At 36.1% G+C, this 120,343-nt stretch overlaps 1 protein-coding gene and 3 long non-coding RNA genes across 25 annotated transcripts; 2 read left to right on the top strand and 2 right to left on the bottom strand.

Annotated features, from left to right (window-relative positions):
* Positions 1 to 5,023: 5,023 nt before the first annotated feature.
* On the top strand, positions 5,024 to 96,402 carry LOC106173291 (dystroglycan 1). 12 transcript variants are annotated; one of them, XM_013554377.3, is made up of 7 exons: positions 5,024 to 5,157; positions 16,313 to 16,385; positions 52,986 to 53,047; positions 81,807 to 81,875; positions 82,256 to 82,655; positions 90,635 to 91,571; positions 91,780 to 96,402. In XM_013554377.3, the coding sequence occupies exons 5-7, from the start codon at positions 82,344 to 82,346 to the stop codon at positions 93,252 to 93,254; spliced, it is 2,724 nt and encodes a 907-aa protein (XP_013409831.1). In that variant the 5' UTR covers positions 5,024 to 5,157; positions 16,313 to 16,385; positions 52,986 to 53,047; positions 81,807 to 81,875; positions 82,256 to 82,343; the 3' UTR covers positions 93,255 to 96,402. The 12 variants fall into 12 exon arrangements, with proteins under 12 accessions (XP_013409831.1, XP_013409823.1, XP_013409824.1 ...); XM_013554369.3 differs by lacking the exon at positions 81,807 to 81,875; XM_013554370.3 differs by lacking the exon at positions 81,807 to 81,875 and having other exon boundaries at positions 5,134 to 5,152.
* On the bottom strand, positions 34,836 to 36,867 carry LOC147761292 (uncharacterized). Of its 4 annotated transcripts, none has more exons than XR_015335010.1 (4): positions 36,417 to 36,867; positions 36,081 to 36,174; positions 35,501 to 35,655; positions 34,836 to 35,321 (listed from the first exon to the last, which is right to left on the bottom strand). It is a non-coding gene; the product is annotated as an uncharacterized LOC147761292 (long non-coding RNA). The 4 variants fall into 4 exon arrangements; XR_015335011.1 differs by having other exon boundaries at positions 34,836 to 35,302; XR_015335008.1 differs by having other exon boundaries at positions 35,501 to 35,641.
* Positions 41,655 to 43,060, bottom strand: LOC147761291 (uncharacterized). The gene is made up of 2 exons (XR_015335012.1): positions 42,663 to 43,060; positions 41,655 to 42,113 (listed from the first exon to the last, which is right to left on the bottom strand). It is a non-coding gene; the product is annotated as an uncharacterized LOC147761291 (long non-coding RNA).
* A 16,422-nt stretch (positions 96,403 to 112,824) lies between the features above and the next one.
* On the top strand, positions 112,825 to 114,072 carry LOC106173289 (uncharacterized). 8 transcript variants are annotated; one of them, XR_015335226.1, is made up of 3 exons: positions 112,825 to 112,954; positions 113,204 to 113,279; positions 113,579 to 114,072. It is a non-coding gene; the product is annotated as an uncharacterized LOC106173289 (long non-coding RNA). The 8 variants fall into 8 exon arrangements; XR_001239497.2 differs by having other exon boundaries at positions 112,855 to 112,954; positions 113,204 to 113,296; XR_015335222.1 differs by lacking the exon at positions 112,825 to 112,954 and adding an exon at positions 112,971 to 113,027 and having other exon boundaries at positions 113,204 to 113,296.
* The last annotated feature ends 6,271 nt before the right edge of the window (positions 114,073 to 120,343 follow it).

Genomic DNA, 120,343 nt, shown 5'->3' with positions numbered 1-120,343 from the left:
AAGGTCAAACGAGCCCAAATTTTGTGAAAATGAGAATCCCCCCCCCCCCCCCCCCCCCAAAAAAAAAACAAAAAAAATTCTGCCGATTTTCACAAACTACACAGACGTACCTAACCTATAATGTTACGGGCACTTAGGGTCTTCTTTCATTGTCGTGAGTTTGGGGTCAATCGGTGCAATTTCACGGGAGTAGCGGCCATAAGATGCCAAAACTGATAACCCTCTCGAATTCATGCAGGAGCCGCACCGTATGCTAGAGACCTTACATTTTGTAGCCCAAACAGTGGAGGTGGTGTCCGTTTCTTTCTTTCTTTTCTTTTTTTATTATTATTATTTTTTTTTATCCATACGGTTTACGGGTTGAGGTATATGAAAAAGAACAACGTGGTAGTGAAAATAAAATGTGAAATAATATGTGCCATAAATTTCGAACGTCAGGAAAAGAAATTGACCTTTGACCTACTTTTCACCATCTCTTATATCTCCAAAACTGACAGAGAAACGCCCAGAATTAGAGGTTAATTGCCACCAAAACGCCTTTTTCGTGGCCCTTAAAGAACACCAAACTGGTTTTAGCAGGTCAGAAAACCAGAAGATCTCTAATCATGAGGAAGCCACTGTAGACAGCAAAAAAGCGTCGTCTGTTTCTGTAGTGAATTGGGGGCCATATGTTCTGGGTAGAACACTAAAACCGTGTGACTTTTTATTAAGGTCAGATTTCACCAGTACCGCTTAACTAGTCAGAACAGAATTTACAGACATCCTGAAGAGACCTACAAAGTCTAAAGTGACTATAGGGTCGTTAACAACGTCAGTATCTGGAGTGGATACCATTTAGGTGCCAAAACACCAATGGCAGTCATCAAATAAGAGAATAATCTGGGAACCACTTGACTATCATTTTAAAGGGGGCACCTTAAGAGCAATTTTAGGTTGCACACAGAAAACCTTTAATACCAGGTAACTCACAGAACCAAGGAAATTGCCATATTTGAACCACATAGCCAATGTGTGGCTAGGTCATTACTCACCGAGTCAACGACCTACATGTACTATAACAAAACTGAACAAAATTGGACAGATTTTGACCGGTGCCTGAAATGTTATTCCAGATTAAACTCCAAAAATCTATCTCAAGGAATGCCTAGCTGCTTGTAAGCTCTGGTAGCAGCTAGATGAGGTCAGGCGTAATAGCGCCCGTTGCTGTGATTGGACACTGAAATTAGGGTCCTTTGTGGGGCGTGTAACTCTTATACAGACGATAATTTGGAAAATATGGGAGATCCAAAATATCGCATTTAATGGTAGACGTATGATTTAGAATAGGCAATGTATTTTTGTTTGCATATTTGATGAATTATAAAGCGTTGGGTTCTCTGTCGGACTCTTAATTTCCTCCAACGAAATGCCAAAAGCAGCCTTATAAAAGCACTGTACAGTAGTAGTTTTATTCTTGTGGCTCATTTGCTAAATTGCGATGCATCGCCATTGAAACTAATGAAAGCAGACCACACTTTATTTACACCAAACTTTTACTTTAAAGGGATAATAACTCTTCATTTTGGCCAAAAAAAAAAAGAATTTTCCTGGAGTAAACAACAATTTTCCCATACTTACCAAGGGTTAACATTAATCCATTTTTACATTCAGAGTTAGTCCCTGTTATAAAGTTAGTCCCTTGCAATGAACCTTTTCATATACATATGGAATGAATGTCCTAAACCCATATAATTTTGCACGCCTTATTCAAGTGTGGGCTCGAAATAGGACATTACGTTTAAGACTTACATTTTAGACCCCATTCCCACAAATTTTTAGATCGATCTATCCCTGTGGAGAGTCTCACTAGATTACTGTCAGCTTAGCCGGCTTAAGCGTCTGTCCCGCCTACTAAAAGCTGTAAGGGAGTAATTAACTGTCGTGCGCGCTCGGATGACTGCAATTTAGCGTGAATCCCCAGGGAGTTAGGTCGATCCGGATGGATCTATCTAAATCTCTAGGAATGCACTCTTCCTAAGTGGATAACGCAATCTAAAGATTCCACGGTTCGTGTCAAATTTACGTAAGGTCGCCCAAAGAAAACCCAAGTCCACATAATGACCAGTTAAACGATTTATTCGTTAACGCTCGGTAGCTACATATTCTAAGTGAAGTCTCTTAACTCGTCTGCTCCGTACTCCGTCGCTCCCAACCTCCTTCTTCGCTGTCTCCTCTCGCTGTACAACAGAACATATTAAATTTCTATGAGTTTTTATTGTGAAAAATGTTTTTATTGTGAAATATAGATCTCATACGAAGAGTTATTATCCCTCTAATGGAAGGAAATTAACATCAGGATTCAAAATGTTTCCAACAATTTTTACTCCCTGATTGCAGCAATTTTTAATGAAGACAGAATTTTGGTTTACTAAAAGTGAATTATTACCTTAACAGAGCCCTTCGGAGATCTACATGTAATTCCGACTTTATAGAAACGTTTTGTTGCTTGCATGTTGTATGCCAAGGACTAAAATATCTCTCTAAAAGGGTTTATTGTAGTTGAACTCTTCCTCGCTTTGTTCCTCTCTCTCAACCCAAAATACGGCGCCTGTCACTATGAAAACATTTTCAAATAAACAATATCTATAAATAAGGGAAATGTGCCATAGACAGCGATGGTTTGTCTCAACCATGATTGTGACGGCCTCCATGAATATGACTCAATTGTGATTGTGAAGACAGCGTGAGATGGACGGGGGAGAGGGAGCTCGTCGTCGGTCAATTATCCCAGCTTTGGATCAATGATTTGTCGAAATGACCACATGAAAAAATCTATAACTGTTTTGTTGCATAGTCACGGATTTGTTATCACGACAGAATTTAGAGTTTGCTGCGATAGAAATTCAGATTTCTTCATTCATATAACCTACACTTTCATAAATAAGGTACAATAATCAGGCAAATACTACTACTGTAACTAGGTTGTTACACAAATAAATGAGCAACACAGATTTTTTTAAAAAAGCAATAACGTAATAACACATATGAATGTATAGGCTATTATGTTGAACGCGGCCGTGCCATTACAATCATCTGGAAAGAGGTTCACTATGTAAAAGTTGTGATTGCACAAACAGAACGAAACGATAATTTATAGTAGGCAAATCACAGGGACACTAACTCTTATATATATCCAAATATATCTTATATCCAAATAAATATATCGGAAATAAATGATGTAGCTATAAGGCGATATGCTGTTGCAGCGTAACATAAATTTATGACAAAATTATAAAGCGTCACATAGGTTTTCTTAGGCGTATTCGCAACCAAAGTTTGCATTCACAACAGCGGACTAACAAATATGGCCGACCCACTTGAATGCTTGTTGCGTTATCCCCGCGGGGAGTCTATTCAGTGTCTATTAGGGGATTATGTGGCAAGTTTATAAGTGTATCTGTCTTATTTGATCCGCAGTAATTATAGTCCGCGGATCGACTCTGTGGTGGATGCGCCCTTACTTACAACGCAAGTCTTGGTGGAAATATTCTGTAAAGGTTAATATTAGATCTACGTCTTGTAAATATAGCGCACGCGTTCTTACGGTCTAATAAAGGGAACCGAAGGAGACAGGATAGTGCCGGAAGTGACGTCTAGTGGTGTAAGACGTGAAACTGAGTGGTAATTTTAGCTGGAGGTGAACGGGAGGGAAGACGTGGGCTCAGAGAAAAAAAACGGTTTTTCCAAAAACACGGCAAGATAACGTTTTTCTTTTGGCATTTTGGCCAGAGAATACTTGTAGAAATAATGCCAGTAGGTACATAATACGAAAAGGTGTTACTCTCTTAATAGATTATTACAAATAAAAAAAAAATAATAATAATAAACAAATAAATAAATTTTTTAGAAAAAAAACAGGGACTAACCTTTTTGGCCAAAATGAACAGTTGTTATCCCTTTAATTACCCCCTAACAGTTTCAGTAGGCGAGCCAGACATCTAGGCTGCTTTAGTTGATTGGAATTTAGCGAGAATCCCCTTGAAAATAGATCGATCCACAGTTAGTACGATAGGGTCTGGAAATGGTCCCTAATGCCCCTATTTCACACAGACCACGAATCCCACGAATAGCCAGGAATGGACAAATTTCAGGATTCGTGGTTGAATCGTAATCTGTTTGTGAAGTTCTTAACAGATTCGTATATACTGTAATCGCAGTCAGTTCTTGCAATTCTTGATCAATCGGGAATTCGTGGCAAAAGTTTTGAGCTGTTCAAAATTTTGGCCACGAACTCCCGATTCCACAAAAATGGTAGTGATTCTTGACAATATTCATGCGATTCCAGCCGAATCCCACGAATATTCGTAACACTATCGCACCTGTATCATAACTGTATCGTAGATCGTGTCGAATTAGGCCAGAAAATTTGCAAAATCTCACGAATCCCACGAATTCCTGGCGATTCGTGGGATTCGTGGTCTGTGTGAAATAGGGGCTGCATTTTTCTGTTTGCGTATTCTAGTTCAAAGTTGTTTTCTGTGTTTTTTAAGTTCATTAATTGGCCATATGTAAAATTATCATGATCTGTTTATGTTTTGGCCTTATGTTCTCCGTTCGCGTCCTGGTGCTATTTCCGTTCCAAGTCCACATTTTTAACAGGATAATTACATAAAACCTACACAGAATCTGTCATTTTTGTAGAAAAAAAGTGGAAAGCCCGTGCGTACGCCTGTATAGGTGACCTTTATTGATTTTAAAAAGATAAACTTTGAGATTCGAAATTCCACAATAAATACACTGTAAACAACACATAGATATATAATAAATGTCATTTTTACCACCAAAACAGCTGTTATTACAACTATTCTTATTTGACATTGCCAATGGTCCACGTGGACATCCACATATGGCTATCCTCTTAGTTCTACAGTTAAAAAAAAACTCACTTTTTTGGTTAGTGTGGAACATTGTCGTTCACCACAGGAAAATCCGTTTTATTGTATTTTTCCGCCAAAATGAAGCGTTGTAATCTCTCTAAATGAATAACAACCTAAGACGGCAGCCTGTGGCCTGAGACGGTACGACTCTCGGATGCAGCAAACACCCTCTGTTTTACCGGAAGTCTAACCAGAAGTCCGCTTAAATCACTCGCTTAATCGATAGTGATCTGAAGGTCAGGTATGTAGGAATAAACACACACACGCACACACAGAAGACTTCATTTCGTTTTATTCAATTAAGGCGATCATACAATGTAGCTCTCTGTACCAGGGGTAGAGTGCTAAATTACATCCGCTGTTTTACTTCTAGGTTAAAGAGTCAAATCCACGTTAGTGCTGAACTTGAATCACACGGCTCTATCATTATTCTTCTAATAACATTTGAAATAGCCACATAGTATAGAGACGTTAATACACAGTACTAAGTCAGTACTAGTTAGTTACTAAAAACCAACAGCGATCTGCCTGATTAATAGCATCAACAACTTTTTAAGTTCTATTTTTGATGAGAAATTTCACGTCATACATTATGGGCCGTACATTATTGATTTAATATGATAATTGTTCGGCACTTTTGCAGTATTCTCCCACTCTGTGATATTCAATCTATATATATTTTCTAAATCAGTTCTTGAGGTGACTTTGAACAATGCCTTCGCTGCTCAAATTAATCAGTTGGGCAATTCAATTAATAATTTTAAGATGCTTTCTACATGAATCATTATGCCTTCCAAACACGAGAGCCGAGGTTATCCCTGGGATGAAAATTTGCTGTAATCTCATTGGTCAAAGAGCTAAAAGGTACACTAAAGAGGGTTTTGGCACCAAAAGTCATATTTATAAGAAATTATCCTCTGGTAAATGGCATTTTCCACGGATTTTCCTTCCTGTTATCTTTTGCTAGTCACATTTTCTGAATATCCATGATACCTTTATATTATTATTAAAATTGGTGGTTATTATGCTGTCAAGCATAGGTAATATTGTGTCAAATGTGAAGAAATCCCTATTTTGGACACTGTTGCCATGATGACCCTTTAGGGAAAACCATGTTACTTATGATTCTCAGACATGCAAAGAAGATACGTAGGACTAAAATGCAGCCTGAGTTCGAAAAGCAGTCTAATAGAAGGTATCGGAAGAGACAGGATTGTGCTGGAAGTGACGTGTAGTGGTGTAAGATGTGAAGTTGAGTGGTCATTTTTAGCTAGAGGTGAATGGGAGTGAAGATGTGGGCTCATAGAAAAGAGCAGTTTTTCCAACAACATAATGATATAAATTTTTTCTTTCGGCATTTTGGGCAGAGAATACTTGTAGAAATAATACCAGTATGTACATGCTATGAAAATGTGTTGCGATACTTGAAGGTGCAAATTCTTGCTTTATTCGCAGTAAATAAATGTTTAGAAATATATGCTGCATCGACCGACAGTGCGACAAAGAACGTCAAGGGAAAAGAATTCCCGCGAAGCTGTAAATCATTGTTATGTGCAAATTTTACATACATGTATATAATCTGATATGCCCGTATCTAAATATTTTTGGGTGTTTTGTGGTGTGTGCTGCAATATTATAACGACATTTAAGAGTCCTTAAAGGACCTTGTGAAAACCAGGAAGAAGTTCGCAACTGACAAGTGAATCTGCCAAAATACCAAAGGAAAAATGTTTGCTTATTATGTTGTTGTAAAAACATCTTCACTCCGTCTTCACTCCTGTTCACCTCACTCCTGTTCACCTCACTCCTGTTAACCTCTTGTTGAAAATGACCACTCAGCTTCAAATCTTACACCACTTGATGCCACATGATATCACACTTAGGGCACAACCCTATCTCCTCTGGTACCCTCTATTGGCTTCTTTATCTGGAAGTTATACATTTTTGTAAAATTTTCATTTTTTACTTATTAGTATTCTCAATGTAGAACTATGAATTTCCATGGTCTTGAAGCCACATTGTCATAAAATTTTCTAAATATCAAGTTATTTATAGTAGATGATAAAAAATTGATGTTGCCCTCGGAGGAGATTCTGACGCCTGGACACATGCGCAGTAATAAGTTAGAGAGAAAGAAAATGATGGTGGCGGTTGCTTTGAAAAATGTGTTTGTTGATTTTGTGCAACAACAAATCGAAGAAGATGAGGTCCATATACACACGACAGATATGAGTGCAAACTGATGAAATCCACAGTTTAGAGTTACTACTGCGCGTGTGTCCAGGTCAGAATCTCCTCTGAGCGCAGCCAAGAATTAATCACAGCTTTGAAAATGACTCGCTCGCGCTGCTAGTTAATTACACCGTGGGGTATTCAGGGCACAGACCTTGATCACTAGATACTGCCAATGGATTTTTGGAATTTGGATTTTTCATGTGAACAGTGCTTAAGAATAGATTCATGCTACTTTGCTAAAATATGTGCAATTTTTGGGATGATAATTAATATTTTTTACTCTCATTATCGGCTCTCGTTACAATATGGCACCACACATGCATTTGTGACACACATAAACGCACCCGTAATGCCTCTTAATATCCGTTTCTCAAAGTTGACATCAACACTACTGTGAACTGTGTGTGTATATATATATATATATATGTTCATTTTTTCCGGCTATTGTCTGCTCGAATTTGAGGATGTTAAGTGATAATTTCTATACTCTCAATATCGTCTCTTTTTGAAAAATGGCACCACATATGAATCAGCCGATACATTGATTTAAAACCAGTTATATATCAGTTCAACATAGATCAATGCAATCTTGGAAACGATTACAAGTATAGACAAATGCCAGAACCCCTTTTAATGAGGTAACAGGAAAAAGAAATAGATACTGAAAACCAGAAACAAATTTCCACATGTTGACGCAAGCTGATGTGCTTGCAACGGCAAGATGGCGGCAATGCTGCACCATAGCAACCATGAGGGACAACGAGAAATTGTGTTATCCATGCAATAGAACAAAAGAAATTCACTGAGGCATAGCACTCGCTACTTGGGAGCTATCAAAACAGCTTATCTGAGACAATGGGCGAATGTTTACCCGAACGCACATTGCTTCAAAGGAAGATGCCGCGTTTCATGTCCTTTTGTTATTATGTCCAAGACTTACAGGAATGATTCTTGGAATTGACATACAGCTCAAATTAGAATACCCACTCTATTGGATTATCATTTTGATTGAATTTATGCTTTTTTTTTTTTTTTTTGTGAAGTTCTCATTTTTCTCATTCTGGCATTTTCAAAGTGTGGAATTGAACTCTCATGGGTATGAAGCCTTATGCTTGTTACACATTTTACTTATATTGGTATTACCTATTGTGCATAATTACAATTAGATGTTGACTTTACAGTTAAGCATAATGTATTATTGCATCAGAATTGACAGTAGCCTATTTTGTGCATTATTATTATTATCTGCATTTTGTCTTTACACTTGACAGCTTTGCTGCCCAGTTGTATTCAGAAATATTTATCCACTCCTTATTTCCAGAACTGTTTTATCTCCTACCTCTAGTGAAAAAATACACATGATATCATTTTACACGAACATGCCAGGGCTAAAAAGAATCTGATATTAAATATTATTAAATCCATTTTAGACCCTAGAAATTCTTTTATGACAATGGAAGATCTTGCCAAACTTGTGTTAATAAGTTTGTAAAGTTACATATGAAGTGAGGATAGATTCCTTGTAATGCATATAAATCACTACTACCAGTATCTCATACAACCTTTAACGACATGAGAAGTATGCAGGAAACTGTTTCCAGGTTGCAAGAAAAAATTTTTCTGTAATTTACTGAAAATAGCTTTAAAACTGCACCTTCTTTAAATTTATGGACATAAACCTAACCTACTTATCTGTCCTTCCTGTGACATAGTAATTTATGATGTATTTGTGCTGAGGAAAATGATCAAGGGTAATACATAGCATAGAAAGAAAGAAAACCCATCTATTCAAATATATCCTTAATAGTAAGTCATGCTTTTTGAAATAACATGGTGACAATGATTTGATATGTCAACTTGCTTCAAATGCATCTTTTAAAATTTGTTTCCATTTCAGCTTTGGTTTTTCATGGTTTGTGCTTTACTTAACTGCTGATTTACCTGTCATAGGCTACACCCAGAGAGGTGTTTGATAACCTTTGCTTAAACCCCCTTCTCATTGGATGGCGTCCTTTCAACCTTCATTGTGCGACCATGAAACTGGCATTGCTGTGGTTGTAAAAAGGAGGCACAAGCATCCCTTTTTGTTGCAGAATGAATGCTCATTAATCGTCCATTTGTCAGCACATAAAGGTTTTTTTTTTTCACTCTCAAATGGGGCCGCACTACTAGAAGCAGAGAGGACGCTGTCCAGTGTAAAGGGGCTTCGTTGAGTTTATCAGGAAAAAGACGTACCAAGAGCCAAGCTTTTGTAATGATCTCCTAACATAATATAATAAGCTCATCTGAGTAGGTGTTGACTTGTCTGTTAAGTACTGTTGAAACTTAGGATGATATAACATAATTGTAAATTATGATGAAAAAGTCTGTGTTTAGTTGGTTTGACAAGTTAGGTTTTAAACATTAGTGAATACTGTTTTATCAAGATTCACATCAAGGGGCTCCTGTGAACTGATGCATGTTTCCATCAGTACCCTTATATTTTCTAAAAAATACCGTTGTTTATCTGTCCACATGTCAAACACCAACACTGAAATCTGTCCACATACGGGCCATTCACTCTACCAAGTAAAAACTGTGGTCCAATAAGCCCCAGTAGAACCACAGTCGAATAAACCCATTTTGCTTGCATTCACACTTCTTTGGCCAACATTTGCCCCTTGTCAGTCTTACTTCCTGTTAGGCATGCATGCTAGTACTATTTTTCTTAGCAAAAAGTGATATTGATCAATGTGAACAATATGGTGGGAGTACAAGTAGGGATGATTGTTATGCAATGTAAAATATTCAATTTACTCGTAAAAATAATATTTTTATAAGAAAAAGCAATACACATTTGACAGTTCTGTGAATAACCACTGAAATATGAAAAATTGCCCACCTATGCGCATGCCTTTCAAAAATAAGCATCTCGTTTTGACTGCAATTTAGAGTTAAGTGCTATGGAACCCAAATCCCAGTCTGGGTTTATTTGGACCGTGGTCAGGGGTACCTTGTAGTTCACATTAGTATTTTTTCCAGTTTTAAAGGCTAGTGTCGGTCCTCATGCTTAATGGATTATCTGTGCCACAAAGTGCTGGAGATATCCTGGTTTAACAAGCTCACAATGGGGAAATGGATTAAGAAATACTGTATAGGTTTAAAGAACCTACCAAATATTTATTTTGATTTGTTACTGAGATCAACAAGGAGAGAAAAACCAAAATACCGACTGTGTGTAAAATGAAAACTAACCTCCTCTCTCCATATAGAATAAGTATCTGTGTCAGGGCTTTGTTCACTGCAGTCTGTGTACAGCACATGTTGTGTTGATGAATATCAGGTATTTGTTGATCTATGGTAAATTTCCCATACTAACAGGAGAAAATCCTGCATTGTAAATACCTTGAATAAATTGTGCTTAGATGTGATTGTGAATTGTATACCTGCTTGTACTTAACCAGAAGTTGCAGGTATTGTTAGATAAATATAGAAGAATGAGGGGCAACAAATAGCAGCTTTGTTGTAATTTAGAGGGGCAGATTTGACTCTTGATGAATTCATGCATGAGTAAAAGCTTTGCAGATGCACAAAGCAAGGGTGCCCTCACAAAACTACATAGGGCAAATGCAGGTCATGTACATATAGCCATCACCTGTGTTTGTCTTTTTTGTCTCCCTGGCCATGCATTTTCAGTATTATAACAGTAAGTTGAAAGCTGTTTTACCTTTCATCGTCAAACTTAGAGAACTGATGAATATACATTAAATACAGGTTGAGTTTGAAAATCAGCTTGATTTCCTTTTTTCAGCATATTTTATCCACTTTTATACAAACAAAATGAAACCCTTTCACCTTTTGTCTTCAAACTTACAGAGCTTATGAATATTTGTAAAATACTGGTAGAGTTTGAGTTTTTGCATTCTGGCATTTTGTGTGAATTTGAACTCTCATGTGCCTGAAGCCTTAAACTGGCATACAAAGTGGTTTTAGTTAGAAATGATACACAAAAACAGTACTTTCACAATATCAAACATTCCAAATAAACGAGATCTATTTCAAATTTTACGTCTAACACATGCCCATTAGGTAATGAAGATCTTAAAATTGCATTTGCATCCCGCGATTATAACATACCTTGCATGTCACGTGGCTCATATACTTGCATATGAATAAATGGGCAAAAGAAGTGTGGAAAAACTGCTTAACCCACATTCCATCTGTGAGGGCCAAGTGAGCAGGTGTAACAGGTGATTGCCCTTATTTAACAAGTCAATGCAGCAGATGATTTGTAGAAAAAAACTTTTAAGGACATAAGAGGGATAAGAAGAAAAGAGCACAATACGAAACTTGCAAGAATAAAAGTAGGATTACAGTAGAGGGCAATGGCATGTCCACAGAAGTAACTGTGATGTTAAACGTTCAAAGACTTCATTGAGACAACGTCACTGGTTTGCTTTGGTTAGGTAGCCTTGATTGTATTTAAGTACTAAAAAGTGGGCTCACAGTGAATGAATTGGGCACGTGCAAGCCATTTTCAAAGACAGCAGAGCATAAAACTGAACGCATAGAACGGACAAAAAACAAAGTTTAAATTGCATTTTGATGAATGATATACACATCTAATGATGATGATTATTTAAGATGAACAATTTTAGACATCATCCTTGTATCATCTCTACAACTATGATAGCACTTACTTCGGTTTGTACGCCCCTTTAAGCTAGTTTCATATTCCTATCATTTGTGTTACCTGTTATGCAAAATTAAAATTTGGTATCTACTTTTCTGTTAAGAACAATGTATTATTGCACTAAAACTGAAAAAATAACCTATTTTATTCATCATTATTTTTTTGCTTTTTGTCTGTACATTTGACAGCTTTACTGCCTTATTCTTATTCATTTTATGATTGGATTTGAAAATACTGACCAATACTGGCAGTACACGTGGTTTTAGTCCCATCCGTTCCGTTCTGTCGGCTCCGCTGCTACGTCACCGTTACCGCTTCTCCTAGACTACAAGGGCTTGCGTACCCATCTCTAGGATTTAGGTCAAGTATAATCTCAACTCGCCCCACGTAACATTTGGGCTTCTTCAGTGCTAGGTTCTAGATGTGGCACTCATCGCAATGCACCCTTGTCCAAAATTGGCAAAATTAAATGCTAAATATCTACCATTCCGAAGGAATTATGGGAAAATTTTCTAAAGATAGGTAACTGAAGTTCATATGTGGAGATTTCTAATATGCCCTTGGATTTGACCTTTGACCTGTATTTCAAGGTGAAACAGGTTAAAATTTTCTATAAAAAAAAGGGAATTTTTTTATGAGAAAATTATTTATGCCAATATTCAGAAACTACACAGTCATATACTGGCTATCTTACTTTTTCCTTGAAATTGACCATTTATCTATTTTTTAACCATGATATGAACTTTGTAAATTTTCCATCCCTTATAACTTGAAAACTGGCAGAGATACACCCATTGTTACTATTGAACTTGAATAGTAAGTCACATACGGGCAATTTTAATGTGACCTTTTCTGATGAACTGCTCTTTACAAATTTTACAACCCATATATCTAAAAACTGGCAAAGATACGCCCATAGTTAGTACTTAAATTGAATGGGAAGTCACATATTGTTAGTCGTCCTGTGGCCTTGAATTTGACCTTTGGCATACTTTTTCACCATGAACTAAACTAAATTTTTGTAAATTTTCCATCCCTTACAACTTGAAAACTGGCAGAGATACCCCCATAGTTACTATTGAACTTGAATAGGAAGCCACATATTGGCAATCTTATTGTGACCTTGAATACAGGTCAGTTTGAAAATCCGCTTGATTGGACCATTTTTACAGTTTTGCTGATTTCTCACTTCTTTTAACATATTTTTAGAACTCTTGTTTATTGCATTTTATAGAGCTTGTCATATACAAGACTGGTGATGGTGTCCCTTTTTTGGTTTTCCACGCGAATACCCTTACTCCAGCTTGTGGTACAATTTCCGGAGGCAGTATCACTTCTCTGAACCCTTAGTTTTTATGTACAGACACAGATGTGTCTGTACATATTGCCGTCACCTGCGTCTGTCGTCGCCGTCATCGTGCACTTTCAGCGTAAACAGGATAAGTGGAAGACAGTTTTACCTTTTGGCTTTTTATTTACAGAGCTGATGAATATTCATAAAAGGCAGCTCAAGTTCGAAAATCAGCATGATCAGGCCATTATTTTAGCATTATTTATTTTACGCCTGTTGTCATGAAACTCACAGGTGTAATCAATCTTACTAAAACGCAGGTCAAATTTGAAAATCAGCATGATCGGGCCATTATTTTAGAAGTTATGCTGTTTTCTCACTTTTCATCATATATGCAATGCTGTAAGCACATTTCAAGGAAAACCAATAGGCTTATTGACATGAAACTCACAGGAGTGCTTAATCTTACTAAAATACAGGTAAAGTTCTTAAATAAGCTTGGTTGGTTCAGTTGTGATGCAGTTATGCCTTGTTTTGTTTATGAGTGCTTTTATTTCAGATTCAATTCTTAGGCATGATTACAGTCTTATTATTGAACTAATTAGATACGTATAACTGTTCTTTTGAGAAATTTTTCATCTTTACAATATTGTTTGTTGATTACATAAAAATGGTGTTAAAACTTTATTAATCTATTGTGTAATTAAGTGTCAATAATGAAAAAAAAGCAAATCATTGCAGTTTGTCAGATTTAATCATTTACTATGTTCAGAATCTCAGAAAGGAGCAAATTGAACATTTAACGTTGTTCTACTAATATTTTCTACATCTCAACAATTTTCTTAGTTGATCATTAAAAAAGTACAGTAAATTAATTGTTTTATGTAAAAAAAAAAGTGATAAAATGGAAATAAACCCATTTCAGTACAGTTCTATCTTGTTTACATTTTGGCAATTTCAAGGTGTGACTTTGAAGTTCCATAGTCCCGAATACCTTTGCTAGTCACATTTTCTGAATATTCATGATACTTCTGTTTTATCATTAACAATTGATAGTCATTATGCTGTTAAGCATTATGCAATATTGCATCAAAATTGAAGAAAACTCTATTCTAGGCACTGCCGCCATAGTGCCCATTAAAGGAAAACCATGTCACTCACTCTTCTCAAATTTACATTAAAGAAACATGGGCCTTAAATGCAGCTTCCTATGGAAAAGCAGTCTAATTGACTTCTTTTACTGCAACTTATACATTTTAGTGAAAGATTCCTTTTTTTATCGTATTGGCATATTCAGTGTGGAACTCAGAACTCCCATGGGCATAAAGCTGAATGATAATCAAATTTTCTACATGTCCATGTTATTTAAAGTCAATAATTAAAATTGCTCATAATTATTCTGTAATTTATTATGTAATTTCACATCAAAATTGACACAAATCTTCTCTGTGCACTGCTACTGCAATCGTTATGAAAAGAAAACTGTAACTTATTATTTTAAACTTACAAGAATAATTTTAGGCTTGACATGCAGCTCAAATTAGAAAGTCAGCTGAATTGATTTATCATTTATTATTGCATTAATGCAATTTCATGAATTTTCATTTTTCTCATTCTGGCATTTTCAAAGTGTGCAGTTGAACTCTCATGGGCCTGAAGCCTTATGGTTGTTACACATTTTACTTACTAGTACATCGGTAATATCTGTTGAGCTTAATTAAAATTTGATGTTGAATTTGCAGTTAAGTATAATGTACTTTTGCATCAGCATTGACAGTAGCATATTTTGTGCATTGTTATTTTCTGCTTTTTGTCTGTACATTTGACAGCTTTGCTGCCTTGTTTCTTGAATGTGTGAATTTTTTTTTGTCAAATATTCCTTTTCTATCGCCTCTCTGATCCTGTGGTTTTCCACATAGTTTGCATTGTGACACATCCTGTTAGTATTTGAAAGTCTGGTGGTGAAAATTTTGGTTAAAATTGATTATTTTTAGAACAAGTATTCCTCTTATTACCTGTAGGATTTGGACTGTCAAAATGCTACATATTTTATTTTTAGCTAAAGAAATCAGCCCCTTGGCCTCTTTATTGAATTTTTTTATATAAAGCAAGCCCAACTTGTCACTTGCTGTTGTTTTTCCCATTATATTTAAGTTTTGTGTGTGTGTGTGTGTGGGGGGGGGGGGGTCATAATAAAAATCTGATTCCACCCATGAAATTTTGACTCTGGGAGTCAGATTTTCATGTTACTACAGGATTGGAGCTGTGTAACTCTATCTACAATGATGCTTTGGCCTACAGCTTACATTTTTCAAAATATGTCATAAGTTTTAGCTTGACAAAATTTTCACGTGGTGAATCCATTTGATTTCGTACAGCCACTGTCTGCCTCAGCAGAGACGCCGCATGAAAGGGATTTACAGGCAGTATATGTACACCCTACAGTATAATCTAAGCTTAACCATCTCCCCCTGATGATGTTTTGCTAACAAAGTCTCTTGAATGAATATGAAATTTCCTTTTTCGTCTTGCTCAGATCAGTAACAGTCTCCCAGTAACTAAATCCCTTGAAGGAATATGAAAATTGCCTTAATTCTTCAATATTTTTTGGGATGTTAATTGAAACATTGTATTGCGTTTTATAGGCTTTAGGTAGTAGTTAGGTTGTGTCTGAAGTACAGTGTGCACTACAAAGAAGTATTTTTTAACAGGGGCATCATCCATACAAGCTGGTTACATCAAATTACTTTATGAGAATTTTGTAAGCCCACCACAGCTGTCCTGACAAGCCAAGATGCCAGTTTCCAAAGTAATTTGTAAGCCTTTCAGCCGTATTTGGAAATATAGACAGTCCAGTGATGGCTGTGACTGTCCTAATGACCACTAGACAGTGGGTTTGCTGGGAAAAGGCCTTGTGGATGCTGTAGATCAGAAATGAGATGTTCTATTCATATTTCTTTTCTGTTTCCTTGGAAGTAGGACACTTGTTATGTATAATTTGATTAACTGTAACACCATGACCTGCCAATGCTTTGCTTCTGCTGAGCAAAGTCTTAGATCAAAGCCTGCACCAGCAATACGTGCAAAACAGCATTCAAACTGACAATGCCGCCCTTTGGCATGTTGAATAAAGAATGTTAATGAATGAAAAAAGGTTTGGTCTGGAGTGTCTTATTTTCTGTCTTTTTATTTTTCTAGGTTGGTCGTTCTAAACTGAAGTGGAGATAAGAGCCTTAAGATCTTGTGACATTGTCCCCAGTTTTCACTACAGGTAAGGATTTTTTTTTTTAGAGAGAGAGAGACTTAATTTATTTTTATTGCCAGACATTGCGTCTGAACATATAGCCATCTGACCATCACCTATATCTTTTGTCAGGTTTGTCAGCATAGACCACTTTTTACTTGTTAATGCCATATGATGTTTAAGTAACAAATATTCTCTAACTTACAGGAGTGGGAAATAATACAGAGTGCATTATCAGCTTGATTGGATTATATATCTTCTTTTTAGTTTTGAAAGTTTTTTTCCTTTTTTGACAAATCATCATTACTCCTGTATGACTGTATATTCCTATGGGTCTGAAGCCTAGTGCTAGCTACATATTTTGAATGTCCACAGTAACCATAGTGCATAATTAAAGAGTGGTGGTGATTTTGGTGTTAGTCATTATCACAATTTACATTAAAATTTCCAAAAACATGTTATATATGTGCGCTTTCTCTATATATCATTTTAAGACTGGTTAAATTGCACGAATGTAGTTGGAAAACTAGGAATATGGATAATGCTGTCAGAATACAATCTGAATATTTAGAATGTACTTTGAATTTCATACGAGGGAAGTTTGACTGCTGGCTGAAATAGAATTTCGGCCAGCAATCAAGATGCATTTGAGTTGCATTCCAACTCATTTGAGGCACATGCAGAACATTCTGGCAGGAATTGAAGTGTCTTGCCATTTCGGTTCTCCTTTGAACGCTATCAGAATGTTTCAAATGGTGTTGAAATGCTGTAAGAATATTTAGAATGCACTCACAGTGCAGTTAGAATACAATAAGAATAGTTATACCATTCGATATTTTTCCACTTGGAATGCCCTTTAAAAGTTTTAGGCATGAGCAAAACATTCCGACTGGACACAAGAATGGGTCCATATATTTTGAATGCAAAGAATTCTCATTCTGACTACATTCTAGCTCATTCCGCCTCTAGTGTGACTAGGGTATTTAATCTCCAAAACTGGCAGAGATATGTCCATTGTTACTATTGAACTTGAATAGGAAGTCATATACTGACAAATTAACTGTGATCTTGAAATTGACCTTTGACTTACTTTTCACCATGAATATCTCTTCACAAATTTGGATTTAAACTTTAACTTTTCCCCATGATTTTGTTTTAAAAGGTAATTTTCAACAAAAATATTGAGTACTCTTGTTTACTGCATTTTGTAGAGCTTGTCAAGTACAACTCTGGAGGTGCTCAGAGGTCCCTTTTTTTGGTTTTCCATTTGAATGTGCTTACTCCAGCTGGTGGTACAATGCCCGGAGGTGGTATCACCTCTCTGATCCTCTAGTTTTCCTGTGTCAACAATTTTCTTAGATGATCATATAAAAATGACAGATGACAGTAAATTGATTATTTTGTTTTATGTAAAAAAGGCGTTGAAAATGGAAAACTCTTTGCAGTACAGTTCTCTCTCATTTACATTTTGGCATTTTTAAGGTGTGACTATGAACTTCCATTGGCTTGAAGACTTTTATTGGTCACATTTTCTGAATACCCCTAATACTTTTATTTTATTTTAAAAAATTGATGGTCATTATACTGTTAAGCGTTATGTACTATTGCATCAAAATTGAAGAAAACCCCATTTTGGGCTCTGCTGCCATAGTGACCATTAAGGGAACCTATGTCACTCACTCTTCTTACACTTTCAGGAAAGACACATAGGACTAAAATACAGCTTCAGTTGGAAAATCTGTCTCATTAGTTAATTTTCTGGAAGTAAATATAGTTTTTTGTTAGAATTAAAATTATTCACATATTGACATTTTCAAGGTGTGGCTTTGAAAATTCCATATGCTTGAAGATCTTTGCAATTCACATTTTTTGAAATCCTTGATACTTTTATTTTATTATTAAAATTAATGGTAATTATGCTGGTTAGCATTATGTAATATTGCATCAAAATTGAAAAAAAAAAAATTTTGGGCACTGCCTTTAAAATGACCATTAAAGAAAAATGATGTCACTTACTCTTCCTAAAGGTACAGGGAAGAAACATAGGACTAAAATATAGCCCGAGTTGGAAAAGCAGTCTAATTGGCCTCTTTTCCAGTTGTACATTTTCATGAAATTTTTATCTTTTACATATTGGCATTTTCATTGTGGGACTTAGAATTCCCATAGACAAGAATGCCAGTGGTAATCATATTTTATTAATGTCCAAGTTATTAATAGTAGATTTTTAAAATTTGATGGTAATTATCCCATTAATCATTATGTAATATTGCATCAAAATTGACAAAAAACCTACTTCGTGCGCTTCCACTACAAATGTTATAAAAAGAAAAGTGTGTTACTTATTATGTTTAACTTAAAAGTGTGAACTTTCATAGGCATGAAGCCTGATGCATTTACTTTCATCGGTATTACCTATTGTACATTATTAAAATTTGATGTTGACTGTGCAGTTAAGCATAATGTATTATTGCATCAGAATTGACAGTATCCTATTTTGTTTATTATTATTGCTTTTTTACCTTAAGCTGAAATTATAGGACTTGTATATTTGTCTTGAGATAATTTTATATAGATATAATATTTTAGGTGAGAAAAGGAAGAATGTGCAAGTACTGGGAAATGATTTGTTAATAATAATGTGGTCATTCCTTTTCCTGCACTTTCCATCTTTCATGCAGGCATCTGTGGGAAATTTGTACGGTCAAATCTTCAAAGTGCCAAGCTCCAGTTTCTCTTTATATCTCATCTGTGCTTCTGGGGGTAGTCCCTCCTCATACTGTTTTGCTGTTGTAAAGTAAAAGGTTCTTTAAATATACCAAATATGTTGTCTATGATGAGCAATTTTTTATCATCTATCCATTACAAACTATGGGGAAAACCGGAAGTTGCGTCACTTCTGTGCCCCAAACATAGTGTGTGACAATATTCCACCCACTTACTCCAACTTCTAGAATACCATTGTAGCAGTATTGCCAGTCTGATTCTCTAATTTGAACTATATCATAACCCGTGCTGTGCATGATGGCTGGTCTCTGGGTATGTATGTTTGGATTGCACAAGAGGCTCTGATTTTGTATAGCTTCTCTAAATATTTATTTAGTGGAGAGAATGATATAGCTAACTCAGGAAGGTAAGGTTGACTTGAGCCTAACAAAAATAACATAGATGCTTGTGGAGGGGCAGGTCAGCTGCTAACATTGTCCACTATCTGACTATAATGGAGATATTTATCAGCAGCTTGAGTCAGATTAACTGGGGCATTGATGAGAATAAATTTGGAAGCCAGACACTCTGAAAGTTGTTGGTGACAAGCAGTCAGTTTGTTAATTTGCTAACTTAGAGGACCTGTTCTCTAATGAATGTTTTCCAGTGGGAGAGATTACCAAGGTAAACAATAAAAGGTGGAATCTAAGAAGTGATTTTTCATGGAGTTAGTTTGAAATGTTCAGGTGATATATCTGTTTAGGTAGCTTTTCATCACTGGGAGATGATTTGACTAAATGCTGTGGTTCTGGCAAATTTGAATGCAGTTGTCATTATCTATGCACAGTGATTTGACCATTCAGAGGGAGTCCTTATCCTTGACCAAATGAATTGTCCTAATGTGTTGCATGGGATTTAGAAGGTGAGAAATTGGCTGTTTAGTAAAAAAGATAGCCCTAGTTGGTTAAGTCCCATGTCAACACAAAGCTGACATCTCTCTCTGATCTCCCCTTGCTGAACTTACCAACTGGAGGTTATTAGTTCCTTTTCTAACAAAGAGTGATACAAAGGTATGAGGCGATTAGAGCCTGCCCTCTTTGCTTGTTTGATGTGGACTTACCTTTGTAATTGTGCCTGCTGTAAGTATGTTTTCTCTGTGTATGTGTGTTGTGTGATCTCCTCTCAGACAGGTGGCTGGTAGTAGATTGATGAACAGGGTTTGTTCTGGAAGAAAAAAAAAACCATTATGGGTAAGTTTGAAATGAATGTTCACTATCTTTGCAAATTTCATTGCTGTGCACTACAATATATCTCCACGCTCCATTTTGTGGTGTATGTTTTATTACTAAAAAAATAAGGCACATGTATGTTTAATATTATTAAAGTTGAGTCTCTGTGCAAGATACAACTGCATATAGAAACATGTTTTAGCAGTCCATTCACAACTGTGTTCTACTTTGAATTTTGCCTTCTTTACAATATATATATATATATCTTATTAGGGCCATGTGTAATATCATATTTGCTAATAGGCAAATTTTATGTGGTTGGTATGTAAGGGGTTAAGTGCAACATAGATGTGACTAAGTTTTATATGAAGGGTCATTTTACATTTGTGTGCCTCTGAAGAGCCATAAGAAGTCATTTAAATTAGGTGTCTTTTTTATTACTCAGTTCTCCAGCAAGGGCTGATTTATACATTACATATACAATATAAACAGACTGTGTGTGTGTGTGTGTGTGTGTGTTTGTGTGTGTGTGTGTAGCTGCTTGATATGTTGTCCCAATTCAGGCAGAGTCTAAATCTACCTAGAACTCTTTCCCCATGAAACTATCTTTCAGGTCAATCCAGTTTCTTGGGAACTCTGACTGAATGCAATCAGATTAACATGCTGGCATTTAGTAGAATACAGAAAAGCTGGTTATTATATGAGTACATTGGAAACAAGAGGAGGGGTGTTCATCTGGTATTTGGAGTACATTTACAGGAGTCCCCAGTGGAGGTGTATAGATCTTCATGGAACAATAATTTCATTGGGAATGAGCCCTTGGTCTCACTTAAATACTTTCCCACGGAGAATCTTTTTAGTGCCTATTAGTGGATAAGACGGCAAGCTTTTTATAGGGTCACCATATTTTACCCTCAGGCTAGTTTGTCCACTGTTCTGAATGTGGCCTCAGTCCCAATAAGTGACACATGTCTGTATGGAGTTGAAGCAGACTCATACTCTGGTTTGAAAAGATGGCTTTTCACATGTTTGGTTTATAGCAGTATCTGTTATTGCCTGCTGGCATGTTGAAGGCCAGGTGCAGTAATTGTTTATATAAATATGTGGTGACACCTTATTTGTGTGTAGGATGGCAACTAATGCCTTTTCATATTGTGAACAAATTTTTTTCAGTCTGATTTGTAGCACATAATTGTAGTTAAGAGGTTTAGGAGGAGAGAGATCGGGTATTGTGCTGTTATATACACAGGTGTGTACAAACCGGTTGGCACCTCAATATTTGGACTGAAAGTTTACTAATGCTGGTAAATACAGTCTGTTAATACAGGTCAGGTGTCAGTAAAGAAACAATAAAGTTACGTAGACATTTATCAAAGGGACATATAACATTTAAATGCTATATGTTTGAAATGTTTGTCATCAGTGTATGAATCTTTGTTGCGATTGATAAAATAGTGAATTTGTCTATATATGTTTTGAGTAATACTTTTTAATCTGAACAATAAGTTTGACTGTATACTGGTATTTTACATACAGATGCATAGGTATCAGTGCTAGGTTTAAAAATAGACATAGTTTTATGATTCAAGTGTTTGATATATATATATTTCTAGTTCACTTTTAGCCTCTTACCTTCATTTAACACTTCCAATCAGACATTATTGCATTTTGGTGATTATATGGGTCAGTTGCTGATGTACTGAAACATCAAAGACAAAATGCCAAAAAAAAAAAAAAAAAAAAAAAACATTTAAGGCTCTCCTACATCAGAATTTGTTGTTTTTACTCAAAGTATGTACCAATGCATATGAATTGCATCAATTTTTTTACCATCTGACCTTATATTTGAAATTATTGACAGCTCTTTGAAAACTCAATTTGAACTGCCTGTTTTTTTTTGTCTCAGTCAGGGCATTGGCCTGGGCATGACGCTTGTTGAAACACACCCTTATCAAAATTTCTCCCAAATATCTCCCAAACTGATGGAATTGTGGAAATAGTTTATATAGAAGTCTAACAAAAAGTCATATGTGGAGATTCCAAATATGTCTTTGGATTTGACCTTTGACCTTTAATTCAAGGTCAAATGGGCTAAAGTTTTCTAAAAAATGGGAATTTTCTGCAAAAAAAAAAATTCTTTGTGCAAATCTTCAGAAACTATACAGATGTAAGCTCTCATATTAGAGTAAGGGGTTACAATTAGGGACTTCTTTGATCTTCAGGAGTTTGAGGTCAGTCGGTGCATTTTCACAGGAGAAGCAGCCATTAGATGCCAAAACTGAAAATTCTCTGATTCTGGAAGCATTATTGCTAGAGATGTCTTGTATTTGCATTTGGTAGAGCTTGTCAAGTGAAATACTACAGGTAGTGTCGGTTATTTTGTTTTCCATACAGATTATGAGTTAGGCTGTATCAAAAACTGCAAGGTCACAATATTCAGTGGTGAAAATAAAATGTGATACGCCCATAGTTTCTATAGAATTTAAATAGGAAGTCGTATGCTGGCAATCTAACTGTGACCTTGAAATTGACCTTTGACCTACTTTTCACCATTAACTGAACTTTGCAAATTTTTCGTCCCTTTTATCTCCAAAACTGGCAGAGATTTGTCCATAGTTACTTTTGAACTTGAATAGAAAGTCATATATTGGCAATGTTACTTAGACCTTTAATTTGACCTTAAACCTACTTTTCTCCACAAACTGTACTCAGGGATTAGGTTGGAACTCCAAAAGCTTGGGCTATTTTAGCCCCCTATGACAAGAACAGTGGGCTATTTTCAAAAATTGTATTTAGTCGATTTCCAAATTTACAGAAATTTCAAGTTTCGATATTGAATCAGAAATAAAAATTGTCTTAATTCCTATTACCCATCAAATACTGTCTTAAAAAAAGTTTACAATGTATGATATTATTTAAGGCCCTGTCACACTTATTCGGAATCAAAAGGAATCAAGCAGAACCAGCCAGAACGAAGAATTTTCAAAATTCTTACTACATTCGGGAAGAAATTTCAAATTGACCTAAATTCTTGTAAGAATGCCATTTGAAAACTCAGAATGTGCTTGAATCCGCCTGGAATGATTAATGCACATTTCGACTTGTATTAGCTCTCAAATGCAGCTTGAATGTAGTTGGAAAACTAGGAATATTGATAATGCTGTCAGAATGCTGTCAGAATATTTAGAATACACTTCGAATGCTGTACGAGTGTAGTTCGATTGCTGAAATAGGATTTCGGCAGCCATTGAGATGTATTCAAGTTGCAATCCAGCTCATTCTTGCAGGATTTTAAGTGTCTTGCCATTTCGGTTCTCCCTCGAATGCTGTCAGAATGCCCTAAGAATATTTAAAATGCACTCATAGAGCAGTTAGAATATACTTAGAATGCCATTCGATATTTCTCCACTTGGAATGCACTACAAAAGTTTTGAGCATGAGCAAAACATTCGGGCCGGCCACAAGAATGCTTAAAAATATTTGGAATGTTCTGAGAAATTTTAGAATGCTCTTCAAGTATCCAGGAACGTATAAAGAATTGTCTTTCCGACGGCATTCTTGCTGATTCTGCCTCTAGCGTGATGGGGCCTTTATTGGCACTGTAGTAATGTCATTACACACGTAATATGCATGGTGCAACTGAAATCCAGAGAAGAGCAGCGCGGAATGCTCATATTTTAAATTATAAACTGTGAACAGAACAAGTGACGAAGTGGAAAACTTTGCCTATGTTCCTTGTGGCTGACATGCCTCGCTTAAGTACTTGTCTTAAAATTGTTTGTCCCGATTGCCATGGAGTTTTTAAAATGTAAATATCTGCAAATGTCACAAAACATTACATTTTTTTGGTCATCCAACCAAAGCCATGCATGCTGCTTCTGCCATGCTTCTTTAAAGCAGACATTTGTGACAGGGGTAGTTTTCTCACTTTCCGTGGAAACCGATGCTGAGCTTTCCGTATCCGAAACTGCAGCAGTCGGAATGCTAAAATAGGAGTTTGGCTTCTGCAGCTTCTTTGAAGCGACATGGTGAGCGCTGTCGGAAATCAGTTGTTACGTCTTACACCCTAGCGGTAGAAGCGTGTGACCTACATCCGACAGTGACGCAATGAAATATGACTCGTTTGATATGCAGGTTTTTCTTTTCATTAAAGTAAATTGGCTGAAGTATTTGATCACGTTCAGTGATTTATTTTGTCACTTCAGGGTTAAGTTATATTAATGATAGTCAATTAAATTATTTCAGGTTACAATTTTGATTGGGATAATTTCATTGTATTGGAATGCGGCTTTTATTAGGATGCGCTACTAGTGCATATGCAATAACCTGTTGTACTTTTAAGTAAATGTATTTGCCATTGTGACATTGAATTTCACCTTTGACTTACTTTTCATCATGAACTTGCTTTGCAAATATTCTGACCCTTTTATCTCCAAAACTGACAAAGATACCCCATATTTATTATTGAACTTGAATAGGAAGTCATATATTGGTAATCTTACTGTGACCTTGAATTTGACCTTTGACCTGCTTTTCACCATGAACAGTGCTTCACATATTCCAAGTCCTAAAAATTACTATTGAACTTAGATACTTAGATGGGAAGTCTTTTATTCACAATCTTACTGCAACCATTGGTTTGAGCTATCACTTCTCCCCACAATTTTGATATAAATTGTTATTTTCTAAAAAAAAAATTGAGAACTCTTGTTTATTACATTTTGGAGAGCTTGTCAACCACAACACTGGGGGTGGTGTCCCTTTTTTTTGCTTTTTAGGCCACACTTTTTTAATTTTATGGATGACATCCTGCGCGCGCACGGATTTTCGCCCGTTCTCCAAAAAAAAAAAAAAAAAAAAAAAGCCCCCCCCCCCCCCCCCAGCACCCAACGAAGTCGGTTGTCGCAAACGTTGTTATTGAATTTGCAAGGAAATGAGCTTTCTGCGTATGCGTATTTTCGCCACGTGGAAATGCGGCCACTTTGCTGTCAAATTCATCTCTGGGTTACTTTCAAATTACACAACAATAAAAGTCATCAAGAGAACGGGCGCCATCGTTTTGGATTGGTATGCCATTGATATTGGGCATGGAGATATCACCTTTTTACAATTGTGCGAAAGGCTGGCGGCGGCCGAAACATTTCTGTGAAATTCTGTATAAAGTAGCACATTAATACCAGGTTTTCTGTAGCGAAAAAAGGGTCGACAAGGGCGTCGAGGTATTTGGTGGGCTGAAGGTCGGACAGGCCACCTGACAGTTTAGCTGCTTCGTGTGAGTTGAAGTTGACAAAATGGCATCGTCTGAAATGACCTTTAATAGATTTGGTAGTATTAAGCATATCTTTGCATCATTTTTTAAACATTTCTGTGAAGTGTTCAAAATGTTTTAATATTCTGAGAATACAAAAAAAGACGCACTGTTTGATTGATATTTGTTTTATTGATTGCTATACCAAATGAATGCATGAAATAACCTTAATAGATTTGGTAATATGAAGTATATCAATTCATCATTTTTTAAACATTTCTACGAAGTATTCACAATGCTTTAATATTTTGAGAGCATGGATAAAGACATATTGTTAGTTAGTACCACCAGCGTGTACGCTGGCGGTACTCATGGTTTTAGTCCCGACCCGTCTCGTACAGCTCCGCCGGCTCCGCCGGCTCCTGCGGCTCCGCAGTCGGGCGCCGGAAACAAGTCACCGTTACCGCTTCTCCTCCTAGACCGCAAGGACCTGTGTCCCCATCTCTTGGATTTAAGTCACATATAATCTCAACTTGAACACCCTGGTTTTTTTGTCTCCATCGGTGCACTGGCCTGGGCATGACGCTTGTTGAAATGCACCCTTGTCAAAATTTTTGAAAATTCAATGCTTAATATCTCCCAAACCAAAGGAATTATGGGAAAAATTACTACAGAAGTGTTCCTGAAAGTCATATGTGGAGATTCCAAATATGCCCTTGGATTTGACTTTTGACCTTTTTTTCAAGGTCAAACAAGCCAAAAATTTCTAAAAATGGGAATTTTCTGTAAAAAAATATTTGTTTGTGCTAATTTTTGGAAACTACACAGCCCTAAGCTCTCCTGTTATAGTGAGGGGTTACCATTGGGGACTCCTTTCATCTTTGGGAGTTTGGGGTCAATCGGTGCATTTTCACGGGAGAAGCAGCCATTAGATACCGAAACTGAAAACTCGCTCTAAATCTGGAACGGTAAATGCCAGAGACCTCTTTTTTATTGCATTTTGTAGACCTTGTCAAGTGCAATACTGGGGGTGGTGTCCATTTTTTTGTTTTTGATATGGTTTAGGCATTGCCCTATATCAAAAATTACAACATCGCAATATTCAGTGGGGAAAATGTGAAATACTCCAAAATTAGCAGAGATACGCCCATAGTTACTATTGAACTTGAATAGGAAGTCATATACTGATAATCTAACTGTGACCTTGAAATTGACCTTTGACCTACTTTTCATAATGAACTGCACTTTGCAAGTTTTCTGATCTTTATATATCCAAAACTGGCAAAGATACGCCCATAGTTACTATTGAACTTGAATAGGAAGTCATATGCTGGTAATCTAACTGTGACCTTGAAATTGACCTTTGACCTACTTTTCAGTACTGCACTTTGCAAGTTTTCTGATCTTTATATCTCCAAAACTGGCAAAGATACGCCTATAGTTACTATTGAACTTGAATAGGAAGTCATATACTGGCAATCTAAATATGATCCTGAAATTGACCTTTGACCTACTTTTCACCATGAACTGAACTTTGCAAAATTTTCAACCCTTATATCTCCAAAACTGGCAGAGATACACCCATAGTTACTGTTGAACGTTAATAGGAAGTCATATACTGGCAGTCTTATTGTGACCTTGGAATTGACCTTTGACTTACTTTTCACCATGAACTGAACTTTGCAAATTTTCTATCCTTTATATCTCGAAAACTGGCAGAGATAAGTCCAAAGTTACTATTGAACTTGAATAGGAAGTCATATACTAGCAATCTTACTATGGCCTTGAAATTGACCTTTGATCTACTATTTATGATGAACTGCACTTTGCATGTTTCCTGGCCTTCATATCTCCAAAATTGGCAAAGAAATGCCCATAGCTACTATTGAACTTTTATAGGAAGTCATATACTGTGACCTTGAAATTGACCTTTGACCTACTTTTTCACCACAAACTGAACTCTGCATATTTTCTTGCCCCTCATATCTTCAAAGCTAGCAGAGATCTGCCCACTGTTGTCCCTAGGTTTTCTCTTTTGTCAGCAAATCTGCAATACTGATAACGCATTTCAAGGAAAAGCAATAGGCCTATTGTCTAGAAAATCACAGGAGTGATCAGTGTTAGGAAAATACAGCTCAATTTGAACATCTGCTTGTTTTGAACAGTTATGTTTGTTCGATATATATATTTTTTTCATATTTTGAGAACTCTTGTTTATTGCATTTCATAGAGCTTGTCAAGCACAAGACTGGTGGTGGTGTTCATTTTTTGGGGGTGGGGTTTCCATGAGAATGCGCTTACTCCAGCTGGTGGTACAATATCCAGAGGCGGTATCGCCTCTCTGATCCTCTAGTTTGATACGTGTTTCTGTGGTTAAATTTGTGTTTCCAGCTGTGTACTGACAGCATTCCTTTACTTAAGCAGTTTTTTTTTTTTTTTTTTTTTTTGGACTGTTTTTTTTTTTTTTTTTTCGCCCTCTCGCACCGATTTTGGGGTACCCAGAGGATGTCATCCATAAAAATAAAAAAGTGTGGCCTTATGCATGCGCTTGTGGTACAATATTTCTCTAGTTTTCATTTTTTTCTAATTTTGAAAAAGATTAATACTACTGTTTTCAGAGCTATCCTAGGCACTAAATGATATACAGTAATTACTCAATACTGTATTTTTTAAATCATAACTTCTTAAAAATAGAATATTCCTATTGAGTGGTGGCAACAAAATTAAAAAGGCAGAAAGCTGTCAAATGTACAGACATTAAGCAGGAAAAAAAATGTGCAAAATGTTCTGTCAATTTAAAAATTAAATTATATATATTTTTAACAGAATTATCACCACCATATTTTACCAAAGCCACATCTGAAAATGCCAGTGCTTGAAAAATGAATAATTAAAAAACCAGAATGTGAAAAATTGAAATTTTTACAAAAAAATGCTCAAATTCAATACAAAAAAAAAAAATGATAGTCTTTTTCCAATTTGAGCTGTAGATCAATCAAACGATTCATTCTTACAAGTTTAAAAATAATAGGTATCTAAATTTTCCTTTTATAGCATTTGAACTGTTGACGCCTTAATAGGGTTTTCTTCTTTTTTGATGCAATATTACATAATGTTTAGCAGCATAATCAACACTGCTTTTTAAGTATGTACTGTAGGTAACAGATATTTAGAAATGTGACAAGCAAAGATCTTCAGGCCCACATGTAAACAAGAGATAACTGTACTGATATGATTTTAGTTCAGTTTTAACACTTTATTACATAATATGCATTAATAATTTACTATAATTTCTATATGATCAACAAACGGAATTGTTGAGATGTGAAAAATTTCAATTTAAAAATTTTGAATATCCAATTTATTCAATGCTGAGATTCTGAATATATACTGCGTTCACACTATGCTCAGTTATCCCTATAAATTGTGAATTAGGTCACAATTCGAATAAATGCAGTAGTATGAATGCAAGAGGATTTCTGTAATGCGAATTTGCCAAATCCTGCAAGCGAAGTGGATTTCTAAGTAAACAGTGCGGAGATATATTTGCGCATGCGTGGTACATGGCAGAAACCCTGCCAGTGTGCGTCTTCTCTCAGAAAGACTACTATGTGTGTCAAATATGAGGGGTTGTCCAAATATTCTTTGTTTTGCTTTAAAATGTTTTTTCCCGAAAAGAAAGCGGAAAAAATTCCAGAGAAATAAACATGTAGGTATTGCAGCCTTATTTCATATTGCTTGATGCAGCGCATGTGCAGTTGTTTACGCAGGAAGTTTCACCTGGATTTTGGCTTTGCCGATGCGGGTTCCACTGTACAGTATGAACGCAAAACAGAATCGAATTTCTCACGAAAAATTCGGATTATAGAAATGCGCATTTTTGCAACTGTAGTGTGAATGGGGTAATAGTGAGGATTGAATCTGACAAACTGCACTGATAACACACAATAACAGATTTAGCATCATTTTTATATAATCAACTAACAATATTGTTAAGATGCTGAAAATGTGAAAAGAACACCTTAACATATCTTATTCAATACTGTGACTGTTAACATACCTAAGAATTGAATCTGAGGGAAAACCACTTATACAAAAAACAACATAACTTCAACAAAAATGAGACAATGAAGCTGATTTTGAGCTTGATCTTTATATTGGTCCTATGAATCAGTTGTGTGTTTTTTAAAGCAAAATATGACATGGTTTTCTGTATAACAGTGGATAAAAGATACTGAAAAAAGCGAAAAAAAAAACAGCATTACTTTAAGAAAAATGTTCTAATCAAGCAGATTTTCGAACTTGACCTGTATTTTATGAATATCCATCAGCTCTTAAAGTTTGAAGACAAAAGTTAAATCTGTTTTTGGTCTATTTATATAATGGTGGATAATTTATGCTGGAAAAAAAAAACAGCATAACTTTTGAAAAAATGGTTCGATCAGGCTGATTTTAGAACTTGACCTGTATTTCATGAATATTCATCAGTTCTGTAAATTTAATTTTCGGAAAAATGGTCCGATCACTTATTGATATACCACTTAAAGTGCTCAGCGTGATGACCACAGACACAGTTGATGGCCTATTCTATGCAGTAAAAGCACTGCAAGTTCTTTAAAGAAATTTAACTGTTGTGATTATAAATTATGTATCTGAAATTTTGTTAATTTTTGTCCATTGAAAAAAAGATATAGTCACTACTGTACACTTCTTAATTGGAATGCCCACATCTATCTTTCAAGCAGGTCTTCAAGACAAAGTTTCGGTAGTAAATCCAGTAGTTTTTAATGGGTGGTTCCCCAAACTGATATTCATCTACAAGGCCTCTTACTGTCTCTTACTGAGTCAAAGCAAAATGAATCTGATTAGATCTGAAGATGGTATATTTATCCTGCTGTGGGTGCCTTTTCTGTATCCACAACAATGAGAGATGCTATCTTAGAGCTCTGCACTTGAGTTTATGCATAACAATAATGTGCTGTGTGTTGGATAGAGAGTTAAGGCAGGTGTTCATATGAGTGCGGATCTCCTTGTACACCAGAGGTTTACCCCTCAGACCTCATCAGCTCTGCAGCTTGTGTGGCCACAAAGCAGCCATCGAAGGAGGTAAGATGATTTGGTTTTGACTGTTGGTTGCACCTTCCCAATGGTAATATTTTCAAAATAACAACTGCTAAGTTTTTTATTGATGGAGTGCTTTATTGTGATTAGAGTCTTGTGGAAATCCTTTGGTTATTAGGATTAAGTGTTCTGTGTCTATATATATATATATATATATATATAAAGTTAGTCCCAGTTTTTTTCCTATAAAGTTTGTTTTTTGTATTAATCTCTTAGGATATTATTATGGAGGTATAGCTATCTGTAGGAGTCACATGGTCGATGGCAAGCACTGAGTCCAGAATACCCCAGTTTGGTGGTATAATAGTATTTATTATATATCTATGAGTTGTTTACAATGATTTTTTGTGAAATATGAATCTCATACAAAAGGTTTTTATCCCTTAAAACTTGCTAGATTTACTGCTTGGTCAGTTTATACATATTTGCATTACTGTCACACTTTGTCAAAAATGTTCAAAATTGAATATGAAATATCTCCAAACCAAATGAATAATGACAAAAGTTACTGCAGAAATCTGATCAAAAGTCAAACATTTCTTCCTCCAGGTGATAACCCTTTATATTATTTTGCACATTTTGTTATATTATATTTAATACTATTTGATCTTGCTTTTTGAATCATAAAAAATGTGACTGTAGATGTCAAATCTGACCTTGTATTTTACTTAAATGGCACACTAATTGGAAAACTGTTTGACATATTCTTTTAAAACTTACAGAAATGATGAACCCATTTCCATAGATTTTAGATCGATCTATCCCTGTGGGGAGTCTCACTAGATTACTGTCAGCTTAGCCGGCTTAAGCATCTGTCCCGCCTACTGAAAGCTGTAAAGGGGTAATTAACTATGGTGCGCGCTCAGCTGACTGCAATTTAGCATGAACCCCCAGGGAGATAGGTCGGTCTAAATCTTAATCCCTGGTTCGATCTAAATCTCTGGGAATACACCCTAATACTCAAATATAGGTGAGTTCAAAAACCAGTCAGATCAGATTGCTAATCTTGAAGTTATGCATTTTTTTGTAAAATGTTAATTTTCATAAATGGCATTTTAAAGGTATGACAGGTACAACAGAATCTTAATTGCCCCGCTCAAAAATGACTTTTTCAAACAGTGCTTCTCGGCATATGTGATGGCTACATGTATTGTTTCTTGCCAAACCTGTAAATATAGCCGAATACAAACTGCAGCACCCATAAGGCTAGTAGATATTATATTTACCACATCATACAATAATAAATTATATAATTGTGAAGTCAATTTTACTGCCGATTTTGTTATCAAAGGTACAGAAACAGGTCAATGACGTTGAACTTATTTTACCTTATTTACTCTCCCCGTAATTGGCATAAAATTATATTTCAGTATATCTATGCTTTTACAGCATAGAAAAGAGCTATAGCGTAGCCTGCTTTTTACGTACAGACCCAGATATGTCTAGCAAAGATACAAATCAAAATTAACAAAAACCTTATTTTGTGCGCTGCCACATTTTTATGTACAGACCCATTTATGTCTGGCAAAGATACATACATCAAATTAACAAAAAATAATTTTGTGCATTGCCACCATAAGCAGCATAAGAAAAACTGTGTTGCTCATTTTGTTCATACTTCAAGGGGGATTGTTAAAACTAAAATACAGCCGAAGTTGGAAAACCAGCATAGTTTTCTTGGAGTAGTAGGTCTTTTTTGTGAAATATCCATCTTTAACATACTAAGATTTTCACTGAGTAAATTTAAAATCTCATGGGCCTGAAGCCTTACAATAGTTACATATTCATAGTTTGTGTTACCTGTTGTGAAATTTGGTGTTGATTTTGCTGTAATGATTTATTTTAAAAATTGGTGTTGATTTTGCTGTTAAACATTTTGTAAAATTGCATCAAAATTGACAAATAACTTATTACATTTTCTTTTTGTTTTGCTTATTTCATCATATATTATACTATATTCAATACAGAACACATTACGGGAAACTATGGAACTTAGATTTAAGGGGCCCGCACACCGGTGAGCATTTGGCGCTCGCCACTTGCACTGTGCCGTTTTCATCTCATCTTTCTCTTGAGGCAAATGGCTCAGCGTGTGCAGGGTGCAAGCGCCAATTGCTCAAGTCATGCCAACAATGCGCCTGTGCCGGTGGCCGGAAACAAACAAAAATGGCAGCCCCCAGCAAAGTCAACAAAAATGTGCACAGTTACAGTTAGTCTGATTGATTAACATGGTCACCATTTTCCATTACTACCAGAAAAAACAACAATATGTAATGTTTCCTTAAACACATGATCCCACAGTTCACAGTGCCTCCGCTAGGGGCAGACCAGGAGGCACTTCTGCTGAGCAAAGAGCGCAGCGTTTGCGGGGAGCTGAGGAGCGTGAGCATCTGGCTCAGCGCAAGTGGCGCGCGCCAATTGCTTACCGTATGTGGGGTGCTATAGGTTGAGTTTGAAAAACAGCCTGACAGAGTCATTCTTATGCATTATGCAATTTTTTCCATTTATACATTATGATTTTTATGTGAAATGTTTATTTTTCACATTTTGGTATTTTCAAGGTGTAACTTTAATCTTGCATGGTCCTGGAGAGTTTGCTAATCACATTTTCTATATATCTATATTATCTGCAGCGTATAATATTAAAAATTGGTAGTATTCAAAATGCCAAAAACACTACTTAAGGCATTGCTTTCCATAGTGACCACGTAAGATTCTTATGACTCTCATCTTACAAAGTAAGCAAAGCACTGCAATACAGCTTTAGGTGGAAGACCAGCCTGATTAGATTCTTTTTCTGGAAGTTATGCAGTCTTATGTGAAATGATCATTTTTCACATATAGTCATTTTCAAGGTGTGACTTAAGAGTTCCATGGACCTGAAGACCTTTAATTGTTACTATTTATGAATATCCATGATGCTTACAGTATCTTATTTGATGTTCGGAGTGATAATGGTGTTAAGCATTATATAATATTGCGTCAAAATTGACAAAATGTGCATCATTATTATTATTTGCTTTTTGTTTGTACATTTGACAACTTGTGGTATTAAGTGTGTGTCCATGATAAGACCAGTCAGAGGGTGGCAAGGTGGGGGTCAACAGATTTCAACCAAATTCATAATATTGTTGCATATATAGGAGATATTAAGATTGAAGACAACAATCCCAAAAGAAATCATTGGATATAATTATAATATGATATTATATGTTTTGGCCATTTTTCGCTTGATTTTCAGCTTCGGTCAATAAAGCCACTTCATAAGCAAATATGTCAAAACTGATGACTTTTTAAAATTAATTGAAAATTTACCTATTTAAACCAGCCATTTGCCATTGAGAATATGTTACTAAATTTCAGTTTAACCCACAAACTAAGGAGCCACGCCCATTTTTATGACCCCACCCCCCAAACTCACTTTTCTACCAAGCAATGTTCAAGCATTCATATCTCTCTTTTTGCAGGCTTGACAGCCATAAAATTTTATAGGGATCCTAAGCATATATTGGTCTCATCATACAACATTTAAAAAGTGTGTTAAACACAACAGAAGATATTGAAAAAGTGCCTCAAACTTTAGCAATTTTAGCAGAAAACCAAACGGCCGAAATCAAGATATCAGTACATTTTGAGATAATACCTTCCAATAATCAAATTTAATCAAAGACTCACAGCCAGGAATTCAAACTATGCTTTGATAAGGGCAAATCTATCCAATTTTTATAAATACAAAATGGCTGCCATCAAATCTGTCCCAAAATACAGTTACCCTAATTCCTCAAAATAATCAAGAGGCCCCTTTTTTGCAGGTTTTTTATTTTGAGATCTGTAACACAGGATTGCTCAAATAATATTCTTTTCAAACAGAGCCATACAACTTCTGAATAAATTTAAATTACTAGTGACAAGTTATTCCCCCCCCCCCCCCATTTAATAAGTTATTACTGTGCATATCCAGTGTCATCAGCATCTAAAGGTAAAAGGGAATGACTGTCTCATTTTATCAGTTTTCTCAAGTGCAACACTAATTAATCCACTTGAAATGATTTATACTGCATTTTTCAACCGTTCTTTTTCCTTTCAAATGATTCATAGGCTTTGTAAATACATGTGAAATCTTTATATCTATATTCTTTTTCTATAAAGAAAATTAAAACAGAGTCAGCAACATACAATGACAGGAGGAGTACTTTATTTTTATATTATCAATTGGACAGTAAAAGAACAAAGCAGTTACTTTTTACAGGAGTGAAATCAAGTTATGAATCTCCAAGGTTCCAATATCACGGTCATATTTTCCATATACTAAACACAACAGTGATGGGTAGTGTTCCGCAGATTTTAATCTTATAACTGATTGATCCCCAAGTTTCTTCTTCTGGTTGAGAGATCCAGGGTCTCCTACAGTAATGATAATTCAGCAATCTTAGAATAAGTGTGGTAACTTGAAGCAACATGCCACTATAGTTTAGTGTGACTGAACTGTCAATATTTGTCAATTCAATGGCGACAATCCTTCTTTCCTACAAAACTGATTGAGATTGCCAAGCCTAAGATGCACATTTGTTATGGGGGATTGACCCAAGGTGGCTCTAAGTCCAATAGAGGTTTGCCAGGATATCCACTTCTACGTCTACCTGAAGATGGCAGGACAGGCTGTCAAAAGAAAATGTATTAAACCTATTTTAAACTCATGTTAATTGCTGTATAAGAACAATTACTAAATAATATTCTGATCAAACATATTGCATAAGTATAAAAAAGGAAATCAAATATGCATGATTGTAGCTACCAGAATTTCATGACAGAAAAAGAAACAAACGAAAAAGGTAAACCTTTTTTCTTCTCCGTGGAAGTGTTCCAGGCATTACAAAGTTGGTGCTCACATCTGAATCTGACAAATTTGCCTGTGCAATTTCAGGTGACTTTTCTATTATTGTCTGTAAGATTGTCCAGGTCAAGGTTCACATACAGACCTTGGATGTAAAATCTGAAAAATAGACATAACATCAATAAATGCTTTACAATAACAGAGGTTTACTGTGTTCAGAATAGAAACTATAAAGTAGCAGGATCAATCTATCTTAGCGGAGTAACACACTCGGGCTCAGTCGTTGTAATCAGCTTAATTGTCAGGCACGCCCCCTTGCAAAGCAACATGAACAACATAATGGACCGCAAAGTTTTCCTGATTTTACTAAAGTACCTTAAGTTACAAGTGTCCTGTGTAATATGTAAGTCTTGAAAATTGAAGCACACTGTGTTACAAAGTCACATAAAGCTAGGCAGTTAAATTCAACTTCATTGTAAACACACATAAATCTGCATAGTGAATATGAGACTAAAATATAAAAAACTGGCACAAGTAACATCCCCTAAAATGCCAAAACTTGAACCTGAATGTGTGTTACATACCTTTGATTCTGGGTAAGAAATTTCTAATGAAGCTGTCTTCAAGCTCAGTATAGTCCTTAACTGTTTGTGTTATGATAACACATGTAACAAAGCCCTAGAATTTAATGCAAAAATATACTTCATAAGTTAGATACACAGTTAATTCTTTTCAGCATACATGTTTACCATGAAACAGAAATCAAGTAAAACTCTGTGAATTGAAATATACCAGTACGTCTTTTAAATTTGCTTAATATTCTTTATATTACTGAATAATATTCAAACTTTTTATTTAAACTGGTTTGAGTTTTTAGTGTATCTGATTCTAGTATATGTATGCCACCACTGATCACTTACCTTACAACAAACATCCAGAGCTAAATCGATGAGATAGATAGATATATTGAGGAACCCAAGCCTGACAACAGTCATAAGTCTGAAGTGGTTCAACCAAAAAATGCACTTTCTAAGGACGACCAGCTGCTATGGTCATTTCTTGTTATATTCTGGTGCACACCAATCCTACTGAGATGTACCTAAGCATCTCTAGTGCGTGTTCTTCATAAATTTAAGAAAGTATTATGTTTTAACACTGTGAAGACGATGTGCTTTGCTCCACAGTTGCTCCGGTGATAATCCTAGTACCCGCCATGTTGAAAATAGGTCACAGAGTTAGCATCGTTATTTTACATTTAGTTTCCACAACATAAACAAATTAAAAAATGTATTTTCGCTTCATAAGTTCGTCTGCAGGGCAAACATAATTATTTTAAGGGCTTTTCACAAACCTATACATGGTTTTGACTTATTAATTGTACCACCAGCGTTAGCGCTGGCGGTACACATGGTTTCGGTCTCGTCCGGATCGTTCCGCCGGCTCCGCCGGCTCCGCCGGACGGCTACCGTTACCGCTTCTCCTCCTAGACGGTAAGGCCCCCCATACCCATCTCATGGATTTAGGTCACCTATAATCTCAACTCGTTCCACGTAAAATTTGGGCTTTGTCGGTATTGGGGTCTGGGTGTGGCACTCATTGCAATGCACCCTTGTCCAAAAATGGCAAAATTAAATGCTAATTATCTACCCTACGGAAGGAGTTACGGGAAAAATTTCTACAGACGGCTTTCCAAAAGTCATATGTGTAGATTTCAAATATACCCTCGGATTTGACCTTTGACCTTTACTTCAAGGTCAAATGGGCCAAAATTTTCAAAAAAATGAAATTTTTTACGAAAAAAAAATTTTTTGCCCTGTTATTCAGACACCACACAGACTTAACCAATAATATTATTGGAAAGTGTTACCCTTCAGGTCATCTTTCATCTCCGTGAATTTGGGGTCAATCGGTGCATTTTCACAGGAGTAGCGGCCATAAGATACCGAAACTGAAAACTGTCTCTAATTCGGGAACCGTTAATGCTAGAGACCCATTCTTTTTTGCATTTTGTAGAGCATGTAAAGCCCAACACTGGAGGTGGTCTCGGTTTTTTTGTATTCCATACGGTTTTCGAGTTACGCTGTATCAAAAAGTACATATTGGTGGTGAAAGGAAAATGTACGGAAGCCCACTGGTGCCATATGTAGAAAAAAAATTATCTCGAAATTTCGAGATACTATTTTGAAATTTGAACAAAAAAATTTACCACCAGCGTTAGCGCTGGCGGTACACATGGTTTCGGTCCCGTCCGGTCCGTTCCGCCGGCTCCGCCGCCATGTTACCGTTACCGCTTCTCCTCCTAGATGGTAAGGGCCCCCGTACCCATCTCATGGATTTAGGTCACCTATAATCTCAACTCGTTCCACGTAAAATTTGGGCTTTGTCGGTATTGGGGTCTGGGTGTGGCACTCATTGCAATGCACCCTTGTCTAAAAATGGCAAAATTAAATGCTAATTATCTACCCTACAGAAGGAGTTACGGGAAAAATTTCTATAGACGGCTTTCCAAAAGTCATATGTGTAGATTTCAAATATACCCTCGGATTTGACCTTTGACCTTTACTTCAAGGTCAAATGGGTCAAAATTTTCAAAAAAATGAAATTTTTTACGAAAAAAAATTTTTTTGCCCTGTTATTCAGACGCCACACAGACTTAACCAATAATATTATTGGAAAGTGTTACCCTTCAGGTCATCTTTCATCTCCGTGAATTTGGGGTCAATCGGTGCATTTTCACAGGAGTAGCGGCCATAAGATACCGAAACTGAAAACTGTCTCTAATTCGGGAACCGTTAATGCTAGAGACCCATTCTTTTTTGCATTTTGTAGAGCATGTAAAGCCCAACACTGGAGGTGGTCTCGGTTTTTTTGTATTCCATACGGTTTTCGAGTTACGCTGTATCAGAAAGTACATATTGGTGGTGAAAGGAAAATGTACGGAAGCCGACTGGTGCCATATGTAGAAAAAAAAATTATCTCGAAATTTCGAGATACTATTTTGAAATTTGAACAAAAAAAATTTTTATCTCGAAATTTCGAGATAGCATTTTGAAATTTGAACAAAAAAAAAATTATCTCGAAATTTCGAGATAGCATTTTGATATTTGAGCAAAAAAATTTATCTCGAAATTTCGAGATAGTATTTTGAAATTTGAACAAAAAAAATGCTATCTCGAAATTTCGAGATAATTTTTTTTTTCAACATATGGCACCAGTCGGCTTCCGTAAAAATGTGCAGTACGGTAATGGATAATAAATTTTGAACTCCGGAAAAATAAAACATAATGCTTGGCAAAGCAGACAACTTGTGGTCAAAAATGACATTATTTTATCTAATTTAAACTTCTGCAACTTCAGAGAACCTCCCATTTCAAGAACTTTGACCAAAATGACCTTTTCTTTATTTTAATTAATTTTTTCTGTAGGAAATTTATGGCACATTATGGTAACTCCAAAATTATAACATTTAGTCCCTTATATCTCCAAAACTGGCAGAGATAGGTCCATAGTTACTATTGAAGTTGAATAGGAAGTCATATACTGGCAATCTTACTGTGACCTTGACATTGACCTTTGACCTACTTTTCACCATGAACTGAACTTTGCAAATTTTGCTTCCCTTTTATCTCCAAAACTGGCAGAGATAGGTCCATAGTTACTATTGAAGTTGAATAGGAAGTCATATACTGGCAATCTTACTGTGACCTTGAAATTGACCTTTGACCTACTTATCACCATGAACTGAACTTTGCAAATTTTGCTTCCCTTTTATCTCCAAAACTGGCAGAGATAGGTCCATAGTTACTATTGAACTTGAATAGGAAGTCATATACTGGCAATTTAAATGTGACCTTGAAATTGACCTTTGACCTACTTTTCACCATGAACTGAACTTTGCAAATTTTGCTTCCCTTTTATCTCCAAAACTGGCAGAGATAGGTCCATAGTTACTATTGAAGTTGAATAGGAAGTCATATACTGGCAATCTTACTGTGACCTTGAAATTGACCTTTGACCTACTTATCACCATGAACTGAACTTTGCAAATTTTGCTTCCCTTTTATCTCCAAAACTGGCAGAGATAGGTCCATAGTTACTATTGAAGTTGAATAGGAAGTCATATACTGGCAATTTTACTGTGACCTTGAAATTGACCTTTGACCTACTTTTCACCTTGAACTGAACTTTGCAAAATTTGCTTCCCTTTTATCTCCAAAACTGGCAGAGATAGGTCCATAGTTACTATTGAACTTGCATAGGAAGTCATATACTGGCAATTTTACTGTGTCCTTGAAATTGACCTTTGACCTTCTTTTCACCATGAACTGAACTTTGCAAATTTTGCTTCCCTTTTATCTCCAAAACTGGCAGAGATAGGTCCATAGTTACTATTGAAGTTGAATAGGAAGTCATATACTGGCAATCTAAATGTTACCTTGAAATTGACCTTTGACCTACTTTTCACCATGAACTGAACTTTGCAAATTTTGCTTCCCTTTTATCTCCAAAACTGGCAGAGATAGGTCCATAGTTACTATTGAAGTTGAATAGGAAGTCATATACTGGCAATCTTACTGTGACCTTGAAATTGACCTTTGACCTACTTTTCACCATGAACTGAACTTTGCAAATTTTGCTTCCCTTTTATCTCCAAAACTGGCAGAGATAGGTCCATAGTTACTATTGAAGTTGGATAGGAAGTCATATACTGGCAATTTACTGTGACCTTGAAATTGACCTTTGACCTACCTTACAATGAACTTAACTTTGATTGCACCATTTTTAGTTATATATATTTTTTGCATATTTTGAAAATTCTTGTTGATTGCATTTTTACAGCTTGTCAAGCACAAGACTGGTGGCTGCACCCCTTATTTTGTGTATGTGGGGGTCTATACGAATGCGCTTGCTCCAGCTGGTGGTACAATATTCGGAGGCGGTATCGCCTCTCTGATCCTCTAGTTTAGTTGAAGAAACAGTTTAGCATTTAAATAGTATTAACCGATTACAGTGACGTCATATTTGCTCCGTAACACTAGTCCCGCGGCCATGCTGGAGGGAATGAACGACGGGGAATAGTAGCGTAAATATAGGTAAACCAAATAAAATAAAGTAAACTTCATATCACGATCAAGGACACCAAAGGGAAAAGGATATATACAAGCTGAGGCTTCAGCTGATCAGCGGGACCGACCGATATGAACTCAAGACAGTCTAAAAACGTGAAATCCTACTAAATGCTACTTACCCAACATCGTGTTGTCAGAAGATAGTTCAGTTATCTTGTACTTCATTTTTCTTGTTCATTGGGTAATAACAGTTATAGTTTGAGAGAGTTTAATGTGTAATCATAAGTTTAACCATAAATAGAAGCAACTGTTTTCATAAAGGATAGATATAAAAAATTTGAGCTGATCATTAGGATAAACCCTTGTGGATTCAAGGAAGAATGTATGATTGTCTTATGACATGAAATATTGCTGTTAGTTATGACTTATCTTTACATCGTGAAGCTGTCAGAAATTATTTCAGCATTCTTGTACTTCATATTGGTTCATTAGAAAGTACATGTAACAAGACTGCTGTTCATTCATATAAGCTAGCAGCATTGTTAGCATTTTATTATTAGTTCAGTCATTCACAGAAGCATTTGTTAGGCACAACAAATATCCTCAAACCTCAGTTTAAGTGGGACTTAGAGAATGGGAATTTGCCATGGGACTATACACTTGATATCAATGGAGCAATAGAAACTATATCAATGATGAAAAAGACGTGTCCTTTGTATCAAAATAAAGCTAGCTGGTGAGTTGTGTTGTAAATAAGTTTTCAAAATACATCTACTGTCATAAAAAGTATTGTATCAAACTGATTTTATAAAATTTTATATACCATTTGCATTGAGAATATTTTGCTAGGTATTCAGTGAACAAAATTCATGTATTTTAAATTTACTTTAAAACTGCAATATCAGGTATTTGTTGTTCTCTTTTTTTAATGTAAAGCCTAACTATATTGGGGATTTTCAGATGCTATTGTTTATACAGTACAGAAGTAAAGTATGCAGAACATTTGCTCTATACCATCATCAACTTTTTAAATTATTTCAGCATTCTTGTACTTCATTATGGTTCATTAGAAAGTACATGTAACGAGACTGTTGTTTGAGAGAGTTTAATATTCACCATGAATGCAACCATTCATATAAGCAACATTGTTAGGATTTTATTATTATTCAGTCATTCACAGAAGCAAGGCATTTTTCACAATCATGTATTTATGATGTCCAATGTAAAATAATAATTCAGTTCATGAATTGATTTCTGCAACCATTTGCTTAAACATATAGGAAAAGTGCACATTTTGTATGAATAAAAGTGAACATGAAATGCTGAGTTCTGAGTGTCGCTTCAATTAAATAACTCCTGTCATGCACTGGATTTCACTCTCCTGATGTTCAGATCCTGTCTCCTCAGCTGGTCACAGAGATCTAGGAATATTTTTTGCTGCCTCTACCTTGTGTGTCATCAAAAGCTTCCGTTTTTTTTTTTTTTTTTTTTTAATAATTAACTTGCACCCAATCAGTGTGGCTTGGTGGGAAATGCCTGATCAATTTCCTACATAAATACATAAATTAATAGAAAGATAACAATAGTGATTTTTATTCATATTAATATTATTATAACTTACAACATTACAGTTGAAAGGAGCAGAATTTAACATTTTTACAGAGGAAAGTGGAAAATTATTTCATGAGGTTATTAAAGTTATATGTCAATTACACCTGAGGTAGAATTTACTTGCAAAATAAAATTACTCTTATCACTACACCAAATCGAAAATTAAGCCACTAACTTCCAAATACACTTCATACAGGTAATTGATTTAATTGGCCCAGCTCAGCTGTGTACAGTACAAATATAGCCTTGACACTAATTGGGAATAATGCTAACCAGGTATAAAAGAGGTAGGTGACAGCCGATAAAATCTAGAGAGCACCGTAACTGATAACAAATTACACCCAAGGCAATAGGTGAGTCTTCATTATAAAAGTCGAAACCCTGCCTGGGTATTTCCACACGTTTTAACAAATTAATTAACACACTCTCCATCCACACTTTTTGGACACTACTTTAAATATATACGTGCGCCCCAAACGTACACACCTAGGTCTTTGGTGTTCTACTGTTTTTTCTTTTATGGTAAATCTGCACAGTTGGCTCTTCATTCTTTGCTATAAAATAAATTAGTTTTATCCTTTACTTTTCCGAAGAGTCTTGATTCAAAGCCACCTCGCCGTCTCTCCTCCGTTTATGGTTTTAGTTCCTTCACCATGGGTTTTTACCACTGCAGGCAGTCTGTGAACGCTTGTAAAGTAAGTTACCTTCTCTCGATCAAATACCCTGCAGTAATTCATCATTTTGCTCGGTTAAATATGAAAAAAAAATACAGAAAACGAAAACTGAACTACATGTACAGACATGGCTTGTTCATGCGCAGCAGACGATTCCTGTCTCCCTCCAGCATGGCTGCTGTTTGTTTTGATGACGCAGGCTCTAATGGGTCAATAAAAATATTCGTTTTTAGGCCCTTTTTAAAATTGTTATAGTTCTAATTTTACAAGGTTTAACATAGATTTTATTTTACAAAATTTATTTTTCAACCCTTTTCTATCAGTACATACCAAAATTATATGGATACAACCTGCAAAAAAGAAGTTGTGTGCATTTAAAGAAGGGGAGGGGGTCAAGCATACGGAAAACATGCCTTATTAGAATCAACCTTGTGTGGTCATGACAGTGTCTTTTCAAAAAATCTGTACTGGGTATTAAAGGTCTTTCCTTAACCTATCATGTGGCTTACCTAAATAATTCCTTATGATGTACATGATTTTTTAAAAGAATATTTAAAATTATAACTTTTCAAGAGCTAAAAAATGCTATATTTTGGCAAAATTGACAATAAAAGATCTGCCCCCATATCTCTAAAACTAATGATCCAAAATAAGAAAGCCAGTGGCTCACAATATCTTTTATGTTGATGGTTTACCACACCAAAAATTATTAAAATCTGCTGACCCCCACCTTGCCGCCTTCTGACCGATCTGTCTGGCTTTCTCATGGACGCGCTCTTAATTTTGTTGCTGCCACTCAGTAGGAATGTTCTCATTATAAGAAATATTGACCTTAATAGTATAGTATCTGTCATTTTCACAAATTCTTCTTATTGAAAAGATCTACTTATTCCTTATATGACTCAAATAAAGTAAACTTTCCAAGGTAAAAACTGAATTAATCACTCCATCTGCCATAAAAGAGCTATAACACTGCACCTCTTTCAAATTTCTGGTTGTAAATTGACTTACACGTCTTAGGCTTCATTCACATGCAATGTCTATTTTCTAAATTCTATTTTCTATTTGCGGTATGTCCTATGATCATGGTCTGTGCCCTGAATATCCCGCGGCGTAATTACTGGCAGTGCGAGCCAGTTACTATAAGTTACTATAAGTAACTGGCTCGCGCTGCCAGTAATTACGCGGCGGGATATTCAGGGCACAGACCTTGATCATAAGATAGCGCGAATAGAAAATAGAATTTAGAAAATAGACATTGCATGTGAATGAAGCCCTAGTCCTTCCAGTTCATAAAAGTCTGTCATATATGTAATAATATGTGGTGCATAACTGCTGCATATGCAGAGCCACAATTTTTCAAATGAGTTGCTGAAAACAACCCAGAGTTTGTATTGCATAGAAAGAAAGCATAAAATATCCAATCATGTATAATTTTTTGAGAAAAATGAAATTATGCCCTGTGGAAACTTTTAAGATATGCCATTTGAAATTGTATGGTGGCATTTGGTCATTTGGCAAAAAATTTGACTTCCGACATATCATTAAGAGACTAAAGGAAAATTCTTTTTGAGAATTTTAACAAGTCATCCAGCCATATGAGTTTGAACAAGCTGTCCAGCTGTGAGATAGGTTGTCCTCTACTTGACTTGCTGGAAAGCTTGCTGGCTTAACCCTTGTTTGTCATGAAAATTCAGTAGAAGATGCCTTAACAATAATTATATGTTTATTTGTCATTCAGTGGTGATAGTGATGAAAATGAACTTGGAGTAAACATTTGTGCACTTATATTTTGTTCTATCATTTATATGTCTGTCTATCTGACAGCTTTACTACTTTTTATGTTTTAAACAGGAAATACAGTTATAAATTTGATGGTAAAAATATGGTTTTCACATACAGCAATTGAGTACATTTTGTTGTACAGTGATAACATTCATTCATTGGGAATATTGTGTAGATGTTATTGTTTACTCCTGCTTTCTTTTGTTTTTCACAATTTTTAAAGACAGATGATTAACTGAGGAAACCAGTTATAAAATTGACAGCAAAGGCTTTCAGTGGTTATCTTACCATGGAGAGACTGCATATTTATTACTTTGGATATTTTCAACCCGCACAGGCCTGACCATTTAATCTGTGATTAATTTCCTTCATGCACTGAGGGTATAATTATCCTCTTAAGCAGCAGTGTTCAGATGCAGGTTAATGATATTCAGAGCAGTGGGGAATTTTCTAGTAGAGAGGGCAGATGCAGAGCCAGTTAGTGTGAGTTCTGACCTCAATCATCCATACAGGTAAAACATTTGATGTCATAATATATGGTGCTGTTTGCACATTCTAACAGACATAGCCAGCATAACCAGATAGTCTTAATAGGTGTTTGAATGTAATATTAAGGTTTAAGATATGAAATGATTATGGCTGATCTGACGGGCTTAATTGTTACCCATGTGGGTATATTAGACAAAGGTAATGGTATGACCTCCATTACTGCTGCAGGTACAGTGTATTAAGGTGGAAATGTCCTCTCTCTCTCTCTCTCTCTCTCTCTCTCTCTCTCTCTCACACACATACATACACACATACACAATTAAATCATGGAAAAACTTGAACCAAAATCTTTTTTCAGCAGTATTTGAATTAAAGTTATAAAGAGGAAATTTACGCCAAGGACTCTTAGCAAACATCATATAGCATATTAAGAGATATATAGCCTTCCAGTTGTCACCATAGTAAGATGTCTTTTGATTAAAATTGGTGGCCAATTTGCTGTTAAGCATTATGTTATTATATTGTACCAAATTTGCCAAAAATTGTTCTCTTTCACAACAAGATTTGTTGCTCTTTGTTTACAGGCTATTTAAATGTTTCTGCTTCTATCATCTTTGCTGCCTTGTTGTGTTTTTGGTCTCTGAATTTAGATACATAAAGGGTCAAGTGCCATTACTGGCCAGGTGATAGCTCTCCTGGTGTTAACTTTCAAGTCTAAACACTGGGGCTAGTAAGATGACTTGCAGACGCCTTAGTGTATTTTTAACTGCAAACATATCTCCTGCTCCCCTGAGGATGTGAGTCATATAGTGTATATACTCTCCTTGAGCTGGAAATCCAGTCAAGAACAATATCAGCCCTTTTTGACAGAGATGCATGTCAATTTCTTAAAAATACGATAAAAATTTAGTGTAGAGACACACGTTGGATTACAATGCTGTATACTACCCATTTCTAGAATTGATATAATAACTATATATCAAGAAAAATATTAGGCTCTTTTGCTTTTGCCATTGGGCATGTCACAGACAGCCATATGTGCTGTGCTTTCTTTCTGGTTTAATTTGTTTCTACACTTTTTTAATTTGAATGTGCTGCCAGAACAAATGATTTATCATCTCATATTACTCAATTTGCAATATATTTATTTGTAGCCATATACCAAATGAGTACTTTGTTTTAATAAGGTTGATTCATTCATGACTCATGTTAAGATCACACTTCAACCTAACGCCATGTTCTCTGCCATCTGTGTGTAATACTGGTTTCTTTTGGTTTATGTGATTCATTGAACTACTTTTTTCTTTTGTAAAAAAAGGGCTCCCTACTAGTCTATGGAGATAATTATATCAACAATTCCCAGTGAGCAATGGAATTAATGGGTTATATCAAGTTTTCTGATAGGAGAAACCAAGGAAAGTATTTCCCTGTGGTCTAACATCCTCTTATAAATTAATGGCTGATTGAGATGGTTGTATTATTAGAACAATGGAGGCCAGCTCTGTGTTCAGCAGGCTTGGTATTCTGAAGGTTCGGTATTCCAAAAAATGAAGGCATTTTTATCTAAAATCGACTTCTATTATAAATGTTCACTATTCTAAAAAAAAAAAGGTTTGGTATACTCAAGGTTCGATGTTCTGAAGGGTTCAGTATTCTGAATAAGTTTATTGATGCGATAGCTGAACCTCCATGTCAAAGAAACGTTTCAGAGGCTCTCTCATTTTTGCAAGGTGTGCAGATTTTGCGAATGAGTAAATCCTTACATTAACATAAGAGTTAACCTTTATAGCACAATATAATGTGTAACTCACCCTCTTATGGTTTGTTAAAACTACTTTTGAAATGCGATGAAAATTCAACTGGTGCATTCAGAAAAGCAAACCTTTGGAAAAGTGAATTTTTAGAATTGCAAACCTTCTGAATATTAAACCTTACTAATATCGAGGTAGAAAAAGGAATATATAGAAGCACATGCCAATAATATAGAAACAATGTTTTGGGCCAACAAATCTTTGGACCAACAGACCCTCTGGTCAATGATTCTTGCCACTAATGAACCAATGAACTTTGAATTCAAAATTAAAAAAAAAAAAACAACTTTTTCCTTGTTTGTGTTTTCTTTAGGCTATTGAACTTTTATACATCTGGGAAGGAGGTTTAAGATATGAAAAAAGGATACTGATGAGTGTCACAGAGCTCTCAGGCCTGCAGACATGCTGAAAACTTTTCAGAAGGGCTGGACATTTACCGGCAGTAATGAAAAATTTGCTGGACCATATGGATTTTTGCTGGACCAAAAATCACCATATTTGTTTGAGGCGGATACTACGATTAAGTAGCTTACTTTGTTTGTGAATGTGATTGGTTAGAAATGGAAGGGAAAAACGTTTCATTTTATATTAATTAAGTATATCGAATGATGACAGTATATTCAAAATGGCAGCCAACTCTTATCGCTCCTTTGGACCACCACGTCCAATTTTTAACCGGTCCAGACAAATTCATCGGTTAGACCGCTTGGACTGACAGTTTCAGCATGTCTGGCCTGGCAGCAATTGTCTTGAGGCTCCTGAGGTACATTATCGGCATCAAAAACCTCTTGAGAGAGGGACATGTAATGTTGGATTCACTGTCAGGGAACATAACCAACTGGTGACAGTAGGGTTACTTTCAAAACCCTAACATTTTGAGAAATGTGGTGGGGTGGAGACTAGAAATTGACATAGAGAGCATTCACATCAAGAAGAGCTGAGGTCTAGTAAGGCATGAAATTATGGCTTTTTTGCATGTACAGTGGTAGTAATAATTATGCTTCTGTCGTATACTGGTTCAGGCCTCATAAACGATAATTGCCATTTCCGAGCATGAGCCTCAGATTCCCTAGCGCAAACGCCAATATTAACGAGCCCCATCTCAGATTAACAAGCACAACGTAAAGTTTCCAAGCACTAGCCGTTGTTCTGCTTATCTACCCGTTGGGTAGTTTTGAAGTTTAAAGATGCTCCGTATATAAATTTCCATCATCGCAACCTGTGCAAAAAATAAAGATTAAAAGTAACAAAGAAAGTAACATTATTTTAAAAAAAATATTTACAGAACAAGCTGAAGTGTAACCTCAGTTACTAAAAAGATTTATTTGATATAGACAATTGGCTTGAACCAGTCTTATTTTATTAACATTGTGAATGACACATTCTCCATCGTCACCGTTGAATTACCATTATTATTTTGCATCACTAATCTTATTTAACCATCTTATAGGCTTGGTTTAAGTTTTTTTAAGTAATGATAGTCATCGTGTTTAACAATAGATTGCCAGCTATTGTAAGACCCCCCTTCTCTTTAACCAATGTCATACATTTGTTAATTGACTATACTTTATATAGTGTGATCACACTGTCAGTCTTCCCCCTGTGGCACACTGGAGTTAAATTGTCCTTGCGCCACTGCTAGATATTTTCTTCTATTCTGTTGTTTATATAAACCTTTTCACTTATTTTAAAATATTTTCATCTCATTTCCCATTGTGCGCTTTGAGAAACGGATGATTATTTCCCACAACAGAATTTTTAAAGCAATTTGTCAGCTCATAACTATGACATGGCTTTTTTTTCTGGTTGTTATTTAAAAATGGATGTTAGTTTGTCGAGGTTTAATGCTTAGCTCTTATAACGTTATATTTATATGCATCTAAACAATAAGAGTGCATTCTCAACGAATTAAGCCAGGCTTTACAAAGCCAGTGACCTAAAAATGGCGGACGTACATGAAAGAAAAACCGCCTAATCTTTTAATAGTCTCTCCGCCTCCCCACACGTCGTCCCTGCGGGGAACAGTAATTAAATCGCGTCTCCGTTCGCCATGCGGAAGCTACCTGAGAAATATTAAGTGCGCATGCTCATCAGTTAAACTCGTGGTGAAGAAAGCATGGCGGCTGAAGGTGATCGAAGGAAAAAAGCTCTTCTGTTCTATTATCTTTGAAAACAGAGACGAAAAAGGAATAATTTGGCCCCTAGAGCAGCAATGAATCGACTATCTACGGAGATAATATCACCAGAGATGTTCACGGAAATATTAATGTTTGGAGCCGAGATTTAATTACTGTACCCCGCAGGGACGACGTGTGGGGAGACGTGTGAGAGGCGGAGAGACTATTATAAGATTAGGCGGTTTTTCTTTCATGTACGTCCGCCATTTTTAGGTCACCGGCTTTGTAAAGCCTGGCTTAATTCGTTGAGAATGTGCTCTAAGATGTCAATTTTATACTTGACTGTTATTGCCCGTTGTCGCATGTATGCTTTCTTACAACAGTACAGTGAACTGTTCAACAGGACCTTTCTCCATGGCAGCCGGACATACAGTAACTGTAAAGGCATGGTTTTAGTTTATTTGAAAAATGATAACAATCGCATTTAACAATAGATTGCGAGCTACAGTAAGACCCCCCTCCTCTTTAAGCGACGTCACAATTAACATTACTATAATGTAAAGGCGACAAGTTATCAGATTGTCAGGCTTTTCCTCTGTCGCACATTGGTCTTCGATTATCATTTCCCCACTGCTACATATTACCTTTTACTTATTTATTTTCAATATTTTTTACCATATTAGTCTTAGTGTGTTATGAGATATGGGGGATTTTTAACACAGCAAAAGGAATGGGGGTGGGGGGTACAACATCAAAAGGATTTTTTTTAAAGGAATTGCCTAATAGGTTGCTGTGTTATTTGAACCAAAACGATTCCCTGAAGATCAAATTAAAAATTAGTGTCTATTCCATGCAGCATCTTTTTCACTAGCTTGAAAATTTACTGAGTCTTGCCGAAGATATGGTCAAACAAGTGGAACAAGAAAAAATTCTGTCGCATGATTTTGACGTTTGGTCAGATAATTTTTTGGTCAAATTGATTGCACTGGTCAAACTGTTTGGCACATTACCCTATGCCCATAGTTGTGATCAAACTTGAATGGGAAGTCATATTAGGAATCTTAATGTGACATTGAATTTCACCTTTGACCTACTTTTCATCATGAACTTGCTAATTTTCTGACTCTTGTATCTTCAAAACTGGCAGAGATGCCTGTACTTACTATTGAACTTGAATAGGAAGTCATAAATTAGCAATGTTACTATGAACTGCACTTTGCAAATTCAGAGAAATGTCCATAGTTACTATTGAACTTGAATAGGAACTCGTATACTGGCAATCTAAATGTGACCTTGAAATTGACCTTTGACTTACTTTTCACCATTAACTACACTTTTCAAATTTTGACTCTTGTATCTGCATTACTGGCAGAGATACCCCCATAGTTACTTTTGAACTTGAATAGGAAGTCATAAGGTAAACAAAAATAATTTGCATCCTTGTACACATACAGCAAAGTAAAAGCATATTCCATACTGAAAATCCAGGTGCCACTTCTTCTTTGAACAATCATGCATGTGCAGCACAGAAAACCGTACGTATACAAAAAATATGGCGCCATTTTATTTACACTTACTAGTAGTTATTTACCATCTGTGATTTATTTGTAACATCAAAAGGAACTCAGAAGATCCAGCATCCTTTGGACATATTTCAGGGGTGGATTGAGGCTGTCTTCTGGGTCTTCCGGAAGACGGTCAAATTTCTAAGTTTACATTGATGAGTACCTATTTTTTTCTGTCGGAAGACGGTCAAAAATGGAGGATGGATCAACAAAGATAATGTGGAAGACGGTCAAAAAATATCTCTGGATCCGCCCCTGTATTTAAACAGTAGAAGAAGATAGCAAAAGAAGTTAACATTTCCCCTGATGTTTGTGCCCACATGTGCAATAAGGCCCTATCTTGTTGAATCACTCAAAAATCATCTCTAACACGATTTTTTAAAAAACAGTTAGAGTGTTGTCTCTTTGTGTAGAGCACCAGTAATGAACTTTTCATTTAACCTAAAGCAACTTAACATTAGCATAGTATGAAGTGAGATTTTGCAGGAATTGGGAGAGTGTACATATGGTCAGTAATGTTATGTCACACTAATGTGCAGCAACAAACAAAAGGTAACAATTCATATGCAGGTATTTGGTTGGCTGTTTTCTACTAAATTCTCTCAAATTACAGCCTATTTAGTTCTATTTGCAGTATGAAACTGTATTGACTTGCCCGAAAAATTAACTCAAGTATAGTGGTCTGCTTATTGTTTGTTTGTGGGCAATTTCTTGTTTCAAGAAAAAGCCACAATTTTATAAGTGTCCTTAGATTGGTAATTCCTCAAGCATCAACCCTATTGATTTTCATAAGGATGATGCATGTTTCAAAGTGTGAACTTGAACTGTCATGGGCCTGAAGCCTTATTTTTGTTACACATTTTATTTACATTGCTATTACCTGTTGTGCATAATTAATATTTGATGTTGACTTTGAAGTTAAGCATAATGTATTATTGCATCAAAATTGACAGTATCCCATTTTGTGCATTATTATTTTCTGTTTTTTGTCAGACATTTGATAGCCTTGCTGCCTGGTTTTGTTTGTTTTAGTTTTACATGCAGTATGAAAATGTATTACTTGCCAAAAAAATTAACTGAAGTATTTTGGTTTGTTTATTATTTGTTTAAGTGGTCAATTTCTTATTTCACAAAAGAGCCACGATTTTATAGATTTCAGTTTAAAAAGTGTCTGTAGATTGGTAAATCCTCAAATTCCTCAAAAATGACCAGCGTACAGCTCCAATTGGCAAACCAGTTTGATTCGATTTTTTTCTTGTTGTCTATACTTTGCACAGCTTTACTTCAAAACAAAATAAGCTCATGCCACCAGTGTTACGGTCACTTTTGCTTGAAATATATCTTTATCAACCACCAACAAAACTGTTTTCAAGATGGTTTTTCAGCATTTAAAGAACCATCTGTATGTAAATCTAGAGGCCTTTGGCTGCAGAGCAAGCAATTACAAGTTTTCTTCATATTTGATAAAATGATTTAAAAATGCTAGTTGCCTTGTTTATAACCTCTGTAAAAGTGGTCGTATACAAGACCTTCATGGCCTAGTGGCATTGGGTCATCTGATGGTCAGTTTTTCAGCAGTTGTACATGTCCTAGCCTGTCACTCACTGACTTAGAGACCATTCCCACATATATTTAGATCGATCTATCCCCCTGGGGAATCTCACTAGATTGTTGTCAGTTTAACCGGCTTAAATGTCTGTCCCGCCTACTAAAAGCTGTAAGGAGTTAATTAACATTTGTGTGCGTTCGGGTCCCAGAAGCTGACAGCAATTTAGCGTGAACCCCCAAGGAGTTGCGTTGATCCAGAAATAGATTGATCTAAATCTGTGGGAACCCAGTCTTAGACATGATGAATGAGCATCTGACAATTTATCCTACCTCAAGCAGTTTAGATTACAGATATGGTATTTAGTCTGTTTTTCCTTTTAGCAGCACAGGCCATAAAATATCTGGCAGTGTAAAGAGACAGGAATTTTGCACTATATAGGCTACTAAGGTCCCATTCCCATTGACAACATCGATCTGTGTAGATCGGGACTCTGCAGGGACTCTCGCTGAGTTCAATCAGCTTAACAGATAAACACACCTCCTTCTCGTGTTAAGAAAAGCTGGTGATTGTAGGAGTATGTTGGAAACAAAGGGTGTGTCATTCAGCTAATCTGATTGCACTTAGCGAGATAGTCGCCAGAATTTGGTTGATCTACTTAAACCAATAGTGCCTATGGGGATGGGATCTTACACAGGATAGCAGTGCCTAACAAAGGATCTCTGCATTCGGAGGAGATATATGTTAATATTGTAAATAACAATTTGTGACTTGTCTCTGTCTACTGACAGAATTACTGAGCTCCTGTTAATTTTTATTCAGATTGTTCCTGGAGAAGATACTCTGCTGGATTGGGATCATTTACAACCAAACTGCATGAAAAGGTAGGGGTAATATATTTAGTATGTTATAATTGAATAGTCAAAGGTGGTTGACCTAGCTCAGTAAGGCCTTATTGTAAATATCATTTCTACCTTCTTTAATATGTTTTATACCATTTGTATACAATGTTAGCCTAAACCAGGCTTAAAAAATGACTGTTGTTATAATTTTATCTTGTAATGTTCATGGACATTATTTGCCTTCAGGAAAGTAAGTTCTTTGCTAATGATGTCTTCTCAACTAAGGCATCACAGTCTGTGCCAGATACCGTTAAACTTAACCCCATAGGATCCGGTTAATGCTGACCCATAAAGTTCTGCGGTGCCCAATTAATTCTGTGAGCTAGCCTTGAAAAGCCGGGTCACCTCAGTAAATTGGCCGTAATTTATTTGTTTGCCTTTATTACCCATACAAAGTATACATTTTTAAAAAGCCAATATTTCAAGCTAAATGAAAATAGAATTATATTTAAATTCAACATGCAGTATCAAGAGTTATGGCCGGTTAAAAACTGCATTTTCATTTGGTAATGGGTGAAATAAAACAAAGTTGATTTATCTTATGCACATTAATTTTTTATTTCTCCATACATTTGCCTGAAAATTCACAGAGATGATGTCAATTATAGTAACTTTCAATCCAGGAAATTTCAGCAAGTTACCTTCATTTATTTCCAAGTTATGCTCGTTTTGCTATCAGGTATACTTGAGCCAGCTTTTCAGCTCACCTGAACTTCGTGGCCAGAGCTGAATAGAAGTCAAATTTTAACACCATTTATGACAAAAACATCTATAAAACTTATATCATAAATAAAGGAATATCATTGCCATTGTCTATATATCACTGTCACTCGAAAACACCTTATCAGTGTCGAAGTTTTCAATCATTTCAATACAAGTATCCATTCGCAGGCCCCTTCCGTAGTGAGAAGTCGCCATTTTGACTTTACTTTCTCCAGCTAAGTCTAGAAAATCGCCCATTTCTCGCTCACATATATTTCTATCGTCCTTTATATCATAAATGAATATTATCGTCACTGTCTATGTCACTGTCACACGAAAACTTCTCATCAAAGTCCATGTTTTCAATCATTTCAATAACAGTATCCCTTCGCAGATCCCTACCGTAGCGAGGAGCCGCCATCTTGATTTTACTTTCTCCAATTAAGTCTTGAAAATCGCCGTTTTCTCGCTCATATATATTTCTATCGCCTTTAAAAATGGTGGCAATGAGAGACAAGAAACATACCCGGATGTTAAACTATATATCATTTCATGACTAACTATATAAAAGAGTACAGAAGCCGATCTTTCCAAGATACGCACATATGCGGTTCTGGGCGTTTGGGGTAAACGATAATTGAACCGCACATATGCGGTGACGGGCTCTATGGGGTAAAAGGCCATCCGGCCACCAGGGTCTGACAATCTTTTGCCCTGAACCAAAATTCACTGGTTGAAGTCCAATTTTCAAAAATAATTACTTAGATTAACACATCGTGATTAAAAAGGTATGGAAGTGTGTAAGTGCGACAACACCACAAGAAACTCACAACACTACACACAAAACTCACAACACCAAACAAGCTCACAACGCCACACAAAACTTACAACGCCACACACAAAACTCACAACACCAAACAAATTTACAACCCCCAAACAAACAGTGTGAACAGGGAGTGCTTTAAACACAGAGGCTAGCAAACCTGGATATCATGTTTCATATTTGCATTAGATGACCACTCAAACTTGACCCACTTCTGTGACCATTTAAGAATGATCCATCAATTGTCAAGCTTACAAATTAAAGAGTAGAGGCAGTTCCAATGCACCAGGCCATTCAACCCTTTAAGATGTTAAATTTGTGTCTTACTTTTTTACACCATAACCCTTAATTAAGATTTCAGATTCAAAATTTAATTCAGATTTAAAAATAAAGCTCTCCAATTATGCAAGGTAAGGTCCTTGTAGAAATAATAATGTAGCCAAGTACAAAGAATCCATTGTCATTTTCTGAATCTATTCCTAAACATCAACCAATCCCAGCTACATTTGAGGATTGCCAATTATTTGAAAAATGTGTTTTCCTGAAAGTCCTGACACTGGTTATGTGATATTCAGGTATCAGTCTCAACTGCAGAAGTTGTAAATTATAAACATGACTTAAGCAATTTTTATATTGTGTTAAAACACAATGTTAATGTTAAAACATCCAGAAGTGACGTATGTGTGACTTCTGGATGTTAAGCCTGAGAAGTGTCCCAAAGTTAGCTAGCATTGTTTTAAGACCCTTTGATTGAACAACCTATCTCCATCAGCATCCAAGCATGACTCATTAGTGACACATAAGTTCGAAACCCGTCCCTTAGATTTGAAACTTCCATACAAAGAATGTCCAGATTCATTTAAAGAGTCTTTCATTAATTCAGATAATGCAATACATAATGATCATAAAGGAAAAGCACAAAAAGAAAGCATTTAGATACTGTAGAAAATAATCGATTGAACTGGAACTGATCATTTATAATTGTTTAAATAAGTCAGTTCAACACTGCGTATTTTAAAAAGAGAAAATCCGTATTTATTTTCAATTTTAAGATTATCTTTACAAAAGCAGGATAGGCAATAATTCCCAACAGCCAATGTAAGCATATTTAAATATGGTAACCAGGCCCATAGCCAGCAATTGCAAAAGGGGGTACGTTTCCCACAACCCCCCCCCCCACCCCCCCCACCCCCCACCCCGGCCACTACTCTTTAATTTGCAACCATTATTATGGATTGATTATTCTTTAATGACCACTGAAGTGGGTCAAGTTTGAATGGTCACCTGGTGCAAACAAGATGTATATGATGCTCAGGTTTGCTACTATCCTCTGTGTTTAAACATGATGTATATGATACTCAGGTTTTCCAGGAGCCTATGTGTTTAAAAAGTACCCTGTTCTTGTTGTGAGTTTTGTGTGTGGTGTTGTGACTTTTGTGTGGTGTTGTGAGTTTTGTGTGTGGTGGTGTGAGTTTGTTTGGTATTGTGAGTTTCGTGAGTGTGGTTGCAAGTTTTGTGTGTGGTGTTGTGACATTTGCGTGGTGGTGTGAGTTTCATTTATCAAACAAATTATAGCTGAAAAGTCACTTTCTCGGTTTGGTCAGTAACTGAATGCTTTGTTGGTCCAGTTTTTATTGCCATTGGCTGTCAGGCCATTTGTTAATGTTGCAGATTGACATCATGCTGCAGGCGTTGATTAGATAATATTAATAGCTGATTATTGTCTTGCATGGCCTTCACAAGTCAAGAGCACATACTGGGGCTAAAATTTGTGTGTTAGAGCAAATGTCAATTTTATATATGTTAATATATGATTGAAATAATGTTAAGTGACTTTTCTATGGAATGATGAAACCTTCAGGAATTTACAGGTACAAAAAACAAATCTTACGGCTGTTATTAAATCAGGTGCATTTTATGGGAAGATTTTCACCAATTTGGTTGAACATTCTTGGCAATTTTTCTTGGACAAGCCACCCTCCATTTCTTGAATATTTTACTGAAAATGAGAAAAGAGACAGAAAATGAAACAAAAACAAAGCTATAAGCTATTAATTACAAAATTCAGGAAGCTCATGTGCATAAACAGACCTGAGGGGTTGATTAATTATTTAATTATTGGATGCTATAGTTGCAAACTTTGAAAATTTGCTGTACCATGTCAGGAGCGGATAGAGGTCTTCTTCTGGAAGAAAGTCAGATTTTCAAGTTTACGTTGATGGGTTTAAAATTTTTTCTGTTGGAAGAGGGTCAGAAGTGGAGGATGGATCCACAAATATAACTTGGAAGACCAAAAAATATCTCTGGAAATGCCCCTGCATGTCATTTTTTTTATAAAAAATACTACCATTTTGTCATTTTTCCTATAAGTTAACAAATGTCATTTTAACTTCTTTCCATTTGTTAGACTAAGTGTGTTTTCTGAATAACAGGTTATGTAAAAAATAATGAAAATAGAAAAAGAAAATAACTTTTGAAGGTTGTTTATTAATGTCATAGGAAGTGGAGAAACAAAACTGACAGTTTATTAGAGGGATACTTGATTGAGTGAGATTATCTGTTTACCCCACCTTTTTTTGGTGATGCACTTTGATTATAGGCAGGCAACATTATGAAGGGGTCTAGGGTGGACATAAAACAATTAAAATTGTTTATTAGTTCATCATAGGGATACCTCAGGCCTTCCCAACTACCAGACTCGGCACCTACGGGTCCAGAATAAACCGGTATATCTGACCACACTACCCGTTTTCAAGGTGTGTGTCAGATCGCATAAAAGAGTATCATACCCTACCACAAATTCTGTAAGCCTACCTGTCATCCGGGTATCGCGCCTCGTTTTCGTCAAGTAGGAGTCGCATGAATACAACAGACGACTCCCTCAATCAGGGGGTGGAAACGCGCTACTTATATGATTAAGACGAGCCTAGCCGTCAGTACCGGTTATTGTTTTGTGACCTTGAGGAGCAATTAGGTTTGGTCGTTGCGGCACGCATCAACAGTAGTTGAACTACCACACCTGGGTCTTTTGTTTTTGAAAACTGTTCACTCGTCATCGAGGCGCTTGTTCAAGACTACAGGCTGATATCTACTAGTACTACCAGTGGCTTCATTAGTAACGTTCCCACAATACTTAAGTTTTCTGTCCGTGCGTACAAACCCTGAAAAAGGACAGCCTCGCTGACGAGAACAATGGACGTTTCTCACCCCTCTCTAGGATTACCCCTGCCCTCAATCTCGTCCATCCCGGTAGTCACAAGAATATTTAACCCCCGACAGAATATGCTTCTGCTATCAAAATTAGGTATACTTTTCTAAATTAATATATAAGTTTGCAAGTTCTTATTTACAAAACATCAATGGCTATGTCCGAACCTAAATTTTATGTTAAAAATTGCGGTACTGTCAGATTTGAGCATAAACAGAAAATTGCAGCAGCGCATGAATCTAGATGAGATGCACTACTTTCCAACCCCGCTTAGGATCATTGCTATCACATCGCGCACCTGGCAAAATCGGTGTGGTGGCTGATACTCTGTAATGCGATCTGACACACACCTTGAAAACGGGTAGTGTGGTCTGATAAACCGGTTTATACTGGACCCGTAGGTGCCGAGTCTGGTAGTTGGGAAGGCCTGTACCTGTATAAGTGAGATTAGCTGTTTACCCTACCTCTACCATGAGATACATTCTGAATTAAAGGCAGGCATTTATATTTTCTCACAATATCACATTGTTCATTCTCATAATCACATTATTTTAGGGAAGAATTGTTGGGAGAATTTTCTAGGGGGTGGAGGGGATTGTCCTGATATCTTGGTAAAACAGTCTTATGTGACCAATTAGCCATAGAGCCGGTGGATATGAGCAACAGGCCTTACAGACAGAGGATCTGCCTTAAGGTTATTGAAGTGGTCATAACTTGCAAGCCACATAAAGAGTTAGTGGATATAGCATGTACATTGCTTTGAAAGATTTGTATACATACGAGTGACCATTACGTGGCTGTTCAAAAGCAACAGCAGTTGTAGGTTTTACAAACTGTGCTTTACCCAAGAGTGTGTATATGTCATTGATATAAAAATATTTAACCAGTTTGTTAGGTTCACTAGATTTTTTTTTAATGTCCAGTTTTTATGGCTAATATAAAAATATTTAACCAGTTTGTTAGGTTCACTAGATTTTTTTTTTAAATGTCCAGTTTTTATGGCTATCAAATTCCAAATTAATGAATAATGTAAGCTATTTTTAATGTGCTTCTTCTTCATAATGATATAATTCACTGGTTGTTTATCAGTGGAAGCTATTGCCCACCCTGATATATAGCTTTTAATATCTTATTTCCTGGAGACTTTACCCGAAACCATCCAGATGAAATTGATATTAATAGAGTATGCAGTTTGATTATCTATAAAAATACACCAGATGGTATGGAAATGATGGATGTGATGAAAACCAGACTTCACTTCAGGTTCATTCAAATAAATACTGAAATACACTTGGAGGTGTTGAAGTAGTGAATGGAAAGAAATAGAGACCAAACGATACTTTCTGTTATAATAAATATAATGACAAGTTTTAGAAACAATTAAAATACAGGTGCAAACAGCAAACAGACAAAAGCTAGTAACAGTATTTTTAATTTTAAAAATCAAATCAAACCAGTTTTTGAAAGGAACGTTCCTATTTATATCCAGGCACTTCTTGTAATTGTATAAGGTATATGTACCCAATGAAAAATAATAATAAAAAAAGGAAAGTCTTGAAATTTATCTAATTGTGCTGACTTTAAATAGGAACCTGCACTTTACTAAACAAAGTCATTCAGACTTTATAGTCAGAGTATATACAGTTGCATACATTGTCTATATATCCTACATCATTCTGTCCATGGGATAATTCTGCAATTAATCCTTGATGTGGAGAAATACTTTCATTGTTTAATAAGAACTACCTGATGTCATCTCACATCAACTTTTGGCATGTGCATCACCATGGATTGTATGCTTTGCAAAATCTATATCATATGCTTCAAGTGCTTCCTGGAATCCATATATCATGAGTCATGATTTATATCACATAGCACTCTTGGTTCATTTGAAAGGAAATAATGTGAAACACAGCCACATTGTACCAAGCTCATGTGTTGCATCCATCTTATCAGTCTGATGGTCTCTGATCAGGTTGGCTAAAGGCTAACACTGAGACAAATTCTCTCCCTTCTGGTTCTCCCTAAAATTGTTGCTTAACTAAAAGTATGTCAAATCAGGGAAATCTATATTTGTTAGAGCAGCAGTTCAGCTGTCTTCTAAGTTGGGCAATACTGGCATGAACTAGTTGCTCCAAACTGTCCCTTAGACCCCATTTCCAGAGATTAGATCGATCTATTTAGATCGACCTAACTCCCTGGGGGTTCACGCTAAATAGCTGTCAGCCAGACGGACACGAAAGTTAATTACCCCCTTACAGCTTGTAGTAGGCAGGACGGACATTTAAGCCGGATTATCTGACAGTAATCTAGTGAGACTCCCCGCGGGGATAGATCGATCTAAAAGCTCTGGGAATACAGCCTTAGACTGCATTCCCGACAGATTTAGATTGATCCATCTGGATAGACCTAACTCCTTGGGGGTTCACGCTAAATTGCTGTCAGTCGAGCACGCACGGAAGTAAATTACCCCCTTACAGCTTTTAGTAGGCAGGACAAACATTTAAGCTGGCTAAGCTAAATGCAATCTAGTGAGACTCCATAGGGGGATAGATCAATCTAAAATCTGTGGGAACGCAATCTTAGTGACAGTGTGACTGCTTATTTTCCACCTTTTTTGTGGTTAAAGCTTGAAAATTATATGCTTCTAAATACTGCCCGACCAATTCAAAAAGTGCCAAATAAACGTAACACAGAGAGAGAGAGTCTTTTTAACTTCAATCTTGTGCCTGCATGTTTCTAAGAACAACTTGCCTCTTTTCAGTTTGACTAATATACTTCAAATGAAATAGATAGAACTCTAAAAAACGAGGCACTGGCGCCAGATGGTGACTGCGGTTATTTTTAGAAAGCTGTACATGCATTCCAGTGCAAAGGACATGGATTGACGTATGTTACAATGAGTACATGGTTTAGATTTTTTTTTTTTTTTTTTTTGCAGAAAAAAATATAATTTTCAGTTAACTTGAATAAAGAAAGTACTTTTGTAGTGATATAACTCATTGAGGCAGTGTTTTTGACAAATGTCACCTCACTCGACAGAATGCAGGGAAACACTGGTAGCTATGGGTGTATTTCTACCAATTTCAGAGAATTCCCTGTAAAGTTTGCAAAGTTCAGGTCATGATGAAAAGTAGGTCAAAGGTCAAATTCGTGGTCACATTAAAATTGCCAATATACGACTTCTCTTTCAATTCAATGATAACTATGGGTGTATCTCTTCCAGTTAAGGAGATATATCATCTGGAAAATTTGCAAAGTACAGTCAAGTCTAAGGTCAACTTAGAAATCTCAACTAATGACTTTTAGTCAAACTTCCTTAGTAACATTTCCCATAATTCCTTTGGTTTGGGGGATACTAAGCATTCAGTTTTCAAAATATACTGTAAAAGATTAATAAACCACTTAAAGGGATAATAACTCTTTGTATGAGATCTATATTTCACAATAAAAACATTGTAAACAACTCATAGAAATATAATATATTCTGTTTTACCACAATAACGGTTGTTATAGCTATTATTCTGATATCAGAGCTTGTCATCAGACCACATGACCTCCATAGATGTCTATACTCTGTAATCATCTCTTAAGATTATAAGATTATAACATAAAACGAAGCTTTAAAAAAAAAACAGGGACTAACTTTGAATGTAGAAATGGTTTCGTTAACCATTGGTAAGTATGGGGAAATTGTTGTTTACTCCGGGAAAATTCATTTTTTGGCCAAAACGAACAGTTATTATCCCTTTAACTGTTGAAAAAATAGATCAAGCTGATTTTGGAGCTCGACCTATATTTGAATAATATTGGTCACTCCTGTAAGTTTGAAGACAATAGGCCAATAGGTTTTCCTTCAAATGTGTTATCTGTATTGTACATATGCTAAAAAAAAAGTAAAAAAAAAAAAAGCAACATAACCTTTGGAAACATGGTCTGATCAAGACGCTTTTCAAAATCCACCTGTATTTTATGATTATTCATCAGTTTTGCAAGTGTGAAGAAAAGAGGTCAAACAAAAGTTAAGATGTTTTTTTCTTTTTTTCAGCACATTTTATCCACTGTTATACAAATAAAATGAAAATAATTGTCTTTTGTCTTCAAATGTTCATAAAATACATGTCAGATATGAAAACCTGCTTGATTGGACCATTTTCCAAAAGTACAGCTGTTTTTTCACATTTTTCAGCATATTGTCTCCACTGTTTTATAAATAATACTAAAACCATGTCATATTTTGCTTTGAAATTTGCAAGATTGTTTCAAAGGTCTGATACATAGATCAAAATCTGAAAATTAGCTTGATGTGTTTATTTTTATTGAAGTTATGCTTATTTTTGTCCTGACACAGATGTGTCTGTACCAGTCTTCACGAATAAATTTTTTAATTAGTGGACATTTGGTCCACCAAGACTGCAATTCATACTGGACCGAACCAACTTTTACTGGACCAATTCTAATAATTTTTGTTTTAAAAGAAAATAATAAATAAGGCTGATGTTTTTGTACCAAATTTATTTATTTATTTATTTATTCTAAAAAAAGATGAGATGTTTATAGTAAATGAAATTGGCAATAATTTAATTATAAATAAATAAATAAATAAATAAATGATAATAATACAGAATAAAAAAAGAAATAATATATAACCTTACTTAATAAACAGTGACTATTAAATTTTGATAATTTTATTTGAAAACATTTCATTAGTATTCACACAGCAATAACATTTTATTATAACAGCAATGTCTTGATTTAATTTAAGTAAAAAAACACATAAAGTGACAAACCCCCCAGAATATCACATCCATAGTTAAGCTCAAAAATTTGCATGATTCAATCTTCTGAATTACCCTTCTCCTTTCCACATTTGCGATAGCAGACACAAATTGTGCAGCGGACTTGTCAGTGGTGTGAGAAGTGCCAACACCAAGGCCTTTGGCCGTGTCCAGTTTACAAAATGTCTTAAACAAATTGAAACTCAGATGGTGCTTGGCTATGGCGTGTGCCGATCGGAACTTGGATACCAGCCTGGTATATTCAGCCCTCTTCAGTTTCCCCAGGCAGTCTGCCGCTACACTCTGGGAAATGGGCGTAGATTTTGCTGCGATAAGTTCAGAATTCCGCTGGTGTTGTTTACATGCTGCATGTAGCCTAACAACATCTATCTTAAAATTTGACGTTCCCGCGATAAGGGGGGAATCCCCACCAGAATCATTTTTCAGACTTCGGCAGATTTTACAATGCATGGTGTTAGCCTCGGTGTCATACACAAGCCAGGAAAAACTGTGCTGCCACGAACTTTGAAACTTCCTTATCCTTTTTCGTTCGTACTCTTGACTTTGTAGATCTAACACTTTTCTTTTTACTCCGGGTTTCGCAAAATGCTTCAGGAACGCCATTTCGTAAAACCTCGTGGTTCACACTTTCAAGACCGTGATTGGATGACCCAATATAATTGACCAATCAGAATTCTCAAAGCTCACATTGCGCACAACCATTGTGTTTGGGCTCATCTGCCACACTCATTTTATTTTGGTTATGGCTCGCGTTATCACAACCTTTTAGACTATATATTCGCGAAGATAACACAATTTTTATTTGATTTTATGTGCTCTAAATTTTGCTCAACGCAACCCATGCATCTCTCAATATTTTAGCTGGACCGTCGGTCCACTTAAATTTCAATATTTACTGGACCGACGGAAAATTTAGTGGACTCGGTCCACGGTCCACCGCTTAACGTCGAAGACTGCTGTACATATAGCTGTCACCTGCGTCTGCCATCATTTTAGATGTGCTGCTGTTGCAGTGTACTGTCAGTGTTATAATGTTAAGTGGAAAACTATTGGACCTTTTTCTTCAAACTTACAGAACTGATGAATATTCATAAAAGACAATCCAAGTTCCAAAATTGGCTTGATTGGACCATTTTTCCAAAAGTAATGTTTTTTTTTTCCATCGTATTTTATCCACCGTCATACAAGTAACATGAAAACGTGTCATATTTTGCTTTAAAACATGCAGAACTGATTCATGGGACTAATGTAGAGATCAAGTTCGAAAATTATCTTGTTCAATTAAGTTTTGATGAAGTTCTGCTTTTTTTTTTTTTTTTTTTTTTTTTTTTTTTTTTTTTTTTTTTTTTTTTTTTTTTTTGTAAATTAGTTTTTCATCAGACAAGGCTTTAAAACAGTCTCATCACTGAAGTAATTACAAAAGTAAAAGTGTTCTTTTAACATTTTTGCATCTTAATCTCAGAAGGGAACAAATGGGACATTTGAAATTGGTCAATTGATATTTTTCCCATCAAAATTGATCAAAATATTTTGTATACTGCCACTACAAATGCTCTTAAAAGAAAACTGTATTACTGATTGGTTTGTTACTTACAAGAATGATTGACATACAGCTGAAATTGGAAAACCAGCTTGATTGGATTATTATTCTTTCTTGTTGTCTGTACATTTGACAGCTTTGCTGCCATGTTTTGTTTTGTTTTGTTTTTGCATTAGAAAGATGAAAAGATGTTACTGTGGTTGCAGTTTGGTTTTTCCTAGCTGTCTGCACTCTCTCTCCATTCTTTGTTTAAGTTTGGCAGGCCATCCTTTCCCCCCTGATGACTAACCTTTATTTGGTCTCAGCTGGAACCATTTCTTAAAGACACTGATATCAGCAATTGGGGATAAAGTTTCCTGACTAAAAAAATATGTAGTTCATGCACACAAGTGTCAATTTACCCATCCTGCTTGGACTTGCATTCTTAGGAAGTGGTCTGGATTGTGCTGCTGTGCTTTATTAGTGGTACAGTAATTATTCAGTAAATTAAAACATATATTCTAACTATAACATGATGTTAGTTTAACTAGCAAAAAAAAAGATAAATTGAAAATTTTAAAATCTAAGTTAAGTGCCTGCCATACAGTATGACATTTTGAGTAACCTACTCCCATGTTTAAAAAACAAAGTTTTTTAATAAATGAGTAGATTAAAAGTTGGGATTAATTACCATATATCAAAACATTGGTCTGTGAGTGGTGGGCTGAAAGGTTGAGCTCACAGGAACTCTTGAATCATATTCCTAGTTTGATTGGCTGATCATTTATCTGGGTGGAGCTTTATGTTTGGTGCCCTGCTGATAATGCAAAGAAGACTTTCAACAGAGAGAAGGTGAGTCCATGATTTCAGACATGCTAAAAAGAATGAAGCTAGACATAGTGTAGCAGCTGTAGGTGTTTATTGGTATTTTTAGATACCATATTTGGCACCTACAAGAAATAACTAAGAAGCATATAGGTAAGAAAAAATGACTGGGTAGTAGAAATGGATTGAGGAGCTTCATTCAGTTATAGCTTTGCTGTGGCTTCTCTGTACAGCAGGAATGTAGCACAACAGACATTGGCTATATTCTCTTACCCTAGCATCTAGGGTTAGATGATAATGGAAAGTAATGAAAGAGCAAGATGAAAAATCTGCATGAATATGCAGGTTGTTTATATAACAATTGATTTAAATGCTTATCATGAGCAGTATGCACTATGGCATGGTAAAAAGCTGACCTTGCCTCAATATTTCACCAGATGGAATCTTTCAGCAGAAAGGGCTTGAGCAGAAAGGGCATGTGTTTAATATGCATTTCAAGCACATTGGGTTAAATAGAGTGCAGGGTTTTGTACTTGGATTCTTTGTGTAAAACCAGAAATCTAATGTAAGTGGAATATGTAGTAATGTTAATGTCTATTAAACAGACAAATTCTCAGTTACTGTGTTCTGGTGTGATTTCCTGCATTAGGTGGATACCAGAACAATAAGATCATTTAGTTAGGTTGCCAAGGGATAAAGTTAAGCTGTCAGGGGGTGGGGTGGGGGATGGGTATGGACATTCTTGGATAATTTTTTTCTGTGGTGTTGTGATATAGTGACCATTAAGTATTCATACAAAAATGGTGTTTCTGTAAATATAAATTAAAGACTTTAATAATTGCCAACCTCGCTCAAGTATCCATCTCAGTATTTTAACAATTAATCGCGCTGCTCAGTTGTCAAGGTGTTACTGCTCGAGCAACACAGGGTGACTCCCGCTCTCACCACCACCAACCAATTATTGAACCGAGCAAATAATTTCTTCCTCTCCTCACATATAGCAACTATAAATATAGCTATCACTCATGTCTGTGATCAGTGTTGTTGATCACAGTGGCCGTGAACATTTCACCGTTCACCCAAAAATTGATAATTATGTGCAGGGGTTTCATCAGGATTAAGGGTACAGGAAGTTCAAAATTGTGAATCTATAATTTGGCCGCAGATTATCAGGGAGTCAAATCCAAGCAGTACCAAAAATATGTCTTGGGTAGGGTTGTAATATTAAAAAGAAATTAAAAATCTAAAATGGCATGGGTGCAGGCAGACAATTAATTGCTCAACATTTCCCAAACAGAAAGATTTATGGGAAAAATCAGCTCCACCGCCATGTCACCCTGAAGGCTTCTTCTCCTAGAAGGGCCTGTGTCACCATAACTTGGATTTAGGCCACACATATAATCTCAACCTGATCCACCTAGATTTTGGGGGATGTTGGTACATTAGCCCAGTTATGGTGCTTGTCGCAATGCACCCTTGCCCAAATTTTGGAAAATTTAATGCTAAATATGGGGAAAGCTGCTATGGAAGTCTGACCGAAAGTCATTTGTAGTGATGCTAAATATGCCCTTGGATTTGATCTTTGACATTTATTTCATGGTCTAATGGGCCAAAATTCTGTAAAAATGGGAATTTTCTGTGTAAAAAAAATGTTTTGCCCTTTTTCAGAAACTACATGGACCAACTGGTAAGATTTCATGTTACAGTGAGGTGTTACTCTTTGGGTCTCCTTTCATCCTGAGTTTGGAGTCAATCGGTGCATTTTCATGGGAGAAGTAGTGAATAGATACTAAAATTGAAAACTCTGTAATTCTGGAACCTTAAAGGGGCATTCAAACCTTTGACCTACTTTTCACCATGAACTGAACTTTGCAAGGTTTCTCTCACTTATATCTCCGAAACTGGCAGAGATAGGCCTATAGCCACTAAATTGAACTTGAATAGGAAGTCATATACTGACAATTTAACTGTTACCTTAAAATTGACCTAAGACTTTCTTTTCACCATGAGCTGAACTTTGCATTATCTGTTATATCTTCAAAATAAGCAGAAATATGCCCATAGTTACTATTGAACTTGAATAGGAAGATATATACTGGCAATTCAACTGTGACCTTAAAATTGACCTTTGACCTACTTTTCACCATGAACTGAACTTTGCAAGGTTTCTGTCTCTTAAATTTCCAAAACCTACAGAGATATGCCCATTGTTACTATTGAACTTAAATAGGAAGTCATATACTGGCAATCTAACGGTGATCTTGAAAATGACCTTTGACCTACTTTTCACCATGAATAGCACTTCACAAATTTGGATTTAAACTCTTACTTTTTCTCATGATTTTGTTTTAAATTGTAATTTTCAATAAAAATATTTAGAACTCGAGACTACATTTTGTAGATCTTGTGAAGCACAACACTGGAGGTTGTGTCCTTTTTTTTTCAAATGCTCTTACTCCAGCTGGTGGTACAATACCTGGAGGCATTAATTCCTGTCTGATCCTCTAGATTTTTTCATCATCTGCTGCATTGTTTTGTTAAATAAGGACAGTCATGTGGAACGCTTGCTCACTTAGCCTTCACTGATGTAAAGTAGGTTGAGCAATTTTCCCATACTTCTTCCCGCCCATTCATTCATATGTTAGTATCTGAGTCATGTGACATGCAAGGTATGTTTCAATCGCTGGATATAAATGCAATTTTTCGTTCTTTATTTCTATTTCAAATAGATCTTGTTTATTTGGAGTGTTTGATGTTATGAAAGTGCTGTTTTGTGTATCATTTCCACCTAAAACCGCTTTGTATGCCTGTTTAAATGCTAGTTATACATTGGTAATATATGGGCAATCTTATTGTGACACTGGATTTGACTTTTGACCTACTTTTCACCATGGACTGAACCTTCACAAAATTTTAGACCCTTACATCTCCAAAACTGGCAAAGATTTGCCCATAGTTATTTTTATGGACAAACATAATGTGACCTGGAATTTGACCTTTAACTTAGTTTTTTCCTTGACCTGAACTTTGTAAATTTTCCGACCCTTATATCTCCAAAACTGGCAGAGTTGTATCCATACTGCCATCATATTCACCCAACCCTAGTTCTCCACAACAAACACACATACATCCTAACCTTCCTCTAAACTTAGATGTACTTACTCCCTCTGGTGGTATCACTTCTCAGATCCTTAAGTTGATTTTTTTATTTTTTGTAAATATTTTTGCATTGGCTTTTGTAGTTTGGTATTTGTATATTTTCCAGCTTTAGTGTTTACTCCAGATGATAATATAAATTCCCATGTCCCTGAAGTTATGGTAATGTGCCATGAATTTTGTACAGAAGAAATGAATTGAAATAAGGAAAAGATTGGTTTGATTGAAATTCATGAAATGGGAGGTGCTCAGAAATACCAGATGTTCGAATTTCATGAAATGCTGTCATTTTTGACTGGAAGTTGTCTGCCCCTTGCTAGGCTTTATGTTATCTTTTCCTGACGATCTTGTATAAATGGTGAGTGTTGGTAATTGCGATCCAAAAATTACAAGTTCTTTAACATATTCACTGTGTCTGGCCCAAGGTGCTAGATAATGATTGGTACTGTTGACAAGGGACCTAAAACAGAATCGTAATCAGCAGTGTCCTATTTTAAAAGAGATTCTGGCAGTCAAAACTAGTGATGTTTTTCAATAACAATCCTGGCGCTCAGAACCAGAGTCAATAGAGAAAGAGACGGCTGGTGATTAGCTTCTACCCTGACCAGATAATCTTCACCATGGAAGCCAAGCTTAGTTTTACTGTTGCTCTCTCTGTGCGCTGAAGCCGAGATAATAGCTGATCGTTGTCTATGGTGCACATGTAGCCTTCATCGTCGATTAGAGTCAACTGCGACCAGGTTGGTTGCCTTTACCATTGAAGTTGGGCGGAGCTTTACGCCCGAGTGCGGCCTTACCTTGCTGTGCTCCAGTCATTGTCTACTCATATGTAGCCTTCACTGCAGAATTATGGTCTCTCTCTGCCAGCAGGGAGGCCACTACAACCGCAGATCGGTATGTATGGTGCACAGGTAGCCTTTACCATGATAGCCGAACTGTGTATTGTGGTCATTCTCTGTGGTGCGCTGCAACCAAGATGACCCATGATTGTTGTTTATGATCAAATATACTAGGTCGGAGAGAGTGGTTTATGGCCCCTGCTGTAGGGCTTTATATCAATGGTTGTGTGGTTGCATCTTGTAACCACTTTTTTGCTCAGGCAACCCAATCTTGTCTGACAACACAACTGATTTCTTGGAACACCGTGGTGTCAATGCACACATTTAAAAAGTGTGTGCATTTTGTCATTTAAACCATTTTTAAACAAACACATGAGTGATATGTATTCAAGACGAAACCCAAAAGGCAATTTTCATATTTGTCTGAGCAAGACAAGAAGGCAATTTTCATATTCGTTCAAGGGACTGAAAGATCCTTAATAGGAGATCGTGAGCGATTTGAGCTCGACGATAAGGCAATACTACTTCAAGAGAGATGGTTAGCAATCCTAGCCAAGCGAGAAGGCAATTTTAATATTTATTCAAAGAAGATTGTGATTAATCCAGATTGTGATTAATCCAAGCGAGACAAGAAAGCAATAATTCCAATCTTTTTGGCAGCTCTTAATAGCTTCTTTTTGTTCTGTTACTAAAATCCCTATTGTTGACAATGTTATTGTGTGCCTCAGCAAAACTACTGATCACTATCTCACATAGTGGGACAGTACAGCTCTTAATTGATTCTCCTGTTATCTTAGGGATTGGTGATGACGATGTAGTTTTGCGTCCTAAGCTGTCTGATCTCGCCGTGCGCGGGTCGGTGTCTTCGACGCATACGTAGCCTTCCCTGCAGAAGCCCGCCTCGGCACTACGGCCTCTCTCCTCCATGCGGGGAGGCCACTACAACCGCAGATCGGTATGCGCACAGGTAGCCTTCGCCACGGCAGCCGAACTGTGTATTACGATCTCTCTCCGTCGTGCGCTGCGACCAAGATGACCGCTGATTGTTGTCTGCGATCAAATATACTTGGTTTGGGGGGGGGGGGGGGGGGGGGGGGTGTGAAGGGCGGGGTTTTTTTTTTTTTCGCTCAGGCAACCCAATCTTGACCAGAAGCAGCAACTGATTTCCTGGCGCATAGTTGCGTCAATGTACGCATTTGAAAAGTGTGTACGTTTTGTCATTTAAACCATCTTCAAACAAACACGCGAGAGATAGGTTATCTAGTATAAACCGAAAAGGCAGTTTTTATATTCGTTTAAGGGACTGGAAGATCGTCAATGGGAGATCTTGAGCGATCTGAGCGCGACAATAAGCCAATTTCCACACTAATTCACGGGACTTCGTTACTGTATTCGTCAGCAAGAGATCGTCAGCGATCCGAGCAAGCATAGAAGCTTGGACTTTTTGTCCATGCTAGAAGGCAATTTTCATGTAGTCAGCAGGATATGGTTTGCGACAGGGGCGTAACCAGGCATACGCACGGATACACTGTGCATATAAATTTTTGGCCAACCATGATATTATTCTCTATAAATCTAGTGTACTTTTCAAGGAATATTATCGAAAATCCCCTTCTATTATAAGTTAACTTCACCTGAATGTACAAATCCTCTGTATAAGTTATATATGCACCATTGTTCTGACACCCTTCTCATTTGCTTTCACAGAACTGAGGTAAACAATACTAGTTACCATCTGAAGTCCGATCTTAATCGTCCATCTAGCTGGAACTTGCTTTACCTCTTAATTAGAGGGTAAAGTGCCCTTCAGCTCACAGGTAGCATTTGTCTTGAGTGTCGAACGCACTCTCGATGGCGATATTTATCTCAGATAAAAATCTACCTGTGTGTTATTTTCAAAGAGCTGCTCCAGCAGACCTGGGGGCACTAGATAAATCTGATCATCGGCTAAACAAGGAGCCAGAGAAACAAAGGAAGATTGATTTTTTCCTGCAAAGCTTCAAAGAATTTTGACACGGACTTGATCAAGCTTAACCCTCCAAACTAACGGGGTGGCATGGGTAATTTTTTACAAAATTTACAAACAATTAAACTTAAATATATTACAATTTTATCCTTTAATATGATTTTGGAGGCATGCACCCGCATGTAAGCTGGGTGATGTCAGTAAGCCGCTAGTTAAATAAATATACCCTTATGAGCAAGGCTTTTCCCAGTGAACCGTCCAGCCGTCATTTGGACGGCCGCTGACATCACCGGACGGCCTATATTTTCAAAGACGGCTAGACGGCTGGCGACTTTTTTTTAATGACGTCTTGGCTTGTCGGGACAGCCGTGGACGTTGTAAGAAATTTTCTTAGAGTAATTTGAGGTACATAGCTTTTATGATGCGTCACAGATGAATGGTACTACTTTGTAGTGTACGCTGATATTCAGTCATGACGAAACTACAAAGGGCGAGACGAGAACGCAATTTTCGTATCATCAGCAGGAGATTGTTCGCAATCCGAGTGAAACGAGAGACTCATACTCGTTCAGTGGCTTTCGTTTGCGGAAGATCGTCAGCCGGAGATCGTTCTCAATTGTTTTTAACCCTCCCTCCCCATTGGAATTTATAATTTTTTAAAATATTTTCCATTTCATTTGTACATTTCAAGGGACTTAATTAAGGGAAGATCGTCAGCGGGAGATTGTGAACGATCTGAGCGAGACAAGAAAGCAATAATGGTACGGTAATGTGCCATGAATTTCGAACAGTAAAAAATAATTAAATTTGGGAAAAGATCGTTCTGGCCGAAATTCATGAAAAGGAGGTGCTCAGAACTCCTGAAAGTTCGAATTTCATGGAATTCTGTCAATTTTGACCGGAAGTTGTCTGTTCGTCGCTAGGCCTTCTGTTATCTTCTCCCGACGATCTATTTAGAGTTACCATAATGTATGATGTGTGAGTGTCGGTAATTGCGACCAAAGGTATACACGTACTTTCACCCGATCACTGTGTATGGCCCATAGATAGAGCGGTACTCTTGTCTAGGGCCGCAAAACAGCATTGTTATCAGTAGTGTCGTTTTTCAAAAGCGATTCTGGCAGCCAGAAACTAGTGTCGTTTTTCAAAAACGATCCTGGCGCTCAGAACGGGAGTGGACGGAGGGCGAGACGGCCGACGATTAGCGTCTGCCACGGCCAGATAACCTTTACTATGGAAGCTTAGTGTTACCGTTGCTCCTTTCCGTGCACTGAAACGGAGACGGCAGCCGATCAGTGTCTATGGCGCACGTGCAGGTAGCCTTCATCTGCGATAAGTGTCTTCCGCGACCAGGTTCGTTGCCTTTACCGTTAAAGTCGGGCGGAGCTTTACGCGCGAATGCGTCCTCATCTCGCCGTTCGCGGGTCGGTGTCTCCGACGCATACGTGGCCTTCCCTGCAGAAGCCGGCCTCGGCACTACGGCCTCTCCTCCGTGCGGGGAGGCCACTACGACCGCAGATCGGTATGTGCGGCGCACAGGTAGCCTTCGCCACGGCAGCCGAACTGTGTATTACGGTCTCTCTCCGTCGTGCGCTGCGACCAAGATGACCGCTGATTGTTGTCTGCGATCAAATATACTAGGTTTGGGGGGGGGGGTGCAGGGCCGAGATAGTGAGCGATCTGAGCGCGATAATAAGCCAATTTCCACACTAGTTCAAGGGACTTCGTTACTATATTCGTCAGCAAGAGATCGTCAGCGATCCGAGCAAGCATAGAAGCTTGGACTTTTTGTCCATGCTAGAAGGCAATTTTCATGTAGTCAGCAGGATATGGTTTGCTGGTTTGCGACAGGGGCGTAACCAGGCATACGCACGGATACACTGTGCGTATATAATTTTTTGGCCAACCATGATATTTTTCTCTATAAATCTAGTGTACTTTTCAAGGAATATTATCGAAAATCCCCTTCGATTATAAGTTAATGTCACCTGAATGTACAAATTCTCTGTATAATTTATATATATGCACCATTGTTCTGACACCCTTCTCGTTAGCTTTCACAGAACTGAGGTAAACAATACTAGTTACCATCTGAAGTCCGATCTTAATCGTCTATCTAGCTGGAACTTGCTTTACCTCTTAAATAAAGGGTAAAGTGTCCTTCAGCTCACAGGTAGCTTTTGTCTTGAGTGTATCGAACGCGATATTTATCTCAGATAAAAATCTACCTGTGTATTATTTCAAAGAGCTGCTCCAGCAGACCTGGGGGCACTAGATAAATTTGATCATCGGGATAAACAAGGAGCCAGAGAAACAAAGGAAGATTGATTTTTCCTGCAAAGTTTCAAAGAATTTTGACACGGACTTGATCCAGCTTAACCCTCCAAACTAACGGGGTGGCATGGGCAATTTTTACAAAATTTACAAACAATTATACTTAGATATATTACAATTTTATCCTTTAATATAATTTTGGGAGGCATGCACCCGCATGTAAGCTGGGTGATGTCAGTAAGCCCCTAGTTAAATAAATATACCCTTATGAGCAAGGCTTTTCCCAGCGAACCGTCCAACCGTCATTTGGACGGCCGCTGACATCACCGGACGGCCTATATTTTCAAAGACGGCTAGACGGCTTGCGACTTTTTTTTTAATGACGTCTTGGCTTGTCGGGACAGCCGTGGACGTTGTAAGAAATTTTCTTAGAGTAATTTGACGTACCTAGCTTTTATGATGCGTCACAGATGAATGGTACTACTTTGTAGTGTACGCTGATATTCAGTCACGACGAAACTACTTCCTAAAGCTTACAAAACACAATAAAATGTTTCTATGAACCTTAAGATACACATTCCACGCCGTATGCAGCAGTGACAAGAGTGACCTTCATGCGGTACAAAACACTAAGCAAACTACAGGCCAATTTGTGAAAGGGGACACCTTCCGGACCTTCATACGCACGGCAACTGACAAAGCTGATTGACAAAAAGGAAAATTTCAAATTTTCAGCGAGAGATCGTTCGCAATCCGAGAGAGACCAGGAGGCAATTTTCATATTTGTTAAAGAGACTTCGTAAGCCAAAGGGCGAGACGAGAACGCAATTTTCGTATCATCAGCGTCGCAATCCGAGTGAAACGAGAAAGCTCATACTCGTTCAGTGCCTTTCGTTTGCGGCAGATCGTCAGCCGGAGATCATTCTCGATTGTTTTTAACCCTCTATCCCTCCCCATTGGAATTATAATTTTTAAAAATATTTTTCATTTCATTTGTACATTTCAAGGGACCTCATTAGCGGAAGATCGTCAGCGGGAGATCGTGAACGATCTGAGCGAGACAAGAAAGCAATAATGGTAATCTTTATTGCAGCTCTTAATATTGCTCTTTTGTTCTGTTACTGAAGTCTCTACTGTTAACAGTGCTATTGTGCGCCTCAGCAAAACTACCGATCGCTATCTCACACCGAATACTGCGGTAAAGAAACAACAGCCCGACAGTACAACTCTTAATAGATTCTCCTGTTATCTGAATGAATGGATATGACGATGTTGTTTAGCGTCCTAAACTAACTGTACTGATCGTTATATTGCACCTTGGGCCGCACACGTAGTACTCAGGTAAAGGTACGCTAGGGCAACATTGCCGACTGTTAGATCTTTACAAGCGCGAGAATAGCCCGGTGGCCGATTTTAAGGTGTACGAAATTCACGAAATCAAGATCGCGCAAAATTGCTGACTGGCCGAAATTCATGGTCCAGAAAAAACTCCAGACGGCCAATTTTAAGATCGTTCGAAATTTAAGAGCCGTTCGAAATTCATGGCACTTTACCGTAATCTTTATTGCAGCTCTTAACTCATTGTCCCCTACCGCCGTCATTTGCCGACAATGTTTTCTTATTTTTATCCCTAGCGTCGTCATTTGACGTCGTAATATTAATAGTACCCATTCCCGACTGCCGTCACATGACGGCATCCAATATGGCGGGGCCCTTGCCTAGCGACTTCATATGACGGCATGAGAAAGAAACTTTGATTGGTAAGTTTTAAATAGCTCATTTTCTGATTGGTTGTTGCTTTTCTTTTGGCCAATAAAAAGGAGAGTACTATAGAACAAAATGTAAACATTTTGAGGGTTGCGGGAAATCTACACATGGAGGAAATACAGAGTATTTTTGATGAGAGCTCTGGGTCTGAATTTTCGGGATTTGTTAGTGACAGTGAGTCTGACAGCCATAATTTGAGCTATATTTCTTTTGAATAACACTTTACAGACATAGTCTGAAAGTGAATTAGGCAGCATTAGTGAAGATTTTAGAAGAAGTCAGTGGGAAAACGATCTGTGGGAGGTGGACAAGGAGCATTTCTGTGGTGAACTGCCTGGATTCACACATGAACTGACGGGTGACAAAGACGAACTAGACTTTAAAAACTGTTCTTATCTGATGAAATACTGAACAAATTGTTGGAAAATATAAATGCATATGCAACATACAATGACTCTAAATGGAAAGAACAACTAAAAGCATGTCTCGGTGTCAGGATTCATGCGGTATTTTTAAGTTGATGCTTATCTTATCACAACTGCATAATATAGATAATAAATATATTTTTTTGTAATCTGATGCTCATCTTTTAATCATATTTTGTAGAATTTTCTTTTTTTGTACCTGTTAATATAATCTAAATAAGTATTATGATGTATATTTTATTTATTTATAGACAGTTGTTGAACTTATATTCATTGTTCAATTTTTATAGACCAAATTATTCCGACTTCTTCCCCATTCAATAAATAGCAATATTTTGAATATGTCCACTTATAAATAATTTCATAATATACCAATTTCATGCCTTAAGAACCCTGAAAATTTGAAACAAACAAAACAACAGACCTAGAAAAAGGCCATATTGAATTTCCTCAGGGATATAGGAGAGTGCTGACAGTGGCGCCACCACATGGTGGTGGCCAGATTTGGTGTTAATGGCTGTAGGGGATCATGCAGCAGTCACTGCAGGGGACAATGAGTTAATATTGCTCTTTTGTTCAGTTACTGAAGTCTCTACTGTTAACAATGCTATTGTGCGCCTCAGCAAAACTACCGATCGCTATCTCACACCGAATACTGCGGTAAAGAAACAACAGTACAACTCTTAATAGATTCTGTTATCTGAATGAATGGATATGACGATGATGTTTAGCGTCCTAAACTAACTGTACAGATCGTTATCTTGCACCTTGGGCCGCACACGTAGTACTCAGGTATAGGTACGCTAGGGCAACATTGCCGACTGTTAGATCTTTATAAGCGTGAAAATAGCCCGGTGGCCGATTTTAAGGTGTACGAAATTCATGAAATCAACATCGCTCAAAATTGCTTACTGGCTGAAATTCATGGTCCATAAAAAAACTCCAGACTGCCAATTTTTAAGATTGTTTGAAATTTAGGTGTTCAAAATTCATGGCACATTACTGTAGTAACATTGTATATGAAATTGTTTTAAGAACAAAGTATATCAGTTGTAATTGTTGTCAGTCACAGACTCCAGTCTGATGTAGCTTGAGGATTTTTTTGGCTTTAGTCAAACTTCAGAAAAACTTTGGTTAAATCAATTTTTAGCCAAGTGATATTATTTTGAGCCAAATAAAATAAATGACTATTTAAAGAAATTAAACCAATATTTATTTGTTATTTTAAGTACATACAGCAATACATTGCAAAAAAGAATGACAGAAAAGCAAACCAATTTTTGAGAAAAAAAAACAAAGGCAAACTAATATCTGTCAATCTGTCCAAATGTCCAAAACACTGTCATAGTCAAATCCTCAATTTCTGGAGAACACAAGTAAAAGAGCGTCATATTTTGCATATTTTTCCCTGAATGCTTGTTTCTGGAATCAGTCTTGATAGCATTATAAGCAGAAACATTTTCACAGTTGTGACGAACAGTTATGGCAAGTTTTTGTACCTGTCTTGAACAGATATGTTTTCATCAATTTGGCAAAATTACTATGCTCATTTTTCAATTTTTTCACCAAAGTCAATTTGTTTTCACAATCGGCGAAATTGACAAGTGCAGAGCGACCCCAGCCAGAACCAAGTTAAGTTCATGTAATGGTTGGGAGAATTCTGTATTTTTTCAGTTCTGCAAGATGTCTTCTGTTCTGTGAGCAATCAAAATTGTGCTCTACTGCCTTTCAAGGTCTACTGTTAGGTATGTAGCTTACAAATTGGGGATTCAAGAAGCTTTGCTTGAAGTATCAGTGGTTTGAATGAAAATGCTTGTGAAGTACCTCTCAGCTGTTATGTTCTAATATTTAAAACAAGGACAGGAACATGATTATGGTAGGTGCATGACTGGACAGTGGTGAAAAATGGAGGATAGATGGGATATACAGCTTGATATATTTAATCTTCTTGCTTTGTGATAACAATTAACCTGCCAAACCTTTGGTGGTAATTGAAAGCACTGGAGGGGTATTGGATATCAGGCCCAGGGATTGGGTACAGGTGTTGCTGTATGCATGAAAGGGAATCTATAGAGGAATAAAGAAATTGTTGTTATAACAAGAAACGTCAAAATCATCATTGCAATAGTGACAATTTTTAAAGAAAAATGAATAATTTTATTTCCGTATCTGATATTTAGCAGTAGTTAAAATGATAAAATGAAGGTAGAGAAAATTAAGTTGGGTATTTGTCCCCAAAGTAGAAAAAAATATTCACTCCCCCTTTTAAGAATTATGATCAAAGTATTTTGTGAAAAATATAGCATTCAATCAGTATAAAGTTGTTGTAAGAGCAGTATGTGTTTTTATGTGAATAACTAATACCCATCCAAAAGTTTTTCATGTGATTTGTTGTGAAAAATGGCACTGGCATTTCTGTTCAGATGCTAGGCAAGTTATTGATTTGGACATTTAAGTTGGAAATAAAAGCTTCTCCTGAAGTTCATTTGTAACAATTAGGTGAATAAGACTATAGCTGCACAAAAGCAGACTAACTAGTCCAGGGATCAAATAGGGCAACCCATTTAAAGGCTTGCAGTGCAATTCCCAAAGAGGGATTTTGAGGTAGTAATGTTTAATTCAACAACTTAGGCAAAAGTGTTCTTTTAACATTTTTTGTATCTTAACAATATTATTAGCTGATTATATAAAAAATATTGGTTAGTTTGTTATCATGTATTGTGTAATAAATAGTCAGATAAGGAAATAAACCCATCAGTGTAGTTTGTCACGTTCAATCCCTCACTAGATTCAGAATCTCAGAATGGAGCACATTGGACATTAAAAATTGTAAGTTGTGACTTTGAACCTACTTTGGCTTGAAGACCTTTGCTAATCACAATTTCTGAATATCCATGATACTTATGTTTTATTATTAAAAATTGATGGTCATTGGGCTGTTGAGCCTTATGTAGTATTGCATCAAAATTGAAATAAAACCCTTTTTTTGGACACTGCAGCCATGATGAACATAAGGGAAAACCATGTTACTTAGGTTCGGTAAAAATTTTGTTGCTTAAAAATTAATTAATATTTTGGATTGTGTAAATCCGACGATTAAAAAAAAAAATTTCATCTCCCCGACTCTTGGGTATGACAATATTTTCAAAACTCCAACCTTCAGGCTTTTATCCTTATCAGCTTTTATCCTTGTGAGATATTTATCACTTCCTAAGTCTTTTTCTGGTGGTAAATAATATTGCATCTTGATTAACTTATATGAACTTACCTGAAAAGTAAGTTGAGAATTGTCTTTTTGATAAGAAACATACCTCCTGATAAAGGAGAGGGATCAAGATAAGCCTAATTGCAACCTTGCATTATAAAGTGGACGGGGCATATTTAACAAATTACGCACTTAGCAACGTTTGTTGCATTCAAGGTATTTTTTAATTACTTGTTTCTCAAACAAGTTTTATTTTTCTCAAAGGTTGAAGGGGGGAAAATATTTTTCAAAATAATGACTTTTTGGTCACTCCTTTTCAAAAAGGTACAATGGTAAAAACTGGTTTTAACACAGTAAAGCAATTTTTGGATAAAAACAGCAATTCTTTTTCAATGTTTTATGTCTAAATGAATGTCAATTCTACGTACGAATCATTCTTGTAAATAAAAAAAAACAAAAAACACAGTTTGCCTTTATATGCATTCATGATGGCAGTGCACAAAATAGTTTTTTGTCAATCTTGTTGCAATATGATGTATGATTTAATGATTAAGTGGAAAATCATCACCAAATATATATATATATATATATATATATATCAAATCCTGACTTCTCTGCAATAGAATTTGTGTCTCTGTACACTAGAGAAGGCATTGTTGCTTGTTGATGACCTTCAGTGTTTATATGATACACATGGATTTATGTGCAGTTTTCTCATCTAATAAGGCATCTTGGTATGGTCTACACATACAAGGAGGCATCTGAAATTTCTTATACCCCATTCACACTACAGTTGCGAAAATGCGCATTTCTATAATCCAAATTTTTCGTGATATATTTGGTTCGGTGTGAACGCAGTATTAGAGTCATTGGTTTTTATTACCACAAGGATGACAGGTATCCTAGCACCAATGCAAAAATGGAATTCATGTTCCAAGAGTTATGCTCTATAGCTAGAGGGAAATAAATGACCAAAAGGATCAGGCTGGTATGAGGCAGATGATTGTTATTTCTAGGGATTCCAAAGATCATTTTCTAATACCCCATTCACACTACGCTCAGTTATCCGGATAAGTTGCGAATTAGGTCACAATTCGAATAAATGCAGTAGTGTGAACGCAAGAGGATTTCTGTAATGCGAATTTTCAAAATCCTGCAAGCGAGGTTGATTTCTAAGCGCGATCCGAATAACGGAATCGACACCTGTACAGATCTTACTGCGCATGTGTGCAGATAAGTGCGGGTATCTATGAACGCTTGTTTATTACTTTAGCGATTGCACCAAACGTGTTTGGAGGTCACCACTCACTACAACATGTGAAACAAACTTATTTTACCATCTTATGCTTCCCAAGAATGCTGGAATGACTTTTTGAGATACATTTGCCGTCAAACTTTTTTGTTGGTATTTTGAGTTTTCCTGTGCGGTGCATGCGCGAATGTTCAAAACAGGAAGTTAAACCTGAAATTTTCAACATGGGATTCGATTTCGCTTCACGAGTATGAACGCAATACCGAATCGGATTCCTCACGAAAAATCTGAATTATAGAAATGCGCATTTTTGCAACTGTAGTGTGAATGGGGTATATGTTGAGATGGTAAGGTTAAGGTGTAATCAAGGAAATCATGGTGGTTCCAGGATGGGAGGTTGCTTCCAGATAAAACTCTATTAAAACAATATGCAAGTATGTACTATTTTAATTAATGATTATGGCATAATCTTTATTCATAGGGCCATTTCCAATGAAACTATCATGCTATGTAGATAGATCCAACTCCTTAAGGACTCTGGCTAAATGTTATCAGATGGACTAAATGACATGTCTCCTTGAGTAGCTAGTAGATGATAAACTTCCGTGTTCATTCCGTCATATTTGAAAGGAAGTGAAAAAGCCTGCAGAAGCTGGGCACATCCCCTTCAGAATTCCATTTAGCAGTGGGCAAGTTGCCTAGTAATCCTGTTAATAAGCAACTGAAACAAAACAATTGACCTTGATCACCAATATGATATAATTCCTTTTTCTCTGAAATAAAGCCTATGAAACAAAATATTTTCTGATAGCAAAGAACATAACATTTTGACACACTAATTTCTATTCAGAAAAAACTTTTTTTTTTGCTTTTCACTCACTTTTGTAACATAGATAAATATGTAAAATTAAGACACTCAGTACATAAAAAAAAAAATACTGCTAAAAAATAAAATACATCATACTTACTTTTATACAGAAAACTGATCTGTGGATGGTTGTTGTCACTGACACTCTCCTAATAATCTCTGTCACTGCTGCTGTCCAGTTTTCAGACAATATCTGCTAAATCCACTTTATCATCTCTAAATGGTTGTAAACTAAGGAGTCAATATCTCGGTCCAAAATGTCTCCATTTTCAATTAGATCTCTCAAAGAAACATCCCTCTCTTGTCATGGACAACCCCTCGTCTTCACCGTAAGCACCATTTAGGGAACATCATCATTTTAGCTGTGAAAATTATTAAAATTTGTTGAAAAAAAATTGTCAACTTATAACCAGAACTGGACACATGTATAGCAGGTGGTGCACAGATGCAATAAATTGGATGGAAATCACGTGGTTCACATGCTTCATAATGTTAACAGAATGGTATATATTTTTAAGTATAGGCTTCACAGCATATTTACATATATGTATATATAGGCATTTCTCAAGGTATATAAATATATGTACAAGAATCCGAAGGGGTTAATAATCCTGTAGTTGCTCGAGGAAATGTATCATTTGATTCGTCTCATTGAGGGCATTCAAAAAAGATAATCTGCAGAATAACTAAGTATGGCCAACCGATCTTATGGCAGCCCCTGCTTAGTCCTCTGATTTCAGCTCCAAGGATTTATTGTAAGGCCCCTGCAAAGAAGATGCGTGTGGAGGTGGGGAGACCGTCACGGAATAAGTCAGCGCTGCTTTTAAGTCAGTCAGCCATATTTAGTCCATGGATCAACTGTTCTGAATGCCCTAATTGTAATCATCGAGAGTCCCTGCCAAGTTGGATCAATCTATAAAGTTTCACTGGGAACACGCCCAAAGCAAACCAGAGAACCCTGCCTGTGGTCAATGAGTCATTATGTTATACACTGTGGTATGTTTCTTCTATACACAAAGGCAGTATCTGTCATTATCATTACCATTTGCCATTCATTTTTCTAGAGCTGACATTCCTGGCATACTTCACACATATCTGTATCTATTGTTTCAGATGGTTAAATGAGGCCATAGTGAACACTTGCATGTCACAGCTCATTTAGATGAGAACTTGGGAGATGTGGTAGGGCACTGAACACTGTGTGGTGTTATTAGTCAGTTATATCGTTTTCAACTAGGTTGCACCAAGTCTTTTGGCATATAGGCTATGGCAGTAAGGAATGATTTTGAGGTCTGATTATCTGTATTTGATTAACTGTATTTGGCAGCTTGGAAAGAATATATGATGAATTCATTGGTAAAGGTTTTTGAAAACTTTGAATGGGTCTGCTTTAATGTGGCTGTTCTTGCTTTGGTTGCTTGTCTCTAAATCCACTATTCAGTAACTGTTTATGTTCAGTATATCTGTCATTTACTGCACACTTTGGTGGTATTTGTCACCAGTTCTCTAATTTACAACCATACCAGTATGTTAATATATATGTGTCTTGTTTACTTTTACAGATGTGCTAGAAAATTGGTAGTCGAAGAAGAAGGAAAGAAACAGAATTCACTACTGATTTTGTCAAGACTTAAAAGTGACACATTCTTGATGATGGAGCTGGGCAAGTGCAGGCAATGCAGGAAGGGTTCTGTATCTGGAAAAATTGTGACTGAAATGACATTTGGGCAGAAATTCCTGTGTTTCGTATTTCTGGCCATGGTCACTGTTACTATAGTAACAGCCACAGAATCAAATGACATACAGAGTCTGCTGAACAATTTTGACAATCAGGATAAATTAGCAGATAGCAAGCCCATTGCTAAACAGTTGAGGTTAGAACTTGAAGATGCCATGGTGAAAGTTGGCCATTTGTTTTCATACTCCCTTCCAAAAGAGCTTGCCATAGGATATAAAGTAAAGGTATGCATATTGTAATAAAGTTAATTGATTTGTTTGCATGTTTATTTACAGACACAGAGTCTGTACATATTACTGTGATGTGTCTGTCCTCGGCGTCATTGTCATCAGCGTTGGCATCACCCTGCACTTTCATTGTCATACAAATATGATGAAAACTGTTTTACCTTTTACAGGTCAAGTTTGAAAATCACCCTGAGTTTTCCAAAAGTTATGCTGTATTTTGCTTTTTTTTTTTTTTAGCATATTATATGTACAATTATTATACATATTATACAAATTAAATGAAAACTGTTTTACATTTTTTCTTCAAACTTATGGGACTGATGAATATTCATAAAATACAGGTCAAATTAAAAAAGTCAGCCTGATTGGACCATGTTTACAGAAGTTATGCTGTTTTCTTTTTCTTTTTTCAGCTTATTTTATGTACTCTTATTTGCTTTTGTATGTCGCATACACTGGATTATTTGGAAATAATTTTCACTGCCAATTTTTAAAAGGGGAGTTGAGGCCCCTATACAGTGTCATTTTCAAATAGACCATGGTGTTAACAAAAATTACCAATTTAAGATGGTTATACATATTAAATCCATCAGATCAATTTGCATTAATTTTAAATTTTGTCTTCAAACTTACAGAACAGAATATTCATGAAATACAGGTCAAGTTAGAAAATCAGCCTCTCAGACCCTTTTTCCAATAGTTATGCTGTTTTTTTTTTTTTTTTTTTTTTTTTTTTTTTTTTTCCTCATCATATTTTATCCACCCTTATACAAATAAAATGAAAATTATTTTGCTTTAAAACTTGCAGGATTCATAGGACTAATTTACAGATCAAGTCAAAAAATTATCGTGATTGGTTTAGTTTTGATGAAGTTATATCTTTTTGTATATAAATGATTTTTCCTCAGGTTCAGTTCTTAGGCATGTTAACAATCTCATTATTGAACTAATTAGTACCACCAGCGTATGTTAGTAGTTCTCATGGTTTTAGTCCTGGCCATTTTGTACAGCTACGCTGGCTCCACATTCTGGCGCTGGATATAAGTCACTGTTACCACTTCTCCTAAACAACAAGGACCTGCTTATCCATCTCTTGGATTTAGGTCACATGTAATCTCAACTTGAACTTACTTGTTTTTTTTTTTTTTTTGTCTCAGTCAGTGCATTGGCCTAGGTATGACGCTCGTTGAAATGCACCCTTGTCAAAGTTTTTGAAAATTAAATGCTAAATATCTCTCAAACCGAAGGAATTAAGGGAAAAGTTACACAGAAATCTTTGCGAACTAGGGCTGCATTTTAGTCCTATGTTTCTATTTTGAAAGTTGGGGAATCATAAGTAACACGGTTTTCCCTTAATGGTCATCATGGCAGCAGTGTCCACTGAAAATAGTGTTTGCTACAATTTTGATGCAATATTACATAATGCTTAACAGAATAATGACCATTAATTTTTAAAAATGAAGTAAAATGGATATTCAGAAAATGTGACAAGCAAAGGTCTTCAAGCCCATGGAGGTTCAAAATCACACCTTGACAATGCCAAGATGTGAAAAATTAAATTTTCACAAAAAAACTGTGTAACATCCAAGAAAAATTAACCAATCAGACTGGTTTTCCAACTGAAGCTGTATTTTAGTCCTGTTTCTTTCCTGTAAGTTTGAGAAGAGTTTCTGACATGGTTTTCTTTCAATGGTCATTATGGCAGCAGTGCCCAGAATTTTTATAGAATATCACATAATGCTTAACAGCATAATCGCCACCAATCTTAAATTATGCACTACATGTATTATTAGGAAATGTGACTAGCAAAGCAAACTGCAGTGATATGAACTAACTTCAATTTTTGACTCTTTATTACACAACACACGTTGTCAGATTTACCATCTTTTGTATATAATCAACTAACAATATTTGTTAAGGTGCAGAAAATGTCAAAAGAACAATTTTACATATCTAATTAGTTCAATAATGAGACTGTTAGCATGCCTTAGAATCTAATCTGAGGAAAAACCACTTATAAACAAAAAAATGCATAACTTAAGCTTATTTTCAAATTATTTTAGTAAGATTGAGCACACCTGTGAGTTTCCAGACCATAGGCCTATTGGTTTTCCTTATCATTGTTGCATATATGCTCAAAAAAGCGAAAAAAACAGCATTACTTTTGAAAAAATGTCCTGATCATGTTGATTTTCAAACTCCACCTGTATTTTATGAATCTTCAACAGTTCCACAAGTTTGAAGACAAAAGGTAAAACATTTTTCCACTTCTCAGACAAGCTGAAAACTTTTCAGAATGGCCGGACATTTGGACTAGCAGTAATGAAAAATTTGCCGGACCGAATGGATTTTTGTCAGACCGAAAATCGCCTTATTCGCTTGAGACAGATACTACCAGTAGGATTAGATAGCTTACTGTGTTTGTGAATGTGATAGGTTTGAAATGGAAGGGAAAAACGCTTTAAGTTTTATATAATTTTATTAGTGAATTATGTAGAACGGTGACTGTAAATTCAAAATTGCAGTTCTTAAAACAAATACGATTTTTTACCGGTCCAGACAAATTTTCTCGGTCATGACTGATCGGACCAACAGTTTCAGCATGTCTGACTTATTGCATTAGCACTGAAAGTGCATGGCAACGACAACATGTGCAACCATCGCAAAAATTATGAGTTACCTATTATTTTGTAACTTAAAGAATGATTTTTAGGATTGATGTAAAGCTGAAATTGAAAATGTGCTTAATTGGATTATTATTATTAGCGTGTACGCTGGCGGTACTCAGGTTTTAGTCCTGACCCGTATCGTACGGCTCAGCGGGCTCCGTGAGCTCCGCCAGCTCCGTAAGTTCTGCTGGCTCCGCAGGGTGGCATGGGATACAAGTCACCATTACCGCTTCTCCTCCTAGACCACACGGACCTGTGTCCCCATCTCTTGGATTTAGGTCACATATAATCTCAACTTGAACCCCCTGGTTTTTTGTCTCAGTCGGTGCATTCGCTTGGGCGTGACACTCGATGAAATGCACCCTTGTCAAATTTTTTGAAAATTCAATGCTATATATCTCCTAAACGGAAGGAATTATGGGAAAAATTAGTATAGAAGTCTGTCCGAAAGTCATATATGAGGATTTCAAATATGTCTTCCAATTTGACCTTTGACCTTTTTTCAAGGTCAAACAGGCCACAATTTTCTAAAAATGGGAATTTTTTGCAAAAAAAACTTTTATTTGTGCCGAATTTCAGAAACTACACGGAGTTTAGCACTCATATTATAGTGAGGGGATGCAATTAGGGACTCCTTTCATCTTTGGGAGTTTGGTGTCAATCAGTGCATTTTCATGGTAGAAACGGCCATAAGATGCCGAAACTGAAAACTCTCCCTAATTCTGGAACCGTAAATGCTAGAGACCTCTTGTTTTTTGCATTATGTAGAGCTTGTCAAGCGCAATACTGGAAGTGGTGTCCATTTTTTTGTTTGCGATACGGTTAAGGAGTTGCACTATATCAAAAAGCACAACTGAGCAATATTCAATGGTGAAAATAAAATATGAAATACTCCAAAAGTAGCTGAGATACACCCATAGTTACTATTGAACTTGAATAGGAAGTCATATACTGGCAATGTAACTGTGACCTTGAAATTGACCTTCGACCTACTTTTTACCATGAACTGAACTTTGCAATTTTTCTATCGCTTATATCTCCAAAACTAGCAGAGATAAACCCATAGTTACTAATGAAGTTGAATAGGACGTCATATACTGGCAATCTAACTGTGACCTTGAAATTGACCTTTGACCTACTTTTCACCATGAACTGAACTTTGCAATTTTTCCATCCCTTATATCACCAAAACTAGCAGAGATACACCCATAGTTACTATTGAACTTGAATAGGAAGTCACATACTGACAATCTAACTGTGACCTTGAAATTGACCTTTGACCTACTTTTCACCATGCACTGAACTTTGCAATTTTTCCATCTCTTTTATCTCCAATACTGGCAGTGATACACCCATGGTTACTTTTGAACTTGAATAGGAAGTCATATGCTGGACATCTTACTGTCACATTTAAATTGACCTTTGACCTTCTTTTCATCATGAACTGAACTTTGCAAATTTTCTATCCCTTATATTTCCAAAACTGGCAGAGATAGGCCTATTTCTTTCTTTCAATATATATGCAACACTGATGATGCATTTCAAAGAAAACTGACAAGCCTATTGTCTTGAAAATCCGCTTGATCAGACGATTTTTATAAAAGTTGTGCTTTTTTTTTTGTTTTGTTTTTGAGGGGGGGGGGGGAAGGGGCATATTTCTTGTCTTGTTTATTGCATTTTGAAGAGCTTGTCAAACACAACACTGGTGGTTGTTCCTGTTTGTTTCTCGTTTTCCATATGAATGCGCTTACTCCAGCTGGTGGTATAATAGCCGGACGCGGTATCGCCTCTCTGGTCCTCTAGTTATTATTTTTTTTTTTTTAGTTTGATGCAATGTTTTTGAAAATTTAATTTTTTTATGCTGGCATTTTCAAAGTATGAACTTGAACTCTCCAAGGGCTGAAGCCTTATGTTAGTTAAATATTCCTGACATCCGTAATACCTGTACTAGTCGAGTAGCCAGAACGCTAACCCTGCAATGTTTTTTCCTGTAAACTTTTTTTGCCGAAATGCATTCTTTAGGTCGAGAGAAGCAAAATTAGTTTGGTTGCTATTTCCGAGACATTGAGCATTTTTCAATATGGCCGTCAATTTATGAGGAAAATTAGAAAAACGACCTGAAGTCGCCGGGTAAACTTTATTGACAGCTTTTTTTAACGTGTATCCTATCAGGAGAGCACAACAGTACTAGTGAATACACTTAAGCCCGTTACATATTGCAAAAAAGCCAAAATGGCTGTCAAAACATATGGCAGAAAGTAAAAAAAGCTGCAGAATCGGTTTGTTTTTTGCCAATTTAGTCTTATTAGAAAACATATCCGCCTTTTCTATTTATGTCCATTATGATAATTTGTAAGTCATGATTCTAAACTCTCAGAAACTGCTTATTTGACATTGATCAGATGGTGGCAGACGGTGCCATCTCCTGAAAGTCCATTTGCCACTCCTACGAGCCCCATGGGCAAAGCTTGCTATGTTATATCTTGCAAGCTTTTTTAAAAGAAATTATTTTATCTGGGTTACAAAACTTAGAGAAGCTTATAAGCTTGACTTTATTTGCCAGAGATATTGATATTTTTTTCAATATTCAAAATGACCGTACATTTAATTTTATCTGCCCTTTATCTGTTTGCGTAAGTCTACATTTAGCCGTACCTGGGAATTTTGAAAATCTGTGCGTACAACTTTAAAAGGTCTGGTTACGCCCCTGCTAGCTAACAGCGAATAGCGAGAGTCATACATTCAAATAAAACATTTAATGCTTCACTCCACTGTCTATCATTTATTGCATATTTATGTTTATATCCATGCAAAGTGCGATTATTTATTTATTTTTGCAAGTTATTTTTAATAAAAATGGCCTCCAAAACATAATGCAAGGGCAAAGAAACAACTGTAAAACTACAAGGCTTTTAACTGAAATAGACTTTAACTAGAACAAATATAAATACAGGTCTAAAGTAAAAAAAGGATATACCTGCGCTCAAGACATAGCACACAATAAAACATATTTTTAGGTTAAATTATACGAAAAACCAAAACCAATATGTCCGTCAATGCTACTCTATGATCAAACCAAACACCGATTGCGGATATCTCAGTCCTGACAACTAGTTTTTACTTCTAAATCAAAAATAACATTCTGGATGATTAAATGAAAGGCATTATCATACTAGTATGTGTAAACTAAATCATTTTGAAATAAAAAAGGCGTCAAATCGTTTTTCTTCAGGTTTGATTATTCTTTTCCTTTTTTTGTAAACTTTTTAAATATTTTAACACCTATGGGTAAAGGCATTTTTGTTGTTTAATAAGGAATTTTATAATAAATAGTCAAGATCCAAGCAGGGGTATACGAACTCAGCGGTTAGGGCCCATGAGGTCAGGTATTCTTGACAACATGACATATTTCGGGGATATGCGAGGACTACCCATCGACATCATGTATTTGAAATGTTGTTTTTGCCAATATATTCTTACAGATAATGGAAGCTTTGAGATAGGAATGTATGCATTTTTCTACTTGTAGGGTAGATGTAATTATTCATTGTGGTGACTTAGTGCTCGGGTAGTTAAGATAATTATAAATTGTCAGGTTGCCATGGTTCATTGCACATGGGTAAGCTTTTTTTTTTTTTTTGCAAAAATGGACCAAATACACATTGAGCAATACTCAATGGGCATGTGCACATTTTGTGGATTGGTTTCGGGGGGCCTATAAAGGCCCAAAAAGGTCACCCATATTGTTAGTCCAGTGAACGGAATCATGCCATGTCTATCATGTGAACAACGTACATCTCTGGGCACTGGGTGTGAGGGGAGTCTGATTTGAGCTATAATGTATGGGCTGTTCCCACCCCACAATCAGGAACCTGGTTAAATGCCACAACACGCCAGGCTCTGTTAGCGATATACTGCAGCCACTTTGAAATCAGAAGGTTGTGACGTATGGACAGACCCGGAATATTCCGGGCCCAGCTCACAGCGCGTAGCTACGCATCCCGGAATATTCCGGGGTCAGCACTACCAGGGTTAAATTCTTTCAAAAATTTCAGGGAATAACATTCTTAGTATTTGACTATGGGACCCGGGGAAGTAGCAAACAGACCTTTGGGGGGTTATTGAAATGTCAGATAAGCTTATTCCAAGAGTTTAGGGTCATGACTAACAAAATATTATAATTAACATAAATATGAAAAGGGGATATGGTTTTAATAAAACTAAATATTCAAAAAACAAACTGATTCTGCAGATTTTATCATTTTCTGCCATATGTTTTGACGGTCATTTTGGTTTTTTGCTAAGTGGTACGCAATTAAGCGTATTCACTTGTTGTGCTCTCCTGATAGGATACACGTTCAAAAAAGCTGTCAATAAAGTTTACCCGGTGACTTCTGATAGTTTTTCTATTTTTCCTCATAAATTGACGGCCATATTGAAAAATGCTCAATGTCTCGGAAATAGCAACCAAGCTTATTTTGCTTCTCTCGGCCTGAAGAATGCATTTCAACAAAAAAAGTTTACAGGAAAGAACATTGCAGGGTTCGACTATTGGGCCTATGGTAGTGGCGACTCGACTATACTGTAGAATTCAAATTTAGTTAACTTTGCTGTTAAACATTACGTATTATTGCATCAGAGTTGACAGTAGCTGTTTGTGCATCATTATTTTCTGCTTTTTTTGTGTGTGCAAATTTCATTTTTCTCATTCTGGCATTTTCTAAATGTGAACTTGGAAATCTCATTTGACAGCTTTGCTGCCTAGTCTTAATATCTGTGATACCTGATATACATAATTATTTAATTTGTATTTAAGCTGTTTTTTTTTTCTGTGAAATTTTAATTTTTCTCATTCTGGTGTTTTCAAAGTTTTGACTTGAACTCTCATGGGCCTGAAGTCTATGCTAGTTACATATTCTAAATAGCCATGTTACCTGTTAAGCATAATAAACATTGTTGTTGATTTGTTGTGAAGCACTATGTAATCAAAATCAAAATTGACAAAATAACCCATTTTGTGGATCATTATTTTCTGCTTTTTTGTCTGTAACTTTGATAGCTTTGCTGCCTTGTTCAATCTTAATATGGATACAATAGTTACTGAAAAATCTATCAGACGAATATCCAGGAACATCATAAGGACACTACCTGAAGAGTTCTGTTGAAAATACAAAATATTGCCTAATAATGGCACAAAGTTCTTGTATATCTATTGTAGTTACAAATGACGGCAGATAAGACCATAAGATGGGCTTGAATGTTAGATAATTGATATTCTTTTAACAAATATACTTTTATCTTTCCCAGCTGACGGAGGCAGGAAAAGAAAGGCTTCCAAAATGGCTAGAACATGATAAGGATTCCAATTCTTTAAAGGGCATTGCTAGTCATGAAGATCTAGGTCACCATTATGTTGAGATTAAGGCCACACATAACTCCACTGCTGCAGTGCAAGATGTGTTTAAAGTTAGTGTAGTCAAGGACCTCCCACACACTACAGCCGTTCCTTTGAAAACTAAGAGTGATGATTCTCATAAGGCTATTTATTGTCAAACTGGACAGCCTGTTACCAAAGTGACACTGGTAGTTGACACAGATTTTGATCATTTGACACCCAAGCAGAAGGTTAAACTCCTCACCAAAATGGCATCTCATTTGACAATCCAAGAGGATAATTTGCAATTAAAGCCAGTTGGCAAGAATACTCTATTTGATGCCTCTGCACTGGTGGCAGGACCTGGAGATGTAAAGACACCAACTCATTCAGGTGCTTTTGTGAGTTGGAAGGTTGGTTGTGGCAATGTGGAGTCCCATCACATGCCAGTGCTACAAAAACTAGAGATCACATCCAAAGATGGAAGCATGAAGGCAAATGTAGGCCACCCCATTGTTGGCTGGTATGTTACAGCGTATGTTCCTCAGGTTAAGCAACACGCAAAAAGGTTAGTGCGTCGTGCTGCATCCACAGCAACACCAACCCTAGCTGTGTCACCACCTTCTGAGCTTCCTCTGGATTCAAGCTCTGCTGAGCAGAATACTTTGTTGGCACCAGAAATGAGTAGAGTTATTCCTGGGCAGGAGTCGCCCACAACAAGAAAGCCCCACCGTACAAAGACCGCTGGACGTCATTATAAAACCAGCACTGCCAGGTCAATGGCTGCCACGCCAACATCACCAGAGATGTCCAAAATGGCAGAATCTACTGTGCCTATGGTGACTTATCAGAGTCAAGTGACCACGCCTAGTAAGTTGATCAAGTATTTCATAGCCAGAAATAGTCGAAAAGAAATGCACAGCTTTAAAAGTTTGTTTATTGCCCATTGTTGCAATAGATAGCTATAGAAAATATCAACTTTATGCATGCAGAAATTAATGTTATAAAAGACATATTAATGATTGTGCAATTTGTGATATTGAAGTGAAAGATCAGTTAATGTTATGTTCCATTCCAGCTCTAGTTCAGCCATCTGTGACAGATTCAGGGAAGGAAGGTACAACACCTAGAGTGACCCAACCCATACAGCCAAGTCCTGTTATCACCTCATCCACCTCAGCTCACAAGACCACAGCAACCAAGACCATGACCACTACCCAAACCAGGTTTCCACCTCTGACACCACCTATATCACCTCCACCACCAGTTACAACTAGGCGACCACCTAAATTTGACCAAACTACAAGGCACCCCATTGAAAATGACACTCCAAAATCTACAGACAAGGCAGTGACACAAACATCTAACCAACAACCTGCCATAAAAAATCAGTTGGAGCCAATCAATGTCCTGGCTGGTCAGGTACTGAATTATACAATCCCTGCCGATACATTTTACGATTATGAAGATGGAGGAACCCAACATTTGACACTTGTGGTCACAGACTCTCAAGGCTTCAGTTTAAAACCCAATTCTGGCATTCAGTTTGATCCTAAACAACAAAGATTGTGGGGTCTGCCAATGTGGGATGAAGTGGGATCCAACAAATACATTATATCTGCTGTAGACAATATGGGAAAGATTGCTGAAATGCCATTTGTAATCAATGTTGTTGACATTGAAAAGAAAAAAGAACCCAACCATGAGTTCAGCATGACTATAAATATGAATTATTCTGCTTTTATTATAAGTTTGGAAAAAAGGATAGAAATAACCAACAAGCTGGCAATGTACTATGGGGATGCTAATGCTAATAGTATACTGATAACAGATCTGAAACAAGGGTCAGTGATTTACAAATGGGCCAACAAGAGTTTAGACCAGTCTCGCTGCCCTGTGTCTACTTTGTCAGTTTTGGTGCGGAAATTAATCACTGTAAACCAGACTGTGAGTGAAGACTTCCAGAGGGCTATGGCTCCATACAAGATTATGGGTGTGGGTCTTCAACCAAGTGGAAACTGTAAGTTTGAGGGGCAGGAATCTGTTGAGCCAACACCACCACCACCAGCTGCAGGTGGGTCAGAGGATGAGGATGAAATTCTGATCACCACGGTGATTCCAGCTGTTGTAATAGCAGCCATGTTGTTGCTGGCAGGAATTATAGCTTGCATTCTGTATCGTAAGAAACGAAAGGGTAAGATGTCTGATGAAGACCAAAATACTTTCATCAATAAAGGAATACCCATCATCTTTGCTGATGAGTTAGAAGACAAACCAGATCCACCTACCAAACCACTCATTATGGAGGATGAGAAGCCACCATTGCCTCCTCCAGAATATCATGGTCGCTCACCAGCCGGAGGGAGTCCCCATTCCACTCCCCCCTCAGACCACAAGGGTGGTATTGAAGTGGATGAGGCAGAGGAAGCTGATGCCAGTGCCCCTTTGTATCAACCACCACCACCAATGTATGCACCAAGAGACAACAAGAGACAGCGCCCTAATGTCGTCTTGACTGGTTACCGCAGTCCACCAGCTTATGTACCCCCTTAACATCTTGGAAAAATGTTTGTATATGAACTGTGAATTGAGGATGCATTTAGTTAGTTTATCTTTTCTCCTGCTATGACTCCATGCATTGTTGGAATGAAATGGAATTGGGAAATAAAACAGGGTCAACAATTTAAAAACAAGAATGGAAGGCTTCATGATATGTAATTGATAGATGTATTTTGATGATGGCAATCATTTTGAAAGAAAAGATAAAAGTTTTTAGTTATGTACATGTTACCAAGAAGGTGGGACATTGAAACAAGAAAACTGGCTGGTGCATGCATTATAATGACCTTCTATTTATTTATGTTTTTTATAAGGAGGGACTAATATCAGTTAGCTATTCAGCTTCAGAAAATAGCCTTGTATTAAATGTTTGAGTGTATAACATGCAATACTTGACTGTCAAAGCATATTTAAATGACATGGTTAAGTAACATAATTTAGCTAGATTGAAGAGAATTTATGAAACTGGGCTTTTCAGATTTATACCAATCTAGTTTTCTCTTATGTGCAAAATATTTTTAAAACTTTTGAGTCCAAAACTTAGAAACTGATGTTTTTGATGTAAGGTTTTATATAGCAAGAGTAAAACATTTTATATTTTATGTTGATTAACTTTCTGTATATTTCTTATCAAATTCATCATGATTTATTCCTATTGACCCGCATTTAAATAATGATTATGTGCTCTGTCCAGTTTAACCTCAAATTGTTTTTGATCCTGTTAGCAATCTCTTTGGGGAAAAAATCAAGTTAAAGTATAGACTGGGTGTACTGATAAAGTTAAGCTTCTGTATTATTATGCTGTCACTTTAATATCAATGTATAATGTAATGACATAACTTTTAATGTTGTTCTAAGTGTTATTATTATTATGTCTTTTTTCCCATTATATAATGTTTAAATATCAGGTTTTGCTTAAAACAGTCAATCATCCAAAGCAAAGAGTAAAAAAGTTATGGGAACATTTTACAGGTAGTTTTTTGCATGTTGATTTGTCATGGGAGACATGACAAATCAATTACATTTGTGGAATTTTAAAGATATCTCGATTTTAAGTCCCATGTGTCTAGTACGAGCTAGATCTATGTCTAATTTGATGATTACACTGAGCATATGAAGTTATAAGGAAAGCCTAACAAATGGGGCAAACCCATTTCACAGATATGACTAGAAAAGAAAGAACTCCAGGTTAAAATATTTGGACCAGTTCATGCTAGAAATTAGCAAAAATAAACTTTGTTTAAGGAAGGGCATATGTTATAATAACCCTTAAAGATCTTGCCAGCTGTCCTTGAGTAAACAATGGGGAACATATATTGTGTACAATAAAAACAAAGAACAACTACTTCACTGGAGCAAAACTGGAATAATGGTAGACAGATCTTTAAACCAGTCCTGTAGAGCTTTAAAAAATCTAATTCCACTTGTTAACAAGGTGAGATTTTAAAGAAATATTTGTTTTGCAAATGAGTTTGGGTTTGTCTGAATAGAAAACCTAATATGTGTTTATGTGTAGGAGTTATGAATATACTGAAAATTATATGGATTGTGTTGTATCTGGGAATGTTCACTGTCAAGAATTTATGAAATTGTAGGCAGATGGCCTTATTACATTTATACCTCAGTTTAAGTATTATGAGTTAGTTGGAATTATTATGACAGGGAGTAAGAATTTGGAAATAAAATAAAGAAGTAAGTTTTTTTACATATTTTGGTAAATACACTGAAAGGCATATTTCTTAGGATTATTAATGCCACAAGGAAGGGCACTGCAGATATTGCAATGAGACAATTGGCGTGCCGGTTATCACACCGCAACTCTTCCACTTTTAAGACCAAATGTGATATTTTACAGCTACAATACAAACTGACTATTTGATGATTTCAACAAATGTAAATTATCCTGTTAATTATAAGAATCACACTTTTGGTTACACTCTTGCCCATCTCTTCTATACTGAAGGATTGTTTTGCAAGCAACTTTTTTTACTAAAATCCATGAAAGCTTCAGCATTTTACCAATGACCTCTGCTTATTTGGCCTCTTTGCTGATGCTGCAAATTTTAATTCTTGTACAATTAATGAATTATGTGTCATGAGTTGGGGTTGTTTTTTATCATATGAAAAAGACACTACGGATTTCATCTAGAGAATACATACTTTTGGTTTTTTGCTAAGGCTTTAGATTAAGACTAATTTGCTCTAAGACCCCAGTAGTCTATGTAGATCACCCCAACTCTGTGGGGTCTCCGTGCAATCAGCTTAACTGGATGACATGCCTCCTGGCTTTGTGTATAATACAGGAAAGCTGGTGATTAGATGAGTACATAGGAATAAAGAGGAGGTATGTCATTCAGTTAAGCTGATTGCAATCAGTGAGTCCCTGCACAGTTGGATCGATCTACATAGACTGATGAGGTTTATGGGAATTAACCCTTTGAGCTAAAAATAAACATGACATAACCTGTGCAGGTATCAGCTTTATTTGGTGAAAGCATGAATATGCAATCTGATTGAGACTACTGTACAAAGGACAAGTTTCTGCGTTCATTTGTCAAATCAGACATTCAATTCCATGTAAGTTTGCAAGAAATGGTCAGTAGCTAGCATATGTCTTAGTAAGAAATGGTTATTAGCTATCATTTATGTTAGTAAACCTACCACTCCATTGCCAAGGTGAACTCCACACTTTGGTGATGCATACATTTTGGTACTTAAAGGTGTGCAGACTTTTTTTTCTGTACTTACGTAGTTTTATGAACATTTTATACTTAAGTTTTATTTATTCCCATTTTCTTTAGAGTTTCTCTTTCCAGCATGCATTTCCATATTAGATAGTTTCTTATTTATGTAGGGGTATGAAAAGGAGAGAAAGTGAGAGAATTTTTTCTGAGAATCTTAGAAAAAGAAAGTCATTCAGACTGGACTTATATTAAACATGCAGGTGAAATGCCAACGTTTATTATCAGAAGTGAAAGAAATGACTTGAAATGGTAACCTTTTTTAGTTGTTCACAAGAATGTGAATGGTTTAATGTCAGGTTTTTCAATGACTCTGTACCTCTTTTCATCCTGCTTACCTGTAATTCAGAGTTCATACAGCCTTGAAAAATGCTTGAATTAAAGCCTGCTTTTTGAATTTATTTTGAGGTCTTGTGTAGTTCATGAAATTGCTGTTATAATTGAAAAAGGCTTGTTTTCCATCATTTTTGTCCTTGAAAAGTACTTGAATTTGATTACTGACCAAATTGTCAAAAATAACATTGTCAAATCTTTTGTTATTTTCATGCTTCGTCATTAATGTGTTAATGACGAAGCATGAAAATAACAAAAAATTAAAATAAAAAGTTTATATGAAATGTTAATTATCTATTTTATGCACAGACTTGTGTCTGTACATATAGCTTTGACCAACATCTGTCGTTGCCGTCGCCATGCACTCTCACTGATAACACAATAAGTGGAAAACTGTTTGACCGATTTCCTTCAAACCTGCAGAACTGATGAATATTCATATAATAGAGGTCAAGTTTGAAAATCATGATTGGACCATTTCTTTCAAAGTTATGCTGTTTTCACATTTCAAGGAAAACTGGTAGGCCTGTTGACTTCAAACAAGAATGATCAATATTACTAAAATAAAAGTCAAGAACAAAACTCCACAACATCAGTACATTTTTTCAAAATATCATATTGTAAAAATTGAATTCAAAATATCTCCCAAACTGAATGAATTATTGGAAAAGTTAGTATAGAAGTCTGACCAAAAGACGTGGAGATTTTGAGCATGACATAAGATTTTAACCTATACTTTAAAATTAAAGGGATAATAACTTCTTTTTGGCCAAAAAATGAATTTTCCTAGAGTAAACAACAATTTTCCCATACTTACCAATGGTTAATGAATCCATTTTTACATTCAAAGTTAGTCCCTGTTTTTTTTTCTAAAAAGTTTGTTTTTTTGTTATAATCTCTTAAGAGATTATAACAGAGTATAGCCATCGATGGAGGGCACATGGTCTAAAGACAAGCTCAGATATCAGAATAATAGCTATAACTGCCGTTTTTGTGGTAAAACATAATATATTATATTTCTATGAGTTGTTCACAATGTTTTTATTGTGAAATATAGATCTCATACAAAGAGTTATTATCCCTTTAAATTTTGTTTAAAAAATATGAAAAGGTATTTAATTTTGGTGATTTAGTTTGATATTATGGTGAGAAGTTACACTTAGGGTCTTTATTCATCATCCTTAATTTAGGGGTCGATAGGTACCTTATGACGCAAGAGGCAGCCATTAGATGCCCAACTGAAAACTGTTATTCTGGAACCTTAAAAGCTAGAGACCTTTTGTTTGTTGCAATGTGTAGTGCTTTTCAAGTGCAACACTGAAAGTGGTTTCTTTCCTTGTTTTGTGTTTTTCGTATACGGTAAAGTCTTGAAAATTTCGTCGTTCTTGAAAATTTCGTCGGCCGACGATTTTCCGCAGACGTAATTTTTTTCCCTTTGAAAACTTCGTCGACCTTGAATATGAGGTACTCGATAATTTTTGAAAAGTTCGTCGCCAAATATGGCCGCGTTGTCCAGCTCAAACATAAAGGTAATGCGTCAGTTGATTCAAGACAATGATACGATCAGGATATCATTGCCGATAACACTCTCAATGGGAGATGGGAACAATAGTGCGCCCCTGCGAGCGGTCATTCACAATATAGATGGTTTAGATGTAAATTCCCGTTCTCAATTGCGGGAACGTCGGCCTTTTGTCTTTAGTTTTATTACTATTACATGGCTCAAGGCGGCAAATAGAAGACACAGGCCGCGGCTCTGTCATTTGTAACGCCGTTATTGTTATCGGCGGCTGTCCTAAATGAGGAAGACACAATGAAAAAATCAAGATATTATCTCGAAGGGAAATGTACCTGTCACTTCTATTCATGGCCATGTTCAATTTAGGACCATTTAACGATTACCTGGCTCGAACATGGAGATCGTTCGCAATGCGAATGGGACGAGATGGCAATTTTCATATCTTCAGCGGAGAATCGTTCGCGTAATATCGTCAACAGATCGTTCGCGATCCAGACGAGACGAGAAGATAATTTTCATATTTGTAGCGGACTCCGTTCGCGTAAGATCACCAGCGGGAGATCGTTTGCGATTCGAGAGAGAAGAAAAGGCAATCTTCATATCTTTAGCGGGAGATCGTTCGCGATGTAAGCGAGAATAAAATGCACTTTTCATATTAGTTCAAGGGAACTTCGTTCGTGGAAGATCGTCAGCAGGAGATCATTATTTTAACCCCCCTCCCCCTTTGAATTTTATAAATAATATATATTTTTCATTTTATCTTTAACCCCCCCCCCCCTTCCCTACTCACCGCATATCTTCGGCGGAGATCATCAGGACTTTGTTCGCGTAAGATCATATCAGAGGGAGATCGTTCGCAATCCTAGCTAGACGTAAAGGCAATTTTCATATCTTCATCGGGAGATTGTTCGCGATGTAAGCAATGATAAAATGCAGTTTTCATATTAGTTCAAGGAACTTAGTTTGCCAACGATCGTCAGCGGGAGATCATTATTTTAACCCCCCCCTCCCCCTTTGAATTTTATAAACAACATATATTTTTCATTTTATCTTTAACGCCCCCCCCCCTTCCCCCGCTCACGGCATATCTTCATCGGAGAATCGTTCGCGTAACATCCTCAGGACTTTGTTCGCTATGTAAGGTCGTCAGAGGGAGTTCGTTCGCGATCCGAGAGAGACGAAAAGGCAATTTTCACATCATCATCGGGAGATCGTTCGCGATGTAAGCGAGAATAAAATGCACTTTTCATATTAGTTCAAGGGAACTTCGTTCGTGGAAGATCGTCAGCAGGAGATAATTATTTTAACCCCCCTCCCCCTTTGAATTTTATAAATAATATATATTTTTCATTTTATCTTTAAACCCACCCCCCCCCCCTTCCCCGCTCACGGCATATCTTCGGCGAAGAATCGTTTGAGTAATATCGTCAGGACTTAGTTCGCGTAAGATCGTCAGAGGGAGATCGTTCGCGATCCGAGTGAGACGAAAAGGCAATTTTCATATCATCATCGGGAGATCGTTCGCGATGTAAGCAATAATAAAATGCAGTTTTCATATTAGTTCAAGGAACTTAAATTGCAGATGATCGTCAGCGGGAGCAATTATTTTAACTCCCTGTAAATTTTTAGGAAGTTACAGATGGTAATTTTAGAAGGCCTGACACTTAATCCTGGGAAAAGCCCTGCATGCAACAAACGTTGCCAAGTGCGTAATTTTTTTTTTTTAATATGTCGCATCCAGGTTATGATGCAAGGTTGCAATTAGGCTTATCTTGATCCTTCTTCTCTATCAGGAGGTATGTTTCTTACCGAGAAGATAATTCTCAACATATTTTCGGGTACAGTAAGTTAAATATAACTTAAAAGAGATGCACAAATAAATAGATTATTATTTACCACCAGAAAATGACTTAGGAAGTAGTAATAAATATCCCACAATATAGGAGGGTCAAAGATAACAGCCGCTAAGGATAAAAGCACAAAGGCCGGATTTTTGAAAATTTCGTCATACCCAGGAGTCGGGGAGAGGTAATTTTGAAAAATTAGTCGGATTTACACAATTAAAAATATTAATTAATTTTTAAGCGACGAAATTTTCAAGACTTTACCGTAGTTTAGGAGATGTACTATTTCAAAAAGTACTGCTTAGTGTTGAAATTTTTTTTAAATGTTAAGTATTCCAAAACTAGCAGATCTAGAGATGTGCCCATATGGTTAAACTTGAGTAGAAAGATCACCTTGATCTTGACCTTCAAACTACTATCGACCATGAACTGAACTTTGCAAATTTTCTGGCCGTTATATCTCCAAAACTGACAGAGATACACCAATAGTTATTATTGAACTTGAATGGAAAGTCTTATATTGGCCATCTTACTGTGACATTAATTTGACCTTTGAGCTACTTCTCACCATGAATTGTTCTTTGTAAATGTTCTGTCTTTTATTAAATTTGACATTGGACCTAATCTTCCACATTCCACTAGCTCCAATTTCATTACAATTAAAACAGATATATCCATAGCTACCATTTAACTTGAATGAGCTTAATCTCGTTAAAATTTGGTGTTTATTTTGGTGTTAAGCATCATGTAAAAGAGGATCAAAATTGAGACAGTAACCCATTTTGTGCATCATTATTTGCTTTTATGTCTGTACATTTGACAGCATTGCTGCTTGTTTCTGTGCGATGTACTCCATTAAATGTCCTCAACTACATTAAAAAAAAAATGTCAGAAGTACTTGAAAAAGAGCATCATAAGTCCTTGGAAACACTTGAGATTTTCTTTGTTCTTGTATGAACCCTGTAGTTATATTTGCATATATATATATATTAATTATTGATATAGTAATTACCATACTCAGTCATAGTTAGATGTCACGTTCATTAGTTTTATTATTGGTTTATATATCTACTCAAATTTTACATATGAATAGCATTAATATCTGTCATGACAAGAACCACACCCATTCAAACACGTTTGTCTCTTCAGTCATAGTTGGTAAATAAAGTGAATGGAACCCTTAGAATACAGATTGTACTTGTTGGTTTATAAACATCTACTAATAGTATGAAGTCCACTGGGTTGAAATATGTTGCATATCCTTTATTCTATCTGATAGAAATACGTCAGCTTTACCAAATATTACAAAATTTGTTATAGGTGAAATTCATACAGATTTATTTGGGTGATGCGCAGATCTCCTGCAAGCCTTGAGCACTTACGGGTATTTTTTTTTTACCAAACAAAACCTGTTGGCAAGTTCTGAAGTAAAACAAAAATACACTTTGACACTTATGGATCAAACATATATTAGCCAAAGTCCACAAACACAAGATACCATTTAGTCTTTGAGACCCTAAAAAGGGGAAAAATGTGAAATAATTTAGTAGAATCATTTAAAAGGGTGGGGGCAGTGTAACAATTGGAGTCAGTGATTTTGGGCACTGCTCCCATGATGACCATTTAAAGGTACATATGAACCAAGCATTGGTGGACCGTGGATTCCCAGTAACACATGTAAACCACTTCTACTACTTAAATTATTATATGACTCAAATATATTCGACATGCCAAGGGATAAACTGAATAGGTCACTCGATCAGTCATAAAAGAGCTTTAGACTGCTCCTTTCTTTAAATTTTTGGTTGGAAATTTAACCTACTTTCGTGACCTACTTTTCTGCCCCATTGACATACAGCATAGAATGCTAGCAGAAAAATCCGTTCAAACATCATTTTTGGGTAAAATTAAACAATGCCTTTTGGTAATTCTCTTAGTTATACTACTTGAAACTATATGCTGGCATTTGGTTGGTTTTTGTGACAAAAAATTGACTTTTTATGCATCTTTAAGGAAAACCATGTCACTTACTGTTCTCAAACTTACAGGAAAGAAACATGGGACTAAAATACAGCTTCAGTAGGTAATGCAGTCTGTTTGGTAAATTTTTCTGGCAGTTAAACAGTTTTTTGTGAAAATTTAATTTTTCACATATTGGCATTTTCAAGGTGTGACTTATAACCTCCATGGGCTTGAAGACCCATGCTAGTCACATTTTCTGAAAATCCATTATATGTATATTTTATTATTAAAAATTGATGGTCATTATGCTGTTAAGCATTATGTAATATTGCATCAAAATAGAAGAAAATATAATTTTGGGTGCTGCTGCCATGATGACCATTATGAGAAAACCATGTTACTTATGATTATCAAACTTTCAAAAAAGACACACAGGACTAAGGGTGCATTCCCAGAAATTTAGATCGATCTAGATATTTAGATTTAGATCAACCTAACTCCCTGGGGGTTCACGCTAAATTGCACTCAGTCGAGCGCGCACCATAGTTAATTACCCCCTTACAGCTTTTAGTAGGCGGGACAGACGCGTAAGCCAGCTAAGCTGACAGTAATCAAGTGAGACTCCCCACAGGGATAGATCGTTCTAAAATCTATGGGAATGGGATCTAAAATGCAGCCTGAGTTGGAAAAGCAGTCTAATTGGCTTCTTTTTCTGGAAGTTATACATTTTAGTGAAATATTCATTTTTATCATGTTGGCATATTCATTGTGGGACTCAGAGCTCCCATGGCCTTGAAGCCGAATGGTAATCAAATTTTCTACATGTCCATGCTATTTGTAGTCAATGATAAAAAATTGGTGATTATTATTCTCTAATTTATTATGTAATGTTACACCAAAATTGACAAAATCTTTTTGCACTGCTACTACAAACATTATGAAAAGAAAACTGTGTTACTTATTATTATTTTTAACTTACATGTATGATTTTCAGGATTGGCATGCAGTTCAAATTAGAAAGCCAGCTCAATTGGGTTATCATTTATTATTGAATTTATGCAATTTTGTGTGAAATTTTCATTTTTCTCATTCTAGCATTTTCAAAGTGTAAACTTGAACTCCTATGGGCCTGAAGCCTTATAGCCTAGTGAGATTTTTGAAAAAAGGCTCTGCATAAGAGGCAAGGGGCATTTTGGGGTAAAAGTTGGGAACCAGGCTTATTAGCATAATTTTGGGATGCTGAATCCGATTTACCCGGTTCCCAAGCGAAATTTTGCGTTTTAAATGGTCTAATTTGCAAAAAAGCAAAATGGCCGCCAGATTTCCTATTTTCTGCAATACCTCTGGAACTAGGCAGGCAAATATGACAAATGAAGTGTCTTTACCTATATTTTCAGGGTCGAGGAACATTATTAAGATGTTTCTGTTAGAATTAGATTTACGCAATTTTCCTAAATATGCAAATTAGGATCGCCATTACTGAAAAACCGTTTTACTTCTGTATCTCTGTAACTAGGCAAGCAAACATGACAAATGAAGTGTCTACACCTATGTTCTCAGGGTCAGGGAATGTGATAAATCAGATTTCTTGTCTGATGGGTAGCACTGACTTTGTGAATCATGTCCGACTAGCACCTTTTATTGTTTGTTCCCTGTATCTGTCAAACACAAGTCAATCTGCTGATAGTTAGAACCTGCCTTCAGAACTGCTCTTACGTACGTGTCAGCCAAATTACCAAAGGTCACTGCATTGTCAGGCTTTTCCAGTGAAATTGTCAGTGCTTGCCTATCAATTATAAGGCAAGGTGAGCAGAGGCGGATCCAGGATTATTTGAAGGGGGAGTCCGCGAATGCAAAGCCCCCCCTCCCCCACTTGGCAACGGGTTAGGGGCCTGTTGAAGGGCCACACAACATTTTGGTATTCAAGAGGGCGAACGGTGCCATTTGGTATGGTTTACAACTATGATTCAGCTAGTCAAAATTATAATTTCAAGGGGGGACCAGAATACGAAAGGGGGGGGGGGGGGTCAGGGCCCGCCTTACGTAATATGTGGCAGTTTCTCTGAGCAGTCCTCTGTGGCTGGTTACAGAATGCGTATAAATGGGCAGCAGTTCTGCAGAATAAGTCTCTATATTTCGACAACGTCCAGTCAGAAGAGTTTGATATTTTGCAGACTCTTAGCTGACCTTACGGTATGTGAACTAACGGGAGCAACTTGCCACACTATTGTTGCATTATGCCAGAATGGACAGAAGCAAACTGCTATTGCCAGACAGCTGAATGTGTCCCAGGGAGCAGTTTGTAACGTCTTACAGAAACACGCCCAGACTGGTGCATTAACACAGAGACCACGGGCAGGATGTCCTAAAGTCACCACCAGAAGGGAAGACCGCTTGCTTCTGCGGTTATGTCGCAACAACCGGACAAAGACAACTCTTGCTGTACAAAATGAGTGGCAAATTACCATTCAAAAGCATGTTTCTAGAACTCTAGTGAATGCAAGGCTACTTTTAGCTGGTTAACTCTATGAACAGAGCAACATGGTGGGCTAGACGCCATTTGCGGTTCCAGGCACAGCACTGGGTTCATGTAGATTTTTACAGATGAGGCAGAGTTTGAGTTCCACCACCGCGATGACTGAATCAGAGTCAGTAGGTTTCCAGACGAGTTACTGCACGAGGATTGTGTCACACTACAGTGACTTGCGGCCGTGGCAGTATCTGTGTATGGGCCGGTTTCCACTCTGGAGCCAAAACACTATTGGTGGCAATTGACAGAAACCTTAACCAGATAAAATACAGGGACATTTTAGAGAATACTTGCTTGCAATTTGCAAGAAGGTACTTCCAGGATAACTTCATCCTGCAAGATGACAATGCCCGACCACACCATGCCCATGCAATAACTGCTTTTCTGCAAAACCAAGAGGTAAACCAGTTGCCTTGGCCGACGAAATTCCCCTGGCATGAATTCTATAGAAAACCTGTGGGCATAAATCGCTAGCAGAATCAAGAGCTTACCCGTCCACCCTACAAATTGGCACAAGCTTAGGCAAGCTCTGACTAATGCGTGTAACACAATACTGGATCATACTCTCAGAAACCTCTCTACATGGAATGAGGGCTCTGGTTGCAGCTAGAAGAGGCTGCACGTGTTGTTATCAGTTTCCATTTTTCAAATTTGTATTGATGATTCTTTTGTGTGAGAGAAAATCCTTACCAACTGATATTCTTGATAACATCAAGTTCATAAGAATTTAATACCTCGTTATCAGCTAAAAAATTATCCATGCGCTGTTTATAACGCTGATTTGAATATTAAATTATTATTTAAATTAAATTTTTTGATGATGTATTCACACGGGTTGATTTATTAAAGCCATATCGAACACGATAACAAGTGTTTTTTCATTCATTACCAATATATGGGAAAAATTCAAAGAAAATATGTTTGAAAAAAATCCATTTTAAATGTGAAGTCTGTACATTGCATCACATGAATTACTTGATTCAGCAAATCTCTCCATTGCATTAATAAGGTAATCTTTTTTTAAATCTAGGTAAAAGGGGCAGTTGTGTGATCCAATATGTTTACATCCCAATGGCAGCGCAGTATTTAATTGCAAAATTCAATTCAGATTCGAATAATTGCTACAGTGTGACAGTGTAGCACTCATTGCTGATTTGATTGTAGTGAAAATGTCTTAATCACTTTCCCTAACGCTGAAAACATGGGTGTGGGCACTTCATATGTCATGTTTGCTTGCCTAGTTAACGTAAAAGCAGTTCTGAAGGAAGGTTCTAACTATCAGCAGATTGACTTGTGTTTGACAGATACAGGGAACAAACAATAAAAGATGCTACTCGGACACGATTCACAAAGTCAGTGCTACCCATAAGACAAGAAATCTGATTTATCACATTCCCTGACCCTGAGAACATAGGTGTAGACACTTCATTTGTCATGTTTGCTTGCCTAGTTACAGAGATACAGAAGAAAAACGGTTTTTCAGTAATGGCGATCCTAATTTGCATATTTAGGAAAATTGCGTAAATCTAATTCTAACAGAAACATCCTTATAATGTTCCTCGACCCTGAAAATATAGGTAAAGACACTTCATTTGTCATGTTCACCTGTCTAGTTCCAGAGGTATTGCAGAAAATAGGAAATCTGGCGGCCATTTTGTTTTTTTGCAAATTAGACCATTTAAAACGTAAAATTTCGCTTGGGAACCGGGTAAATCGGATTCAGCATCCCAAAATTATGCTCATAAGCCTGGTTCCCAACTTTTACCCCAAAATGCCCCTACTATTCATCTTTTGTGGAAATCCCACTAGACTATTATGCTTGTTACACACTTAACTTACATTGGTATTACCTGTTGAGCGTAATTAACATTTACTTTTGCATTGACAGTAGCCTATTTTGTGCTTTGTTATTTTCTGCTTTTTGTCTGTACATTTGACAGCTTTGCTGCCTTGTATAACTACTCTGCACTAAATCTTACCTACCATATTTAGGGAAGTTATGCTGTTTTTTCTGCTTATATGCAGCACCGATAACATGATAAGTGGAAAACCATTTTACCTTTTGGCTTGAAACTTACAGAACCGATGAATATCCATAATACGCAGGTCAAGTCCGAAAATCTGCATGATTGGGCCATTTTTATAAAAGTTTGCTTTTTTTTCACTTTTTCCAGCATATATGCAATACCTATTACACATTTTATGGAAATTTGATTGGCCAATTGTCTTGAAATTCACAGGTCTGGAGTGATCAATGTTACTAAAATACAGATTAAGTTTTGAAAATAAGCTTGATTTGTTAAGTTTTGGTGAAGTTATGCATTTTTTTTTTTCGTTTGCTGTTTTTTCACTTTTTCCAGCATATATGCAATACCTATTACACATTTAACAGAAATTTGATTGGCCAATTGTCTTGAAATTCACAGCAGTGATCAATGTTACTAAAATACAGATTAAGTTTTGAAAATAAGCTTGATATGTTAAGTTTTGGTGAAGTTATCCTTTTTTTTTTCGTATAGAACTGTTTTTTTCCTCAAATTTAATTCTCAGGCATGTTAACAGTCTTATTTTTTGACTAATAAGATATGTAAAGGTGTTCTTTTGACATTTTCTGCATCCTAAAAATATTGTTAGTTGATTATATAAAAATGATGGTAAACCTGTTATTGTGTATTGTGTAATAAAGTGTCAAAAATGGAAATAAACTCATATTTTTACTGTTTGTACTGTTTTTACTGTTTTGTGAAATTCTTATCTTTCACATATTGGCATTTTCAGTGTGGGACTTATAACTCCTAAGGGCATGTAACAGTTCACTTTTATTGATACTACCTGTTGTGCAATATTTGCAACTTGACTTTGCAGTGAAAGGGATAATAACTGTTCTTTTTCTAAAAAGTTTTTTTTTTTTTTTTTTTTTTGTTATAATCTCTTAAGAGATTATTACAAAGTATAGCCATCTATGGAGGTCACATGGTCTGATGATAAGTTCAGATATCAGAATAATAGCTATGACTGCCCTTTTTGTGGTAAAACAAAATATATTATATTTCTGTGAGTTGTTTACACTGTTAAAACTCAAGTTGGATGATTCATATCATGGTAATGCAGCTAGACTGAATGGCAGCTTTAGTGGAATATTTTTGTAATTTTTTCTTTTTTAATTTTTCATATTTCAAACTGGCATTTTCAAGATGTGACTTATCACTCCCATCCACCAGGAGCCCTGTACTGTTACTTTGTAACATTTTCTGTATTTTTTAACTTACAAGAATGATTCTTAGGATTGACAATACAGCCCAAATTAGAAAAGCAGCTCTTTTTAATTTTATATATATATAATTTATTTATTTATTTTTTTATTATTATTATTTTTTATTTTTTTTTTTAGTTTAAGCAATTTTTTTGTGAAATTTTCACTTTATCTCATTCTGGCATTTCCAAAGTATGAACTTTAACTCTTATCAGCCTGAAGCCTTAGGGATCATTTCCAGACCCTATCACGCTAACTGAGGAGATCGATCTATCTCCAAGGTAATTATCGCTAAATTGCAATCAATGTAAGTGGTTTAGCTGTCTGTCACGCCTACTGAAACTGGCATGCTTGAATCCTAAGCCGCTTTTAAGTGGCTTAAAAGCTGAAAGCAATTTAGTGAGAAACCCCTTGGATTGATCCTGTTAGATTGATCTAGGTATGGAAACTCAGTCTAATGCTTGTTGCACATTTTACTTTCATCCCTTTCACTGTTACGCAGAATTAAAATTTGATGTTGGCTTTCAGTTAAGCATAATACATTAGTGCATCAGAATTGACAGTATCCTATTTTCTGCATTTTTATAAAAATCATGCTGTTTATTTTTCACTTTTTCCATCATGTATGCAACACCGATAACACATTTCAAGGAAAATCGATTGGAGACATCAGTCTTGCTGAAAGTCAGAGTTAGTTCAAAATAAGCTTGATCGGTTAAGTTTCGGTGAAGTAATGCCTTTTTTTTTTGTATATAAGTGTTTTTTCCCTCAGATTTAATTCTTAGGCATGTTAACAGTCTCATTTTTATGTACAGACACAGATGTGTCTGTACATATTTCACATTTCCTCAGATTCAATTCTTAGGCATGTAACTTTGTTAACAGTTTCATTATTTAATTAATAAGATACGTAAAAGTGTTTGTTTGACATTTCCTGCATCTTTACAACATTGTTAGTTGATTTTGTAAAAATGATGGTTAACTTGTTATCGTGTATTGTGTAATAAAGTTTCAAAAATGAAAATAAACTCATATCATTGCAGTTTGTCAGATTCAATCATTCACTATGTTCAGAATCTCAAAATGGAAGAAATTGGACATTTAACACTGCTCTATTGATATTTTTCCCCATCTCATCAATTTTCTTAGTTGATCATATAAAAATGGCATTCAAGGTGTGACTTTGAAGTTCCACGGGCTTGAAGACCCATGCTGTCACATTTTCTGAAAATCCATGATGCATATATTCCATTATTTTAATAATTTAATAATTTATTATTTTATTATTAAAAATTGACGGTCATTATGCTGTTAACCATTATGTAATATTGCATCAGAATAGAAGAAAACACAATTTTGGGTGCTGCTGCCATGATGACCATTATGAGAAAACCATGTTACTTATGATTGCCAAACTTTCAAAAAAGGAATACAGGACTAAAATGCAGCCTGAGTTGGAAAAGCAGTCTAATTGGCTTCTTTTTCTGAAAGTTATACATTTTCAAAGTGTGAACTTTAACTCCCATGGGCCTGAAGCCTTATGCTTGTTACACATTTTACTTACATTGGTATTACCTGTTAAACATAATTAAAATTTGATGTTGAATTTGCAGTTTAACATGATGTACTTTTGCATCAGAATTGACAGTAGCCTATTTGTGCATAGTTATTTCCTTTTTTGTCTGTACATTTGACAGTTTTGCTGCCTTGTTGAACTTACTAGATATATAAAGGTGTTCTTTTGACACTGTCTGCATCTCAACAATAGTGTTAGTTGATTATATAAAAATGATGGTAAACCTGTTATTGGGTAATGTGTAATAAAGTGTCAAAAATGGAAATAAACTCATATCTTTACAGCTTGTCAGATTCAATCATTCACTATGTTCAGAATCTCAGAATGGAGCAAATTGGACATCTTAAATTGTTCTGTTGATATCTTTCCTATGTCAATGGTTTTCATAATTGATCATTTAAAAATGACAGTAAATTAATTATTTTATGTAAAAATAAGTGTTGAAAATGGAAAGAAAAGCATTTCAGTACAGTTATCTCTTGTTTACATTATGGCATTTTGAAAATGTGACTCTGAACTTCCATGGCCTTGAAGACCTTTCCATGTCACATTTTCTGAATTTCCATAATACTTTTATTTTATTATTAAAATTTGATGGTCATTATGCTGTTAAGCATTATGTAATATTGCATCAAAATTTAAGACAACCCTATTTTGGCTACTGCCTCCATAGTGACCATTAAAGGAATACCATGTCACTTACTCTTCTCAAACTTACAAAAAAGTAGCATAGGACTAAAATATAGCTTCATTTGGAAAACCTGTCTTACTGGTTATCTTTTCTGGAAATTATTTATTTTGTTGATAGAATTAAAATTTTCACAAATCAACATTATTAAGGTGTGTCTTTGGACTTCCATTGGCTTGAAGACCTTTGCTAGTCACATTTTTTTAATGTCCATGATACTTTTACTTTATTATTTTAATAAAATTTTAAAATAAAAAAAATTTAAAAAAATTCATGGCCATTATGCTGTTAAGCATTCTGTTATATTGCGTAAAAGTTGACACTGCTGCCAGGATTAGGATTTTCAATATGTGAATTTGAATACTCACGGTCCTGAAGCTGTAATGTTATTGCAAGGGTAGATTGAGACCGTCTTCTGGGTCTTCCGGAAGACGGTCAGATTTTTAAGTTTACATTGACAGGTATCTATTTTTTTCTCTTGGAAGACCATCAAATATAGAGGATGGACCAACAAAGATAACTGTCAGAAAATATATCTGGATTCGTTCCTGTTATTAACCATGTTAGTTGCTTTGCATGATTAATATTCATTGTTGATTGACTGTCCTATTATAAGCATTATTTATTATTGCATCAAAATTGACAAAATGACCGATCTTCTGCATCTTTATTTTCTGTTTTTATTTGTCTGTACATTTGACAGCTTTGCTGCCTTGTTTATTATGTACAGACACAGATGTGTCTGTACATATAGCCGTCACCTGCGTCTGTTGTCGTCGTTGCTGTTCGCCGTGCACTTTCACCGATAAGACGATAAGTGGAAAACCATTTTACCTTTTGGCTTGAAACTTATGAACTGATGAATATTCATGATACGCAGGTCAAGTTCGAAAATCAGCATGATTGGGCCATTTTTATTTAAGTTATGCTGTTTTTTTTCACTTTTTTCAGCATATAAGCAACACCGATAACATGATAAGTGAAACACGGTTTTACTTTATGGCTTGAAACTTACAGAACTGATGAATAGTCATAATACACAGGTCAAGTTTGAAAATCAGCATGATGGAGCCATTTTCTTAAAAGTTATGCTGTTTTTTAGCTTTTTTTCGGCTTATATGCAACACTAGTTAGAAAATCAGCTTGATTAGTTAAGTTTTGATGAAGTTATGCCTTTTTTAAGTGGTTTTTCTTCAGATTTAATTCTTGGGCAAGTTAACAGTCTCATTTTTGAACTAATTAGATACCTAAAAGTGTTCTTTTTACATTTTCTGCATCTTAACAATATTTTTAGTTGATTATATAAGAATGATGATTAACCTGTTATCGTGTATTGTGTAATAAAGTGTCAAAAGTGGAAATCAACTCATATTATTTAAGTTTGTCAGATTCAATCATTCACTATGGTCAGAATTTCAGAATGGAGCAAATTTGACATTTAAAACTGTTCTATTGATTTTTTCCTATGTCAACAATTTTCTTAGTTGATCATATAAAAATGACAGTAAATTGATTTTTTGTTTTATGTAAAAATGGAAATAAACTCATTTCAGTACAGTCATCTCTTGTTTACATTCTGATATTATTCTCTACAAAGTTAGCGTATTTTTCAAGGAATATAATCAAAAATCCCCTTCGACGGGCTTGATCCAGTTTAGCCCTCCAAACTAACAGGGTGACATGGGCAATTTTCACAAACAAATAGGGCCTAATTTAAATAAGATATATCAGAGCTTTATCCTGTAATATAATTGGTTGATTTTGGATGATACCATATATAAGTTCAACTTTTAGAAGATTCATCGTTACTGTGTAAGCTGACCATGGATATCACGAAGAGGACAGCAAGAAGGCGTAATAATAATACAACCACCAACTGTTCTTCAAATTATTTTCTGACAACTCAGGATAACTGCTGCAAACCATCTCGAACAACTATACCGCTCCGTTATTTTAATAAAAGAATTCAGCTCAATGCAAACAGGCATAATCTGCATAAGTGCCCAAAGTTTGTGTCAGTAAGCCCCCAGCAATTTAGCGTGAACCCCCAGGGAGTTAGGTCGTTCTAAATCTAAATCTCTAGGTCGATCTAAATCTCTGGGAATGCACCCTTAGTCCTGTGTTTCTTTTTTGAAAGTTTGGCTATCATATGCCATTAAAGAATTTATAAGATACACCCCTACTAACTTTAATTTGTACACTGCTGAAGACTGTCAACTATCTGGATAAGAGCCAGAATCATATGATTGAGGGTAGGGAATACACCCCCCCCCCCCCCCCCCCTTCATCACCAATCACGAAGATATATTCAGGTCAATCACCACTCACGAGGAATTGAAAGCTATCACCATTCACAGGCCCGTAGCCAACAATTTTAGAGGGGGGGGGGGGGGGTCGTTTTCTGAAAAAGTGGACCTTTTACCATAAAATCCTCAAGTACATAGATCAAATTTTCTGAAAATCCATGATACGTATATTTTATTATTAAAAATTGATGGTCATTATGCTGTTAAGCATTATGTAATATTGCATCAAAATAGAAGAAAACCCCGTTATTCGTGAAAGAAAGTCGTTATACCCGGTGATTCGTGATTTTTAAAGCGCATTTTCAGTGATATATGACTACAGTTTTATTTACTGTAATTTATGAATTGATAATTTTATTTGCCGTGAATTGTGATCACCCCACCCCCCCCCCTCAATGGTACCCTCTCACACGGCAGCTGGGCTGGTGAGAACATTTACACCTAGTCTGAGTCAGTTTTAGTTTTTTTATGTACTTTATAAAACACATCTGTTAAGTCAATCCTTGATGTGACAACTCCAGTTTACTAAGCTGTGCACACGCTGGGCCCAAGTGAACGCTGTCACTAATTATAACGTTACATACAAATCGGGTAAACAAAAAACGCACTTTGTCTTCTCTAAAACAACCGGTACAGGTGATTTTTTCTTTTTTTTTTTTTTTTTTGGGGGGGGGGGGGAACATAACCAAATAATTTGATATCAAACCTAATGGTTGATAAGATGTTATTATTTTTGCCATTATGATGGTAGAGACCCAAAATCACCATCCCGGTATTAGGACCCATTGCGCCATATCAAATAACAAAAACAAGTTTAAATCGAAACTTGCGTACGAAAAGTGGGTGGCTTGTACATTATTATGTAATACAGGTGAGCATTTCGGTGAGAGGTGCTCAGATAGGACCAGGGTCAGTAGAAGATGAAGAAGACAGAGGTTCATGGTACGTTTGCTGCAATTTCCACATGTGGGCCAAAAATGTAGCACAGAAAATGACAGGAAGCTGCCGTAGTATTGTACAGATGATAAAAGATAACGTTGTGTATTTTGTGTTGATGAAGTTTGCCCAAATGTTGCATTTGACACTGGGGTCTTAATGACGGTGGGAACATTGCACTTATGTCGAATACACTCTCCATTAGAATTTCAAAATCAGCTCAAATTTTGAAGGATTTGTTTTCTGTAATTTCAGAGAAGGAACGCACTTGCCAATGAGGAAGTGAGGTGCTTATTGCAGCCGTCCAAAGGTCTGAACAAGTCCTCAACAAGTAAGACCACTGGACAGGTATCTACATTCTCCTAACTGTTTTATTGGCGAGGTCACTGTCCTGTTTTGAAAGTATGAAAAATATCTTGTCGGGCACCTGGTCCTTTCATATCGCATCTTACATATAAATGCAAAGAAGTGTATTGTCATGAAACAGTTTGCAGAGTAGTAAAGAACAGGAATGGCACAATAGTGTTTTGTTAACATAATCGCATGTGTTCCAAAATAGCATGCTGTAAAGATATATACATACAGCTTCATCAAACCGTGTCGTGAATGTGATTTTTTCGTTTATTTCAGTGGCTCCCAACTGCTGTTTACCGGGTGATTGGATGCGTCACCGATCAAAGACATCGGAATCATGTTGGACATCGCCCGCATCCATGCCAAGATTGTCTTGCTTGTTGAATTTTGTCTTGCGGGGTTGACAATTGATATGAAATGTTATCTTTGCCTTGGATAATAATACTCTGCATAAAACGTGTATCGAATTAATTTTTGCACGCAGAAAGAATTTTTTAACGAAACTTCTGATCAGAGAAAAAGAAAGAAATGGATGACTGCTAGCTATAGTTACCTTGGTTATACATATCATTTCAAGGTATTTTATTTATTATGTATATTTATTATTGTGTCAGGAGGAGGTACCCATCAGTTCTGAAAAAACACGGCACTTTTTGGATTTCACCTTTAACAAAATAATTTTAATCCAATAAGTATTTTGCTGAAGTGATGGATGAAAACAAAAATGAAAGTTATCAAATATAATTATTAAAAGGCGATTTTTAGGTAGAGTACTGTGCCAGCACTATTGATTTTCTAATTGAAGTTAAAATTTTTCTTTGGGCAAATCTTCAGTTAGTAACTTAGCTGTGCATTTGAAGATATTCTAAATATTTGTTTTGGATTGAATTGAATTGAATTCTGAGAAATTCCGAGAAGAAAAATATCTCAACTTTATTATATGAAACTTTTGAGAGACAAATGGTTACATATATTGATCGTTAAGTTTGAGAAAAGAACAAATTATTTTAAAATAACTTACACTGTTTTTCAAGTTATAATGCTTTAGAAATTACAGCGTTATGAAAATGACAAAATTTGTCCACGTGATTGCAGAATTGCCCATTTATAAGAAACGATCCTTTTTTTAAGTTGTCGATATACGTTTATGACGCATGTTAAGAATAACTTACTTTGGTTTCGGTGCTTTGATATTGTGTCTGATCCGTGCCAGATACACACTTACTGTGCTGGGAGGGGTCTAAAACAATGTTAAGAAAATGAAACCAGGAGAGGAATAGTTATTGCAGTAGGGGAATAAATGCTACCCAAGTGATAAAAATTGTCCCTTCTTAGGGCCACCCAAATTTATCAGCATTCCATGAGCTAATTTGTGTGTTGTTCGACTTTTTGCCAATATCGCAAAGCAGAAATGTAAGTGCTCTCCTGGAAAAGTTTTGTGTATATGCATAAAATATCTATGTACGACTGGCATTCATCATAACATTTACATATTTAATTTCGAAAATTCATCATGCAATTCAAAGTGATTGCCTCAACCGTCCCAAAACATGGTTGGTGGTGGTGGTGGGGGTGGGGGGTTCAAGTAACGCTCACCTATGTACTTTGTTCGAAGTGCTTTATTAATTAATATTTCTTTGGTCGTGATCAAGGGGTGATTGAGAGGAAAAGGTCTGATTAGATGCCAGTCCAGCACTTCCGGTTGGGATATTTTTGCTATTAGGCTATTAGCATTTATGAATTAGTGAATCTTAAGTCACCGTTGTTGCTTTTTATTTATTTATTTTTGTAATCTTTTCAATTTTGTTTGTATATTTTCCTTAAATTGTTATGACCAGAATAAGCTTGTAAATTATCTTTATGCCGTTCCTGATTTGCATGTGTGCAAATTTAAGTTTTCGCTCAAAGTCGTGCCTTTAACCTACCAATATTAGGATGTAATGAAATGAAAACAAAATAATGTAAAAAACTCGATTCTTAAGAATGTCTTTTTGTATACCTTTTTCTGTGCGACAATCAGCATAGAAAAAGGTGTTCGTGAGTGCGAATGCACGTGAGGGGACGACGCCTATGTGCGATTATATGCATTTTGGAATTTCGATATCGTTCACACCACTGAGATTGGACACCTTTTTCCTCGATGGAATAAGTAATCAATTATTAACGTCAACTTTGAACAAAAGTTCAAAAGTATGATAGGGTTGGACTTTCAATTTATCTACCAGTTCTGATCATTTTTTGTTTTGGGAAGCATTATGTCAAAATTCTCTTTTATTTAAGTAAAAAGAAATCGTTGTTTGAGCAGCAATTTCCAAAGTGCATAAAATCCTTCATATATGACTTTTTTTTTTCTTTTTTTTGTAAAAGCATAATTTCTTTCTTTCTTTTTTTTTTTTTTGTAAAAGCATAATTTATAAATTTCTCATAAATTTGGCGCTATTATAATGATTGCTATCAATGTAGAAAAAAATGTAACTTCTGGTATTTTGTTTTGTATAAAACTATGTTGAAATTACTTGGAATTTGTTGAAACAATAAATAATGAAAATAATGTGCAGATATTGTATGTTAAATTCCCTTTCATTTTTCACCTTCTGTTCCCTTTAGCTCGATTTGAACTCTCGTTCTTCTCTATACAGGTCTGTTGTCTTACCTATTGAGCCACTAACTCAAATAGCCTCTTCTAAAATGTGGGATCCTCTTGCATTAGTTCACCTTGCTTATTTGAATTTTTTGCAAGAGGAAAATTGTTGGGACCCAGAAGCGCCAGGATTCGAACTTCGGACTTTCTGACGCAGAGGCAAGCGCGTTACCTACTCCCCTGAGTGTTCCCACCCACCCTCCTCCGTGGGACTTTCTTCTTATAGTAACCAAAGGGAAAATTCTGTAAAGCCCCTTGAAAAAGTATTCAATGATTTCCATGTACCCGAACCAGGAAACGAACCCAAACCCGAGAGGCACCACTGAGTCAATGAAATTCTTGTAGTAACCAAAGTAAAATTCTAAAGAAAATCCCAATACATTAAAGAAATTTTAGAAACGTAAGCCAAGGTCGAAGCCCAACCTCAGGTTGCCGCTGAGCAATGCACCCGTCAAAGAAATAACTAAGACATTTTGTATACTTGGAAAATCTTTATTCAGTCTCAAACAACTACGTATTAATCATATTTAAGCATTTAAATGTAAAACTATCACGTTTAATAACACTTAAATCATCACTTCATCACTCTAAGGTGTACTATATACAACAAATGTATTACATTTCACCGATAAACGGTCAACCAAATTACTCGTTTATGGTTTGATGTTATCAATATCTACAAGCATTTCAAAAAATTCAAAAATTTGAGAAATTGACAGTAATTAAAGAGATATAATTCATCAAATATCACACAGAACGTGTGCGCCACTGACTAATAAGATCAATAACTTGTGACTATTTCTATATTTACATGATTTATTTGATTTATTATTACCAAAGCATAAAACATGGAAAAAGGAACATAGCATGAAAATCGCTGTCGGGAAAATATATCAGTAAATTGTTCCAAATGATCTTTCGAAACACTCACTCTTGGCTTATGAAAAAAATTGTAAAGTTGAGCTATTTAAGCTTTTCTGGACGATAAAAAATTTCCATATTTATTCGTACTTTATTCGCACGACAACGTTACGCCAAGTCACCACTCGTTACCTTGCTGGTACTTTCGCCCAAAGAAATTCGGAAACAACGTTATTTTGAATAGTTATAAAATAACCATTTTTAGTTTCGGTAAATATTTTTACCAAATATTGTTGGATAATGAACCCACCCTTTGTTAATCTTTATTTACACAGAAGATTTTCCCAACACATTATATTTTTTGGTGATTGAAAAACAGTTTCACGTTTCCGAACTTTTTTGGTCGCGTTTATCATAATCTACAATCTCCCAGGACCGCTGGTTTCATGTGCAGTTTTCTCTGACGCAGGACAGAAAAGTCCCATCGTTTATAACTAGAGACATATCTGTGAAAACGTGTATCTAGTGAAAAATCAATATGTGGCCCTGGTAGAGGGTAGTCTTTGTAGTAACATTTAACAAAGGCCACGGCGGCAAACTTGAAGGTCTTACGAGAATAGAGCACTTTGAAAGGTATAAGGAGCGGATATCTTTACTGAAATAAACCAAACTTGTATCTGATGGCCACGCAGTCTTAAACATGCCATGTTTCTAGTACCCAATGCTTTACTGTTAAAGGTATTGACATAAAGTATCGACAAAACGATTAACATTTGTTTGAAACAGTATTTTACGCTATCAGTTCGCCCCCTATGCCTTAAAGGATTGCAGGCCAGTGAAGCTACAATTCTTAAAATCTCCCGTCATACAGTGTAGCTATAATTCAACTTATATATTAAACGGACTGAAATAGTACAACTGGACTAGTGAAATCTTGCCGAAATTAGAAATGGAAGTGTAATACTTATACAGTAAACCTACTGTCTGTTATGCTCTTTTTATTTCTACTACAACCGCTTACTACAAATATTTACATGTCAGTAATTAGGAATTTAAATGGGAGATTCCACGGCATATCCCCTTTTTTGTCTGCTTCTTGTAAATAGACATGTACTCCTGGTATGTCTTCAACTGCTGATACTTTTTCTACCAACGAAGTTCGAAACAGTTTTCATTTCCATAGGGCGCGATAAGGAGGAAGCAAAATGTTGTGGGGGAAACACTGGGGAATGGCCCAAGCCATTCTTATGCATGCACGCGTCACAGTACTTCTTATAAAATTAATTACAAATAAGTAAATATTCAATCCCTAACACTGATACATTGAAACGTTATACTGAATTTCATTTAAGTTGTAAAATACAATCCGAGCTTTCGCCTCCTGGGACTTCTTTGGGAATTATGAACAAAAAGTGAAAAAACAAATGTTACGTCGGTGATGTGTTAAAGACACACGATGTCCAAAAAGCGTGCTAAACGTAAAAAACGTCAAAATTAAGTAACAAAGAAAAAATCAATACTCATTTAAGAAACTTTTGTCCCTATACTGAGTCCATTATTCAGATGTCTAGGTGTCTTTTTCACTTTTTGTTCATAATCCCCGAAGAAGGCCCAGGAGCCGAAAGCTCGGATTGTATTTTACAACTTAAATGTAGATCTTCAAAGATGCACAAATATATATACTGAATAGGTTGAGACATAAATATTCGTATACTTAGTTTCCAGACCGCCTCGCATCCACTCCCTGATCACATTAGATGTAACAACTCTTCCCAGTGATTAGGTCCAATTCGCTTAATGGGGGATTGGCTAAAGCTTTTCTGTCCAACCCTCACCCTTATCTGACAAACAAAACTTGATTAAAGATTTACTAAAACCAAAATGCATATATATAGTGCATTTGTGTTAAATATATTTCAAAAATAAACCAGAAGAAAACGTCCAAAATGAAATAATATTATGTACACGTAGGTCAATGGCTATTCTAAAATGGTCCACTGCTTTTATCTGAACAGTTTTCGCCACGTTTGACAAACTGGGCAGTACTATAACGCCACCTGGAGGAAAATATGATCGTCTCTGTTGCAATAAGTACCTACCACATTATGATATCAACATGTAGCTGTATATGACATCTACGTCTTTGTATGTCCACACATGAATCAACAGTGTATGTACAGGTGTATGTGAGCAAAAATCTAATAAGGTTGGTTTTTAAACGTTAGACCTACATCTGTGTTTCAGTCTAGAAAGAGCAACTTGATTATGATTGAGGTAAGCTTATCTGTTGACTGTGTGTAATTGAAGTGAATTTTTGAGAAAAGTGAAAACTAGACTTAAAAAAACTGGCAAATTCCGATGATGAAAACAGTAAAATGTTAATAATAATGACATATCAAGCCCAATGGTTGTGACATTTGTACAACTGAAGCTTAACAACTGTATAAATCTGAGATAAGCTTATCAGTTGATTGTGTATCGTGAAAAACTTTCATATTTTATAATTACATTTAAAAACTGGCAAATTACATGGCTTACAATTGTTAAGCATTAATAATTTTGACAAATTTAGTCCATTATTTGTGATACTTGTACAAATAATGCTTAACAGCAATAGAAATGTGATAAGCTCATCAGTTACACTGTGTGATTACTGATGACTGTGTAACTGCATATTTGTAAAAAAAATATTTTTAAAAGAGTGCAAATTACATTAAAAAACTGCTAAATTCAACAGATTAAAATAGTTAAACGTTTATAACTCTGCCAGATGTACTCCCATGTTAGCAACTGAAATAATCTAAAATAAGCTGATCAGTTAACTGTATGTAATGAAAGTAATATTTAGGACAACATATTTGAGAAAACTGATAACAACTATAAAAAAACTGGAAATTTTTTTTTTTTTTTTTTTTTTTTGCACAATTCATTTGAGAAAGGTGAAAACTAGAGGGTCAGAGAGGGGATACCGCCTCCGGGTTTTGTACTACCAGCTGGAGTAAGCACACTTTTATAGAAAAAAAAAGGGAAACCACCTCCAGTGTTGTGCTTGACAAACTTTACAAAATAGTAAACGACAGTTCTCAATTTTTTAAAGAATACATGTATTACTATTTATAACAAATTGTGGGGAGAAGTAAAGTTCAAATTCAAGGTTGCAGTAAGAATGAGAATATAGGACTTCCCATCCAAGTTCAATTGTATATATATCAGAGCTTGGAAATTTGGAAAGTGCGCTTCATGGCTAAAGGTAGGTCAAAGGTCAAATTCAAGGTCACAGGAAGACTGTCAACATATGAGATCTTATTCATGTTTGGTAGTATCTGTGGGCATGCCAGTTTTGGAGACATAAGGGGCAGGAAATTTGCAAAGTTCAGTTCGTGGTAAAAAGTAGGTCTACTGTAGGGTCAAGTTCAAGGTCACAGTTAGATTGCCAATGTATGACTATGGGCATATCTCTGCCAGTTTTGGAGATCTATTGATGGAAAACTTGCAAAGTTCAGTTCATGGTGAAAAGTGGGTAAAAGTAAATTTCAAGG

The sequence above is a fragment of the Lingula anatina genome, chromosome 6 (assembly GCF_051362555.1).
Source record: "Lingula anatina isolate TDL-2025a chromosome 6, LinAna3.0, whole genome shotgun sequence".
Taxonomy (NCBI): domain Eukaryota; kingdom Metazoa; phylum Brachiopoda; class Lingulata; order Lingulida; family Lingulidae; genus Lingula; species Lingula anatina.
This window is presented reverse-complemented; position numbering and strand designations above follow the sequence as displayed.

Bases quoted from the DNA above. Each gene is read 5' to 3' on its own strand.
- LOC106173291 (XM_013554374.2), top strand. From the start codon at position 20,273: ATGAACAGGGTTTGTTCTGGAAGAAAAAAAAAACCATTATGG. The intron at 20,315-52,985 runs GTAAGTTTGAAA...ATTTTTATTCAG, and splicing joins GAAAAAAAAAACCATTATGG to ATTGTTCCTGGAGAAGATAC. The intron at 82,656-90,634 runs GTATGCATATTG...TATCTTTCCCAG, and splicing joins CCATAGGATATAAAGTAAAG to CTGACGGAGGCAGGAAAAGA.